A 144,179-nucleotide genomic window follows, 5' to 3' on the forward strand; every position below is an offset into this window, starting at 1 on the left:
CCAAGGGTGATGTGGTATTTGTTACAGAAGTCTATCATTTTCTTGGACTTAAAAGAAGTTGCATTATCAATAATTAGCTTTTGGGGGCATCCAAATCTTAACAAGACATTGTTTTCGAGGAAGGAGATAATGACAGAGTCTGTAGCTTGTCTGGAAGGGATGGATTCTATCCATTTGGTAAAATAATCAGTGGCTTTCAAGATCCACTTATGCTGGGCTGAGGAGGCTGGGTGTATTTCTCCAATGAAGTCTAACCCCCATTGTTGAAATGGCATTTCTGTGGAGATGGGTTTGAGAGGTAAAGGTAAAAGCTTTCTTTTTCCCTCAAATATCTGGAACTTATGATAGGAGGTCACATGTTTATTAACATTTGCAAAAAGAGTGGGCTAGTAAAAACTAGCCCTTAGAATTTTGTCAGCAGTAGTCTTCCAATACAAGTATCCTCCACAATCTCTTGCATGAAATTCTTGCATAATTTTATCAGCTTCATCTTTCAATAAACAATCTAACAAAATACCACCATTGTATTTCCAAAACAAAGCATTATCTATAATACAATATCTTAATGACTTCCATTTCAAAAATCTAGCTTTGGTCCTTGTTAAACGAGGAGGAGCTTGTAAGTTCAGTAATACAAATATGATACATGCATACCAAGGTGAATAAGTAAAAGGCTCACTGAGCTGTGGAGTCGCCATCTCTTCCTGATCATCAAGGGCACCAATGAAATTTATATCTAGGGCCTGACAGTTTGATTCAGCCATGAGTTTGGCTAAACCTTGGCCTTTGATAAGTTTAGTGGGCTTTATTTCTATGTCATATTCCAAAATTGTGGCAATCCATTTGCCTCTCTTTCCTTCAAGCCCATTCTGTGACAAAATTTCCTTTACTATTGAGTTTGGAACATAAGTAGTGATGTGAGAATACAAAATATACACCCATAAATCTTTGATAGCCTTTACTAAAGCTAGTGCTTGTTTTTCCATAATGTTGTATTTGAGTGTGGCATCTCTTAAGGATTTACTGAAAATGCTATTGGTTGTTCATATCCCTGGTCATTATTTTGCAACAAGACTGTTGCAATAGTGTGTTCTGAAGCAAAAGAAAAAATTATAAAATCTTTCTGAAAATCAGGACTTATAAGGACTGGAGTTTTGGTTAGGGCTTTCTTGATGGCTTCAAAGGACTGTTTTGCCTCCACTGTCCATTTAAGTGTTGAATATTTCCTCAACATGTTATTTAGTTCTCTAATCAATTCTGCTAAATTTGAAATGAATCTCCTAAGAAAATTATTTTTTCCTAAAAATGACTGCAATTCTTTGATGTTTCTAGGATGGGTGATGGTCAACATTGCCTCTATGCTAGCAGGATCTATTCTAATCCCATATTTGGATATTATATGTCCCAATAGTTTTCCCTATTCTAGACCAAAGAGTGTCTTTTTGAGATTTAAGGAAATCCCAAATTTTCTACATTTGGTGAAAACTCTTCTCAGGTGATCTAGGTGTTCATTATCAAATTTAGAAAAGACTGTGATGTCATCTTGGTAAACCAGTTAGGAAATCATGGATCTCCTTGGTAAAATTTATATCCATAGCACTTTGAAATGTTTCTACTGCATTCATTAATCCAAAAGGCATCTTCAAATACATGTAGGTACCCAAAGGAGTAGTAAATGCAGTTTTGGCTTGGTCCTCTGGTTGAACTAAGATCTGGTTATATCCAGAAAATCCATCAAGCAGTGAAATTATAGATGAGCCTACTACCCTTTGAAGGATATGGTCCATTTTTGGTAGAGGATAGTTGTCTTTTAATGAGACTTTGTTTAAATTTCTGAAATCAACACAAAGTCTGATTTCTCCAGTTTTCTTCCTAGTAGTGACTAAGTTTGAAACCCAATCTGAGTATCTAATGGGAGCTATTATTTGGGCATCATACATTCTTTTGACTTCTTTCTTAATAGATGGCATAAGAACTGGATCAATCCTCCTAAGTTTCTATTTTAAATGTGTATGATCCTCTTTGATTGGTATCTTGTGTTAAATTATGCTGGTGTCATAAGATTTTAGGTCTTCATAACTCCATGCAAATACATCTTGAAACTCTTTAAACAGATTTATGTATTTAACCTTTTCATCTGGAGGTAAGGCTTTTGATAATTTAATGAACTTAGGTTCTTCTTCAATTCCTATGTTACGTTCTTCTATATCTACTCTCAAGGGTTCCATTTTCAGTTTCCTAGCTACATCGTTGGAATAAAACAAATATTCTGAGGGGACTAATCCATTAGGCAAAAAATTATTTTTAAGATTAAGAATTTCAGGATCATCATTCATTATTTCCTCAATTTCTACATTTTATAAGTTATCTACTTCTAATTTAGTGAAATTAGTAGGTTTACCTATATCTAAAATATTTACATCTATCCCACTATCTATGTCATTGTCTACTATACAGTCTGTATCTATATTACAATTATGAAACTCACCTTCAGCATTCATGAAGTCATAAATTTGGGAATCCTGTGAGAAAATCTGCCAATACTTCAAATTGTCTGGTATGACAGGCCTATGTCTCACTTCTGTAGTGTACTGATGGTTGGGCTAAAAGGGAAACTTGCAAGTACTGGAAAAAGTAGCCAGACTATGGGCTTGCATATTCTGCTTTCTAGGAAGGGCAACAAAGTTTGTTTCTAGAAGGTCTTTGATCAAATCTAGTACAGTCTCTATTTATTGACTCAGCCTGGGATTGTTTACAAAGCATTCACCATTAATTTGTTTAATAATCAATTCTGAGTCTCCAAGTATAGAAAATCTCTCGGCTCCAAGTTTTCTAACCATTTGTAATCCTAAGATGAGAGCTTCATACTCTGCCATGTTGTTTGTGCGTTTAAAATTTAACCTAAATGCATGACCTTTGGCATGATTATTCTCCATATTGTGGATCCACACTCCTACTCCTGCCCCTAACCTATTCACAGATCCATCAAAATCCAAATGCCACAGGGACTCATGAAAAATGTTTTCGCTGTCAGCTATTTTGTATTTTAGTTTTTCAGTTGCGATTTTCTTTTTGTCATGTTTTGAATTGTACAAGATGAAAGAGTCCATATCAGAATGCACGGAGTATATAGGGAAGTTTTGTGGTTTTTCTTCACTACTCACCATGTATTTCATCAAGTTCTCTCTATATAGTTTTCTTTGGTGGCCAAAACCAGATATGGTGGCATATGACATATCTAACTGCAAGGATCCCTGTAATTTTGCTCCCCATGAGCGAGATAACAACATTCCATATTTAGGTGGGATGTCTGCAACGAATATGTCCATCACAATACTCTTTGCTGGCACTGGACTAGAGTTACAGAAATCTTTGATCAAACCAAGGCATTTAACTTGGCTAGAGTCAAAGGAAAACAAGCACTTATATGGTCTGGTAATGTCTAGGTTTAGTCTCTCCATGATTGCTTTTGGCATCAAGTTATGGGATGCCTCTGAGTCTAACATAGCATTATGTAATATTTTGTCATAAATGTTCAGGATAATGTAGAAAGGATGGATTCCCCCTTGCTGATGAGTACCATTCACCTCAGGGCCAAACAACAATTCAGGTTGATCATCATTCAAATTGACTGCATCTTCCCCTTCACCTATATTTAAAGTTTATGTGATCTATGATCTATAGGATTCATTTTTCACTAGCTCAGTCAAAGGGATTGATATTTTCAATTTTTCTATTTCAGTCTTGAGGTTGAAAGGCAGTTGAGCTTTGTTTGTTTGGATGAGATATTCCTTAACAAATGCAGTTTGTGTGTTTTTATCTTGTTTTTCAGTACTTGGCATTTCAGTCTATGTTTCAGTAGTTTTGTTTTGATTACTCCTATTTGGAATGTTTTGAGTGACTGTTTCAGTTTGAGTTTCGGATGAAGTTATATCTACAATTTTTGGGCTAGAAGTCTCTTGTGTTCCCCTAGGAAGGATTTGTAAAATTTTAGTAACAGGAGCTTTTGTTATCTTTTTAGTTTGGGTCTGGATTGATCTTTTAGTGGGAGCTTCATTGTTCTTTTTACTTCTTAAGCTATATTGTTTGTGAACCTCATATATAGCTGACTCATAACCCTATTTAAAGTCAAAGGACTCACCAGATTCTAATTGCAATTGTTGCAGCATGTACAACTCATGTTCTTCTTAAGTAAGAAAAACAACATCTTCATTTTTTATTCCTAGTAAGTTTATTTGGGTGTCATCCTCTCCTTCATGGCTCTGTGAACACTCAACATAGTTTTCCTAGAAGGGTGGCCTAATTTTTTGATCTGGTATAAAATTCTTTCCAGTGTTATGGTTCTTCCTGAAGCTGGGGTTTCTTATAGGGGTTGTCTGTTGCTTCTCCCATTGAGTTTTTCGTTCCATGTTTTCTAATCTATCCATTATTCTCTCTACACTCTGTTAGTGTCAGTCTTTCCAGCCTTCCTCCAGTGATCAAATATGCTCTTACAAAGTGGTCTCAGAGTGTCCAGGTCAAATTTTGTCATTTCAAAGAGTTTTCAAGCAAAATTTGGTCACTAGGCATTAGATCTAGGGTTTGCTTTCACTCCTTCTAAAGTTGTCCAAATGTCGGTCCATGTCATCATTCAGCTGAGTCTATCATCATTCATAGGGTTTTCATTATCATGTCATGTTCCATTGGGTCATTTTACACCTTGTTCATGCTTCAGTTGAGCCTAGGTAAGGTCATTTCCCCCTCCTAGGGTTTTGAAGGCAATTTCTCTTGGACGGTCAAACCATCAGTACAACTTATATCCTGATGTTCATACACCTTCCCCTATCCTTAACGTACCTTATCAAACACTTCCCATCACTGAGATTCCCCAAATTCCTCATTTTTGCACAAACCCTAGTTTCTTGCCACAACTTGGCAATTTTCTAGGTTGGGCCTGTGTTTTTCCCTTTTGGACCCCTTCCCCTCACTCAATATCTAAGATTCCACTTTCCCCTGCTTCCTAACATCCCTCCCTACTTCCAAAAATTTCCCCAAGAATTTAGAAGCCCCTTATCCCCTTCATTTCACTTCATTTCACAAGAATTCCTTGTTTCACACATCGGGATAAGTTTCACTCAAAAGATGTTTCAGAGCAATCAAGGATGAATTTGGGAAAACTGAGAAAGGTTTTTGTCCAAAACAGGCCAGGGAAGAAAAACTTCCTTCACTTTTTACACAGGTGTCATGGTTTTAGAGAAATGTCAAAAATACTGTTGCCTCAGGAGAATCGAATGCACCTTTGAAGTGACCTTGGGAAAATCAAGTTTTCTCCTAGCTTGGTTGGCCAAATGACTTTCTTGATGAGTCAAATGATAACTATACACAAATATCTTTCCAATGAGAAATCATGGGTTCAATTTGGAGTTTAGAAAGGCATTCAAAAGTTGACTGCAACAGCACTCTGCCTTGAGGCAGCCTCATTTGGCACATTTTGACCAGTCTTTGGAGATTTGATTTTTGACAAGGAAAATGAAATCCAAATTTAAAAATTCTAGTTGGATTGGAAATTAGACTCAAAAAAATTTCCAACGAGCTATCCTGCGCCCTATTTTGACACCGGGAAGGCCTCCAAAAGCCTCCTGTAAAATGCACTATGTAGCTGGGTGCGCGCTACGCATCAACTTGGGCGCGCTATGCATCAGCACACTTTTCTCAGTGTAAATTTACTCATGCACTATGCACCAGGGGCACGCTACGCGTTGGGTGAGGCGCGCTACGCATTGAGAATTCTTCCCAGAAATTCGCCAGCAATTTTTCAAATCCTTTTCTAACTCAAGCAAACTATAGGTAGGCTTCATTTCCATGGCTGGTTCTTGGTTTTGCAAGATTAATGAGAAAAAATTATGATAGATGTGCCATGAAAATTAAATGTAAAAACCCTAAAGTTGCTGTGTGGATTCAAAGGCCTAGTTTGCTAGGGTTTCAAAATTACATGCTGCCAAGGTTTTCCTACTTTGGTGTTTCCTACCCCTCCCATATTCGCCAACATTTTCCTCAAAAATTCTTCATAAAACCCTACACTATCCCCCTACAAAATTCTAACCCCTCCCTTCTATTACAACCATAATATTCCCTAATTCACCCCAAACCCTAAAATATCATAATTTCTATGCCCTTTCCCTTCCCTAAATTCCTTGTTTTATTCTCATTGCCCCTATTTCCCTAATGTTTCCCCTTTCCTAATATTCCCTTGTGCATTTGTGTCCCCTTGGTCACAACATTGTTAGAGCAAAAAAGCAGTTCACATTCAATTGCACAGCACAGTTTCATTCAAGGAAGTTTGTATATCAGCAGTCATGTCATCTGGTCACTCATCTGAATATGAGGCAGAGACCGAAAGTGATTCTCCCTTGAGAGAACAGGAATCCCGGAGGCCTCGGAAAAGTGGCAAACATGTCAAGGAAGAACCAATCAACCTTAGAGAATTTCATGCTTGTCCTCTTGCTATGCAGTGTTTTGAGCATCATGAGACCAGGCCTATTTTCATTACATATCAGAGAGGCACTAGACCTTTGTTCGCAGCAGCAAAGCGAGTATTATCTCCACATCATGTGGAAAGGGTCTCGCTTTCTTCTTCACCATAGGTACAGGATAAGGGCAAGAAGCCCAAGCATGAAGAGAGGTTTTTAGGTGAGCCATCGGGATTTGTTATCATTCATGATGATGAGACAACTTCAAAATCAGAGGAGGCCCAATATATCAAGGATTATCAAAGAGAAAGAAACGGACATTCAAGCCTTGCAAATCCAACTGGAGATGGCAAAGTCAAATATCAGGTATCTAGAGCAGAGGAATAAGTAGCTTGAGGACCAGCACACAATCATAGATCTACAGAACATCCATGAGAATCGCCAAGCTGCCCAACATAGGGAAATTGAGTTCACTTCTCTAGAGCAACAGGTAAATGAGGATCGAGAGGCTAATCTTGAGAGGGTCAACATCTGCTTGGAGGAGCGGCTAAAAAAGGCCAATAGATATCATGCATTATTGAAACACATGGTTATGCATTACAAGGTCTGGAACCTGGTTTGCAAGGCGCGAATTAGGAGTCTTAAGGCAAAATTGAAGAAAACGGTCAAAAAGCAAAAAAGACAAAAGGAGCTTGATCGTCTTCGGATTTTGGCCGAAGCCTCTTTGACTGAGCATAGTACTTGATTGGGGACCCCCAGCCCAAATTTCAAGAAATTTGGGGAAAATTTTGTCAATTTTGAAATTTTTATGTAAAAAACAGGTTTTTGGGCTCAACGCGTAGCGCGCCGCGCGCTACCCTGAAGATTGGGAGGTCCAAATCACGAAAGGTTTGCATTTTTGGATTTTTCATGATGAAATACACCTTCTCAGCCACTTCCAAGGCATTTCATCAAGGTTTGGGTCCCCAAAAGGTAAAAAAACATGCAAAAAATGACCTTACTGCCCCTTTTTGGACACACAGGAAGCAGTCTTGGGAGAATGCACCTTTGGAGGGGCAAATGGGCACCAAATTGAAAAATTCCACTTGGGTTGGAAAGTAGACATCCAGATATTTCCAACAAGCCCACCTGAGCTCAATTTGGATGCCAGGAAGTGCCCCAAAAGTGAGCTGAAAGGCGCGCTACGTGTAGGGTTTTGGCGCGCTACGCATCAGGGTATTTTCTAAGTTTTTCATCTTCAGCACAGGAAAACGCAGCTATTTGACCAGTTTTGACTTATGGTGGGATTTTTCACCCTCCTTGATGTAATTAATGTAATTTTATGTTGACATGACACTTATTTACCTATTCTAGAATATTCATTCATAAAATAACAAAAAATTAATGAATGAATTGGTTTCCTAGCTTATAGAGGCAAGTTGTTTTGACTGCCTAGATTATAGTGATTTGTTTAGAATTGGTTGAAACAGCTCCTAGGATGATGAGCTCGACCCCTAGAGGCAAGGGAATGGGTTAGATTGCCTATATTATGTATTTTCTTAGTCATTTTCATGGTTGGACTCTTGAGGGATAAGCTTAGACTGTATTACATATTGTATCTCTGCAATTTTGGCAAAGGAAAGACCAGGGTTTTGCAGCACTATTTGGGATTCCTGTGGTTATTTGTGTTGATGGTGTTTTTCTCTCATGTACTAGTAAGTTTGTTATGTGTATCATTTTCCTACTATTCTCTTCTGCAAATTAAACAAATGAAGTGTTGAGGTAGAATTCATAATCTTGTATGCTCTGCCTTTAAATTTGTTTAATATCTATGTTTTCATGTGTTTAAGGAGAACTCCTGAAAGTTTCTCACTCTCCTTAGCTCCTCACCAGTCATATCTATCCATTCAATTCCTTTAAAGACATCAGGACGATTGCCTACCTTGCCCCAAAAAGACCTCTGCAAAAACTGTGTCACATCCCCGTACCCAAAATTGCCTTTCCCTGTTTTCCAACAAAACCCTAAAAATCTTAAATCAAACTATCTTTATTAATTTACTAGCCTAAAATCAGTATTCATATAGGTCATCTCAGCCCCTTTGAAGACCTTTTGCCGAGATAGACCCGGAGAGAACCCTCTCCTGTCTTCGTAGGGCTAGCTACGAGGCTGAGCTTGGTTTGATGTTGCCTTGAGTTTCGCCTTCCTCAGCCTGAGGCAAATTCGAGCGCTAACACACTCTTTGCTAAACTATCTATTTTTCCATCAGAAGTGGAAGTTTCCTCTTTAATTACAACTCTCTTTTCATTTCTCATTTTGGCTTTCTTGGCTAATAGGTTGGCCTCTACACTAACAACATTACTTTGCATTTGTTCCAATGTTTCAGGGTTTCTTTCCCTTAACTGGTATGACATGTCAGTGTCAAAACCATCAGGGAATTTGATTAATGCTAGGTCAGGTGGAGGCTTAAGATTAGCAGGGATTGCATTGTAGATGCTATTGAACCTAGTACAATAATCCTGAACTGACTCATTAGGAGCTCTTCTAATGTTATCATATTCATAAAGTATTTGCAAAGGGTTTTTCCTTCTCTCCCATCTATCAATGAATAATCTATGAAAAGCAGCTAAGCCTGCAATATGATTGGCAGGTAAATCTTTGAACCATTTCTTGACATCCCTAGTTAATGTTTGGGAAAACAACTTCATTTGGACATTTGATTCATCTATCTCATGCAACTCAAAATATTCAGTCATTTTGTTCACATGCTGTTGAGCAGTGTACTGACCAATAGCATCAAACAAAAAGATTTTTCTTTGATAATTGATGAGCCCCAAATTTGGTAACATTTTGGGCTCATTTGGCCTACTTACCCTTGCTCAACCCTTAATTTTTCATAACTTATGCATCATTTTTTAGTATATTTATGTTATTTGTACGAATGAGGGCAGTCACTATTCCTAGGTGGCTAACACATGTTTATTTAAGGTTTTTTTGACATTTAATGGAGCAAAACCACGCAGATGAGGGCTAGGAGACAGCCAAGATGGGATTGAGGTTTTGTAGGAAGGTTGTCCACAGCATTGAATGGCCTTCCTCGTGATCTCCACCCCCAACTCCGAGCTCCAACAGCCACCACCACCGAGCTATAAGGCTGCCAAATGGATTTTGAGGAAGCAGCAGATTACTCTTAGTTTGGACAGCCAAAACCCATTAATTTAGGAGGCCAGCTTGGCCCTCGTAATGTATAAATGTTGAGGCTGTAGCCTTGGATGGGGACTTTTGGAAACTTTGTTGCATATTCTGGATTATGAGCTGATAGCTCTGTTTTTCTCTTTGTAAGCCATTTTTGGCATGTTAATTGACTTATGACTAATATCTTTTAATGAGAAGCAGGCAGATTTGAGTTCAGTTCTGAGTTCTTAGAGGAGCCATAGCTCTCGGGGTTGGGCCCAACCTGAGAGCAATAGACCTCCTTTCTTTGTATTATTACTTTTATTTCAGCATTGTATTTCTTTTCCTTTACATGCATTTGGAAACACAGTTTGCTGAGTTGAACTTCTTGGTGTGATTAAGTAGGTCAGTTTTATGAACAAAGTTGCTTTCAGTAGTTTAGATTAGCGTAAGGAGATGGGAGTTAATCAGAGTTCCAAAAAGGGTTGACTGCACACTCACTTCCACCTCTGTTTAGAGACTGGAATTGCAGACCGTGCCACCCACCAAAAACACTGTTTTATACATTCATGCAAGATTTGATGCAATGTTCTCGTTCGTAGCAGCATCCATGCGTTCTGATCTTGTGGAATGAATCTTTGTTTCAGTACCATGCAAGAGTTTCCTTACAAAATCACGTTGCTATTCTGTGGTTTCATGAAAACAGTTAGAATAGGTTGATGAAATTTCGGTTTTGTGCAAGATACGGATGATTTGTTTCATTTACACTGTGCAGTACTACTCCCTCACTCCCTTAGCCTTCTAAGCCGTGCCTAGGCCATCCACTCATCTCTCAGTTAGACCACTTGCCTCCTAACTCTTCTATCACCCACATGACTCTACCTTTTCGGCCTTCCATTTCCTCTAACCTCCTCTAGACCAACCAGCTTTGCACACCCCCTCTTCATCTCATCTCTCTGTCCATAAGCCATCACAAGCTTCCCTCCTACCTCCCTGTTCATCCATATAGCCTCTTACACTCACCCATCACCCAAAAATCCTATTGCAGAACATCCTGTAGAAATTACTGAACTTCCTGTAGAAATTCTGAACATCCTGTAGAACCCCTGCAGACTTCCTGTAGAAGCTTGTAAACATGGTTTCCAAGCATCTAAACTTTATGAACTTCTCTGAAAGGATGTTAGGGATTCCTTATACCCTCTCTGAGCCTTCCTGATCTTTTCCTAGCATTTCCCTCCTTAATCTATCCCTGCACAGTCAAGACCCAGTTAGAAGCACACACATAATAATTCCAACAACTTGAGCAAAAATATAAAAATATGCTTTCTTTAGATCAAGGTAGTCTAGACACATGCATCTCACCTTCCTAGAAGTAATGGAACCTCTTTCAGTAGTTTGCATTCCCACCTTTGCATCAGTAGGACTAGCTGGTAGAATTAGGGTTTGCTAGGGTTTTCATTTCTTGTTGGCTTTCAGTTCCTTCCTACAGTAGGTTAATTTCCTTTGAGATAGCTTTCGTTCATCAGTTAAAAAGCTTCTTCTGAGAACTCATAGAAGTTGGCTTGAGCCCTAGCGGACTTGTGCCAGCTGACCAAGTGACAGCTGCGACAAGAGCTAGTACTTGTGCATACAGCACCGTCGCTTCCAAGTTTGTTACGAACTACCGGGTTGATAAAATTAGAGAAGGAAGCTCCAGGAGTTGTAGCATTATTGCTACAATACTGGAGCCCACCATCTTTTTGGCGCTGTTGCCGGGGAAGCGTCAGAGTATTAGTAATTGTTGCTTTTCTTCTATTTTCCTACTCTCGCCTTCTGCCAAGTAGTTTACTTCATTTCCATTCTGCAAAAGTAGCATAGACATTTCCTGCTTTCATAGATTAACATTTCAATTCTGCAATTTCATTTTTGCAAGCGTAGATTAGCATTTCAATTCTGCAAGCGTAGACTAGCATTTCCATTCCTGCAATTTCATTTGAGCAAAGTAGATTAGTTCTTTCCTACTTTCATTTCAATTCTGCATTTTCATTTCAGCAAGATAGTTAGTTGTAGATCAATCTGTTTCAGTTTTTGCAGGTACTAGAGAAAAAAAAAAAATCAAAAGCAATCAAAAGTCTTTCCATTTCATGCCTCATAGGAATCGAGATAAAACAGGCAAATTCTTACCCAACACCCCCACTACATCACTGAGTCACCCTTCTCTCTTCTTCGGTGACATTGATCCAGAAGAACCTATAGGTGAACCTCCTGAGATATACGAAGATCCTATAGCAGAAGAAGAGTTAGAGACCATCCCATCTGAAGCTATGGCTGACAATAGGGGAGAAGATGAGAGAATAGAAGGTGCCTTCCCCATCCGAGAGACCAATGGAGACATGAAAATGAAGAACATTAGCCCCTCCGCTTTACCTCACTTCCATGGACTGATTATTGAAGATCTTGTTACCTTCCTATTTGAGTTTGCTGTCCTTTGTCGAACCTATGACTATACTGAAGATGAGCAGAAGCTGAAACTCTTCCCCTCAACCCTTAAGGATGCAGTGTTACGCTGGTTCATGGGCTTACCTGGGAACAATATCACCACTTGGGCTCAGATGCAGCAAGCTTTCAATACCAAGTACCGGGACTACTGTAGGTCCAAGGAAACCAAGGGAGAAATCTTTCGGATGACCATGGGAAATGATGAGTCCTTAGAGGATTACGAGGAAAGGTTCCAACTTAGCTATAAACGGGCCAGGTGCACACTTGACCCTGAATCCCTCAAGTTGGTCCTGCTCCGAGGAGTCCCTGAAGACCTCTTAGATACCCTTCACATGTTAGCTGGAGGAGATATTTACCAACTGCCTTATGAGGACATAAAGATTGTGTTTAGAAACCACTCTAGGGCAGCCCGGAAACGAGGTAGAGGAAACCTCCTCTCAGATGGTATTCCTTTCTCCAAACATGAGTTTGCAAATCAATTAGAGGATCTCAAGAGTGAGGTGAGACAAACCATTTCCATGCAACTTGATACATTCAGGATCCAGCAGAAGAAGGAAGAAGCTGAGAGGGCCTTGACTATCTTCTGCCCTAGGTGTACAAGGAAACACCCTAAGAACGAATGCCCATTACATTCGGTTGAAGTATGTTTTGTTTTTGAGGAGGACCACCCCACAAACCAATGTCCAACCTTACCTGGGCTTAAAGCCATGTATCAAGGGACAGAAGCCCCCACCGAACCTCTCTATTTCCTCAACCAAACGAGGCCACAAGGACCTAGACCTTACCAGCAGGGGATGCAAGGGGCACCCCAAGCTTATTACAGCCCCAACCAATCTACTCCTATGCCTTCCTGGGGTCCCCCTGCTCATCCTTCCTGGTCTGTGCCTCCTCCATGGTCTTACCCACCTCAGTACCATACTCAACCCACTACTCATTCGTATCACTCACATGCCCAGCCACAGCCTCAGTGGAATGCACCCCAATCAGGGTGGAGGCCCCAGTACAACACTCCTCCTGCCATTTTGCCTCCACCACCAGTTCAACCGCAACCATTACCTCTTGCTCCTATAAGGCAACCTCAAATTCCTGCTCAACCGAACCCAAACCCCAATAACAGATAGGCCCAGCAGGTATATACTGGGGAAACATCATGCCCTACCTATGCTGTGGATATCCAGGAGATCAATCTGCGGTCTGGAAAGACTCTTTCGGATCGCCAACCTCCTCCCCCAGAGGACGAGGAAGATAAACAGGAAAGTGAACCAAAGGCTATTCCACCCTTTCCTGAGAGACTAACAGCCACCACACAACCCAACCCAGAGGAGGATGAGCTTCTGGGAGAGCTCAAACAGTTGTGTGTGAAAATACCACTTCTCCAAGCCATCAAAGATGTACCAATATACAACAAACTGGTTAAGGAAAAGTGTTTCAGACACCCAGGCAGGCGAAAGAGGGATGCTTCCACCATCAATGTCATAGGACAACTGTCTGACCTTATGTTGGGACAAGTCATCTGCCCAAAGTATCTAGATCCTGGGAGTCCTGTAGTAGATGTCCACATCAATGGCACCATCATACCTCACACCTTGATTGATCTGGGGGCTGCCATTAATGTGATGACCAGGGATACCATGCTCAAACTCAACCTTCAGGGTTCCTTGAGGAAGACCTCGATAGTCCTACAACTAGCAGATCGCTCCACCGTGACTCCCGAAGGGATTGTGGAGGATGTCTTGGTCTCTGTTGACTCTTGGGAATACCCTGCAGATTTCTTGGTGCTGCAACCAAAGGCAAAGCTCACTGGATATCCTCTTATTTTGGGAAGGCCTTGGTTGGCCACTGCAGATGCTTACATAAGCTGTCGTGCAGGAAACATGACCATCAAAAACGGTCCTATGTCCAAGCAGCTAGTCCTCTACCCTCCTGCCCAACCCTCATTAGAGCATGACTTACCACTTTGGTTGGAGGAAGAAGAAGAGGATGAGGTGTACTCAGCACCTTTGTGCACCCTAGACACCACTAGGGGAGACCCCCCAACTGAGGATGATTTGATTGAGACCTTGATCCAGAATCCACCTCCCAGTGCACTGTCCTTAGAGGAATTGGTGGAGGATGCCCAAGCCAGCACCTTAGTGGACCTTTGTGCGACCAACCCTGTCACTCCCAGAGTCAAGAATGTGGAGTTCAGCCCTGAGAGAATGTTAAAGATCAGCTCCTCCCTATCTCCTTCCCAGGAAAAGGAGCTGTGTAGTCTGTTGGCCAGTCATCTAGATGCTTTTGCTTGGAGCTATAAGGAGATGAAAGGAGTCCATCCTTTGGTCTGTACCCATCACATCTACATCAAAGAGGATTGTAAACCGGTTAGGCAACCCCAGAGGAGGATGAATCTAGCCCTTAAGGACATTGTCAAGGAAGAATTGCAAAAAATGTTGGATGCCGGATTCATTACCCCATCTCTGATAGCGAATGGGTGTCCCCTCTGGTGTTGGTTCCCAAGAAAAATGGGAAGTGGAGAATCTTTGTGGACTACCGAGAACTGAACAAAGCTACCAAGAAAGACCATTTTCCTCTACCTTTCATAGATCAAGTGTTGGATGGACTGGCAGGAAAGAAGTTTTTCTCTTTCCTAGATGGGTTTAGCGGGTACAACCAAATCCAAATCAGCTCGGAAGACCAAGATAAGACCACCTTCACTTGTCCTTGGGGTAGCTTTGCCTACCGAGTTCTTCCCTTTGGGCTATGCAATGCTCCTGCTACCTTCCAGAGAGCCGTCTTGAGCATCTTTTCTGAGTTGGTCCATGATGCGGTGGAAATCTATATGGATGACTTCACTCCTTATGGGTCTAACTTCCAGGAAGCATTGTCCAATCTGGGAAAAATCCTAGCCAAATGCATTGAGATGAACCTGTCCCTTAGTCCTGAAAAATGTGAATTCTTGATGACTGAAGGGACCATGCTAGGCCATACCATTTCTTGCCAAGGGTTACAGGTGGATCCTAACAAAATTGCTCTCATCAAGAAGGTTCCACCTCCTCAAAAGGTAAGGGATGTTTGGAGTTTCTTAGGATTAGCAGGGTATTACAGGAGATTCATTAAAGACTTCAGCAAGCTAGCCTCACCATTGTTTGGCCTGTTGGCAAAAGATGTGGAGTTTAAATGGACTGACGATTGTCAGAGGGCTCTGAATGAATTAAAGGACAAGTTGGTGTCTGCCCCAATCTTGAGAGGTCCAAACTGGGCCCTACCTTTCCACATCCACATTGATGCCTCGAACAAAGCCATAGGGGCAGCCTTAGGACAAGTTGAACAAAAACTTCCGTATGCCATTTACTTTGTTAGCAAAAACTTATCCAAAGCAGCACTGAATCACACTGTAACTGAGAAAGAATTCTTGGCTGTGGTCCATGCACTGAACAAGTTCCGACATTATATCACTGGCTATCAAACATTTGTACATACTGATCATGCTGCAATTAGATATTTAATGAATAAACCAGATGTGAATGCTCGTATTATTAGATGGTTACTTTTGTTGCAGCAGTTTGATTTGACTATCGTTGACAAACCAGGTAAAGAAAATGTTGTTGCTGACTTTTTATCTAGATTGGATTTATCTGCAGATGAGGATGGAACATTGGATGACCAGATGCCCGATGAACATCTGTTTGCTATTTCAGTACTCTCTCCATGGTTTGCTGATATAGCAAACTACCTTGTTTCAGCACGATTCCCTCCGCACCTATCCTCAAGAGAGAAGAGCAGAATCATCAGAAAAAGTGCCTCATTCACTTGGATCGGGGGCAACCTGTTCAAGCTTGGCCCTGATCAGATCTTAAGGCGTTGTGTAAGCGAGGAGGAAGTCTTTGATATCCTCCTCACCTGTCATGATGAGCCTTGTGGAGGACATTTTGCAGCAAAGAGGACTGCCTTCAAAATCCTGCAGGCAGGCTACTATTGGCCCACACTTCATCAAGATGTCAGAAGGTATATCAGCCAATGTGACCGATGCCAAAGAATGGGGAAACCGACTGAAAGGGATGAGATGCCTCTCCAACCTCAAGTGACTCTTGAGCCATTTGAGAAGTGGGGTATGGATTTTGTGGGTCCAATCAACCCTCCTTCAAGGCTAAGGTCTTACATAATTGTGTGCACCGACTACCTGACAAAGTGGGTAGAAACTAAAGCAATCAAAGCAGCGACAGAAGAAAAGGTGGCTGAGTTCTTAAGAGAAAACATCTTCTACAAATTTGGCTACCTAAGAGAGCTAGTCACTGATCAAAGAAGCCAGTTCACATCCAACTTAATTGAAGACCTACTAGCTCATCACAAAATCAAGCATAGGACTTCCACCCCCTATCATCCTCAGGCAAATGGGCAAGTGGAAGTCACCAACAAAGCATTGGAAGGAATTTTGACTAAGGTGGTGAGCAGCAGTAGGAAAGATTGGGCAGATCGCCTGGTTGAGGCCACATGGGCTTACAACACCACTTGGAAGACCACAACCGGCTTCACACCTTATGAGTTGGTCTACGGAAAGAGGGCTTTGCTTTCAATTGAATTTGAATACAACACTTTGAGGATGACAGCTCAGTTGGACCTAGATCTCAGCCATGCCCAAAAACAAAGGTTATTGCAGCTGAATCGACTGGACGAGCACCGAATGCAGGCCCTCCTTCACTCAGAAGTGGTTCAACTTCAAAGAAAGGTGTGGCATGACCAACACCTCAATGACAAGCAATTTCAGCCAGGAGATTGGGCGTTGTTGTATGATTCCAGGCATAAAGATTTCAAAGGGAAGCGGAGAACCAGATGGCTGGGACCATATGCAGTGGAGAAATGTCATGACAATGGATCTGTTCTTATTCGGACCATTGATGAGGAGGCCATCCCCATGCTTGTCAATGGGCATCGACTGAAGATCTACAAGAAACCTCTCTCAAGACAAGAGTTCATCAAAACTATGGAGAAATCAGTGTTGGTCATAGAGAAGGGTTCTGCCTCTGTTTTGGGCATACCCTGAAAGATCTTAAAAAAAATAAAATAAAAAAAAATAAAGATCCTTGGGTGAAAACCTTTCTAAGGCTCCCAAGGCAGATGGTAGGGGTGAAAACCTCATTGAGGCGCCCCTGCTGTCTTTCAAAAAAAAAAAAAAGAGATTTGAAAAAGATCCTTGAGTGAAAACCTCTCTGAGGTGCTTAAGGCAGATGGCAAGGGTGAAAACCTCATTGAGGTGCCCCTGCTGTCTTTCAAAAAAAAAAAAGAAAAAAAACAATAAGCAAAAAAAGACAGGGACAACAAGTTTACAATGTGGCAATGCATGCAGGTTGTAGGTATTCTATGAAGGAGAGGAGGTCTCTCAACTCAAAGTCAAGGGTCCTTATCATGCTACCAGGAGACCTCACCAACACCTCCTCCAAAAACACTCATCTTCTCCGAGGTATGGGCACGATTTCATCACAGCCTAGTCTTCTACAGGAAGCTGCAGACTTTCTACAGGAAGTTCTGTATTTCTACAGGAAACTTCCTGTAGAAGTTCTGGAAGGCCCAGAATTCATTGTGTGGGGAGATCTAACGACCAACGTTCGAAGCCACTATTTCCTCCATCACACACTGCTGTCACCTCCTTCTACCACCCCAGTTGACATGCAATAAAAGTACCTGCACAATCAAAACAGATCATTGAGTTATCAAGAGGAAGCGATTATTAAATGAAAAAATGCTGAGATGCCATGCAATACCCATCACTGCTATCTAAGGGCCCTGTGAGCGTGATCGTGATGCCACTGTCTTCACCATTCAGCATGCACTCGAGGAGGAAAAACTGCTACAGGACATCCTGCAGGAGTCCCGTAGCAGTTAAGCCAACTAGAGTGTACACCATTCAATCGCCTGCAACATGCAATAATAACGTGGGTACATGCAGCCGAGTCACAAGCTTCATCGTCAGCAGCCTGCGAAGAGGAACCTCCGGGCCTGTGCAGTTAAGCAGCAGCAAGCAGATCTAGTCATCGTCGTCCTGAAGCCTGAGAAATCATGTCGCGGTCGCACAGGTAAGTGCCTCGCCCTTTCTTTCGTCGAATCACATGAATATTACTTTGAAATGTTTGCAAGTATGAAATGAATGGGTTGAGCGGTCGTATGGCCATTCGACTGGCCACGTCGACCAGTCGGATGGTCTAGTCGGACGTGTAAAAGGTGGTCGTGGCAAAAAGAACGGGTAGTGGACACGTGAGAGCCATCCAGTCAGGGAGAAGCACATTTTAACAGAAATGACGGCGGCGGAGCTGCGGAGAATGATGTGGCAGTCAGGGAACTTGCAGTAGAATGATTAAGTGACGTCGTCCAACGGTCCGGCAGGGACAGCTCACCCCCACGCCACGGATTCCGCTGGATTCAAATCTATCGGCTAGATTGCCACCCCACACATTTATCATCGGCCGTTTAGAAGTCGAGTGAGCATCCGGATTCCTCTGAAGCTCGACACTCCAAGTCTTCGGCCGTTCGAACGTCTGATAATAGCACAGAGGGCGCAGAACCACTGCAGTGTTCTCCAGAACCCGTGCGCTGCTTCTACAGGAAAGCTGCTCCTACAGGAAGCTCACTGCCACGAGGAAAATTGGGCTCTTCACGTCAAAGGTGGCGAATTAAAAAGGTAAGCCTGAACCTTGCCTCCCATGCAATTGGTCTCGAGGGTGGCGGAGTCGACGTTCTACAGTCTGCTCATAAAAGAATTGCAAGTGTTGTCTGCCGTTTGCATGAATTGTCATCGAGGTGTATGTAAAGTCTCCTACAGGATATAATTTGTAATTAAGCCCTGTTAAAGCTCATCTGGAGATAGTCTTCGTGAATTGTATGCGTGACAGAGGTGTAATTCTACGCTCTGTCCCAAAAGGCTAGTTTTTTTGCATCCGCCACCTCCAACCAACGTAGCAGTTTTTCACCATGCCGGGTGGGTTCATCAGAAAGGAACCAACCGACTCCAAGAAACTAAGAGAGAACCCTGAGGTGGTAGAGTTGTTCACTCACGCGCAATGGATGTCGTTCTGTGACAAATTGCAAGGGTATGATGATGAGGTGGCAGAGGAGTTCTTGCGGGCTCTGAAGCCAAAATCAAAGACATTAACCACCGTCAATTTCAGGGGTTTGAGTCTCAGACTCACCCCACAGTTCATCAGCCGAGTTACCGAGCTCCCAATGGGGGTACCATGGGACAAAGAAGAGAGGAAATTAGGCCAAAAGGCTAAGAAGGAATTCTTTCCACCAGAGGAGCAGTTCTCAGAAGATAAAAACGGGGTTCGCAGGACTAGCTTACTGCCACTTTGGAGTGAAGTCAGCCTCCAAATTATGAAATACATCACCTGCGAAGGTCGGTTTAGCATTTTGTATGGGTACCATTTTCGGCTACTCACAGAATTAAGGCATCAGATGGACCTACCTGCAGAGAACAAATTAAGTATTCCCTACTTTCTACTGCAGTCTATGACTGAAAGTGCCACCAAGTTGAGGGAAGGCACACCAGACTAGGTAGCTCATCACCCTAGCCCTCAGCCAAGTCTGAGCTCATACTATAACTTCTTAGAAGCCGGCAAAATTATACCACAGAAATTCACTGTGCCACTGTTCTTTGCATTGGAGGAAGAGAGAGTACGAACACACACGTGGATGAAAATAGCCAAATCAAAAGGTGTGGCGGACATAGGCCCCTTGGAGGAGCAACTCAAGGAGGCCAGAAGGGAATTAGCTATGGCTAAACACGTGGCAAATTGCCAACGGGTGTTCCTATAGGAAGAAAACGAAAAACTTAGACTGTAGCTACAGAAGCTGAGGAGAGGAATAGGCACATCCTCAGGGGACATCACAGCAGAACAGTAAGGCAGAAAGGAACTGCACATCGGTCTTGGGGAGCCAACCACGCATCTACAGGAAACAGAGCTGCAAGCACAAATTAAGGTGCAAGCTCTCAAACAACAGCTGCAGCAGAAAGAGGCACAATTGGCCTGCATGGCCAGTTGGGCAATAGATGCTATACAATGCAGACAGCCGGCCAAATCCTATGGCCTATACCTGAGAGACCAATGGCTACAATTTCATATCAATACCTTGGCGTAAAGGGGTATCTCTCAGCTCCAAGACCCGCATCAGTTCACTGAATTATGCAATACCAGTTCATCAGAAGATAAGGCCAAACTATCGGAGTTCTACCTCCATAATTTGGCCCTTCCTAATGTGATTTCATGGGATTCCAACACGGTCTTAGGGGATATGCAGTTAATGGCACTTGCCTCATGGTTGAACCATGAAGACAAAAGAGCAGCAGAAGCCAAAGCGGTCATGAACTGAGAGCTGAATGAGCCATTACTAATTAGAGCAGAACCAGGGGATCCAACTGCATTAATATCAGCACACCAACACTTATCCACCGACCCTCAAGCTTCATTGAAATTTATGGATCAGCAGGCCCAGGCCATAGCGCATTTCGAGGATATGGAGAGACTATTAGGAGACAATTGTGTTCAAGCTTGCACCCGCAGATGGAATACATTGGCCCACAGTCTAAAAATTAGAGAATATCATACTCCAACTCGAATGAGGGAAGCTCTAGTACGGGTGCCCCTTTATAAGAAATCCATGCAAAACCTCCAGGCCAGCTGGATTGGCCTCAAGCTAAGCCCACCTCTGTTGTTAGGATTGATGGAAGGCAGCACAGAGAAAGATGAGCATGAACAGTGGGAAGAGGTGGAAAGAAAGGCTGGGTTGCATGTCAGTAAGGAGGACACTACTGCAGAAGCTTGGGATGTGAGGGTGGCAGTAAAGGCAATGAAGGATGAGGAGCTGGATTAGTTGCTCAAGGATGAGCAATCATTTTAGCTGGGGGGTGATGATGAGCCCCAAATTTGGTAACATTTTGGGCTCATTTGGCCTACTTACCCTTGCTCAACCCTTCATTTTTCATAACTTATGCATCATTTTTTAGTATATTTATGTTATTTGTACGAATGAGGGCAGTCACTATTCCTAGGTGGCTAACACATGTTTATTTCAGGTTTTTTTGACATTTAATGGAGCAAAACCACGCAGATGAGGGCTAGGAGACAGCCAAGATGGGATTGAGGTTTTGTAGGAAGGTTGTCCACAGCATTGAATGGCCTTCCTCGTGATCTCCACCCCCAACTTCGAGCTCCAACAACCACCACCACCGAGCTAGAAGGCAGCCAAACGGATTTTGAGGAAGCAGCAGATACTCTTAGTTTGGACAGCCAAAACCTATTAATTTAGGAGGCCAGCTTGGCCCTCGTAATGTATAAATGTTGAGGCTGTAGCCTTCGATGGGGACTTTTGGAAACTTTGTTGCATATTTTGGATTACGAGCTGATAGCTCTGTTTTGCTCTTTGTAAGCCATTTTTGGCATGTTATTTGACTTATGACTATTATCTTTTAATGAGAAGCAGGTAGATTTGAGTTCAGTTCTGAGTTCTTAGAGGAGCCATAGCTCTCGGGGTTGGGCCCAACCTGAGAGCAATAGGCCTCCTTTCTTTGTATTGTTACTTTTATTTCAGCATTGTATTTCTTTTCCTTTACATGCATTTGGAAACACAGTTTGCTGAGTTGAACTTCTTGGTGTGATTAAGTAGGTTAGTTTTATGAACAAAGTTGCTTTCAGTAGTTTAGATTAGCGTAAGGAGATTGGAGTTAATCAGAGTTCCAAAAAGGGTTGACTGCACACTCACTTCCACCTCTGTTTAGAGACTGGAATTGCAGACCGTGCCACCCACCAAAAACACTGTTTTATACATTCATGCAAGCTTTGATGCAATGTTCTCGTTCGTAGCAGCATCCATGCATTTTGATCTTGTGGAATGAATCTTTGTTTCAGTACCATGCAAGAGTTTCCTTACAAAATCACGTTGCTGTTCTGTGGTTTCATGAAAATAGTTAGAATAGGTTGATGAAATTTTGGTTTTGTGCAAGATACGGATGATTTGTTTCATTTACACTGTGCAGTACTAATCCCTCACTCCCTTAGCCTTCTAATCTGTGTCTAGGCCATCCACTCATCTCTCAGTTAGACCACTTGCCTCCTAACTCTTCTATCACCCACGTGACTCTACCTTTTCGGCCTTCCATTTCCTCTAACCTCCTCTAGACCAACCAGCTTTGCACACCCCCTCTTCATCTAATCTCTCTATCCATAAGCCATCAGAAGCTCCCCTCCTACCTCCCTGTTCATCCATATAGCCTCTTACACTCACCCATCACCCAAAAATCCTATTGCAGAACATCCTGTAGAAATTACTGAACTTCCTGTAGAAATTCTGAACATCCTGTAGAACCCCTGCAGACTTCCTGTAGAAGCTTGTAAACACGGTTGCCAAGCATCTAAACTTTATGAACTTCTCTGAAAGGATGTTAGGGATTCCTTAGACCCTCTCTGAGCCTTCCTGATCTTTTCCCAGCATTTCCCTCCTTGATCTATCCCTGCACAGTCAAGACCCAGTTAGAAGCACACACATAATAATTCCAACAACTTGAGCAAAAATACAAAAATATGCTTTCTTTAGATCAAGGTAGTCTAGACACATGCATCTCACCTTCCTAGAAGTAATGGCACCTCTTTCAGTAGTTTGCATTCCCACCTTTGCATCAGTAGGACTAGCTGGTAGAATTAGGGTTTGCTAGGGTTTTCATTTCTTGTTGGCTTTCAGTTCCTTCCTACAGTAGGTTAATTTCCTTTGAGATAGCTTTCGTTCATCGGTTAAAAAGCTTCTTCTGAGAACTCATAGAAGTTGGCTTGAGCCCTAGCAGACTTGTGCCAGCTGACCAAGTGACAGCTGCGACAAGAGCTAGTACTTGTGCATACAGCACCATCGCTTCCAAGTTTGTTACGAACTACTGGGTTGATAAAATTAGAGAAGGAAGCTCCAGGAGTTGTAGCATTATTGCTACAATACTGGAGCCCACCAATAATCTTGGGGCATGGCATGGAGTTGTGTAGGTAAAACCAGAGGTGCATATCGGTCTGCCATGGCTTGGATTCTGGTTTGAATAAGGGGGTAAAGTGCTAGTACTTGAGGAAGGGCTTGAAATGGATGGAGATGAACTAGATGAGGATGAGGTGTTGGGCTGATGAATAATTGGTTTAGGGGAATGGACTATGGTAGATACTATTGGTGAGGTCATGGTAATGAATGTGTATTTATAGTGATTGAAGATTGTGCAGAAATTTAAGAGGCAGTAGCAGTAAGGGCAGCTAGTTCAACAGATTGTTGAAGGTAAGCATCATCTATATGGCTTATTAATGTGGAGGTTAAAGCTTCTAACTTGTTAAAAGTATCCAACACAAATTTATCCAAATTTGGATGTATAGGCACCTTTTTTTATTCAATGAGTTGAATAAAATTAGAGCCTAACATAGTTTCATGAATTGCATTCTCTGATTTAGATCTAAACAATGAGAGATCAAATGAAAAATCAAATGGAATTTCCTCTAATGTTGATAATTCTTCAGGGAGTGAATTTGATTTAACTAACTGGCTACTACTTGCTTGAGTTTCTACCTTTTTTGGTTTTCTTAAAATCTTATCTCGGTCATCAACTATATTAGCAGGGTTTGGATTTGGGTTTGCCATGGTATAGTGAGTCTTCTTGGGAGCCAGAATTTTAACTTTTTAATTGTTCTTATGAAACTTTTCAAGAACAACTTATAAAAATGACCTTAAGGAGCTCAAGATGAAATTCAAGGTTCCCTTAAATTTTTATTTGACTGAGGATTGAAGTCCCCAGTATAGTCGCCAATTATGTTATCACTCCAAAATTTCTTCTAAGTTGTCAGAAAAAAGAAATGATAGACGTAACCACAAACCAACTTTGGAGATTAGGATCTAGCCTTCCTAATCTCAGAGAGGGTTCTCTCTTTTTTATTTAACTTTGTTTAGTTATTTGATCTTAGGCTAATTATGATTGTGCATGGGTTTTTTATTTGAATTTTGGTGGTGGGATCACTTACTTAGATGAACAAAGGGTTGCTAATGCAGGAGCATTCGTCAAAGCTTATAAGACCCATGAGTCTTATTTCAAATTTACTAAAGGGAGTGGGTTCTGTTAATCATTTCATTTATTTTTCTAAGTTTAGTGGAGTTTGAGGAAATTTTAAATTGTGGAGAATATGTTGTGAATGCAGGGATTTTAGACATAGTTGAGCAATCCTAGGAAGAGTGAGGATTTGAGGGATTTAAAAGCTTCATTTAGGATTTTGTTTGAAAAAAAGAGTGGAGCTGAAGAGATACTTTAGGAGAAAGTGAGAGATTGCTGGATCTAAACTAAATTGGTTCATGAATCCGTATTTGTATAAATTGTTACCTTTTGAATAATTAAAGGTTAGAGAGAGAGAGAGAGAGAGAGCTAGGAGAGAGCTAGAGGTTAGCGAGTAGAGGTGTGTGTGAGAGGGATATGATGAAGGCCAATTGATTGCATATCGGGCCTGTGAATTGTGTAAGTTTTTGGTGTGATTATAAATTAAAATTTGGCAGAGTTTGTCAAGAAAGACTGTATGTGTATTTATGTAGATTTTTCCGAATTATTGAAGGATTTGAACATAAGATTCAGTATCTTTCTACACCTCTCTAATTTATGCGCATAGATGGTCAAACCCCAGATGTTTTTATTCTCGCTTCAAAATAATTGAAGTAAATTGATTTTACAAGTTGAAAGCTTGGTTTTCTTTTGTATAATGGACTTGAGGTATTGGAATACTCTGGGCAATTAAAATCTTTCTGCACCATATTTTCCTTAGAATTGGACTGCAAGTCTATTGTGAACCTTAATCTTATTAGGTGATCTCTTGAGTTTCGGCATCAGTTAATAGTGAGTAGAAGTAGACTGTTTATTGACTAAGCTACAAAGGGATAATAGTGGCAGTCTAAACTTGGAGGAAGGGCAAATTCTTGGTGGAACGAAGAAAACCTGACAAAATTCATGAGAACCCCAGGAGAAGATATGAATCGTCTAATCAACAGGCAAAATATCTAACAGTGATCGTGTACCCACAAGCGCAGAGGTTAATTCCAAAACCAAATGCGATAAATTATAGCACTGAGTTAATAGCTCAGTTAATTAGAGACCGTTTGTTTGAAAGGGTTAGATCCGATGGTAATTGCGTCAAAAAGTGAAGGATTTTTAATATAAAAAATGGACGTGATATTATATGGAATATGATTTAATCCGGTTGGATTCTGGATCGATTGTAGCTGTTCATTGTGAAGGTACGAGATCCAACGGGTATCGCTCCGGAAAATGATCATGAGTCAATTTAATTTTCGGACGCGATAAGGATTGAACTGGGATTTAATTAATTTGGGATCCGCGTAAAAGATCGGGGTCTAATAGTTTAATTAAACAGGGGTTTAATTGTTTAATATCCAGATTTATGAAATTGGCGTGGTTTCGCTTCATTGAAAGATGTGCACGTGGGCCCATAACTCACAGGTCCACACGGAATTTTGAAAAGGTGCAGCTTCGCTGCATCAAAGTGGTATCAGAGCCGGAAAAAGTCTTTGGAATGATCCGAAAGACATTTGAGATACCAACATGTTAGAAAAATTAAAGAAAAATCACAACACAAAGGATACTGAGATCAGAATGGGGAAATAGTGAATCCTTTTGTGAAGGTCTGGTAAGGAATATTTATTTTGATGATTTTTATACATACTTGTTTTGAATGTCTAAAGAACAACAAGGGAGTGAAATTTCAAAGGAGAAGATTTTTTCCTTACAGGTAGTTGAAATTTCCATATTTGAAGTAAGTGCTTAGTAATGTTTAAATGTAAGTTGATTGAATTATTGTTTTTGAATTTAAAGTCAAATAGAAGAGTGGTTTGATGTGGCACTGAAGTCATTTAAATGATTTGAAGAATTTTGTGGAAAATTGAAGAATGAATGAAGATTATTTAAGTATTGTTAAAGACAATGATATTGATGGTTGAAGGAACAGTTAGACTGAAGACTGGATTTGATAGATCTGATAGAAGAGCCACTACAAGGATTGAAACTTGAAATTTGTAGAAGCAAGACAAGCTTTGCTTACAAAAATAGTTTCAGAACGAATTTGTAGTGTCTGTCATGAATTTTGTAAATATTGTTGAAGTTCAGATAGAATCTTAATTGATCTTAAAAGCTGAAGTGTTCATTGTGAAAAGTAATATGGGAATTAGTTTTAAGATATCTTTGAAGAAAATTGGTAGGTTTGGAAGGATACTTGATGAATTTTGAGGTAAGATTATGCAGGCCAAGGGAAGCAGTAAAATTTCTGAAAGATAGAATGAGCTATAGCAGTATCATATCACATGAGCTATGTTAAAGAAGATGAAGCAAGAATAACTCTCAGATGAATAAAAGGTGGCAGTACCCAACAGTAAAATGAAATTATTGAAGGAAAAGGGAAGTGAGCAATTGAAGATGCAGTAGCCAACATCTTTGGAAGATGAGCCGGAGTGCTCAAGGAGAAGAAAGGGTTCTAGTGCAGAGAACTTGGAAAAGAAAGGATACCAAAAGGATGATTTGGTATGGGTAACAACTAACAGACTTGTTACAGAAGAGAGAAGGGCTAGTTGCAGCTCACTAGTGAACAAGGAAAGTTCACCAAAGGAAACAATGAATTTGACTATTGTTAGTCATAACAGGGGTACAGAGGAAAGTCACAGACAGAGAGAAAAGAGTGCCAAAGCAGTTGGACTCAAAGGAATGAGTAAGGAAGAAATTGACATAGAGGTGGCTGAGATAAAGACAGAACTCAGTCATTTGAAGAAGCTGATACAAAAAAGAATCAGAGAAGAATGGAAACAAGGATTTTATGTGGGAAAAAGAGTTAAGTTGTCTGTAAGGGAATTATTTGCTGAGAAATTAATACTCCGAACAATTGAGAATGAAAGAATAGAATCAATTTGTGAACCAGAGAAAGGACCTCTCCTTGGAGAAGGAGACAGTGATGAAGAGATGATCTATACAGATCAGCATAAGAGAAAGGTACTGATAGCATCTTCACAGACAAGGGAGTCTCATATTTTTGGAATTAATTATTTGTGTGAATGTAAATTTGCAGTTATGAAACCTAATGAATTTGAGCCTATGCATGAAAAAGTGAAAGAGGCAGAGACAAGAAAATTACAAAAGGAGATTCATAAAGAATTTCAAGACTTCAATTGGTGGAGAAAATTAAAAGGTATAAGTGAATGGTTGTGTCTTATCTTATTAAAAAATTATTGGATCATGTTTGAAGGAATATTAACATGGATAGAAACCCAATGGAAAATGGACAAAGAAAAAGAAATAAATGCATGGCAGATTTGTGAAGTGAAGAGAAGAGAAGCTGACACAGAGAACTTAGCTCAAAAAGTTAAGTCAAGGAAAAATTTTAAGGATCAAAGTCTTATCATAGAAGAGAGAAAGACGTTATTGTCTTACTTGGATAAACTGAGTGATGGAGAGAATTGTGTAGACCAGAAAGGTATTCTACAAACCTATGATGAAGTTTGCAAGCATAGTGAAGAAGTTGCAGTCCAAGAAGTATTCTTTGATGAAAAATAAATAGAAGATGTTGAGAAAGAATTTCTTAATGACTTAGTGAACTATCGAAATAGTTCAGAGAAGCATGAATATTTGATCACTGAGGCTTCAAATGAAGAGCCTTGTATTTTTTAAACTGATATGTTATGTATGTTTTCAGGTTTGACAGGTAATGAACAACAATTGGACAATGTTCTTATGCATGTTGATGAAGAAGTGAGATTACTGGAAGAAATGGCTGGAATAGAAAAGTATTTTGAGCATGTATTTAATAACTTTTAGAATAATGGCATTGGCAGGGAATTTGTCATAATTCCAGAAGCTGAAGACAAGAAAATGAGAGTTTGTAACTGGAATGAAGCATCTTCAGTGGAGAATCAAGATAGAATTATTATGGAAAATGTGAAAGAATGTATGATAATGTTGAACAGCTACAGAAGATCGGGAAATATGTGATTTTGAAATTGATTATTTTATTGGGTCTGTAAACCATGAAGAAGCTTTATAAAAACAGAGTTTTGTTTCTGTTATATATGAAGATGAAACAACATCATTTTGTTGCAATGGTATAAGTATAGAAGATGAAACGATACTTCATAACGATATGCTCCAAGAAATTCTAGCTATTGAATTGTTGAATGATAGTCTTGTATCAAAACAAGGAACACTGTGTAATGCAAAGGAAAGTGCTGAAACAAAAATTGTTGACAGTTTCATAAATTTTGTAGAAAATCAGCATAAGGAATTGATGACAGAATTATCTGTGGAGAATGGAAAGCATAGTAATTTTAAATCTGACAATTGTGATGGAAATTTTGTTTTATACAGGAAAGAGAAGCCATATGTAAATGACATGCTTATTGAATATGAAGGAAGATATAATTTGCTGGGAAAGTTATTAAGTGAACCTGATGACATATAGGAAAAGATTGTCTTTCATAGAATGAAGGGGAAGATGCAAAGTGCAACCAACAGGTTGTCAAAGAAATATATGAAGTAAAATTGGACAGAAATTTCATAGTTTCTATGGAAAAAGAGAATTTACAGTAGTTAGTTGACAATGGTGTTCAACTAAGGTCCATGTGTTTGAGAAAGGTTGCAAAGTGTAAAGAGAAAATTGAGAAATGTGGATGAAGAAGTCAGTCAAGAAGAGAACTAGAAAAGAAGAGAAATTGACAAAAGAAATCTGCATCAACGAAGAGAGAGGACAACAACAACATAACATTTGGAAACCTGGAAGGACTAAAGCATCTGTGGTAGGAAAAATGGAGCAACAACATGATGAAAGAGATGGAAAGTTACAAAGTAAGGTTTGGCATCCAGGAGAAAGAGACAAGGCAGTAAATGCACCAAAAATTGAAAGAAGTCAGACAACCAGTTGGAAGATGAAATCTGACAAAGTTTGAAATAGGAGCAAGTGGGTGACTCATGAACAAGAGTCCATGAATTATTTCAACTCAGGGAGTCTGATGCAGGAGCATCCTTCAAATCTTATAAGACCTATGAGTCTTATTTCACATTTACTAAAGGGAGTGGGTTCCCTTAATCATTTTATTTATTTTCCTAAGTTTAGTGGAGTTTGAGGAAATTTTAAATTTTAAATTTAAATTGTGGAGAATATGTCGTGAATGTAGAGATTTTAGAGACAGTTGAGTAATCCTAGGAAGAGTGAGGATTTGAGGGATTTAAAAGCTTCATTTAGGATTTTGTTTGGAAAAAGAGTGGAGCTGAAGAGATACTTTAGGAGAAAGTGAGAGATTGCTGGATCTGAACTAAATTGGTTCATGAATCTGTATTTGTATAAATTGTGATCTTTTGAATAATTAAAGGTTAGAGAGAGAGAGAGAGAGAGCTAGGAGAGAGCTAGAGGTTAGCGAGTAGAGGTGTGTGTGAGAGGGATATGATGAAGGCAAATTGATTGCATATCTGTAACAACCCCGAAATATCAACACATAATTATTTAGATTAATCTAGCAATTTATAATCAACATGCAATTATCAACTAATTAACATCAAAATTCAAAACTATAAGTAGAGATACTTCCCTGTGTTTTCTGGGTTGAATGCTAGTTGAAGTCTTCTAACTGCAACAAGGTTTTGGGGATGACTCTCCACCCAACCATAGGCTCAGTTGCACAAAAACTTGCTACAACTGGCCACCCCCGAGCCCTCAATCAATGTACTACTGCCATGGAATCCTTTGTCTTAGAACACTATTCTCCCAAGAGAATGGATGGTGGAATCATGGAATGATGGAATACCTCTCATCTTCCTCACCATCTATTAAATAGAGCAAACATTAGAAGGGGAACCACATGCACACACTCCATGTGTCAACATGCAACTTACTGCTTTCTTGTTTTATTCTTTTGTTTTTACTTTTTGATAGTTTTATTGATTTTTACTATTTTTCTTGTTTTATTTCTTTTATTTATATTTATTTAAAGCATGTAATTAATTTATTATTATTTATTTATTCATTTATTATTTTATTTATTGTTTATTATTTAATATTTAATATTTATTATTATTTAATATTTATTGTTATTTATTATTTATTATTAAGGGACATTACAATATCAAGCCTTTGAATTGTGTAAGTTTTTGGTGTGATTATAAATTAAAATTTGGCAGAGTTTGTCAAGAAAGCCTGTATGTGTATTTATGTATATTTCTGAATTATTGAAGGATTTGAACGTAAGATTTGGTATCCTTTTACACCTCTCTAATTTATGCGCATGGATGGTCAGACCCTAGATGTTTTTATTCTCCCTTCGAAATAATTGACGTAAATTGATTTACAAGTTGAAAGCTCAGTTTTCTTTGGTATAATGGACTTGAGGTATTGGAATACTCTGGGCAATTAGAAGCTTTCAGCACCATATTTTCCTTAGAATTGGACCGCAAGTCTATTGTGAACCTTAATATTATCGGGTGATCTCTTAAGTTCTGGCATCGGTTAACAGTGAGTAGAAGTAGACTGTTTATTGACTAACCTACAAAAGGATAATAGTGACAGTCTAAACTTGGCAGAAGGGAAAATTCTTGAAGGAACGAAGAAAACCCGATAAAATTCATGAGAACCCCAGGAGAAGATCTGAATCGTTCGATCGATAGGCAATGGATGTAACGGTGATCGTGTGCCCACAAGCGCAGAGGTTAATTCCAAAACTGGACGCAATAAATTATAGAACTAAGTTAATATCTCAATTAATCGGGACTATCTGTTTGAAAGGGTCAAATCCGATGGTAATCGCGTCGAAAAGTGCACGAGTTTTAATATAAAAAATGGATGTGATATTATATGGAATATGATTTAATCTGGTTGGATTCCAGATCGATCGTAGCCATTCATTGTGAAGGTACGAGATCCGACATATATTGCTCCAGAAAATGATTGCAAGTTAATTTAATTTCCGGACGCGATAAGGATTGAACTGGGATTTAATTAATTTGGGATCCGCGCAAAAGGTCGGGGTCTACTAGTTTAATTAAATAGGGGTTTAATTGTTTAATCTCTGGATTTGTGTAATTGGCGCGGTTTCAATTCATTGAAAGATGTATACGTGGGACCATAACTCACAGGTCCACAGAAAATTTTGAAAAGATGCAACTTCGCTGCATCAGTTTCTTTTACCATTGGGCTATGGGATCAAAATTCCAGACAAATAGGACTGGATCATGTTCAAAAAATAGTGTATATAGGGAAAGATAAAGGAGTTACTACAAATCTCAAAGGCTTGATGGTGAAATGGTTTCCAATCAGATCCAAGGAGCAATTAAGGGTTCCCTAGGCCAAATTATGAAGAGAAATGAAAGAGGTCAACCGAGATGGGAGAGCAATTAAGGGTTCTCAAATCCAGATATCAGAGGAAAACATATAAATGATTAACTGTGCAAAACAATGTGTACTTAAACAAATTCTGAGTAAAATTTCTAGTTAATTCATTCAAATCTAGATAACATTTAAGTTTATGAAACACATAATAAAGTAACAAAATCAGACAAAGAAGATACTTCACTGCAATAGCTCATCTCATGAATCATGTAGTGCAATCTTTTTATTACTTGCTCTAGTATGTTGACTTGAAAATTGGTACAGTAACTCTTAGGTTTAAGATCAAAATAACTCTACAAATGTATAGCAATCCCCACTCAATACTTCGAATTATGAAGTATTTATACTAAAAGAATTTTACAAAATATCCCAAACTGTCTTGGGAACTAATCTAGGAGAAAGAAATATCTTCATGAAAGAAGATAGAGACATTTATTGAACTGTTGCTTGTTGTCCCCGTTATTTAGGTTTTATTGGCTTTGATCTTTTGATATTTTGCACTTTAATCTACTTTGCTATTTGGTCTTCATGCTAGATGTTTTATTTACTTTGACCTTTCATCTTATACACTGTCATCTGATACACTTTTGACCTGGCTGACCTGTCAATATCTGTGCCCTTTTACTTTTATTGTACATTTTACATTTTTACTGTGTATTTCTATAGTAAATCATTTAGTTTTTCCCATGTCTCAGCATCTGGTAATTTGATATTGATCATTTTTCTGTATATCTCATTTGCCTCTATATACTTGGCAAAAGTTGGTTTTATTAACAAAAAGGTGTTTTACCTCATGTTGGAGGTAAAACAAATTTTCAAAAGTTTGATACAATACTTTTCCGGTTGGTATTCCCTTAATGGCTGAAGTATTTACCTGATCTTTGGCTACTTCCCTGATCTTCTTATTATAATCCTCCTGTGTCATTAATTTTTCGTTTATAACCAAGGGATCTGGTAAATCCTTTTGCCTCAAAACTTCGAATTTAACCATGAATCTGTCAATTCCCAGTTGCATGGTTTGGAACTTATCTTCTAAGTTAAATATCAAATTCCTCTTGGTGAGGACATTTTTAACTTCCAAAATTTTACCTGTTGTGTCAGGTATCTCTAATTCTTGTAGCTCATACTTGTTCTTCGAATTGAGGAAGTGAATGATCCTTGTAGCTTCCTCTTGCATGTCTCCAAGTTTTTCTTTAACTCTCTGAATGGCTTTTGTAGCCTGCTTTATCAAATTAATTTGTTCAAAAATAACCTGGATAGACGGCCAAATATCATTGACAGATTCAATGATATTGGCCAACAGTTGCTCCTTAGCCTGACCTAGAGGTTCATTCAGTGTCAGTTCCTCCTCCAGGCTTTTGATTCTTACAATCATCCTTGTGGACTTCTGTTGTTATTCTTTGTGCATGATTTGGGCCAATTTGTAGTTTGTTTCCAGGCTAGTCACTCTCTCCTTAAGCCTGTTCATCTCAATGGTCTGAATGGACATTTCTTCCATTGCTTTGACCAACATGTTTGCTTCATCACCTATAGAACCTGTTGTTTTAGACCTTGTTTCTGATGTAGTTGGTGTAGATGCTTGTAGTGTTGTGGCCATTGGAGCTTTGGGGGCCAAGGATGCTGCCAAAGTAGAAGGTACACCAGTGGTAACTACTGGGATGAAAGTTGTAGAAGCATCATCAAGACTAAATTGTTTGAGATGAATCAAGCTATCAAATTCTTTCTCCATCTCCTTTAACTGATCATTCAGCTACAACACTAGGTCCATCATCTCTTCATGACTGGTTTGACTCTCTAGGACCTCCTTTGTCTGTGGGTGTTTTAAATGAGGCAGCTTAAGCTGTTTTTTGAGGGCTGTTATGTCCTCATTCTTCTTTTTTATCAGCATTTCAGCAGTCTTAATGTCACTTGGATCATGGCTGAGTTCAATGACCAAGTCCTCCGTTGACTTTATCCTATTATCTTTGGCCTATGAGGAGGCCCTCTCCAATTTTTACTGGTTTGTCACATTATCTAATGAATCTTGTAGCTTGTGGGAAGCTATGGCCTTCCCTGTAAGGGTGGAGTAAATAATTTCTCCAGCTTGTTTTTGGAACTCTATTTGGTCAATGGAATGAAAATCCGTAGCCATTACCTCAAAATTAGTCTTCTTATAGTCAACCATGGTCTTTGGTCGCTGTACAGTGGGATGCAAAAATGGCACCTGCACCTTTCCTGCTTTAATGTCAAAGGTTAACATTAACTTGCTCTGGTTGGCTGGTGTATGTTTGAAGTATTGGGCATATGTCCCTGCCTTCAACTTCTCATTCCTCATCTTTATTTCTTTGAACTTGTCTTTCATATCCTTTTCCCTGTCAGATGGCCTGACAAATGAAGAAACCTCAACACTTTGTTGTCTCTCTATCATTTGGGTGTTGGAGGTTGATGGCTGTTGTGTTTCACCTTATGCAACTGTATCTTTGCTCCTTTGCCTCATTATTTCAGTGTCAGTTATTTCCACTGATTCAATATTCTCCTCCTGTTCAGACACATGATTCAACTTGGGCCTTTTCCTTAGCTCAAACAGCTCATCTGTAGTCTCCATGGCAGAGCTGGATGCCTCTTCCCTATTCCTCTTTGGATTCTTCTCCTCATTGGCTAGGGTCTAAAGGACAGGAGGAATGTTCATTGGCTCCCCTAGTTCTGGGACCTGTAGGAAAGAGTTCTGGTCAAATTGTTTTTCAATATCAATCAGTTTGATTTTGACATCCACAATTGTGTTGTCCATATCAATCAATGTGTTTTCCACCCATTCAAATTGGTTGGAAAACTCTTCAATGTCAGGTCTTGGGTGGTGGATGTATGGTCCCAACTTGACTCTGAGTCTAAGCTTGTTTATGACCCCATGAGGGTCATACTACCACATGAAGCTGTTGCTGAATTTCATCTACTGTAGTATTTTATCAGCCTCTGGTCCAACCTCTCTGTTGTTGCAAATGAATGGGCCCAATTTGTTTTTCATCTTAAATTGGGTTTTCTTCCAAGCAGATAGGAAGTGGAGCTCATCAGAGTTGATTATTTGTCTGAAGTACTCAAGTGCAAATATCCTCATAGGGAGGTATTTGGGCAATTATAGGGGGCTAGTTGGCACCCATAAACTCTGATCTCAGTGTGGTTGTGGTACAAGTACCAGTCTCCCACCTTGTTGTTCTTAGCCAATTGTAGCACCCTCTTGATCTCTTGGCTGATCTCAGGTTGAGTATTAGAAGTCAACATGTTCATGACTGGGTATACAAAGGAGTCTATGAAGTCTTTATAAGTGAATGTCGTGGAAAACTTCTGGACCAAGGGTGTCTAGTAGACCACTAATCTCTCCTTTTCCTTGGTGTCCAACTTCTGGATACTTACAGGGAACTTATCTGTTTGGTAATACAAAAACATATAAAACAACACTAAAGAGTATTTGAAGACTCTTTCAGTTGGAAATCTGGTGAATTGTTCATGCATTCTGTCTACAATGAATTGAGCATAATTGTACATGATAACAGGAGGCTTGCCTGGAGTAAAAATGGACAGGAAGTCCAGGATGACCGCATCCGCATGCTCATCTAAAGTGTATCATAGGATGCATGAGAGCATGGTGATTATGTGTCTACAAGTCTCTGAGAAAATGGTAGCAGCATAGGGTGGAGTATCTGCAGGAGTATGGCGGTCTTCAATGATGAAAGTTTGGAAGATTTTCCTTATCTTAACCAGGTCTAGTGTGGTGTACAAGTCCAATAGGTCTCCAATGGATAGAGGGGTCTGATTAGGGCTAGGCTGGATTTGTAGCATTTGGTTGATGGACTCTGGTGTAATGGTAAATAACAACTGTTGGTTTGGGGCAACAATAGCCCTTTGGCTAGGGATATAACAGGCATGACAAAAATGTACTATATCAGGGAATGGGTGAACTTCTGGAAATGTGTATTTGGGTAAATTGGATTCCCAAAGGTGGATGTCATCTGCATGGTTTAGAAATCTGTCCTTACTCCAACAGTGGAGCTTCAGAAGGTGGGTTGGAGTAGCAGTGTCTTTTATTTGGAAATCCATGTCTGCTAGTGCCAAATGGTCTATGTCGAGGTGAGGGATTGATAGAGGTCTCACATCCAGAGAGGTTTGGATAGTCGTTTTTTAGGGGGAAAGGTGTGAATTAGGCTTATATAGGATGTAGAAGTGAAACTTTGAAAACTCTGGTGGAGTAAAAGGGTAATTTGCAGTTTGCAAAATAGGGGTTTAGGTATTCGGGTGGAAATATTCTCAAATTCAGGGAAAATTAATTAAATTCAATTAATTAATGTTTGAATTGACTGTACGTTTTCAAATTTGAGAGGGTCGTTATGGTTTGTTCTCAAAATACCTAGAAATTGGTGGTTTAGGCTACAAACTAGTTTCAACAGTGGCTGTAGAGGGTATGGTTGTGTTAGTTGTGCACTAGATGGCTGAATTGGGCGTCTAGAGCATGTTCGGAAGGTAATTAGTGGTGAAATTCCGTTGCAGAGGCTTAGGGTGGCATAGGAAGGCTTAGGCAGCTTTCATAGTGCAAATGAGCGAAAAGAGTCAAAATGGGCGTCTTCAGCCTTTTAACCAGCAACGGTTAAAATTTGGTAGGGAATTCATAATGAACAGTGGATGGTTTAGCTTTTGGCGGGGAGGCAGTTTCAGTGGCCATCGCACCACTTTTGGCAGTCGGGCGGTATTTCTCTGAGATCACGCGATTTTGCCAGGAGCTGCCACTTTGTCGAAAAGGGCCCGAGAAAAACTGCGAATCTCGCGTGCCCTCGAGCTGGTAAAGATCGAAAAGGGAATCAATGCGATAAGGATGCACACCATCAAATCTAGGGGTGAAAGATCTAACGACTATTGCATGGTAAAATTGCACGGAGGGAACAGGGGATCAATTACAATTAATTAATGAATAAAGTGGGGATTAAAATACAATGAGCGGGATTAATAAAGTGGACCATGGTTGAATGTGGCGGGGTTTTCTTAACCGCACCAACGATGGTGGGTTAAAAGGGTTTATGTCAAGGAGTTAATCAAACAATGAGGGGGGAGGATAAAACTTAGGATAAAGGGGTTTTGGGGAAATTAATGAGGGGGAGGAGGATTTTTTCAATGGGGAGTGGGTTTCAGACTAGGGAAAAGGTGTTTAGGGTAGGGGGATGACCTTTGGAGGGTAATTTGCTAGGGAAATGTGTGAAACCAAGGGGTACAGGTCAAAATGAAGGGAAAAGGGTATATTCATAAGAAATGATGGGATTATGGGGAAATTAGTAAGCATGTAGTGGGGGATGAAATGAAATGAGGGGAAGTTAATTAAATTAGCTTGTGAACATCCTTTCACTTTCATAACTGCTCCTACACACTGAAACATAGGATTAAGCATGATAAATGTGCTTATGCTTTAACAACCTTGTACTTCTGCAACCTTTCTTGTACCTACCCTTTACTTACCCTAACATGTTTTCTTCACTTTATTGGGTGCATTTAAGCTAGCAGACCCTTCCTTTCCTTTTTCTTTTGAAAAGAAAACTATGTAATTATAGCCTTATGTCTTCCAATGGTTGAGATTAAGCTCTTGAGCACATTTTATTTCTCTACCTAACTACTGATCTGTCAAGATTAAACAGTTTGCTAGATCTTTATTCTCTATCTATAAACATGAAATTTAAAGCATGAACTAGTCAAGATTAAGCTATTTGACTATCATGGGCTGTGGAATTTATGACAAGTTGCACACAACCATTATTTTGCACAATAAAGTAAAAGTAGTGGCACTTAAATTTGCACACTTTCATGATCTGTTTTTGTTTGGGGTTCATATTTTTTCACTTTTTTAATCTTTTCTTATTCTTTTTGTCCTTTGATATTTCTTTTAGGACATACCCTCTTTACATTTTTTAATTTTTAATATGGAAAACATTTTGTAGAAAGCAAAAGTATGTACAATATTACAAGACTAACCATTGCCAATTCAAAATTATGAATCCTATTATTATAGGACCCTAATACTTAATTCAAATCCAAAGTCGCCTTCCACACATGATAGTTAGATTTTTCCTTGAGCTTATCCTCAGATTTGAGGTAAGATGTAGTAGTCATTGAGGTTAGTCCAATAATCTTGTCTAAGAGATCTCCCTTAGTGATTTATTTTCTCTCTCTTGCTTGGGATTTGTCTTTACCTGTGCTTCGATACCATGTTAATTTTAGTTAACAATGGTATGTTATATGCTTAGCACAATTACTTCAATGTACTTTAGCAACCTAGTGACAATTTCCAATTTAGTTTCCAATAGCAATCACATTAACGATTAATCACGTTGACAGTAAAAGTAGATAAAACATGAAACAAAATGCAGAAGACAAGCCAAGACAAGAGAACATCATATTTGATGGATGTATAGGGAAAAACCCAATTTGGGGAAAGCCCTTTTATCAATTCTTCTTATTATTATATCAAATGTTCAACAAAGAGAGAGTACAAAAGTCAAATTTGACTTGCCAAATCAAAGTCAAAACAGTCTTGTCAAATTTTCATTCAACTGTAGTTAAATTAAACCCTAACCATAAATTCAATGGTGGTCGAAATAGGAGAAAAATGTCTCCTTTGAAGCTCGGTCAAACACAGTCAAACTCATCCTGAATAAGAGGTCAAACTCAGACGAAAATAATCCCAAAGTCAGTGGTCAAACTTCTACCCTAAAGTCTGCGGTCAACCTACAATTTTCAGTTGCAGTCAAAGTGCCCATAATGCCTCTATTTTTGTGCCAAGGTGTATGTCCTATCCATACAGAAATTTGCCTATAAAAATGAAGTCAAAATCTGTTTGGAAAGTCAACGGCAATGCTAGTGAACACTGGTCAAAATGCAGGAAAATCTGAAATTTTCGTTCCATAATTCTGTCTAAAATTCATCCTCATTTTCTAAATGCGTGAGTGAGAGAATACTACCAATACCTGTACGAACCAATGAGAGAAGGAGAGAGAAGAATGTGTGAGTGATGATGATCAAATTAGGTGAGAGGACACTTGTATTTATACTAGTCGTTGAGGGTGAAGAGACATGTCTATTGGGCTTCATGAGCCTACATGATGATGTGGTCGACTTGAAAAATTTGCACATGTGTGGGTATAAATTAAAAAAAAAACACTTCTTCTTGTCTAAATTAGATGATCTTTAGATCAATTTTGGTCCTCTCGAAAAGAGGAATTCAATGCAATCATCATATTAATAAAATGAGTTGTCCAAAGTGGAATTTGGCTCTAGTTTCCAATTTTAATAGGAAGAAAGAGCAATAAAAGGTGGGGGGGAGTAGAAAAGGCATAAAAGTAATGAAAAATAATACCCATAATATGTGTAGGATGGAGATGTGAATGAAGAAACCCTAGAGGAAAGAAATGCAACTCTTTCCAAGAAAAAGCAGGAAATAAGGAGAAAAAGGGAAAAGGAGATGAGACAATCATAAAAGTTAGGAGTCCAACAATATGAGGATATCTAATAGCAGCAATGTGAAGAAGAAAGGAAGAGGGAGCAGGAGGAGGAAGAGTGAATGAAGAAAGAGAAAGAAGAAAGAAAGCCTTAGGAGGCCAAGTAGAAGAAAAGGTGGGAAGAAGAAGAAATAAAAAAGAGGTAAGAAAAGCAATAGCTAGAGAGAAAGAAAAAGGAAGAAGAAGAGATCAGAAGAAAATAGGAGGAAGAGGAAAGGGAGAAGAAAAGGGTTGAAGAAGAAAATAAGAGAAAGTTTGAAGAAGATAAAAGGAGGCGGGAAGAAGAGGAAATGAAGAAACAAGAAGAAGAGCTCAGTAAGAAAATAGAGCTCAATCTCCGGAAACAACAACAAGGATCTGAGATGTCGATTAATCTTCCTCCGTTGGAAGTTCCTCCATCTACCCCAATTACCTGCGAACGCCTGACACTCAAGGAATTGGGAATTTTAGATGAAGAAGAGGAGGACGTGTTGGATCTGACTAGACTTGTGATTAGGTCAACTAAAAGATTATGCAAGAGAGAAGAAAATGTTATGCTAGGAACCCAACCAAACCTTTGTCGGTAACTATAGAGAAAGAGAATTTCCTAGATACCACTTTGAACCCTGAGATGATTGCTTCAGATGGGACCGCCTTCGTGACCGTGATGAAGCTAAATGTAAGTAGGATGAATAAATAGATTTCAAAACTTAGGGAAATCTCTACGCTTTTGAGCAAAGAGTCGCGAAAGCAGAAAAGATAGAAGGTGGGTAGAATGAGAGAACGAATCTCTATGTCTAGCCCACTCCAGTACAAAAGAGTTACAAACATCCATCGAAGAAGATGTAGAAACTTTGGAGGAAGCCATGAATTTAGTTTACAAAGATATGTTAAAGTTGCATCAAATGGTATCACCCTTTCTAGTGAAACAAGTTGAGACCAAAGAGAAGAAATTCATGCTCAAACACCATAGCTTTCAACAACATATGAGAGTTGGCTTCAAAATATCCAAATGCGCTAACAACTCTCCCTATCAAATACTGGATAATTGCGGAAAATGAAAAAGTATAAATATCTATCAAGATCCAATCACAGGGAAAGTTAGCAAAGGATGTATACTAAGTTCTAGCTTCATATAAACATTTTCTTAGTGGATTAGAAATGGTGGTTGAGGTACAAAAATTCCCTTCTATTGGAGCAGTTAGGGAAGTGAGGAATCGAGTAGTTCTCCAGGAAATCTAGGAATTTCTCAATCCTCTCAAACAAGCCTCTACCATGGAGAACTTGCAGGTGACAAAAGAGACAATTTCTCGGTGCGTGGTAGAACTAGTGAGGACATGTACCAAGTTGGTGATTTTATTAAATCAGGTTAGGGTCAAGAAGAACACTTTAATACTAAACATGGGGAAGAACAACAAAAGGTGGTCGAAGTAGCAGTTGAATACAAGCTCTGGCGTACATATCTTGCACATGAATTACATGTGTATGTTCTAGAATTGTTTATTGTTAAATTATTAGAATAAAACCATTTTTTTGCATTGTAATATAAAGACGAGAATATAGTAGAGTCTCATAGGAATATGAAAGGTCATGAGGTAGTTCAAGAGTCACAGGTTTACCAAGAGTCATCGTTTTCTATAAATATACCCTCATGACACATTGTAAAGGACTTTTAGCTTTGGACTCATTTTGGTGTATATGGTTTTGATAACTTAGGATCTTCTAGTGAATGAAAGAAGTAATTGTCTATTTCCACTTATGGATTTGATGGAGATATTATATAATGGTGCCATGGATATTCTCAACCTAATGAATTAAAAGTTCTTATGAGCTCTGGTGTATTGTCTCTTCATGTGTCTTCATGCATTGTGGGATTTCTCTTGCAACAAATGGATGGTATATGATATGCTTACCTTATTCTTATGTTGGTAAATTGTTTTATTGATGTTGGAATTATATCATTGTGGACTGTGTGCTCACCTATGGTTTATATGATTAATAATCACGAACTTATTCATGATTGGTAAATTTATCTCTTATGTATGTGTGGATCTTATTTGAAGTCTTGCTAACAATGATTTTCTTGGGATTCATGCTTTGAAGTTATGTTGTTGCTATTCATGATATCTATTCTATTGGGTGTTCATAAGTTATTTATTTGCATTTTTTGAAGTTCCATTTGTTCTCTCTTAAGTGACACTATCTCTGTCCAAGGCGAACCTTAACCAACGAGATGGTAGTCAGGCCTACATATTGCATGAGACTCCTAGACCAAATGGCGTAAATTCTAATTGGGATTCTATACCGAGGAGATCCCCTAACTGTTGGTAGTACATTCCAGACCGTCAATGGGTTGCTACAAAAAAATTCCATTTTATGCTCTCAAAAAAGCACTACTAGTTGTCGTACGCAAATGTGAAAAAAATACAATGTTAAACAATGGAAAAATTTCTCCCCCAGAAGGCGTGATATTTAACGTAATGTGATAGCCATCTAGGGTTAAAGTTATTACATCCTCAACTCTCAATTAATGATAAGGTTATGGAAACTGTAGAATCTTCTTGAACATACAACCAACCAATCAACCAAAGTGACTCCAAACAACTAAAACAAATCAAATGTAAATAAACACTTGACATTGATCGACATAAATATGAGAAAAGATTGTGAATTCACAATGATGACTTTGCCAACTACCTTGTTAACATTTTTATGGTGCTCAATTTATAGAAACTCCAATAATATGATTTTATTTGTTAATATTGATTTATAAATTATTATGAGTATTCGCTTCAAATAATTTATTATATTACAATATTTTTAAATTTCAAACCTTACACTCTATTTCCTAGTTATAAATTAATTATTATTAGTTTATTATTTGATCTTTATTAAATATTATAAATTAAAACGAAAGAAATGAGAAAAATAACACACCATCTATATTTGTGTATAAGATATATTTCAAGAAGCTTAATTTGAAAAATTTTTTAGCTATAAGGTGATCCAGGGGATCAGTAAATTGTTCAAAATTCACAGTGTTCAAAAGTGCTCGAAACTTGTGCCAAATTGTAGATCTTGACGACCAGAATCCAACACAACTTGAATCACTCAAAATCGATATCATATGCTCTCGATATCGTGTTTTGATCATTTTCTGAAACAAACAAATTTTTTGTAAATTGGATGCAGGACTGGTGATTGGGCACTCTGTACATTGAATGGACAGGGTGACTGTGCAAGTTGACTATACATTTGGGGCCAATGGCAGGCTTCCAAGTGGCCTCGTGTGACAAGTTTCATTTTGGCAAGCATTTGATTGGTGGTTGGATTTTTTTATGTGGACCAATGGTGGGATGTCATGTGGCCTAGTCATGGGCTGCCACATGGCACCTCGGGGGCCAAATTTTTTTGGTTAAGACCTAACTTCCACTAGGGAGATTCAAAATAGAGACCACAGAATGAGCAATCCAATGCTCTACCATAACACCGCAGGTGTTACTTGTTAAAACATAGCAGCAGAAACGTATTTAAATTTTATGCATTGAGGTGTTGGGTGAAGGGGCCAGGGCTAAGCCCTAGCCCCTAATCACCCTACCACCCACGGAACCATAGGTAGGTGGGAGACGAGGGTTCAGGCTTAGCCCCAACGCAAGGTTCCGTATACCATAACGTTTACCCACTGGAATAGAGCGCAACAATTTTGAGGGCTAGAGTTAATCCTAACCCACGGTCATGGCACATGGCATGGGTCCATAGTGGGTTGCAGTGGAGTTTTTTGGTTGGGCGGGGAACTTTGGGGACTAGCCCGGATCACATGGCATCCATAAAACCGAATGTTGCCAATGGTGTGGAGAGCTAGCAGGTGGGCATGAAGAATATGGGATAAACCTGGCTTATATGGCACTCCAAGGAAGTGAATGTCGACGAGCCTACGACTATGCTGACGAGGACCGATGGTTAGCCCCAACCCTTGGGTGCATGGCCCCATGTGGCCTAAGTTTTCTGTCATAGTCCTTATTGGGGATTTAAATGGAAAAATGCACCCAAACCAATAGGAATCTCGTCAGCGCTGGGCAAAATTGGCCATCGACATGCCCTGGAAATGTGGAATTTGTAGAACCATTAGCAATACAGTCGAGTTTGTAGAGTAGTTAGCAAAAAAACTTCTAAAGAGCATAACTTCTTTAGTTTTTGGCCAAATTGAGCCCAACAAGAGCCCAGTTGGGGGTTTTTGACTGTTCTGAAGCCATTGGAATCATAATTTTTACATTATGAGCACTTTAAATCTATGTAAACACAAAATTGAGCACTTAATGAAAGAGGCCCAACATTGGAAGCTGGACCAGGAGATGTAGACCAAGAGAGGGGTGAAATCCTTTACCATTTTTTCTATCATGTGTTTATGATATGGTATCTCTGTCTTTGTTTTATGTTGTTAATTAAGTTTTAAAATCATTCTTTTATGTGTTTTGCAAAGTGATCCATTGCCCAAAATACATAAAATTTTACTTGTAATTTTTTCCATCACCTTCAAGTTTTGCATTACAAATTAGTTTGGTATCAAAGCTCAAGGTTATTTTTAAGGTTTGATTTTGTTTGCAAGTGTTTTCTGATGCCTACAAGGTTGAAGCTCAAAAGAGGAGAAGGAGAACTTGTGGAGCCAAGGTCTCAAATTGTTTCAAGGAGAAAATATTTCTTTGAAATGTCTGAAATGGTAAAATTGCTTTATGAGGACAGGAACTCAATGTTGGAAGGAGAGAGCCCAAAACCTCCAAAAGGATATGGAGGAAAAGGAGATAAACTTCCAAAAGGAAATAGAGGGGATGGTGACAAGCCACCACCTTCACCTCCAACCTCATCCTCATCTTCATCCTTATTTCTTCTACTTCTCCCACCTTTTAACAAACACCTCCAAATTCTCCAAAGGGACATGGTAAAACTCATTTTTTAAATCTTAACATAAAGTTTGAATTGCCTATGTATGATGGAGAGGCAGATGTCGTGAAATTAGATAATTGGATTCGTCAGATTGAATTGTATTGTAGGATACAAATAATAAAGGATGATGAAACCAAAATTCAACTTGCTTCTCTTAGGTTGGAAATTGCAACACTTATTTGGTGGGAGGCCAAAACTCGATAGGACATGAAGAAAAATGGTATGGTTTTATCCTCTTGGAATGATTTTGTTGTTGCAATAAGAAGACAATTTTATCCATTATAATACATGAAAAAAGTTGTAATGGATTGGCAAAACTTTAGAAAAGCTAAGGGTCAAAATGTGCAAAGTTATACTCAATAATTTAGAAAAAGAGCTTTGATTTTGGGTTTAGATTTGTCCTCCCAAGATACTCTACTAAAATACATTGGAGGTTTGCATAGTTACTTGAGACACACAATTCTCATCTTTAACCCTACAAAACTAGATAAAGTTTTCGTAAAAGAAACTCATTTAGAAGCAAGAGGGAAGAATGTTTCTAAAGAAAATAGTGAGAAGTCATTTACGTATGGAGACAAAGGAAAAGGGAAGTTCAAAGGAAAGGATAAAAGGAATGCTTCAATCAAGAAAGAGGGAGAAAAACTCACATGTAAGCACTTTTCAAAAGAATGCCATGATGAAGACCACTGTTGGAAACTTCATCTTGAGATGAGATCCAAAATGTTTAATAACAAGGAGAAAGAAAAGATTGTTGCAACTACATAACAAGATCTAGGATCTGATGCCAGAGATGAAACAAAAATCATAGCCATGGGATTGAAAGGTAAGGATTCTATTGCAAGTACTATTTGTTCTATCAAGCTCATTGAAACTAAAAATTAAAGAGAAAGAATAGAGCTTTTCCATATTAGAGACATCACAAAACATAACAAAGTAGAAACCTTGTTTGATAGTGGATCATAAACAAACCCCATTTCAGAAGGCATTGTCAAGAAACTAAATTTGGAAACCATTCCTCCTCCTAAACCTTATCCTTTGGGTTGGGTATGTGATAATGCCAAATTTCAAGTGACAAGAAAATGTATACTTAAATTCGCCATCACTGCAAATTTTATTAATGATGTAGAACTTGATGTGGTACCACTTGACATATGTGGGATTGTTTTGGGAAGCCCATACTTATATGATAGGAAAACCATCTTTCATCGCCATGAGAAGAAGTATCATTTGTTTAAAAATGGGATTGGGTATATTGTTAGAGCACATCATAAGAAGTTAAATTTGTCTCTTGTGAATGCTAGACAAATGAAGAGGTTTGTAAATTATAGTCATAATTTTGCATTGTTGATGAATCTAAAGCCTTCCAAGAATTCGATGCAAGATTAAAATCTGATTTAGTTGAAGTTGTTAACACATGTATAAGATGTTCTAGGAATATGACATGTTTCCTTCTAAAAGAGGAAAACAACATGAAGTTCAATTGCAGCAAGATGCATCACTATTGAACATTGGTATGAACAAGATGCCAGAGTTAGAGAATGCAGGAATCAAGCAGCAGATGCAAGATCTACTTGAAAAAAGGAACATTAGTTACAATACATCTTCTAGTGGGTCTCCTAATGTTTTGTCTTTGAAGAAGGATGGTGCATGGCGATGGCGATCACATTTCGTGAATATTCAAGCTAAGTACAAGGAGAAATGTGATAAGCATTGTGTTGACCACAATTTTCAGGTTAGAGATGAAGTAAGGTTTTGTATCAGCAAAGAAAAGCGTCAAGGTGAAAAGAAATTGAAATTGGATGAGCCTCCTTTGATTGAAGACCCATGAGAGAATGTTTAGATTCTTTCAATAGAAGTTTTCCCTCCTGAATGTCTTGAAGAATTGTAGCAAGATCCTATCCTTGAGAGAAAAACAAGAACATCAAGAACAGGGAACATGAAGCACCTTCATATGAGGCTCAAATGTAAAAATCCAAGAAAATCCAAATGGAATGAGATTGGAAGGGTGAGGGAACTGTGCCCTCATCTATTTGTTGACTGAAAATAGTCTTTTGGAGGTCCAAAAGCTTCCAATTAGGAGGAGTGGTCCAGGGGATGAGTAAAGTGCTCAAAATTCAGAGTGTTCAAAAGTGCTTGAAACCTATAACAAAGTGTATATCTCGATGACCTAAATCCATTGCAACTTGAATCACTCAAAACTGATATTGTATGCTCTCGAATCGTGTTCTGATCATTTTCACAAATAGGCAATTTTTTTGTAGATTAGATGCAGGACTGCTGACTGGGCAGTCCGTATGCTAACTAGACAGGGTGACTGTGCAAGATGATTGTACATTTGGGGCCAATGGAAGGCTTCCAAGTGGACTCATGTGATTGGTTCAATTTTGGTGATTGGTGGTTGGATTTTTTTATGTAGACCAATGGTGGGATGCAACGTGGCCCAGTCATGGGCTGCCATGTGTCACCCTGGGGGTCAAAAAAATTTGGATAAGGCCCGAATGCCACCGCGGAGATTCGAAGTTGAGACCACAAAACCAACATTCCAACACTCTACCACAATGTCGTATGGGTTACTTGTTAAAACATAACAATGGAAACACATTTAAATTTTATGAATTGAGGTGTTAGGGGAAGGGGTCGGGGCTAAACCTTGGTACCTAATCACCCTACTTCCCACGAGACCATAGGCAGGTGGGAGCTGAGGGCTCGAGCTTAGCCCCGGACCAAGGATCTGGATGCCATAACGTTTACCCACGGGACGGAGTGCAACAGTTGGGGGCTAGAGTTAAGCCCAACCCACAGTCGTGGCACATGGCATGGGTCCACAGCAGATTACAATGAATTTTGTAGGTCGGGTGGGGAACTTTAGGGACCAGCCCCGGATGACATGGCAGCAATAGAACCGAATGCTGTTGACGATTTGGAGATTTGGTAGGCGGGTGTGGAGAATATGGGATAAGTTTGGGTTTTATGGCGCTCCATGGAACTGAATGCCGATGAGGCTAGGGGCTATGCCGATGGGGGCGGGTGGTTAGCCTCAACCCCGGGCGCATGGCCTCATGTGGCCCAAGTTTTCTACCATAAGACTTATTGGGAATTTAAACGGAGAAACCAAATGCATCCGAGTCGATGGAAATCTCGTCAGCGTCGGGTGAAATTGGTGCTCGACGTGCCTTGGAAATTCAGAATTCATAGAACCATTAGTAGTACCATCTAGTTTGTAAAGTAGTTAGTAGAAAAAATTCTAGAGAGCATAACTTCTTCATTTTTTGGCCAAATTTAGCCCAACAAGAGCCCATTTGGGTGTTTTTTACTGTTCTATAGCCATTGGAGACATAATTTTTACATTCTTAGCACTGTAAATCTATATAAACACAAATTTGAGTATTTAATGAAAGAGGCCCAACATTGGAAGTTGGACCAGTAGATGTAGCCCAAGAGAGGGGTGAACTCCTTAATCATTTTTGTTGTCATGTGTTTATGTAGTATACCTAGGGGGGATAATATGGGATACAAAGGGAGGTACTCAAGGGAGTAATGTAATAATGGTATGGGCCATAGTTATAAGGCAAACCCGTGGTATTAGATATATGGTATTGAGAGAACCATGGTTCTCTCAATACCATATATCTAATACCACGGGCTTACCTTATAACTATGGCCCATCTCATTATTACATTGTAATATATCTGACCAGGAAATATAGAAATATAGAAATATGCCCAGAAATAATAAGAGAGAAATAGATAAACTTCAGATCTTTATTGATATCAAAACCCTTGAGGTAGGGTAACACCATACAACTACTCCTTAAGGAAGGAGAACACTCCACAAGACATTTCCATACAATATTCCTTGACATCTCTCAATGGAGAGTCTCTAGCCTCTATATATGATTCATACATACAATACCATGGGTCATTACCATGGTTCTCTCAATACCATATATCTAATACCATAGGCTTACCTTATAACTATGACCCATCCCATTATTACATTATTCCCTTATGTACCTCCCTCTTTACCCCATACTATCCCCCCTAGGTATACTACATTCCACCCCCCTTAAACATGTTTCGTCCCCGAAACATAAGAAGAACACAAATAATAAGAACTACTCAAAAGAGTAGTCCACTGGTACCATGCACGTGCGTCTAGCCATCCTTGAGACAAGTGATTACTCGATCTATCTGGTACCTCGCTCACTTGAGATGGGAATTGATCCTGGCAGTCCCTCTATGTTGATGTGTTGTGGGTGGATTGTCGCACTTCTTTATTTGTCATGCACGGTTTGTTGTTCTTGTTGCTGATTTTTTTCCATCTTGTTGGTTGTTTTCTTGCTGGGTGATGTGGGTGGTGATATGCTGAATTTTTAACCAATGGTGTATCTTGCTTTAATTCACCACCTAATTGAGCCTGATTGGTAGCTAGTACATGTTGTGGCCCCTGTTTTTGTTTCTTATCTTCCAATATTACTTCAACCATGGATTCCTCATCTGATGTGTCAGTCCCTGGAACATATTCTACTTCAGCCTCCTTGGACTCTACCTGTTTATTAATGGAAACATCCTGTAATGTAATTTTATTCTTTTTATACCAGGGCTTTAGGAATTTCTTCTTCACATTAATATTAATAGTACCAACAAATTCCATCCAAGGGTATCCCAAAACAACATCCACATTAGCCAAATTCGAAACATAAAAAACAGAATGCAATACATACTTGTCCATAGAAATATTCAAATATTTATAAACTTGCACCTGCTCTTTATTAACCTATGTGTGCTCCATTTGTTTAACTGAGATTTGCAATCTTTTTGCCAAATTAACATTTATAAAATTTTGCTTGCAACTAGGATTTATAGACACAATGATCTTCTCCTTCTAAATACATCCATGAACCTATAATAAGGAGATACCAGTAGAAAATAATCCCTTACATGTCTCATTCCCCTTTTTTTTAGCATGAGACCATTTGTCCAAAAGGAGTTTTTCAAATTCTTCATCTGAAAGTTTGGACAACTGCTTGTTGTCAAGTGAGTTCCATCATATGGCAACCTCATCTTTCACACTAAGCCATACTAAGCCTTTCCAATATTTTGGCCATAATGACTTTTCTCTTTCTATGAATTATTCAATAGTAGGATCATTATCTTTTCCTGTAAAAATAGGATCCTTGCTAGAAGCCATGAAGAAGGTTTTGAAAAAAAAATCACTTACTTGGTGAAAATTTGAAATGGTCCCAGTTCAGTCAATATTGCTCAGAATCCTTATTATGACCTATTTTCGGAAATGGAACAACCATTCTGCATCTTCCCATGTGATAGAAATCCTGATCTAGGCATTGAAATTTCAGATTTGTGTTGCGACTGTCTCTTTGTCACAAAAAAAACAAACAAAAAAAACAAACAAAACAAACAAACAAACAAACAAAAACAAACAAACAAAACAAAACAAAACAAAACAAAACAAAAACTGAATTTAAATCAGCGATATCTCCCTCATTTGGACTTCGATTCGACCGATTTTTTTTTTTTGAAATTGGGTAATTTTTCAAGAGGATCTCAGATCTAAATTTAGTTTCTCAAAATTCCCCACAAAAACGACAAACATTAACTGGAGATCTATCATTCACGAATTTTCACCAAAAACATTTCTGCAACACAACTGATTTTTAAATTAACTATATCTTCCTCATTTAGACTCCGATTCGGCCAATTGTTTTTTTAAACTTCGGTATTTTTCGCAAAGAATTCAGATATGCAATTTTTTTCTTCAAATTTTTAACTAGAAGTTACAGATCTGATTTGCAAACTCACCACCCCAAAAAATTCCTACAAAAAAAGAAATCTCTGCTTTGCCCAAGAAAGTGCTATGATACCACTTGTAATATATCTGACCTGCAAATATAGAAATATAAAAATATGCCTAGAAATAACAAGAGAGAAATAGATAAACTTCTCTTTATTAATCAAACCCTTGAGGTAGGGTAATACCATACAATCACTCCTTAAGGAAGGAGAACACTCCACAACCCATATGCTTGTCCATACAATATTCCTTGACATCTCTCAATGGGGAATCTCTAGCCTCTATATATGATTCATACATACAATGCCATGGGTCATTACCATGGTTCTCTCAATACCATGTATCTAATACCACAGGATTACCTTATAACTATGGCCCATCCCATTGTTACATTATTCCCTTGGGTACCTCCCTCTGTACCCCATACTATCCCCCCTAGGTATACTACAACCAATCTTAGTTTAGCAGTCATAATTAAGGGGGAGTGTTAGAATAAGCTAATTACTCCTGCATGAGGAGTTGGCTAAAGTTAGAGAGTCAGTTAACTAAGCATAGAGTCAAGTCGAGTTAATTCATAGTTGAACTGATATTGTCTAGTTGCATGTCAAGTTGTGTGGTTTCATGTCAAGATATTTTAGGTGAGTCGCTAGTTGAAAAAGGTTAAATACCCTTCACTGGGTTCATTGTAAGAATCAAGTTTTATGTGATCAATAGAAGAGCCGCATCTCGTGTGTTTTGGGTGAATCTTATGTTTTAGCTTCTCTACCTTTCCAATAGATCATGCATCTATGAGGTCCATATATACAGAGGTTCAATGGACTTTCTTATTTTTCCTATGGCTAATAGATCCTATAGCTCGTGCACTCACAGCGGCATAAATTTGTAGTGGTTTCTCTTTAAGGCACAAACCTTCATTACTGTGGTTTCTCACTAAGGCACAGATCCACACTACAGTGGTTATTTTGGGGATATATATAGATATATTTTATAGGCTCATCCTATAACGTATGTTATGTGGTATATTGCAGTGACATCAACTTACAGTTACTCGCATCTCAGTTTTATGATGGTTTACATATGTTTACATTACGATGATTTGCATTTCTATAATAGTATGAATTCATTCTTGTGTGGTGGCTTGCATTATTCTATAACTCACATGAATTTGTGATTTGCATATGTCAATGGTAGCAGACAAGTGTCACATTGATACTGGAGGTGACACTAATCTTTCTAGAATTTTGAAGAGTTATAATATAGTAGTAATGCTATTTGACAATGGCCCTACTCTCGTTTGGTGACAATAACCATATTTATGATGTTTATAACTTTTAATGGCAAGTGTGAATATGGAAATTGATAATATTGATAACTTATTCTTGGTATCAGATACCCTTCATGATGATAGACACATGACTCCTATGATCCAGTGAATTTATGATGGAAAAAATATGGCTCTTGTCATATAGTGGCTTTGCTCCATGATCACAGTTATCTTATACTTATCATATTTGAAAGTATTAATGAAACTTGACAGAAAATATGTTCCTTGATAGTGATGACATTTATTATGACAATGATATTTCTTTTTGGGACAACGTTATGGAAACAACTCTCTATATCATTTAGTTCACAAATGAAGTTGTGAACTAACTTAAATTGGCCCTTGGAGGGGTTTTCCATGGACTTTGAAACTCTTGGTGTCTCTATTTGTGCATGCTTTTCTTCCATTGTTCCTTTATGTTATGATGCATTACTAATGTTATTGTTCTTTCTATATAATTTGTTATGATGCTATGATATAATGGGGTGAATGCAATATGTAAATGTCGAAAATTTTGTAGATGCAATTATCTAAAGAAAAGAACAATATAGTACTAAGGAAAATTAACAAGAATTTGTATGCTGAAACCCCTTAGAGCACACTATTAAAAGGTTCCTTGAAACCTTCTTATTGAACGTGAATAAATCCCTACGGTGGAAATAGTTCAACTAATGCACAATTTCTAACTATAAGGTGGGGTTCGAAGGGGGTGGACTAGTAGTCATAGGTCAACCCTCCAAATCCCTTTTTATTTTACAAAACTCCTAACAAAATCATTGAATTCTAACCTCATATTGGTGGGTCCTATTGAATATTCAAAGGTTGGAGCAGTTAGGAGTGATAACATGGTGAAGAGGACAAAATCTCGACTCTTGATCGGGTTTGGAGTCGACTCTTACTTGTGTGGGCCCTATCGATATAGTTTGGCGTGACACTGTACTTGGGGAATGATAAAAGGTTTTGAACAAGACCAATAAAGAAACTCCAATCCTCGACTACTTATGGGCCCAGTAGCTCCACTAAGGCCTTAAGTCAAGTTGGCTATTAGCCTTTTCCTTATTTGGCAGACCCGTATTAAATTGAATTTTGTTTTAATTTGTAAAAGAGAAAGAAGGTCAAAAAGGGTGGGTTCCGTGCAGGAAGCAGAAAGTGAAAATAATTACAGGTATATCTTATAGCAGGATTTTTCAAAAGGAAAGAAGTGTCCATGCTTGTGTTGTGCCATAGTGGTATCAGAGCCTCTAAGCTCTCCAACGACTATAACTGGTAAAAGAATTATAAAATTCATTAAGAATTGTGCTACAAGTATGCCACCCAGAAGATGAGGTTGAGAAGGGCATGGAATGAACGAGGACTTGAGATTGGAATTGAGGCGTATATAGGAAAGAATGGAGGTCATGGAGACTACCCATGGATGAGAACCTAATGTGGGAGATGTCAGTAAAAGTGAGGACATGAATTATGAAAAAGAGGTGGAGAGAACTCTAGGGAGAGGGAAACCAGATGAACATTTGATAAATCTAGTTACCAAGTTTGGGCCCAGACCAAAGATGGAAGTGTCGCTATATGATGGCAACTTAAGTGTCGAAGAGTTGTTGGATTGGATCAGCACTCTAGACAAGAATTTTGATTATGAGGATGTCAAGGAGGACCAGAAGGTCAAGTATGTTGTGACCAAGTTAAGGGGACATGCAACACTATGGTGGGATGAGTTGCAGGTAGATCAAAGAAAAAGGGAAAGCGGAGATTAAAAGTTGGGATAGAATTGTGGCTAAATTCAAGAGTAAGATTATTCCCAAGGATTATCGACTGAATTTATTCAAGCAACTACAAAATTTGAGGCAGAAGTCCATGACAGTAAAAGAATATACAAAGGAATTGTATAGGTTGAATATAAGAGCAATTCATATTTAGGAAGATGTGGAGAAGGTGGCTAGATACATAAATGGCCTAAGGTATGAAATCCAAGGTAAAATTGGCCTCTTTCCATTGAAGACCATGGAGCTTGCTTATTAGGAAGCACTGAGGGTAGAATAAAAGTTGGGTGGGAAACAAAGGCAATGAAGCAGAGGAAGGAGTCTAACTAGAGGAAAATGATATCCCAACAGGGGAAGAGTTTAAACCCTGAGAGAGGAAGTAGGGAGTTCAAGTAGTCAATATACAAGAGGAGAGTCAAGAAGGATAATATTTTTCCCAAGAGGTAGTGGCAAAGAAAGAGAAATTAGATGCTATATATGTGGAAAGACTATCCATATGTCATGGAATTGTCTTGAAAAATAAATCATCCAGTTCAAGAGGAATACATGTTGCAGCAGTCAAGGATGAGGCAAAAAGACTAGAGGTAAAAGAGGAAACCCATGAGTTGGGTGAATCCCTAATGTTGAAGAGGATTTTAATTAAAGGAAAAAAGGAGAGGCAAGATCCAGCATAGCGTAGGAACTTATTTAGAACAATATACAAATCCAAGGTAAAATGTTACAAATTGATTATCGATAGTGGAAACCCAGATAATTTGGTCTTTCTAAAAATGGTGGAGAAATTAGGATTGCAAGGATGACACACCTAACTTCCTATTGGGTGACATGGTTGCAAAAGGGACATCGAATCCTAGTAAATGAAAAAATCAAGGTATTGATGAGCAACATCATTGCAGCAAGAATGTTGCAACTCCTTGGGCTACCAGCTTTACTTTATCAACCTAGGGTTCGTACAAACTTGGAGGTGACAATGTTGTATACACAAGTAAAAGTGATCGTTTTGCCTTTTGTCACTATTCATCTGGTGAGAGACCACTAGGGTTTTCAAGCCAGACTTCTATGGATTCAGAAGAAGCTTGATTAATGATGAAAGAAAGATAAATCTACTCTAAGAGAAAGCTTGTCTACTGCAGTAAGGAAGAAGACTGAAATCCAATGCTAAAACACACCATTTCCTACCTAACTGCTAAGAGACTATGTTTCAGAAAGAATAACATGAATGAAATTCAACTATCTTAATCATGTAAATTCAGAACATCAAACATCACTATTGTGCATGCAAAGGACTGAAATAAATATGTTCTTTCTTTTTATTCCTTTTTATGGAAAAACAAGTGTGAAAGATAATCTCTTTTGGTGGTGTGGAAGGTGGCTTAGCGATGCTAGTGGATGGTTGGAAGGTTTTGGAGACCCTTAGGTGACCTTGTGTGGCTTCCTAGAGGTTTTCCATCAATTCGGCCCCAAAACAGGCCACTACAAGAAAACCTACAGGATGTCCTAAAAACCTACAGGATTCCCTATATTTATATAGGATACAGCTGAGAGAAAAATGATGGGTGATGAAGGTGATGGAAGGCTTCGGGAAGGTGGTTGGTGGATGGAATGGAGTGAGAAAATGCCTAGGATCACTTAGAACTCAAAACCAAGGTTGGGAAATGGTTGGATTTGCTCAACATGCTTGAAGAAATTTCCTTGAAGAATGATGAAATTGCTGAGGATCTTAGTGAAAGTGAGGAATGATCATGGATGGATGAAGTTAGAAGGATTTTTCTTGCTATGAAATATTTCTCTACTTCTGAAACACCTGCACTGCATCAAACAATCATATTTTCCCAAAAATAATGTAAACAAGAAGAGTTTCAATGAGCTAGAAAAACAGAGTTTAATGAGCTAGATGTCTACTTCATGCATGAGGAAAATTCACAGAATAAGATGAAGTCATTGATGAGATCTGTTGTAAGACTGAAGATGGAAGAAATGATGGCTAATTCCTACACTTACAAATTGATCAAATGCTGGCTTAAGCACGAGAAACTCTAAATTCTATGAGAAAGTAGAATTCTTTCTTTTTGGGGCTGCATGGGGGTCCTTTCCTATTGAGTCCAAGACACCTACTAACAGCTTTTTGTTGCTCCTTTTATCCCTTCTAACCTATTCCTGAAGTAAAGCACAAATGGAAGCAAACTATTAACCAAACTAATCAAATCTACACTACGTGCAATGAAACACTTCTAAGGGCAATTTAACCATGAATCTATGAAATTAATCTAAGCATACAGATACAAGAAGAGGAACCTTTGCTACTAGTGTTATTCCCTAACCCAAGAGCTTCAGCCCTATGAGTTACCTCAGTACTGGATCATGAAAAAGCTCGTTCTCATTATCAAAATAGAAAATTACATAACAATGTCTTCCACAAGTCTGGGGCTCAAAAATAACTAGTGTTTTTACAACAAAAAATCAAATCCTAATGAGGCTCTTGACCTCTTTATTTATACAACTGAAATCTCCATCGACTTCCTTAAATCTACGGAGGCTTAGCTCCCAAAATTGAGATGAACTAACTCTTTGACTATCACTTTCCTGGCTGCCTTTTGATCTTCATGACTTGGCTTTTTGTACTCTGAGCTAGTGTGATTGATGGAGGAATATTCGAATGAGGGAGGAGTAAATGAGGAGGATTTACCTCCTACAATCTCTCTTCCTTGTCCCATTCGAGTTTTAGCCTTTAATCTTGCAAAAATTCCCTAATTTTCTCTCACAAACTTGCATTTAATGCACATTAGTCCACTAGGCATAATATCTCACTTTGACTCATCTCATTAAACAAAATATAATCAAAACATGTAATAAATTGTGAGAAGATTTGATTTGACTAAGCTAGGAGGTGAATTAAGGTCCATATAGTTACCGAATGATGAGGCTCATCATCAACCCCCTACTGAAAGTGTTGCTCATCCTCTGAGCAACTTAATCAATATCCATGTCTTTCATAGCTCTAGTGGCTTCCCTGACATCCCATGTTTATGTTGTGGGTTCTTCTTGCTGTGCATAGAATCCTGCCTTGCTTTCTATCTCCTCCCACTACTTTTTTTTCTTCCTCTTCCTTTCATCCTTCTAACATCCCCAAGAGCAGTAGTGGATTGAGTCTCAAGCCAATCCAATTGACTTTGAGCCTTTGGATGGTTTGTTTGTCCATGGATGTCCTGTTCAGTGTTTCTCTCATCCTTTGAGGAGAATGCTACTCTATGATTTTCAAACTGTATGAGAAATTATTCCATCTCCTTTGGCAAGCTTTCATGATGTCATCCCCTAACAGCTAAACATATCCTCAAAATGTGTAATTGCTTGCTCTTGGGTAGCAAGATACCTGGGTGCAAGTTGAGGATCATCTACAATTAGATTATGTGTGCTGATGAAAGCCATTGGATTGGACTGCTCAGCTCTCATGAGAGGCTTTGTTTGTTCCCTTGCCAATATCTTCTTCATTTCTACAGCCCTTTCTTCATCATGGTTCATCCATGATGCCAAAGCCACCAACTGTAAATCCCCTAGATTTGCATTAGGCTCCCATACATTCAGATCTGTCAAGGCCATGTTATGAAAGTAGAACTCAGACATCTTAGCCCTATCCTCCAATGTACTTTGATCATAGAGATCAGTGAACACTCTATAATCCTGGAATGGAATAGTGTCTTCCAAAGATAGACGGGCCATGGATGCCAATTGATTCTCTCTTTCTTGTAGCTATCCTTTCAACCATTAATTTTTTGCCTCCAACAAGTTTTCATTATGGCCTCTCTGTCCCTGAGGCTACTTAGTTCTTTGCCAATCTCTTTGAGCTTCTCCTCCATGTGACCAATTTCGTCCACTCCCTTGGACTTGGCAATTTTCATCCATCTATGTGTTCTGGCTATTTCATTCTCAAGCTCAAAGAATAATGGGATGGAAATTTTTTGTGGAATGACCCTGCCCCCTTCAATAAATTTGTAGTAGGAGTCAAGGTTAGGTTGAGCACTAGGTTCCCTTAGCTCTGGTCCTCTCTCTTTGTTTCTTGCAACATACTTCCTTCCTTATCCAATTTCTGAGTTTGTTGTAGGTTTAGCAAAGTTTCCTATAGGACTACCTCTGCTTCTTGTAGGTCCTACTGTGTATCCTGTAGGATGTCTTTTCCTTTAGATGAGGTAGATCTAGTCACAAGCCTTCTCTCCTAAGTGATAGGAGACTTAGGGGAAGTTTGTGCTGAGGATCCTTCTCCTTGAGTTTTTATAAGAGGAGCCATCTTCTCCTACTATTTAGGTGAGTCCTCAATAACAATGGGAACCTTGGTTGGAGTTTGAGGTTTTCCCTACCTTATCCTTGTAATTTTTCCTATTCTAAATTATAATAGGTTTTGCCTATGTCTCTTGCATTTTTGTTTGATAGGGGTGCTAAAGGAAGTGAGGGAAGCTTCTGCCTCTTTCTCGATGGGTTCCGGAGACACCCTTGGTGACTCCTCATTGTCTTTTGCCTCCTCTTTTCCATTGCCCTTTTCACCTTTGTCTTTCCCCTCTTCTTCTCCCTCTAGATCCTCATCTTGTTTATCAGTTTCCTCCTTGACATCTTCCTCTGTTTCTTCATCACTTCCCTTCTCTTTCTCTTCCTCTTCCTCCTCATCTATTTCCTCTTCATCCCTCTCTGCTTATTCTTCATCTGTTTCAGTCTCTTCTTCATCCTTTTCAGTGACAGTAGGGCTTCTATCATATGTGAGGGCCTTGATATCCTCCTCTGCCAACATGTCTCTGAAATTTGGCCAAGTGCTAGGAATTCTAAGGTTTTGGAGGGCATCATCTATGACAATTCTAATTAACCCATGGTGGGCTAGCTATTGGTAGTTTCCTTCCTACACCTTCATGCTTGTATCTATCTGTTATAGACATTTTTGTGCCTTACAGCTATAAGCATGAAATGTCCATAAACCAAGGGATCCTAAGTCCCTAAAAGTATTGTTCCAACTCCTAAAGAAACAAGGTCAACAAATTATAGCTTCTCCCAGAAGTTCTCCACCAGAAACTGCTCAGAACTAGTCAAATCAGGATCATTTCAGCTGCTCCACTAGCTAGCTGTGTTGCAAAGCACCCAAATGCACTGGCTAGGTGTGTTGCAATGCACTTGAATGCACTACCAGGGTGCGTTGAGCGGGAAATGACAAGTGGCAGAGTCATTCCACGAGGTGGAGGGACAATGGAAGCTTCCAGAATCTTTCCCAATGACACTTGCCTCACTGAATTCGACCAGTGATGAGTAAGAGGCTCTCAGTCTCCAAGTGGAAGCAAGAACTGATAGAGAGAAGCCACTAATCAATTCATGAGCTGACTCATCCTCTTTGCATACATCTATATATGGATCCCTCACCAAGAGATCCGGGGGCTGGAATTTTGTACATTGCAGAGAATTGTTGTTGGTTTTGAGATAGATATCAGAGTATTGGGTGATTTATGCTTTGTGGGAGGTGAAGAGGGGATTCTATGCTGGGAGGTTGATGCTGGATCAGGAATCATTGGTTGTAACTCCTCCTGGATCTTCTTGTTTTATCAATAAAACTATTTGAGTTTCTCCTACATGCTTGTATATCACTGATGTTTGTTATATTTGTATGTTTAGCTTAAATCTGATCCTAAGCTTTTTATGAACATAAATCCATGTCTTTGTGTAGTTTCCTTCTTCTGTGATCTTGCAGGAACTTGGTGACGCTGGGCGAGTAAGGGAGCAGGTAGCTGGAAGCTGTCAAAGAGAAGAGAGATTGGATCAAAGGACTAGCGCAAGACATAGGTTGGTTCATCCTATTCCTCTTCGTTTATAGTTCATAAAGGAGAATACAAGAGTAGTTTTCCCTGTTTGTTTCTAAGGTCTCTGTCACAACCCAGAGGGATAGGGTCGTTTTGAATAGACACTTTTCCCGATAACAAAATGGCGACTCCGCTGGGGATCGTGTCTAGTTAGTTTGTTTGTGTTTCTCTTGTTGTTCATCTCATAAACTTAGAAGTAGCGAATCGAACTGCATTTTCCATTTACAAATGCAAAGTAGACATCTGCTACTTCAATCCATTCACTGGATCTGTTTATGATCTGAACAACTGATTCACAAATGATCTTATTACCCTTTGTGATAGCTCTTAAACCTCTTTTAAATCAACCCTCTGATTGTGCATTACTGATTGCTTTTACTCGGCCAAAAACCATAGATTAAACTGCAAACCATGACCCAGAACCCGGATAGAATTCTCGTTTCTGCCCCAGTGCAGGTGCTGTGAAGAGTTTCTGCATTTCAGCGCAATTCCTGAGAGGGCAACCTGCGTTGCAATCCAGTTTCTCTGTGTACCAGGTGCGTTGATCAACTTAGCCCTGTGCAGCTGAGGTTCTTTGCTCATTTTTTCCAGTTTTGTCTCTGATTTTTGCAGCCTGTGATCAGTGTGTGTGTCTGTTTAAAAGCCCCTTTTCTTTGCCTTAATTCTGCCTCAGTTGTATAAAAGAAACTGTATTTGTTTTTGTGTGTTTGTTACGTCATTTACAGTTTCCCATTGCAAAAGTAAACTAGTCATACTGTCGTCCTTGGATTTAGATCTGTCGTAAGTGTCGATTTTGATCTTAGGAGAAAGTTTATTTGCTGTTGATAGTCGATTATGCTTTTACTTTTGCCTTTGGCTTGAATTTGTGAATTTCTATTGTCAAAACAAGTGTTTACTTCAAAATCATAAAGTGTCGTAATCATCTCTACCTTTTGATTTCGAAAAGAAGCCTGTTTGTGTTTTTCACTTGAAAGCGAATTCAAATTTGTACAACAACTTTCTTTTTAGGCATCAATATTAAGAAAGTGAAAAACAAATACATGCACATGTGCATTTGCATATTGAAAGTCTGTTTGGCTTGATTTAGGAAAAGTGCATTTACAGTGTGCTCTTTGCTCTTTGAGAAAAGATTGTGTCTTTCTTTTCCCCTTGTAGCTAGGATTTTCATTGCTGAAAAGAGATAAAAGCTTGCTTATCATCTTTAGATTGCATTTTAGGAATTATATCTACATCTCGTGGTGAACCCAAAAGGCAAACTTCATAAGAAAGATCAACTTAAAATAAATTCAATGAACTTAACAATGCTTTGTAACTTAACGCACAACATTTAGAGGTCTAGGCTAGAGACGTATTCCGGCGTCGTAAAGCCTGGTAACTGTTGTCCTCGCTGATGGTTGGGTGATTCCTCCACTTTGAGACGATAAGTGCCAGTACGGACTTGTGCTCCCACGTACCGTCGAGTATATATTGGGAGACCCCTATAGGCATAAAACCTTTATCCATAGGAAGCCATGTCGGCTGCCCTACTGATCACAATGGACCGAACACAACATTCGGGAAGATTGACTGCCGTACCGTAAAAATTATTCTGCAGTTTTGCGATTCGTTTGGTACTCCCTCTACCTAGACCTCCAGAGCAGTCCCTTTCATTCCTTTTCAGACTCATTAACGGAAAAGGTCCATCTGAGCACTTGTCACTTCAGGCTCATTAAAAATTGAAGGAGACTAGAGTCATCTTTTGTTTTTTCTTGACTCTTAAAAACTGAAAAAACAAGTTGTGTCAAAGCATGTTAAAATTTATTTTAAACGGAATATTCATCCCCTTTTTCTACGTTGATCTTTGGGTTGAGAAAATGGAGCCTACCAACCAAGGAATTCCCCTTGGTGGAAATCCTAGTCCCTTCTCCTCTTGGGGAGATGTTGGTGCGCCCCATATGGCCACATTGTCGCTTCCAGGACTGACAATTGGCTTGCCAGTATGGCTCTTCTCAACCAATGTCGTTTAGAACACCACTATTCCTGAACAATCGAATCAGCAATTAGACGAGTCCAGAGTTACCCACCAGCCTTCTACTTCTTCTAATTCTTCCTCTCCTCCTTCCTCTTCGCTTGAAGGGACTGGTAAAGCTAAAAGCCAAGTTCCTAAGGAGAAGAAGGAAAAGAAGAAGAAAGAGAAAAAGAAGAAGGAGCCAAAGGCGAATGGGGGAAAATGAGTGTCGTCTAACGAAAATCCACACACAGCACCGACCAGGCCTAAATCGCCATGTGTCATTTGCAAAGGAGACCACTTTCATAGAGATTGTCCTTGCATCCCCCGGATACTAAGGGACTGGTCTCCTCGTTTTCACAATCCGGTGTCATCAACCTCTGGAGATCATGTTGAAAGCACACCGTCAACTAGTGAAAGTGAAGCCCCGGGACAAAAAGGGAAAGCTAGATTTCCTTGTAAACTGTGCGAAGGCGACCATGCCCTCCGTCGTTGTCCCTTCTTAGACGAAGCTAAAATAGTTTTGGATGATCGTCCGGTTTCACCGTTACGACTTCCTCCTGGATATAAAAAACTCTTGCCGAGTCCATCACTAGTTGAGAATCCAGCTGGCCCGCTCAAGTGGTCAGTTGAAGCGTCTATCATCGAAGATAAACCAACTGAATCCATACCAGACGAAATTCAAAAGGTCGAGGCGGCAGTTGACCCGGTTTTGCCTTCAGAGGTTTTATCTTCGGATGATACAGTCACTGAAGAGAACAAGGATGACACCGTCCAAATTCTCTTCATCAACACAGACTCCGACGAACATGGGGGAAATTTACCCGTTCCTTTACCGCAGGAAGGAAGTTCGTCAGAGCTATACCCGGTCGTCTACTCGGTCCCACCTCCAAGCAACCTAGTTGTCTCCTTCGACTGGAATCAACTAGGCAGACCCCGCCTACCGGCAAGCATACCATTCCGAATTATCATTCAAATATACAGAATGGTCATGGCTGGTATCATCATAGATGAGGGAGCTTCTGTGAGTATCCTTTCCTCTATTGCTTGGAAAGCACTTGGTTCACCATCGATTTTGCCTGAGATGAGAAATCTGACAGGTTTTGATAAAGGAACCAGTCGACCTTTAGGGATCCTTCCCGATGTGCCCATAACATTGAGAGGGAAGACAGTTCGCATGAACGTCATGGTAGTTCAAGGACCCTTGGATTATAACCTACTCCTTGGACGAGACTATATTTATTGCATGGGAGCCATTGTCTCCTCGCTCTTTAGAGTAATGTGTTTTCTGCACGAAGGAAGAGTGGTCAAGCTCGTGGACCAACTTTCATTTCCCAGATCACGCATAGCAAATAGTCATATACCGTCCCTAAATGGTCTCTTCACACAAGAAATGTCTCAACCCCCAGTCCGTCCTCCCAATGAGCGTGAGTACTTCGGAGGGATATGACTGAAACCCAGGGGGCATGCATCCTGGTCTGCTTCGGCAGGAAAACTTCGGGTATAGAGTAGGTTTCCGCTGGAGAATATGACTAGTCTGTACCCCGTCCGTCAGTGGAAGAGGGGTTATTCTAGAATAAGATTCTCTTGTCAAAGTTATGTGAGTTGGCAGGCATCGTCACTCACCTTTGTTTATTTCGAGAAACATCGCCAAAGAAGTGTTTTGTTTACACCGTAAATAGAACAATCTTTGGGTAACCTGTAAGAGGTAGGCCTCTCTCGGTAAAACAAATGTTTTGGCGGAAAGAAGTAGAGGTAACCTTGAAACTCTGTTTTATACCTGGGGGCATGCAAACCTTTTGGAATGCAAGCGAAGAGCGACTTTTTATTTTTTTAATTTATAGGACCTCTAACCCTTTAAACTCGTAGGATTGGTCGTTTCCTAACTTGCATAAAGAAAGGATATGGGGCAACACTCGAAAGATTTCCGAGTTCTTATATGAGAAATTCTTATCATATGACTGGATTAATCGAGCAGTTTTAGCGCATAGTTCAAGCTCGTTAAAAAATAAACATAAGACCAAGCAAATGTTTCCACCCGCGTTTAAGCTCGTTAAAAAATGAACTATTCCCCCGGTAAATAACCATCGTGAATGAAGCATTTTCAGCCATTAAAACCTTGGTCGTGTTTGCACCGTCACCTCCACTTTTCCATTGGCCGATCATTCACCTCCATTTGATTGTTTACCCATTTTGAGGAACAACTGCGAAGAGTGATTTCACTAGCCATCCTTGTGACACTGCCGTCATTGGAAAATTCCAAACCTTACCTGGAATCAGCTGCTACCCTTTTTATCACTCGTTCCTCAAAAGACGAGTCTTCTTTAAGCTCTTTTCAACTGACTCGTAAAATATGAAAAGATTGCCGAGTTTTGGCCTTCCAGCTCGTTAAAGCGACAGGAAGTGCTATCCCTCCTCTAGATTTTAATCTTTTTGGACCTGAGGGATTATTGCACAAAAAGATCGAGCGCTTGTTTTGTTCGGCTCGTTAAAGCTAATCGAAAACTCATCCCTTCTGTATTGTTTTATACTTTTTCGGACTTAAGGGATTAGATGACGAAAAAGGAACTTTGGAGTTATCTTTACGTACCTTTTCAGACTCTCTAAAAATGAAAAGGACCGAGTTATCTTTGTCATTAGACTCGTTAAAAAGATTAATAGCGACAAACTTGTCTTTAGGCAAGAACGAGTTTCACTATCGCTAGGCTCGTTAAAACATAGCGATGGGTTTTCCCGAAGGGCAAATTATAGAACAAGCATATGTTATCCTCCTCAAGCTTGACAAAAATAAAGAGGTACTGGTCAGCAATGACTGGGGAAAAATTGGGAAGAAAACTCAAAGAAACTTTATTGGTAGCAAGTCGCTCTTCAACATGACACTTCCACTCCGTGCCTGAGTTGGGTTGGGTTGTTTCATTCACCGGTCACATCACCATGGTCACGCCATACCATCCACATTTGGGGTAAATGCTACCAATCCATCACACAAGTGTCGCTGACATGTTCAAGAGAAGTCATCCAGAGAAGTCACCTGTGTCCTATCCACTACCATACATTATACTTCATTCTTTTCATGACCGCCACCCTGAACCATATATCATCAGATCGTTTTCACCTCCATCAAAATCATTTGCTCCGCTCCGTGTCATTGATGTGGGATTCATTAAGGCCCTCCTTTGACGGATCGCTTCTTGTCAACATCAGCTCATTATCCAAGAAGTTGATCTAGGAACAACCCCTTCAGTACTTTGAAGCTTGCATGCCTCAATGGCAAGTTTCTCACTTCCGGCGATAGGTATACATCAATGACCTTCGACCGAAAGATTTTGCGTGGTGTTCGACGCCAAGTCCTTTATTCACACCACGTGAATTGTACTACAGTACCTTGAGGGTCATTATCATTATCGGTGACTCCTCTCGTGCTTGTTAACAGTTTACATCATTGACTGGTAATCAAGCGATGTCCTTCCATGTTCGACTTCAAAACATTTCTCACATGGATCGACTTGTACTTAGAGTGAAGATCAGATGAGATTGAAGACCCCGGATCTAGTTTCATCCATCCGGGCTGCGATATATATTCAGGAAAAATAAAGACATTGAAATGTACAACATTGCCGCACAGATAATCATCCTACCAAAAGGATGATGACTTCATAAGAATCATCAGTCTACCATCAGACGATTGTTTGTCCTATGTACATGAAAATGAATTTATAAAGCTGAGCATGGGGATGCCCGCCTCAGCTAGATCGTGAAAACAGTATGAAGATAATGTATCATATTGTATCTTATTACAAGTCTCCTCCCAGCATTGAAAGAACTTCAGATCCTCCTAATAAAGCATTTCACCCGATAAACGGCCTCATACTTTAGGGGGCAACTGTTATAGACATTTTTGTGCCTTACAGCTATAAGCATGAAATGTCCATAAACCAAGGGATCCTAAGTCCCTAAAAGTGTTGTTCCAGCTCCTAAAGAAACAAGGTCAACAAATTATAGCTTCTCCCAGAAGTTCTCCACCAGAAACTGCTCAGAACTAGTCAAATCAGGATCATTTCAGCTGCTCCACTAGCTAGCTGCGTTGCAAAGCACCCAAATGCACTGGCTAGGTGTGTTGCAACGCACTTGAATGCACTACCAGGGTGCGTTGAGCGGGAAATGACAAGTGGCAGAGTCATTCCACGAGGTGGAGGGACAATGGAAGCTTCCAGAATCTTTCCCAATGACACTTGCCTCACTGAATTTGACCAGTGATGAGTAAGAGGCTCTCAGTCTCCAAGTGGAAGCAAGAACTAACAGAGAGAAGCCACTAATCAATTCATGAGCTGACTCATCCTCTTTGCATACATCTATATATGGATCCCTCACCAAGAGATTCGGGGGCTGGAATTTTGTACATTGCAGAGAATTGCTGTTGGTTTTGAGATAGATATCAGAGTATTGGGTGATTTATGCTTTGTGGGAGGTGAAGAGGGGATTCTATGCTGGGAGGTTGATGCTAGATCAGGAATCATCGGTTGTAACTCCTCCTGGATCTTCTTGTTTTATCAATAAAACTATTTGAGTTTCTCCTACATGCTTGTATATCACTGATGTTTGTTATATTTGTATGTTTAGCTTAAATCTGATCCTAAGCTTTTTATGAACATAAATCCATGTCTTTGTGTAGTTTCCTTCTTCTGTGATCTTGCAGGAACTTGGTGACGCTGGGCGAGTAAGGGAGCAGGTAGCTGGAAGCTGTCAAAGAGAAGAGAGATTGGATCAAAGGACTAGCGCAAGACACGGGTTGGTTCATCCTATTCCTCTTTGTTTATAGTTCATAAAGGAGAATACAAGAGTAGTTTTCCTTGTTTGTTTCTAAGGTCTCTGTCACAACCCAGTGGGATAGGGTCGTTCTGAATAGACACTTTTCCCGATAACACTATCAGTGATTACAGAAGGAAGTATGGTGTGTTGATCCTGTGGTGAGGAGGTGTTTCTGTGCCAAACCTCAATTCTTCAAGAAGCCTAAAGTGATATCCATATACCACACTATACCTACCTTCACATGATATGTATTTTATAAGGTGGTAGCTTACCTCATTCTAGGGGTATGGTAGGCTTGCTCTCCTCACTCCATTTTTGTCTTCAATGGGCTCCTCTCCCTCTAAAAAGAATTTCTTCTTTGCAGTTTGGCTATTTCCCTTGTCTTCCTTTCTCCAAGGAACTCCTAAGGGAAGTGTGGTAATTCTGATTATGATTTCAGGGGTGAGCTCTATGGAGAGGCCTCTCATCATCATACCCCTTCAATTTCTCAAAGTACCCCATCTAATTATGCCTTGTGAATATTTCTAGCATAGGAGGGTGTTGGTGAATCCTTACAGTGTTAATGGGCTCCCTTCTATTAAACCCCCCTATCATTTTGTTTGGTGAATTTGAGGAGTAGAGATGTATGATACAAAATTTTAATGAAGGAGGAAATGGGACTGAAATTTCTATGGATACAATTCCCTTATACAACTATCAATTTCAATCAAACTAGGAGATTTTTCTGTTCTTTTTACTTGGAAAAATGGAAGGAAATGTAGAGCCTACCTCCTCATAGTGCTTGTTGTAGCCAACCCCTGTGTTTCCCCCTCTGAAATTGCTCTTTGCCAATCCTGTAGACTGCCTGACTGTATCCTATAGGATTCTTGTGTGATCTTATAGGATCCTATAGGAAGTCCTGCATAGGAAAAATGAAGTTTTCCTCTCCTATAGGTTTCTTGGGGATGAGAGCGACTTTGCTAGAGTGAGCCTCAAGAAGATGAATGCATGAGTGCATGGGGATCAACGTTTATTTCCTCTTATGGTCGAGTTGAGTGAGGTGGTGTGCTGGCAGCTGAGGTACGAATTTATATTTTTGGACCGTTGGTCCCCACTACCACATCATTATTCCCCTCGCCTCGTAATCAACTCCCACTTTGGGCATCTATAGTCTTAACTACTTTCAACCTCATCCTTCTTTTCTTTGACTTGACTACTGCCATGTGTGGGAGGACTAACTATTTTTTCCTTGTTGACTGAACGAAGGTGGCCAAGTTAACTAGCCACCTTTCACTTATAAACCAAATCATTCACAACCTTTACATATTTTGATTACATTATGCAAATGAGAGAGTGAAGCGAGATACTTACTTGTGGTAACAATACCTTGCTGCAGTTTGTTGAAGAAATGAGGTTTTTGCTGTATGTTGGTTGCATGTGATCTCTCCTTCTTTTATTTTTTTTTAGTTTATTTTATTGTCCTTTGATGATTTCCTTGATGTGCAGGTACCTGGTGTTGAATATGATGGTGGTGGTGCTGCTCTGGAGCTTCTTCTACCCTTGGATATCCATGCTGGAAACTTGCTGCAACTTATGATTTTTATTTTGTGGGATAGGCTGCTACAGGATTTCCTACAGGATGTCCTGTAGCTGCTTCTCCCTCAAAAATTTTAATCATTTCTACTGTTGGGACCTGATGATGATGACCATGGATAGAGAGGAGGTCTAGGGGTGTGTGAATAATGAGAAATAACCTTTAGGTGTTGTTCCCCTTTGCTCTCTGTCTCATCTTTTTTCTCTGTGTTTTTTCTTGAAGACTGTAATTTTTTGAAAACTGATTTTTTTAATGATGAATGTAGGGGTGATCAAGGTGGAGAGAGGTATGGTAATGAAGTGGTGATGTAGAGATTTTAATTTTTTGACATCAGCAGGTCATTTCCTTTCCCTAGGGTTACTTCCTGTAGGTTTTCAGGGGATCCTGTAGGTTTACAGGGGATCCTGTAGAAAACACAGTGCCCTTGCAAATTGAGGCAAATGAGTGAAACAAATGAAAGGAATGGTGGAATGATGAAGGATAATGGATGAATAAATAAAAATATGAGTGGAATAGGTCCCTTTTGATTCTCCTTTGATCTCTCATCGTCCTCTTGTTGACCTGCAAACAATTTTTCATGATTTTTCTTTTCTCTCTCTTTTTTTTTTTGAAAACAACTAGTCTGCCTCCAAGAGGTTTTCATCCTAGCTACTTGCCCTGGGCACCTCAAGAGAGGTTTTCACCCATAGATCTTTTTATTTCTCTTTTTTCTTTTTGACACCATTGGGCCGCCCCAAGAGGTTTTCAACCCAATAGTGGGACTCAGGTGCCTCATGGAGGTTTTCACCTAAGTCTCCTTTTTTTTTTTCTTTTTCTTTTTTTTTTCTCAGTGACTTGATGAGGCAGGAGCTGAGGCTTGCTCCACCACCATAATTTTTTTATTGATACCATCAATGAACTCTTTCTTTGACAATGGCCTTTTGTAAACTTTCAATCTGTGCCCATTAACAAGTAAAGGAATGGCCTCTGCATCTATGGTTTTGATCTGCACTGAACCATTATCATGACATCTCTCTATAACATAAGGCCCTAACCATCTTGTGCTTAACTTGGCCTTAAAGTATTTATATCTCGATTCATATAAAAAATACCAATCACCTTCTTGAAATTGCTTATCACTGATGTTCTTATCATGCAAGATATTCCTCTGAATTTGAGTTACCTCTGTGTGTAGGAGGGCCTGCATTCTGAACTCATATAAACCATTCAACTGGAGTGTTGGGTCCCTATAATACTAGTGATTACCCCATTACTATTGTAGTTATACCCCTTATTAATATTGTTGTGCCCCTATTGCCCCCATATTGTTATTACTGTGCCCCATAGAATCCCTCTATTGTTATTTTTGTGGCTTTATATTATTATTGTTAGGTCGGCTGGATTATATTGTGACTCCTTAGACTCCTATATATAGAAAGGAGGTTTTGTCATTTGTATCATCCAAGAATTGTTCATTTATGTAATGTAAAGGAGGTTTCCCCCTCGAAGAGGCTGAATTCTAAGGCGTTGATCTATCTTTTCTATCTTTTCTTGAGCTGGTTTCATAACATTTGGTATCAGAGCTTTGGATTCTAGGGTTTCGCTGCTCCAAACAGGTCATCGTGGAATTTTCGCTATAACTTTTTTTCTGTGACGTTTCAGAAGTTGCAAAAAAAAACCCATTTGAGAAGAAATCACGCTGAACCTTGGGTCCGAATTTCAGATCGTTTCACGCGATATTTGCGGAGATATGATCTGAGGAAGTTGGTCTTTTTGCAGACTCCTGAATTACATTCAAAACAGGTGACCTAGGGAAAATCGTCATAACTTTCTCTCTAGGGATCGGATTGAAATTTCGTAAGAAGGTACAGAAAGAGGACGGACTGTAGTTTCTTGTATGCATGTTTCAGATCCAAAGGTCAAAACAGTGACTCGTGGCACGTCGTACAAGTTCGCTCTACTGAACTAGTCTATAAGCAAGTCACTGTGGGAGATTTCACATAACTCTTCCTTGGAGAATCCAATTTGGGTCAGACTTGTGGCATTGGAAAGAGGACACAGAGGGCTACTACAGCTCAGAAATTCGAAACTAGATGATTGGAAAGTACAGAGATACATCAGAGGCAATATCGAGCTCCTACAAAGTGAAAAAAGGTGTGTAGATTTTCTTAAATTTTTGCTTAAGCTTGGTTTGAAAATTTATTTTGAAGGAATTCAAAGGGCATAGTAGAGCATTATTATCGGTAACTGATGCCCCGAGGAAAGAAAATGCAAACACCTAGTAAGGAACCTGAAAGCTCTAGCATGACTCATGAAGAAGAGGAAGAAATGCAACATGATATATCAAAATTACAAGACCAAGTGCAACAACTGTCCCTTGCACAAAAAGGAACAGAATCTAAGATGGATAGTTTAAAGAAAGATGTGGAAGCTAAGATGGATGGTTCAAAGAAAGGTGTAGAAGCTAAGATGGACTGTTTAAAGAAAGGCGTAGAAGCTAAGATGGATGGCATGGAAGCTAAGGTGAATGGCATGGACGCTAAAATTGATGGCATGGATGATAAGATGGAAGAATTGAAGATAAATATGAATAAGTTGCTACAAGAAATGGTCACTAAGGGTGAAAGGGTACTAAAGGAAACTCATGATGAGAACAAAAGAAATGTTAATCATGATTCCATAGACTCTAATGTTGGATCGAAGACTCACCATATTCCAAAAATCGATATGAGGAAGTTTGATGGCAAGGATCCCGCCACATGGATATTACAGATGGAGCAATTCTTCGATCTCAATAATGTGCAAAACACACAAAAGGTACGTATGGCAACTTTATATTTGGAACCAAATCAGTTTGTATGGTATCAATGGCTTTTCTCTCGTAAACAATTTATCACTTGGGCAATTTTTACGGAAGAATTGATAGCACATTATGAGGATACAAAAAGCAACACTTTTTTTAGCCAATTGATAAGTCTCAAACAAAAGGGTTCAATAATGGAGCACATTGAGGAGTTCCAAAAATTGAACATAAGGGTAAAAGATATTCCAGAGGAGCATAGGATTGATGTGTTCATAGGGTCTTTAAAGGATAATATCCAACATGATGTTCGCCTTTGGGAACCTGATTCATTAGAGAAGGCATTCAGGTTAGCAAGAAAAATGGAAAGCAAAATTATGGCAACCAGGAAGCATACCACTCACAACTATAAAGATGGAAGTGTTGTTGCCCCTAGTCTTCCACAACCTATAAGGTTGACACCACAACAATTGGAAGAAAAAAGAGCAAAAGGGCTTTGTTACAGTTGTGATAGCAAATACACTAAAGGTCATAAGTGTGCTGAGAAGAAATTATTCTACATAGATTGTGAAGAGGAAGAAGAAAAGGAGCAAGAAAGGTCAAAAGAAGAGGATATACTCCAGGAACAAAGCCTAGATGAAGAACAAATAAATCCGACCATATCTTGTAATGCATTGGCGGGAATTACCACTCCTCAAACCATCAAGATAGAAGGACAAATCAAGAAGAAAAAGGTAATAGTGTTGATTGATTCAGGAACACCCACAATTTTATTCATTGTAAGGTAGCAAAAGAATTGAATTGCTTCCTATATCCAGCACCAGAGTGTCAAGTGATGATTGCAAATGGAGGAACAATAAATTGCTCTGGAAAGTGCCATAATATCAAGCTATCCATGGGAGAATATGTATTGACTAGCCCAATGCTTTCCATTCCAATGGGAGGTGCTGATGTTGTACTAGGAGTCCAATGGCTACAATCCTTGGGTACAATAGCTTTTAATTTTCAAGAACTTTTCATCAAATTTTCTACGGAAGGAAAGGAAGTTGAATTAAGGGGTATTGCAGGGAAACCAGGAAAGATAATCAGCTCTAATGGTATGACAAAGCTTCTAAAAAAGGAGCAAAGAGGTGTAATTGCACAATTATGTTCGCTAGATGTTTCCACATTGGAATCATCTATTTCTCCAGATCTCCAAAAAGTCTTGGACAATCATTCCAAGGTATTTGAGACTCCCAAAGGTCTCCCACCTATGCGTGATCATGATCATGCTATTCATCTGATTCCAGGAAGTGTTCCTCCAAACATCAGGCCGTACAGATATCCCTATGTCCAAAAGAGTGAAATTGAACGTATGGTTGCAGAAATGCTAGAGGCTGGTATAATTCAACCGAGTCAAAGTTCTTTCTCTGCTCCAGTAGTATTGGTGCACAAGAAGGATGGATCATGGCGCATGTGTCCGGATTATAGGGAGCTCAACAAGCTCACTATTAAAGATAAGTTCCCCATTCCTGTCATTGATGAATTACTGGATGAATTGCATGGATCAATTTACTTCACCAAGTTGGATCTTCGTTCAGGATATCATCAAATCAGAATGAAGATTGAAGACATTCCGAAAACAGCATTTAGAACTCATGAGGGTCATTATGAATTTTTGGTCATGCCTTTTGGCCTTACCAATGCACCTTCAACATTTCAAGGTTTGATGAATTCAATTTTCAAACCATTCCTTAGAAAATTTGTGTTAGTATTTTTTGATGATATACTAATCTACACAAGTCTTGGAAGGATCATGTTGAACATGTTGACAGGGTGCTACAACTATTGGAGGAGAAACAATTATATGCAAAAAGATCCAAATGTTTCTTTGGAGTCCAGGAGGTGGAATATTGGGTCATATTGTATCTCATGAAGGAGTTAAGGTAGACCCTAGCAAAATTAAAGCCATTAAGGAATGGAAAATCCCCACATCCATAAAGCATCTGCGAGGATTTCTTGGGTTGACAGGGTATTATCGCAAGTTTGTTAAGAATTATGGGAGAATAGCAGCACCTCTAACAACATTATTGAAGAAAGATGCATTTTCATGGACTCCGGAAGCAACAAAGGCCTTTGAACATCTTAAAGAGGCAATGTGCCAAGCACCGGTCTTAGCTACACCGGACTTCACAAAAACCTTTATTGTGGAATGTGATGCTTCAGGAAATGGAATTGGTGCTGTTCTAATGCAAGATGAAAGACCCATTGCTTTTGAAAGTCGTCCAATCAAGGGAAAGTTTTTAAGCAAAGCTATTTATGAGAAGGAAATGTTGGCAATACTCCATGCACTTAAGAAATGGCGACCCTACCTAATGGGAAGACACTTCAAGGTAAAAACGGATCATGATAGCCTTAAATACTTTTTAGAACAAAGATTATCCTCTGAAGAGCAACAAAAGTGGGTCACAAAGATGTTGGGTTATGACTTTGAAATCATCTACAAAAAAGGGAAGCAAAATGTGGTGGCAGATGCACTCTCAAGAAAGGATGAGGATGTGGAAGCATTGTTGTGCGCCATTTCTATTATCCAACCAGATTGGATAAACGAAGCAAGGGAGGAATGGAAGAATGACGAAGAAGTGTGGGCACTTATTCGAAAGTTACAACAAGATTCCAGTACGTCTGATACATTTAGCTGGAAAAATGATTCGTTATGGTACAAAGATCGCTTATACCTCTGTAAGAATTCCCAGCTAAAACAAAAGATTCTTATGGAATTGCACACTTCTCCCTTAGGAGGGCACTCAGGATTTTTAAAAACTTACCACAGGGTTAAGAAGGAATTTTTTTGGGATGGCCTTAAATCAGATATTCAAAAGTTTGTGGCGGAATGTTTGGTTTGCCAACAAAATAAAGTTGAAACAATTAAGACACCGGGTCTATTACAACCTTTATCCATTCCAAGCCAACGTTGGGAGGAGGTTTCAATGGATTTTATCACAGGTTTACCCAAGTCTGAGGGAAAGAGTGTCATCATGGTGGTAGTTGACAGACTTACCAAGTATGCACACTTTTGTGCATTATCACATCCATTTAGAGCCAGTACAGTTTCTACTGCATTTATGGAAACAATTCAAAAGCTACATGGAAACCCAAAGATTATTGTAAGTGACAGAGATCCCATTTTCACTGGAAATTTTTGGACAGAATTATTTTCTTGTCTTGGTACTCAGTTAGCTCATAGCTCATCTTATCATCCTCAATCTGATGGGAAAACTGAGATAGTAAACAAATGTTTGGAAGGATATCTTCGTTGCTTTGTATCTGATAAACAAACACAATGGGTCAAATGGTTGCCTCTGGCTGAATGGTGGTATAACACTTCCTTCCATACAGCAACAAAAATGACCCCATTTATGGCACTTTATGGGTATCAACCACCATCCATCACATCATATTTAAGAGAAAATTCTAAGGTTCAGGTAGTGGAACATCACATCGAACATCAACAACAAGTCCTCCAACTCTTAAAGGATAACCTCGTGTTGGCACAGAATAGAATGAAACAACAGGCAGATCAACATCGCAGTGAAAGAAGTTTTGATGTAGGTGATTGGGTATTCCTACGGCTACAACCATATAAGCAAATGTCCCTCAAGCAAGCTAAGAAGGATAATAAATTATCACCAAAGTATTATGGTCCATACAAGGTGTTGCAAAAGATTGGTACTATGGCATACAAATTGGAGCTTCCTGCAGCTTCTCGATTGCACCCAGTTTTCCATGTTTCATGTTTAAAGAAGGTTATAGGCGACAAGCTCCCAGTTCAAACAATATTGCCAGAACTTGATGAGGAAGGAAAAATTATATTGGAACCGGAAGCAGTCACAGAAACAAGAACTCGACAGCTACGAAATCGATCAATTTCAGAGTATCTTATCAAGTGGAAGAACTTATCCGCTGAAGATTCCACATGGGAGGATGAGAATTTTATGCAGAAGTATCCAGAACTACTCAAGCATTGAGGACAACACTTTTTTTGAAGGAGAGGGGCATGTTGGGTCCCTATAATACTAGTGATTACCCCATTACTATTGTAGTTATACCCCTTATTAATATTGTTGTGCCCCTATTGCCCCCATATTGTTATTACTGTGCCCCATAGAATCCCTCTATTGTTATTTTTGTGGTTTTATATTATTATTGTTAGGTCGGCTGGATTATATTGTGACTCCTTAGACTCCTATATATAGAAAGGAGGTTTTGTCATTTGTATCATCCAAGAATTGTTCATTTATGTAATGTAAAGGAGGTTGCCCCCTCGAAGAGGCTGAATTCTAAGGTGGTGATCTATCTTTTCTATCTTTTCTTGAGCTGGTTTCATAACATGGAGCAATCTCTCTTTTTATGCACTATTAAGATCTAGATCTAGTTGGGCTACCATCCTCAATGTATTATACTCAAATTAAATGGACAACAGTGACTTTTTCCCATAGACCAAGTCATGGGGTGTGAATCCAGTGGTGGTCTTGCAGGTGGTATTATAGGCCCAGGTGGCCTCAACTAGTCTATATTCCCAATCTATTGTACTTCTACTAACCACTTTGGTTAGAATGCCCTCCAATGCTCTGTTGGTCACCTCCACTTGCCCATTAGTTTGTGGTTGATAGGGAGTGGAGGTTCTATGCTTGATCTTATGCTGGCTTAATAAGTCTTCAATCATGTTGGAGGTAAACTGGCTACCTTGATCAATGACCAATTCTCTAGGGTACCCAAATTTGTAAAATACATTCCCCCTTAAGAACTCAACCACCTTCTCCTCTGTTGCTGCCTTAATTGCCTTAGTTTCAGCCCACTTAGTTAGATAGTCAGTGCACACAATGATATACTGCTTTTGCTTGGAAGGAGGGTCAATAGGTCCGTCCATGCCCCATTTGTCAAATGGCTGGAAATTCACTTGAGGTTGCAGAGGCATTTCATCTCTTGGAGTAGGCTTTCCCATCCTTTGTCACCGATCGCACTAACTAGTATATATTTTCACATCTTAATGAAGAGTGGGGCAATAATAACCAGCTTGTAAAACTTTAAATGTTGTCGTCTTTGCTGCAAAATGACCTCCACAAGGCCCATCATGATAAGTTAGAAGGATGTCAAAGAATTCCTCCTCCTTGACACGCCTTCTCAAAATTTGATCCGAGCCTAGTTTGAAGAGGTTGCCCCTAATCCAAGTGAAAGGGGCGCTCTTCCTCACAATCTCGTTTTTCTCTTTAGAGGACAAATTCGGTGGTAATTGTGCAGATACCAAATAGTTTTATATGTCAGAAAACCATGGAGAGAGAACTGAAATGGCGAATAAGTGCTCATCTGGTAATTGATCATCAACCATTCCCTACTCACCTGCAGGAAAAGTTAATCTAGACAAAAAATCTGCAACAACATTTTCCTTGCCAGGCTTATCAACAATAGTTAGATCAAACTGCTATAAAAAAGTAACCATCTAATAATACGAGCATTCACGTTAGGTTTATTCATTAAATATTTGATTGTAGCATGGTCAGTATGTACAAATGTTTGATAGCCTGTAATATAATGCCTAAATTTGTTCAATGAATGCACAACAACCAGGAGCTCCTTTTCGGTCACTGTGTAGTTCAGTTCGGCCTTTGACAAATTCTTACTGATAAAGTAAATGGCATAAGGCAATTTTTCATCTATCTAGCCTAGGGCTGCTCCTATGGCTTTGTGTGAGGCATCAGCATGTATATTAAAAGGAAGGGCCCAATTTGGGCCTCTGAGAATCGGTGCAGTGGTTAACCTATCCTTCAGGGTGTCCAGGACCTCTTGACAACGTTTTGACCATACAAACTCAGAGTCTTTGGCCAACAACCAAAATAAAGGAGAAGAAAACTTGCTGAAGTCTTTTATAAACCTTCACAGTATCCATCTAACCTTAGGAAACTTCTGACATCTCTCTGCGTTTGTGGAGGTGGGACCCTTTGGATGATAGCTATTTTGTTTGGGTCCACCTGCAATCCTTGCTGGGATATTGAATGACCTAGCACAACCTTTGCAGTCATCAAGAATTCACATTTTTCGAGACTAAGAGATAGGTTCATTTCAATTCATTTGTGCAGCACCCTACCTAAGTTGGACAGAGCCTCCTGGAAATCAGATCCATAAGGTGTAAAATCATCCATATAAATCTCTACTGCATCATGGAATAACTTGGAAAAGATACTCAAGACTTCTCTCTGGAAAGTGGCAGGAGCATTGCATAGGCCAAAAGGAAGGACCCTATAGGTGAAAGTACCCCAAGGACAAGTGAAGGTGGTTTTATCCTGGTCTTTTGGGCTGATCTGGATTTGATTGTACCCGCTGAATCCATCTAGGAAAGAGAAAAACATTTTCCCTGCTAGGCCATCTAGCACTTGGTCGATGAAAGGTAGAGGGAAATGGTCCTTCTTTATGGATTTTTTTAACTCCTTGTAATTGACACAAATCCTCCACTTACCATTTTTATTTGGAACCAACACCAAAGGAGAGACCCACTCACTATCTGAGATAGGGTAAATGAATCCTGCATCTAGCATATTTTGCAGTTCTTCTTTGATTATATCTTTAAGAGTTGGATTCATTCTCCTTTGGGGTTTCTAGACTGAATTGCAACCTTCTTTGATATAAATGTGGTGAGTACACACCAAAGGCTGCACTCCCTTCATTTCTTTGTAAATCCAAGCAAAGGCATCCAGATGTTCCTTTAGCATGTTGCACAACTTTTCTTCTTGGTGAATAGAAAGAGGGGTTGATTTTCAAAGCTATCTCGGGGCCGAATTATATGGTTTTGACACGGATAGGGTTGGAATCGACTAAGCATAGATCAATTTGATGGTTTTTTTAGGTTTCCTTTACTACTTCTTCTAAGGACAATGTACTGGGTGTTGGACTTTGGAGTATGTGTTCAATCAAATCATCTTCATCCTGGTGTCCCCCTCCCATGGTTGTTTCTAAGGTATAGAGTTGGGCGGAATAAAATTCATCTTCTTCCTACTCTTCCAACCATAAAGGTAAGTCATGTTCTATAGATGGCTGAGCAGGAGGCTATAGGACTAACTGCTTGGACATATGCCCATTCTTGATGGTCATATTTCCAGCCCTACAGCTAATGTAGGCATCGACAGTGGCTAGCTAGGGCCTCTTAAGGATGAGAGGGTAACCAGTAAGCTTAGCCCTAGGCTAGAGAACTAGGAAATCTGTAGGGTATTCGTAAGAGTCAATGGAGACCATCACATCCTCCACAATCCCATCAGGGGTCACTATGGAGCAGTCTGCAAGTTGCAGAACTGTTGTGGTCTTTCTCAATGAACCTTGTAGGTTGAGCTTGAGCATGGTGTCCTTGGTCATCACATTAATGGCAGCCCCAAGGTTGATCAAAAGGTGTGGGACAATGGTGCCATTGATGTGCACATCTACTACAGGGCTTCCAGGGTTTAAATACTTCGGACAGATTACCTGCCCCAGCATTAAGTCGGACAACTGTCCAATGACATTTATGCTAGGGGCATCTCTTCTTTGCCTCCCTGGGTGCTTGGGGCACTTCTCCTTAATCAAATTGTTGTACATAGGTACATCTATAATATCTTGGAGACGTGGAATTTTGACACACAGGTTTTTCAATTCTCCCAGAAGTTCAGTCTTTTATGGGGTAGGCTGGAGTGGTTGGGTTAATTTCTCAAGAAAGGGTGGTGGATTTACTTTAAGCATGATTTCCTCTCTTTCTTCCTCAACCTCCCTAGGTGGAGGTAGAGGTTGGTTTTCTGGGAGTACTCTCCCAGATCTCAGGTTGATTTCCTGAATTTCCATAGCATAAGCTGGATAGGATGTCTCTCCACTGTATATTTTTTGTGCCTGTCTATTGTTCAGGTTCAGATTTGGATGGGCAGACATCTGGGGTTGTTTAGGTGGAGGAGAGTGTAATAGTTGTAGTTGAGCAGGTCGTGAAGGCAATATAGCTAGAGCATTGTTGTATGGGGGCCTCCACCCCTAGGGCGGTGCATTCCACTGAGGTTGTGGCAGATCATATGGTTGAAATGATTGGCTGGCTAGCTAGGAATGATACTGAGGTGCAAAGGACCAAGGAGGAGGTGTAGACCAAGAGGGATGAACAAGGATCCCCCAAGAAGGTATGGATGTGGTCTGGTTGGGTTTGTAATATGCATGGGTCATGGGATGACCCTTGCATGCCCTGCTGGTATGGCCTAGGCCCATGAGGTCTCCTTTGGTTTATCTGGCAGAGCTGCTCAGTTACCCCTTCGGCTCCTTGATATACAAATTTTAGTCTAGGTAAAGAAGGGAACTTGTCTGTGGAGTGGTTTCTTCACAGACTGAGCATAATTCAATAGAATTCAATGGACATTCGTTCCTAGGGTGCCTCCTGGTGCATCTAGGGAAGAAAATGGCTAAGGCTCTCTCTGCTTCCTCATGTTTTCTCTTAATGTGCATAGTTTCCATTCTTAGGGAAAGGGTTTTCAACATCTGACTCTTGAAATCCTCTAGCATGTTTCCAATTTCACCCTTGATGGATGAATTGGAAGAGGATGGACTGACCATAGGTTGCCTACCCCTACCCTTTTTCCTAGCTGCCCTAGAATGGTTTCTAAAGATAGTCTTGATATCCTCATAGTGTAACTGGTAGATATCTAGTCCTTCTAAGAAATTTAGGGTATCCAGAAGATATTCCTTACTCTAAGCAGGAACAACTTCAGTGACTCAGGGTCAAGTGTACACCTAGCCCTTTTGTAGCTAGGCTGGAATATTTCTTCATAATATTCTAGGGATTCATCATTTCCTAAGATCATCCTAAAATTTCCTCTTTAGTGTCTTTAGACTTGCAATAGTCTCGATACTTGTTGTTGAAGGCTTGCTGCATCTGAGCCCAAGTTGTGATGCTATCTCCAGGTAAACCCATGAACCAGTGTAGAGCTGCACCCTTGAGAGTGGATGGAAATAGTTTCAACTTCTGCTCATCATTGGTGTAATCATAGGTTCGACATATGACAACAAAGTCAAATAAGAAAGTGTTTGGATATTTTGAGGTCAGGCCATGGAAATGAGGAAGGCCAAAGGGGCTTATATTTTTCATCTTAATATCCCCATCGGTTTCCCTAATGTGGAAGGCACCCTCAACTCTTTCCCTATTTCCTCTATCATTTCTGTTTTCAACCATTCATTCAGTAGGAATGGGTTCTTCTTCTTCTTATTCCCCTCTAGGTTCTTCAAATATTTCTAGTTGCTCACCTAAGGGTTCCTCTAGTTCACAAACACCGAAGAAGAGGGAAGGTTAGTTGTTTGAAGTAGTGGGGGCATTTGGCAAAAAATTCTCTAAGTTATCCCTATTCCTACAAGGCATGAAAAAAATGTCTTTTTTTTTTATGTTTTGTGTTTTTCCAAACTTTGAAAGTAATTGCAGAATTGAAATTGTAGATTGAATTAAAACTACTGACTGAATGAAAAATTAACTGCTTGATTGAAATCTTACTTGCAGAATGGAAAGGAAAGCAAAGAATGCATAATGGAAAAGGAAGAAGAGGATCCTTTGATTCTAGGGTTGGGCTCTAACCCAAGAGCTTCAGCCCTCTAAGTTAACTCAATACTGGATCATGAAAAAGCTCATTCTCATTATCAAAACATAAAATTACATAGCAATGTCTTCCACAAGTTTGGAGCTCAAAAATAACTAGTGTTTTTACAACAAAAATTCAAATCCTAATGAGGCTCTAGGCCTCTTTATTTATACAAATGAAGTCTCCAATGACTTCCTTAAATCTAGGGAGGCTCAACTCCCAAACTCGAGATGAACTAACTCTTTGACTATCACTTGCTCGGCTGCCTTTTGATCTTCATGACTTGGCTTCTTGTACTCCAAGCTAGTGTGATTGATGGAGGAATATTCGAATGAGGGAGGAGTAAATGAGGAGGATTTACCTCCTACAATGCCTCTTCCTTGTCCCATTCACGTTTCAGCCTTTAATCTTGCCAAAATTCCCTGATTTTCTCTCACAAACCTGCATTTAATGCACATTAGTCCACTAGGCATAATATCTCACTTTGAATCATCTCATTAAACAAAATATAATCAAAACATGTAATAAATTGTGAGAAGAGTTGATTTGACTAAGCTAGGAGGTGAATTAAGGTCCATATATTTACCTAATGATGAGGCTCATCAGGTATATTTCTAGATCGACAACTACAAGGATGAGGTTTTATATGACATCATTCCTATGGATGTTTTCCATGTCTTATTAGGAAGGTCATGGTAGTATGATACAGGAGTTATCCATGATGGCAAGAACAACACCTACTCATTTGAGAAGGACAACTACAAGCATGTATTGTTACCCCTGGAAGACAAATAATTCAAAAAGGAAGAATACCTAAGTGTGCTAATGATGACAGGGAAGGAGCTGCTACAAAAAGTAAAGCGAGAAGAAGAGGTACAATTTTATTTGATTAGTAAGCCTAAGATTTTTCTTACACATACAAATTTGAATGAGTTTCCTATTGAAATTCAATCACTATTATATGAATTTGTTGATATTATCATTGATGATTTTCCAAATACTTTTCCATTTGTGAGGAGCATCAATCATCACATAGACATAAGACCAGTTTGAGTCCTTTTATTATATCAATAGTTTTGAGCCTAAATAAAGATGGAGGTTGGTGAATGTGCAACGATTCCAAGGCCGTCAACAAAATAATCATCAGGTATAGATTCCCTTTATCCAACATGAATGATATAATGGATTGTATTAGTGGTGCCAGATATTTTTCTAAGATAGATTTGAAGAGTGGATATCATCATATCAGAATGGGATAAGAATATGAGTGGAAGACTGCATTCAAAACCAATGATGGTTTGGATGAATGGTTGGTTATGCCTTTTGTCTTAACCAATGCACCCAATACTTTTGTGAGACTCATGAATGAAGTCCTTAAAGAATTCGTTGGCAAGTATGTGATTGTTTATTTGGGTGATATCCTTGTATACAGTAGGACTAAGGAAGAAAATCTTATATTTTTACAGTTGGTATTAAGAAAATTACAACAGGAAAAACTTCTAACAAATATGAAAATGTGCTCTTTCCATAAGACAGAATTGGTTTATTTAATATTTGTACTTTGTCTTGAAGGACTGAAAATGGATCTTGAGAAGGTGAAAGCCATTAAACATTAACCTTCTCCAACAAGTAACCATGAGGTAAGAAACTTCCATGGATTGGATAGCTTTTACCAAAAGTTCGTTCAAAATTATAGTCACATTTGTGCACCAATAGTGGAAACTATTAAGAATGAGAAAAAACCTTTTAAGTGGAAAACAACACCAAAAGAAGCATTACAATCATTGAAGAAGAAAATAATAGAGCAATGAAAAATAAATGAAAACAAGCAACATTATTCCACTTACAACAAGGAATTTTATGCATTAGTTCAGTCCCTCAAGAAATGGAGGCATTATCATATGCCCAATGACTTCATTTTGTACACAAATAATCATGCGTTGTAGTTCATAACCAGAAAAGACAAGTTGAACCAGAGACATGCCAAATGGGTTGAATACATGCAAACATTATATTTTGTTCTAAAACATATTAATGGAAATTCTAACAAAGTTGTTGATGGTTTGAGAAAGAGATGTCTATTTTTGCAGGAGCTACAAGTCAACATTTTGGGGTATGAACACCTCCAAGGATTGTATAGAGAAGATCTAGATTTCAAAGAAATTTATGAAGCTTGTGAAAATGTCGTGATGAGAGATAGAAGTTTGTTGCTTGAGTACATGATTCAAGAAGGAATATTGTTTAAGGGTGGCAAGCTATGCATTCCCATAGAGTCAATGAGAGATAAATTGTTGAAGGAGAAGCATAACGGAGGACTTGCTAGTCATTTTGGCCATGAAAAGATATATGCACAATTAAGTTCTTTTTATTTTTGGCTGGGTATGAGAACTGACGTTAAAATTTTGTGGACATATGTAGGATTTGTTAATACGCTGAAGGAAGATAGCAGAAAGTTGAGCTATATCAACCATTACCCATACCCAACAAGATTTTGGAAGCCATTGGTATGGAATTTGTTCTAGGTTTACCAAAAAATCAAAGAAAAATGATTCAGTTTATGTAGTAGTGGGTAGATGTTCTAAGATGGAACACTTTATGCCTTGTTAAAAAAGAAATGATGCTTCCCACAATGCCAATTTTTTTTCCAAGGAAGTGGTGAGACTACATGGATTTACCAGAAGCATAGTCTCATATTTAGACACAAAATTTTTGGGATATTTCTGGAGGACTTTGTGGAGGAAATTGGGAACAATATTAACATGTAACTTTTCTTACCATCCCCAAACAAATGGGAAAATTAAGGATGTTAATTGAATTTTGGGAAATCCAATGAGATGTTTAGTCCATGAACACAATAAACAACGGGATCAAGTACTCCCACAAGCTAAGTTTGCATATAATGATTCTCCTAATAGAGTACAGGAAAATTCCCTTTTCAGATTGTGTATGGAATGCACCCAGAGGCATTTTTGAACTTAGAAATTTGGGGAAAGAAGAAGCTCGAAGTGATGATGCAAAATAATTTTTTATAGCCATACAAATTTCACATGAACAAGTCAAAGAAAAACTGCAAGAAAGTAGCCTTAAATACAAGAAAAGGGTTGATCTCAAAAGAAGGGAAATAAATTTAGAAGTTGGGGATATAGTATTATAACATATGCAAAAGGAAAGATTCCCAAAGCGTGAATATAATAAATTAAAGTTAAAGAAAATTGACCCTTGCAAAGTCTTGATGAATTTCTCAGCAAACACTTATGAGATTGAGTTACCTTGTGATATAGGAATTTCTCCTACATTTAATGTAGATTTATACCCTTATAAGGAGCCTGAAGAAGAAGACCAGGATGGACAAGAGAAGATTCATTATGAATCTCAGTTACCTACAACCTAGAAGCTACAAATAGAGATGATCCTTAACCAAAATCCCATTAAAAGAACCAGAGACAAAAAATATTATGAGTATTTGGTCAACAAAAGGGTCTTCTGGCTGAAGAGACAGTTTGGATGAGCGAAGGAGAGATCTTGAAATATGGCAGCACTATTGCAGACCTCATGGACATGTGTCCAGGAAATATTTTGTTTCGTGGAGTTTGAAGTAGGAGCATTGCTCAACATTTTGCTTTTGAGAAAAATTCCATGTAAATATTCTTTCAGATGATATTTGTTTGCTTATGTGTCCCTTGAGAGATAGCTACACCTATATGTTATTTTTTTGTTTATGGATGTTAGCCTTTGTTTGATAGTTGGTTAGGTTGTTAGTATAAAGCTTCTAGAAACAACTAAGTGTTGTTCCTAGGGAGGTTGCTATTAGCCAACACCTCCTGGTTATATTTTGAAGATATTCCAAATTATTTATATATATATATATATATATATATATATATAACGGAAATGAAGACTTGAAGAAGAAAGAGCTAAATACTTTGTTTATTTTTGTTTGAATTCTTGATCAAGGATAGTCCCTCTATTTTATTTCTTTGAATTACAAAGCTCTGTACCTAAGGTATTACTAGTGGAGTGAGTTCAGGTCAGTGGACGAGTCCCTTACCATTCATAAAATCATGGTAAGTATCCACATGCGAATGAATTTTATTTTGTATTAGAAAGTCCAAGCTAAAATTTGTGTGCTAAAACTCCGTAGAGTGCACCTTTCATTAAAAAGGGTCTTGAAACCTCATGATTGAATGTAAAGAAATCCCTGTAGTGGAACGAGTTCGACTAATGCACAATTCCCAACTATAAGTTGGGGTTCGAAGGGGTTGGACTAGTAGTTGGAGGTCAACCCTTTGAGTCCCTTTTTATTTTACGAAACTCTTAATGAAATCGTCGAGTTCCGACCTCACGCAAGTGGGTCCCACTGAATAATTAGAGGTTGGAGTAGTCGAGCATGAGAACTTGGGGAACAGGACTAAGTTTCGATACTCGACTAGGTTTGGAGCTGAGACCGACATGTTTGGGCCCTATCAGTATAGTCGGGCGCAACGCTGCACTTGGGTAATGATAAAAGATTTTGACCCTGACCAACAAAGAAACTCCAACCCTTGACTTGGTTGGGCCTGGTAGCTCCACTCGAGCCTTATTTAGGCTGTCCATTAACCTTTTCCTTATTTGGCAGACCCATATTAAATATAATTTTGTTTTAATTTGTAAAAGAGAAATGAGGTAAAAAGGGGGGATTCAATGTGGGAAGCGTAAATTTAAAATACTTAGAGATATATCATATAGCATGGTTTTTCAAAAGGAAAGGAGCGGCTACGGTTGCGGTTGTGTAAGTTTTAATGTCTCCTTTCTTTGCCTTTGTTTTGTAAATTCTTCACTATTATCCCAAGTTATTATTAAGGGGATGTTGGGATATTTTAACACTAGCACAATTATATTAGTAGATGTGGTTGATATACGTCTATAGACATCATTTCCACTTTTTATAGGTTAATAGGCCTTTGAAAATGCAAATGACTCGTATCCACTTATATCAACCAATTTACTAATATAATTGTGCTCGTACAACCACATTAACAAAGTGGTTGATATGAACATATAAATAGCATTAATCTAATTTTAAAAAGAGTAAAATGAGACATATCTACATATAAGCCATTTTATTTATATGGTAAGTTACTTGTATCAATGTTAAAAAGTGTAAACTGAAGCATATCTACATATAAACCATTTTATTAATATGGTAAGTTACTTGCATTAATGTTGACAACAAAAGGATATATATGAGTTGTTGTTCTATTTGTCAATGTAGCTTGGAGACTGCATGATAATGTTGAGAAAGATAATTTAATAAATTATTTTCAAATTTAATTGAATGTTGTTAATATATTGGCAATCCTTATGTGAAAAGATAGAGTTGGAAGGAATTTACTAATTGTTGAAATTATTGTTTATGATGAGAAAGAATGACAATATAACTAGTAGAATCAAAATTTAAATCCAATTGAATTTAAATTGTGGATCGAAATCGGAATTGAAACAGATAGCAGAATAGAAATGTTGATGGAAGGGAATGGAAGTGACCACTTAACAAGTGGTAAAACATTTTTTATTTCATATTCTTGGGTTTGAAACTGAAAACTATGGTCTTCCATTTCCCAAACCTTTCATTCAATCTATTTGATTGCTACTTAGACGAAAAATATTCAGAGTTTACGAAATCCTGACCATCCAAACAGTTTTTAATTTATAAAGAATTGAAATTCACAGAACTCAATTCCAATATTGACCATACATATCAATGTAACTAGGAGTTAGTTTAAGTACAAGAGAAAGGAAGAACCTCATGGAGTAAACTCAAAAATGCATCTCCACATTAATGCATGATATCTCTAATGAACTTATTAGTGTAAACTAGTATGCCTAACCCAAAAGAATCGAAACCCACTAAAATAAAACAAGTCAAATTCCAAATAAGAATTATCTATTGAACTAATCCTATTGCACTAATTAGCTTATATTTCTATGGCAATCATATTTTACATATAAATAATTCCCCTTGGACTAATTATATTGTGCTTTTTTCTTAATCATATCTTATATATAAATGATCCACAAATATAACATTACTCTATCATACCAATATTGATTTGTGATATGTTACCATTACTTTATAATCTTTATGGAATGAAAAATAATTTATTAATAATCAATATATTCATAATTTACTTTATAATCTCTATGCAATGAAAAGTAATTTATTAATAATCAATATATTCATAATTTTCTATATTAATAAATATTATTTAGTTTCATGTTAAATATTATTTAGTTTCATGTTAAAAAATCTTACTTCGAAAAATTTAGTATATAATAAATAGATTCAAATCTCAATAAACATGTAACTAGCCATGGTAGCATTTAATAAATAATTATGTCTATAATAGTGTAACTAGCCATGGTAGCACTTAATAAATAATTATATCTATAATCTTAACAATGTCTCATTGATTACAATTGATAAACATTCTAATAACTTCAATTTGGGCAAAACCTTCCCTATCCTCTCTAAAAATATCAGGGAGATCATTGCTTGCTTCAATAAGATACTAATAACCTTTGATTCTTCATGAATACCGACTATTTCCCCGATTAAATTGTATTTGTATATTTACCCCAAAGGTATTTTATTATGGAGTTCTTCCTTTGGACACTGTACATATTGGTCATTCAGTGTACAGATTCATATGACGTTGGATATTTGGAAATTTTTAAAAAAAATCTATTCAAATAAATGAACCATTCGATTGGGGTCGGAAGTGTATTTCTGGGAAAAAAATTGGTCGAAGAGATTTGTGGAGTTTTTTAGACTGTGTTTGTTGTAATATATTTTGATACGATGTATTCGCTTTATTTAACTTTAAAAACTCTATATTCATAATTTTATAATGATATAGTATATATAAATAAGTTTTATTTAAATTAATAATATTTTTTTTTTAATATTGTGTTATTATTGAGTTTAAGGAGTATATTAGTATTTAGTGTATTTAGTTTTAAATATGAATTTTAAATAATAATAAAAAGGTTAAAGAAGTGGAAGGTTTAAGATTGATAAATATGGAGGAGTTTTTGTTAAATGATGTCTTTAACTTATATTAACACATTTACTAATATGGTTGTGCTAGTTATATATTTATGAAGAATATATGCATTTGATCTTTGCATTAAATAGTTGTTATCACAAAGCCAAGTATTCCAATGAATACTTGGTTTAAGGATTGTATTAGTATTTGATCTCGGTTTACTATTTATTGTACCCACATTAGATATGAAGTTTCAATAATAATAAAAAAATCAAAAGAAATGGAGAGTTTGAAATTGATAAATATGAAAGAGTTTTTGTTAAATGATATATTCAACTTATATCAACACATTTACTAATGTGATTATGTTAGTTATATATCTATGAAGAATATATTGCATTAAATAATTATCATCACAAAATCAAATATTAAAAAAAACACTTATTTAACTTATATTATATATATATATATATAATTTGATTTTAAATTTTGAAAATATTTAAGAATTTATCTCTCTTCAAAAATTTAAAATTTAATAATTAATAGATTATTTTTTTCATTCACTCCTCTCTCAAATTTTAAAATATTGAATAGATAATCTTACAAAAATCTATACAATAATATACGGAATAAATGGATTTCTTGGCTTTATTTTGTTAAGCTTGGTGTGATCGAAGCTGAGTGGCACAGTGAAGAAGAATCATCGGCATTCGATGGCGATTTGATATCACAAGAAGATATCACGTGTTTATATGTTGTACATCGCGGCGCAGAAAGACTCATGTCTCTCATTACGTTGATGGGCGTAGCTTTTATTGAAATTTTTCCCTAAATGAAGATTCTGTACGTTAGATTAAGAAATAAAAAATATTGGTGTTTAGTCCTCCTTTCACATCACATCCGATATTGTCATCTCCTCTAATATCAAATGGAATTTTTCAATACTGTTTTTTTTTTCCATTTGACATTATCATCTCCTTTGCATCACATCAAATTAAAATGAAATTTTTAATACTGAATTTTTTACATTTCTAAATTATATGTCTATCATTAATAATTTATTTTTACATTTATAGAATAAAATTATAACGAATAAATTATGATTTATGAAATGAATCATGAGTATGGTCTTATGCAGGTGGGTTTATGAAAGGGATTGGGTTTATTCAATTCTTTATAAGATCTTTCTGCAGGTTTTTTAAAGTTATTTAATGTTGAATAATGTGATCACAGGTATTTTAAAAATTTACACCATATTTTATCATTCAACAAAATTTTTAAAAACCTCATCACTAATTATTAATGTGCTAACTAAGGATGAATAATTGTGACTTGCTACCCAAATAAAAATTCATGAGATTAAAAGGCCGATCAAAGTAGATGAACATGAAAAACCTTAGAGTTTATACATTGCACATTAGAAATACCTACGCTTTCTTCTTCAATACCTAACGGGCCATCTCCTTGTTTAAACCCTCCACCATGGCATGGAGGGGTTATAAGATTGTTGGCTTGATATAGTTCAGAGAATAAGTGTTTTCGTACCTATTTTGCTTCATATTTGTGCGAAGAATAGCTGCGCAGTCAAGAAGCAATATTAGCAGCGAACATTAGCGGCGCAGTCAAGATGGAATATTGGCGAAGATTGGCGGCGCAGTCAAGATGGAATATTGGCGATGATTAGCGGCGCAGTCAAGAAGGAATATCGGCATGAGATGGGGATTTGATATTACAGGAAGATATCACGTGCTTATATATGTTGTCCATCGCGGCGGCGGCGAAGAAGATGTGTCTTTGTTAAATAGTTGTCAAGATGAACACGAAGAGACTTTTCCAGTGTAAACATTGAGCGGGTGGAAATACCTGCGTTTTCTTGTTCAAGTTAGGGACCCATCTCGTTGATTAAACCCTCCACTAGAGCATGAAAAGAGGGTTTCTAGAATTGTTGGCTTTAAATAGTTCAGAGAATAAAGGGTTTTTCACAACTTTGGACTGACACTTTAAACAAAGAACAAGTTCGCCGAAAATATATGAATGAAATTAACTATCCATGGTATATTCTCCTCGAACAAAGACTCCTCATATCTGGGTCTATTGGGTTTGAACGTGTTTAGCAAATTTAGAAGATGGTATCTGGCACTAAGTTCACAGTCAAGAAGACCCGTTGATTTGGTTTCAGGCTGCAAACAAAAGGTTGCAAACATAAGACTTTCATAAAAATTTATAGTTTTCTCATAAAGCTACGTGCTAAAAAGAATCCACTAAGGGGCTCAAGCCCCACCGATACATTTTCTAGTATTAGCGCTTGGACTTTCCATGCACTTACGAGTGGCCCTGGCCCTGGCCCCGGCCCCGGCATGGTTGGGAGCATTGCATTCAAATACATTGATATCTACCAGAGGGTTTTTCAGACACATATTTATCAAAATGCAAGTTGAAATGCTCAACTAGTGTCGCATATTTATCAAAATGCAAATTATTGTGCTCAATTTTTGTGAACCGCTCTATGTCTCACGCTCTCCCCAAAGGAAGGAGATTTTTTACCTAACAAGGGTAATATGTGATATTTTTGGAGATAAGCATTTCTATAATCTACGCATTTTGAAAATATGTGGTATTTTTGAAACCACTATTTTTATTTCAAAATTGTTTCTCTAATATTTTTAATAAATCTAGGCATAATAATATTCTATCATGATCAAATATATGTGTCTTACATATCTCTAATATCCTTACTTGTTTGATCATGTAAATATATGCATTCATCTCTAATATCCTTACTTGTTTGATCATGTAAATATATGCATTCAATAGATTATGTTGGTGAGCACGAAATACTTTTGAGTATTAGATTGGTGAGCCGAATGATATATTATGTCACTTGTGTGTTTATGTAGTTACATTAGATATTCATGTGTTAGTTTTGGCTAAGTGGCTAGGGGAACCATGATGTAAATATTATAATTTTATAAATTAATAAAATAAGGCTAGCTACGGAGCCTACTTCACTGAAAGAAGTATGGGGATGCAACTCCAAGGCAAAAAAGTAACAATTGGTTTTGGTGGAAAAGTGCGCACTGGGGCCCACATGGCTTCCATGAGTACCACATGGCCAATTGGGGCCATGCATTTAAAAAGGATGATGGTTGCGTTTAATATTCATTCATTACTTAGTAACAGATTCAATTAACTAAGTTTGGTAATTGATGGCTAGTGAGTCCTCGAGTTGGACTCTAGAACTTGCCAAGGTGAGGCTATTAAGTTAATTGTGCCAAAGGGATGCATCTGATTTTTATGTGAGTTCCTAAGCAACTCTGAGGGCTTGTTGGCTTTGATTATGCTTGGCACCATGGATTTTTGGTTGGGAACTTAGTTGGAGATAGTAAGAGAGTCTTGGTTTGGGCTCTGCGATCGACTTAGGGATTTATTCGGTTTGGTTGTTCGACACTTGGACACCAGGAAGCAGCATGGTTCATGGAGTTGTAGGTGGAGACTATTTCGGCCAACTATAAGTCACCCCAGAAGGTAGGCATTGTATCGATTTATGTTAGTTGGGTTTCAGTCAGGGGGACATGAGTCTGTGGCTAGAGACAGAGGTTGTTGGGGTTGGTGTTATGGCCTGAGTTTTTTTATTGTTTGTCAGTTATTGCCTTTGGAATTTTTGTCACATCTCAAGGGTGACCTATAGTTGAGCTTATGAACCACATGGTCTATGGCTAAGTGGAACATGGAGAGCCCATAGTCAATTTGCTCTTTTCAACAGATAAGTACTTGTGTTGTTGTTCATGAGTTTCTATTAAGTGTGTTACAATTGATAATTATGCTTTCGTTGATGTATTTTAATTGAGTATTATGCATGTTGCATATTGATTGCATAAGAATATAATGTTTCATTGCATTGTTAATCAAATTCTCACGTTTAGGTTTCAAGCTCGAAAAAATGAATATGAACACTTTTGCAACAATTGAATGGTTTTTATGCAATGTTGTTAAGAGTGGTGTTGCACAGTTGGGGGCCGAGGACACCACAGATTGGCATCAAAGCTTAGTTACAACATTGGGTCTGAATTGGGCCAATTGGGAGCAAATTGAAAAATTATGGGTTTCTCGTCAATTGTTTGACAAAAGTCCCAATGTGTAGAATGATAACAAGTCACTCCATAATCAGAGTACAAGTGCCCAGAAAGGTTCAGAGATGGTTAATCTGGTTTAATTGATGAATAAACTGAGGGAAATTGATTAATTTTGACTTTAGAGAGCTAAAATTCATGTGTAGAGCATCATCGCCGTTAAAAAGGGGTTTAATTTTTGTTTTGAAACATTAAATTTTAATGTGTGGGTGTGTGGGTGAGAGAGTGAAGCCATTGAAAATGTATGTGTGTGTTGAAATGAGGGTGAGGTTCCAAGGGTGGAACCCATGTCTCCCCATCAAGCTTGGGTTCGAAAGGGGTTTTATTTATAATAAATTCTAAATTATATATATATATATATATATATATATATATATATATATATATATATATATATATATATATATATATAATTTGTTACATAAAACTAAAGGGAGAATGTGAATAAACATATGAATATTTTGAAGGAAGCTTTAAAATTTTATTAAGTTACAATGTGGCTATATTAATTATTTAATATATGGTATTGTGTACATATATAAAATCGCATATGATTAATAAAGCTTAAGCTTTATAAAATCTGTTATATATGAGCCAGCTAATGTAGGTTTTAACCCCGTACAGAAATTACCTGCATACGAATTCTAAAACACAGAAAATAAACGATGCGAGAGTATAACACATAAAACACATAAAACACAGAGATTTTCCCTTGGATCCCAAAACTGGGACTACCAGCTTGATTTTTCATTATGTTCCTTTCAATGTTATAATACATATTTATACATGCCGAAGCATCCAATACCATGGAACGAAAACCATCGTGTCCAAAGACATGTGCGAAAATCATGCACAAAACCATAGGTGGGTCTGCCCAACCTAACATAGGTTCCAAAACAAAAAATTTCTAGGGCGCTGCCCCAGACCCCATAGGGTGGGGTTACTTGCACCCCTCAAACACCCTGTGACCCCCCCACTATGCAATCAGCACAATGAAGAGGGGACTCCCCTACTCTCTAACCCCCTGGTTAACTACATGGGCTAGTCGTGGAAAGCATATAACACAACCCAACATTCTCCCACTTGTTGTTTTCTTTCCACAGGGGGCCACAAGAGAGCTTAGTCATTTATCCAGCCCTGCAACGCCCATTGTTTCTCTACACCAAGAGAACTTCTCAAAGCTCACAGATTTTGTCAATGCATTTGCAGTATTATTCAAAGTGTCCACCTTTACCAGCAACACCTTTTTGTCTTCTATCATATCCCTAAAAAAGTGATACTAAACATCAATGTGCTTTGTCTTTGAATGATATGCAGGGTTCTTTGCCAAGAAAATTGCACTTTGGCTATCACAGTCTATTCTTATAGCTCCCTGTACTAACCCCATACTTGAACACAATCTCTGCAACCAAACTGCTTCCTTGCTTGCATGAGTGGCTACCATGTATTCTGCCTCTGTAGTTGATAGTGCCACTACAAATTGTTTCTTACTCATCCAATTGACTGCACCTCGAAATAGGTTAAACACATACCCACTTGTAGATCTTCTCTAATCCAGATCTCCAACCCAGTCTGCATCAAAAAAGCCACGAATATCCAACACTCTGTCCAATCCTGGTCTTCCTTGGTAGCACAAACCATAATCATTAGTGCCACGCAAATACCTGAAAACCTGCTTCACTGCTGTCTAATGCTCCTTTCCTGGTTTTGACATAAACCTGCTCAATACTCCCACTGCATGTGCAATGTCTGGTCTAGTACAGACCATTGCATACATCAGGCTACCAAATGCACTTGCATATGAAACACGGGACATGTCCTTTTCCTCTTCTTGTGTCTTGGGACACTGTTCAGTAGATAACTTTACACCTACAGGAATAGGAACCTTCACCGGTTTACTATCCTGCATAATAAATCTCTGCAATATTGTCTCGACATACTTCCTCTGGTTTAACCAGAGCTTCCTCTTTGCCCAATCTCTTTTAATTTCCATGCCCAAAATATAGTTTGCAGCACCAAGATCTTTCATGTCGAATTTGGAGGACAATTGGGTCTTCAAATCCTGGATAATTTATTTTTCATTTGCAACCAGCAACAGATCATCCACATACAAGACCAGATAAATAACACGGTCACCAATTAATTTAAAATACACATAGTGATCTGCTTTGCTTCTGGGGAAGCCAAGTCCCCGTATAAATGTATCAAATTTCTAATACCACATCCTTGGTGACTGTTTTAACCCATACAGAGACTTCTTTAACTTGCATACCAATTCTTTCTTACCCTTCACCACAAAGCCTTCAGGTTGCTTCATGTAGATCTCCTCTTCCAAATCCCCGTGAAGAAATGTTGTCTTCACATCCATCTGTTCTACCTCAAAATAAAAAGCAGCAGCAACAGATAAAAGTAATCTAATAGAAGCTACCCTGGCAACAGGAGAAAAAATATCACCAAAATCAATTCCTGGCACATAGGATTAACCTTTTGCTACCAACTGAGCTTTGTATTTCTCCACCTTTCCTTCTGCATTTGTCTTCTTCTTGAACACCCATTTGCTGCCAATGGGTTTCCTTCCAGCTGGCAACTCCACCAGATGCCAAGCCTTATTTTTGTGCAAAGATGCCATTTCATCAACCATGGCCTCTTTCCAGAGTTTTCCATCCTCTGAATCTACTGCTTCCTTCACAGTTTTGGGATCATCATCAGTAATAGATAAAGCAAATTTTGAACAGAAAGCAAATGGGCTATACCTTTTTGGTTGCCTTCTTTTTCGAACTGATCTTCTCACACCTAGAGTTTGTGGCTCTTCATCTTCTGATTCCTCCTCTGCTGTAGAGTCTGATTCTTCCTCCTTTAGCTCAAACTCTATCTTCTCAAGTTCCTTTGGTTGGACTTCATGTTTAATAACATCTTTCACCTCTCTAAACACCACATCTCGGCTGTACACAACCTTCCTTGTTATTGGGTTTCAAAGCTTATAACCCTTTAAACCATCTTTATACCCAATAAAGATGCACTTTTCAGATTTACTATCCAACTTGGTTCGTTTCTCCTTTGGAACATGTACATATGCATCACATCCAAATACCCTCAGATGTGAAAGAGAGGGTTTCTTACCATTCCATACCTCTTGTGGAGTCTTATCCTCCAACGCTGATGAAGGTGATCTGTTGACCAGGTATCATGCTGTCTCCACTGCCTCTGCCCAGAATTCCTGTCCTAACTCGGCACCACTGAGCATGCTTCTTGCCCTTTCCATCAACTTCTTTTTCATTCTTTCTACAACTCCATTTTTCTGAGATGTATATGGAGTAGTCTTCTACCGTACTATACCACACTTCTTACAGAATTCTTCAAATTCCTTACTGCAAAACTCTCCACCATTATCTGTCCTTAGCACCTTTATCTTCTTCTCTGTCTGGTTTTCCACCAGAGCCTTAAATTCTTTAAACCTGTCAAAGACTTCAGATTTCTTCTTAAGGAAATATATCCATGTATTCCTTGAGAAGTCATCTATAAATCATACATAGTACACAGACTTACCCAGTGATGGAACTTTCACAGGTCCAAACACATCACTGTGCACAAGCTCTAATATCTGTTTCACTCTCTTACCACCAGAGGGGAAACTCACCCGATTCTACTCCCCATATACACAATTTTCACAGAAATCAAAATCTAGAGAGCTATTGCTCATACCTTCTACCATACCTTTACCATGAAGTATTTCAAGGCCCTTCTCTCTAATATGTCCAAGCCTTTGATGCCACAACATGGTCTTCTCTCCAGAGACCACTAGATTTTCTGCTCCACTTTTAGGAACCACAAAATTGTTGCACCCATCAACAACAATGCTACCTTGCAGCTTGTACAGAGTTCCAATTCGAACTCCCCACATTAATACCAGTGCCCCTCGAACCATCTTGCAGGTATCCTTCTCGAACATTGTTTTTACACCTGTATCATCCAACTTGCTTACAGAAATCAGATTTCTGCCTAATGCAGGAATATGCAAAGCACCCGGAAGTGTTCTAACCCTTCCACCTTGCAACTTCAACTTTACTTTTCGCGACCAACAATTCTAGCCTTCCTAGCATCCCCTAAGAAGACATCACTGCCATTGTATTTCTCATACTCGCAGAACCACTCTATATGGGGAGTGAAGTGAAAGGATGCACCTCAGTCAATCAACCATGCCTCATGATCTACATGTGTACTTGAAGAAGCCAAGTACACATCCCCACCTTCATTGAGGAGGTTTTCACCTCTGTAGAGGGAGCATCATCAAATCCCTTTCCTTTATCAAGAGCTTTAGATTTACAGTCCCTTTTGTAGTGCCCTTCCTTTCCACATTTCCAGCACACCACCTTTACAAGTTTTCTTGGAGATTTAGATATCCCTCTAGATTTAGATCTCCCACTCAATGACTTAATTTTGTTTCTGTTCTGGGACCATCCTCGTACAGACAAGGCATCACCATTCTGGATCTCCATATTTTTCCGTCTCATCTCCTCTGTCAGCAAGGATGAGACTATTTCATCAAACTGCAAGGCAGATGCATTGCTACCTATTGCAATAACCAGACTATCCCATGAATTTGGTAGAGAACACAACAAACTGATGCACTTATCTTCATCTGAAATTTTAATATCAACAGATGCTAATGGACTTACCGCAGTATTAAATGCGTTCAGATGCTCTGTCACCGAGTCTCCATCTTTCATCCTCAAGTTATACAGCTTTTTCTGTAGGAACAGTTTATTCACTAGAGACTTAGATTGGTACAAAGTCCCTAACTTGTCCCACAAAGCCTTCGCCATAGCTTCCCCTGATACATTTAGAAATATTGAATCTGTGACACATAATTATATTGTGCTCTTTGCCTTCTGATCCAACTTCTTCCATTATTCATCAGACACTCCTGTTGGTTTAGTACCCAGATCTACCACGATTCACTAATCTTTATCCACCAACAGATCCTCCATCTTGAGTTTCCACAACTCAAAACTCTGACCATTAAATTTCTCGATCTCTATCTTTCCACTGCTCGCCATCTTCTTTCACCACCAGAATCAATCTTGCAGATCTCCCACTGAACAGGGTCTACCACAGGCCCGAGCTAAACCCCTCAGCAATAAAGGCGTCCCCTTGAAGCCAAAACAACTCTGATACCAAATGTAGGATTTAACCCCATACAGAAATTAGCTGCATATGAATTCTAAAACACAGAAAATAAACAATGCGAGAGCATAACACATAAAACACATATACACAGAGATTTTCCCCTCGATCCCAAAACCGGGAATACCAGCTTGATTTTTCATTATGTTCCTTTCAATGTTATAATACATATTTATACATGCTGAAGCATCCAATACCATGGAACGAAAACCATCGCATCCAAAACGACGCACCGAAAACCATCACATCCAAAAACATGTGCGAAAATCATGCACAAAACCATAGGTGGGTCCACCCAACCTAACATAGGTTCCAAAACCAAAATTTTCCGGGGCGCTGCCCCAGACCCCATAGAGTGGGGTTACCTGCACCCTTCAAACCCGCTGTGATCCCCCTACTACCCAATCGGTGCAACGAAGGGGGGCTCCGCCCCCCCTCTAACCCCCCGGTTAACTACATGGGCTAGTCATGGAAAGAATATAACACAACCCAACAACCAAATGTAATTCATAATTGATGTTTTACATGTGTTTGCGTCAATGCATTGGGTAACCCTTTGCAAATCATGGTCGAGATGGTAGCATCAATGAAGAGTTTTCGGGTGAGGCTTAGGCCATGATGCCTAATTGGTGAGGTAGAGGAGACTCATGCCATAGGGACGAAACATTGCCAGTGAGGTGGAAGCAATCTAGAATGTGCCAAGACCATGGAATTGTGATGAGGTAGGTGGAACGGGGAGCCCATCAGATCATGGGAGGTTGTTAAAGGGCATGTATGTTGTTATCTAATGGTCCCCAACAATTGTTAGATGAAGTAGATTTGGATCGTCAGATATTTCAAGGTGCATATTTGCGTTAACCCTCACGTAAGTTTGAGGTCTGATAAAATCTCAACTGCTCTTTTGTCGAGTCCGGCCAGTCAATTAGTTGGGGTGTCCTACGGGGATTATGTGAGACCTGTCGTATGTCTTATATGTAAGTTATAAGGTGTGGCATGGAGGTCAAGCTAGTAGGCCCCATTCTCTTTATATATATATCTGTGTATGTGTGTGTGTGGTGTAGAGAAAATTCAGAACCCGAAGTCATTGATGGACAGGTTTCAAACATATTTTATGTAATACTAATTATTCTTGATTTAGTATATAATACATAAGTAACATGGTTTGTTGAACATATATATATATATATATATATATATATGTAAATTTGGAGGCTTGGGTTTGAAAGAAGATAGCATGCTAGTGACATGGAGAAAGAGGCTCGAAAATCAGTTTGCCTCCGATGAGGAACTGGAGAAACCCTAAACAGGGATGAGAATCACAAGGAACGTGGAAAAAGAAGGAAGTATAAGAAAGTATAGGTACCTTCAGTAGGAAAGTTAGTTATAGGTTGTAAAAGAAAGTTATAAGCTCGAGGAAAGCAGACAAACTTGGAATTTTCTAGGCAAAAATTGAAGAAAAATACCTGAAATTCCTAAGGCCATAATTTACAAACTGTAAATCGAAATGGAGCATATGACTAGTTGTTGGAAAGATAATTTTGAACAAATTGTAACTCTTCATGTAGAAATTTAAATTGAAGGTTAAATTTTTGGAACATTTTGAATAAAAGCCACAGGAAATTGACATAACATGTTGCAATCTTTCAAAGGTCATATCTTTCAGCTCGGGTATGAAAATACACATGTATATTGTCAATAGAAAGATATTAATGAGGAGAATAACCTGGTCAATCTAGAATTCTCAATTCAATGAGTAATTTCAGCAAATATTGTAGGAAAAGCTACTAGTAAAATTAAAGGAAAATTTGTCTAATGGCATATATGAGTGCATAAGATTCCCAAGGGCCTTACAAAAAAGAGGAAGTGGTAAGGGATAAGAACATAAGAATGAGAAATGTTAAAAATGAATCTAATGGTCATGGACTGAACCAACCTAATGGTCGGGATTTGGAAGAAACTGTGAGAAGCCTCAAATTGGAAGTGCTCAACTACATAGATGACAATGAGAAGTTGAGAAAAGAGAAATAAAAAATTAACAACCAAATATTGCATAATTTAAACAAAATTTAGAGAGAATTGGACTAGCAAACTGAGCCTGTTATCTTATGATCACAGTGCAGGGTTTAAGGAGAGAGGTGCCAGAAGTCCAAGGAACTCCATAAGTGCTTATTATCAGCACTATCACTCATCTTGGAAAACAAGTAAAAGGGATTGTTCTACTACATAATATGAAAATAGCCCTAGTTTGTCACCACAAAGAAAATCTAGAAGAAGAGCTAATAGAGAGAGCTTGCAAGAGGATATGAGAAAAAGTAATTCCTCCACCTTTAATGGGAAAAAAATTAAATGGGAAGAAGCAGAGACGTGGTTGTTTGAGATGAAGAATTATCTTCAGCTATTCAACTATTCTTTGAATCTAGAAGCCAAAATTGCCATATATCACTTGAAGGGAAAGACCAATCTATGGTGGTAGAAACTTAAGGTAATCAAGAGTATGGATGAAAGACAAATTACTTGGAGTAAATTCAACAAGTATTTTTAGGGGAAGTATCTAATTGAATGCTATTATGAGCGAAAAATGCATGAATTTTTTGAGCTGCAACTAGGACATATGACCATGGAAGAGTATGTTTGGAAATTCCGTGAGCTACTGAGGCCTTTTAAGTTTATTAAGGGTGAAAAAGTTAAAATGCAGAGGTATATCAATGGATTACCCTCGTTTATGTTGATAAATTGAATTACAATGAGCCAAAAACCCTTGAGGCGACTATGAGAAAAGTGGAAGAATTGTATGAACAAAGTAAAAATAGATCAATCATGCAAAAACTCTAGGAAACAAGAAGAAGCATTTTATGGAGAAAAGGAAAATGGTTTTCAAACCTCACCATTTAAAAACAATCCTCAAACAGTCCAACAGGCTACTCCAACTTCTAACCAACCACAAGAGGGGGGTGTTGCTAACAATAAGCTTCAATTTCCACCAATCAAATGTTGGGGTTGTAAAGGGACCACAGGTGTAGATATTGTCCTCATAGGACAGAGAGGATGAAAATTGTACACAACATACAAGCGACAACTATTGTCGAAAATGTGGGTAAGGGCATGCCCAAAATTTATGCAGCTTTGGATAATCGATAAATAGAACATCATGCAAATATGATAGAGGTTCAAGGTAAGCTTAACAATTAGCCCATTATTATTTTAATTGATTCTGGAACCAACCATGGTTATATTAATGTGAATCTAGTTGAAAATTCTAAATTGAAGAAATTTAAACATTCCAAAACCTTGGTTAATACAACCAGCTAAGGGTATGAAGAGAAAAGTTGCAGAATTGGTTAGAGAATGCCCAATTGAGATGAATGGGTTGAGGACAATAGTTGACTTGAATGTAATTTCATTGGGTACATATGATTGTTTAATGGGCACGGATTGGTTGGAGAAGCAACATACAATCCTTGACTGCTCAAGATTTTTTTTTATGTGTATAAATGATGAGGGATAGAAAAGATAAGTCTAAGGAATCCCTAGGCCAATATCTATCATAGAGATATTGACTATGCAGTTGAAAAATAATTATAGGAATGGACAAATCCTTGTAGTTCATATGGAGGAAACAAATATGAAGCATCAAGCTAATTTAGAAAATTACCGAGTTCTACAGGAATTTGCTGATGTATTTCCAAAAATAGTGGGATTACCTCTGAAGAGATATGTCGACTTTTATATTGATCTAGTGCTAAGAGAAATTCCAGTGTCTAAGACACCATACATAATGAGTACTCCTAAAATTAAGGAATTGTAGATGCGCTTGGAGGAATTGTTGAAGAAAGGTTATATACACCCCAATGTGTCACCGTGGGTTGAACCAATCCTCTTTACTAAGAAGAAAGATGGAACTCTATGATTGTGTATTGATTTCTGACAATTAAATAATGTCACTATAAAAAAAAATGTCCATCGCTAAGAATTAATGATCTCTTCGATCAACGATGTGGGGAAAAATATTTTCCAAAAATTATTTAAGATCTACGCATCACCTGTTGTAGATCAAGAAAGAGGATATTTGTAAAACAACATTTAGAACTCGTTATGGGCACTCTGAGTTCGTAGTGATGCCTTTTGGTTTATCCAATGCAGCGATAGTTTTTATGTGTCTAATGAATGGAGTTTTCAGGGATTATTTGGGCAAATTTTTATTATTTTTCTCAATTATATTCTTGTATACTCTAAATTTGAAGACCTAGCACCAACAACATTTGCTATTAGTACTACAAGTACTCAGGGACCATTGGTTATCTTCCAACCTAAGTAAATGTTCTTTTTACCAGAGACAAGTCCATTATTTGGGTCACATCATTACAAAAGACATAATTGTGGTAGATATGGAGAAGATTAAGGCTATTAGTGAATGGCCAACACTGAAGAATGCTACACAAGTCTGGTCCTTCATGGGCTTGGATGGTTATTACAAGAGGTTTATTGAAGGCTTCTCAATAATAGCACATCCCATTACATCTTTACAAAAAAAGGGTGTGAAATTTCAGTGGACACCTAAGTGTGAAGTATATTTTCAACAATTAAAAGATTTATTAACAAAGCTCTAGTATTAAAAAAAATTATGCGAATGCATATTTAGTAATATGCATTGATGCATGCAAAGATGGCCTAGGTGGAGTGCTCATGCAAAATGGACAAGTACTTTGTTACGAATCCAAGAAATTAAAGAAGCATGAGAATAATTGTCCTTCCCATTATTTGGAGCTTGCGTCTATTATCCACACACTTAAAATGTAGACGATTCACTTATGGGCCGTAAATTCGAATTTCAAATAGATCATTGTGGGTTGTGACATTTATTTGAGCAGCCTAATTTAAATGCATGGCAAATTAGTTGGCTAGAATTGCTAGGAGAATATGACTTTGACATTAAATACATTAAGGGAAAATAAAATTGAGCGGTTGATACACTCAGCCAGAGAGTGCACATTATGCATGCCATGGCAACTAAAATGTATGAAATAAATTTGGTGAACAATATTGTACAAGTCGGACAATTGGATAAGTGATATATGTAGATTAAGAATAATTTATGAAGAGGTACAACACAATAGAAATACTAGGATTATGAAATGGGCCCGGAAGATATTCTTTTATATAATGGTAGAGTTTACATGTCAAATGTGCCAATTGTGAAAGAAATAATCTTACAGGAAATGCATAGGGTACCGTTTGCTAGTCAACTTGGGTACCAAAAAACTTTGACAATAGTGAAGAAGCAATTTTATTGGCCATGTTTAAAAAGGGAAGTGGCTAATTACATAGCTAGGTGTTTGGAATGCTAGTGGGTAAGGCTGAGCATAAACACCCAACCAACTTGCTTCAGCCAAATCCCATTCCTGAGTTGAAGTGGGAGGTGGTATCAATTGATTTTATTACTAAGATTTTGAGAACTGTGAAAGGGCACAACTCTATATTGGTGGTAGTGGCAAAGCTTACAAAGTCTACTCATTTTATTATTGTGAAATCACTGCATAAAGAAACAAATATTGTAGACATTTATATGTGGGAAATTTCCAAGCTTCACGAGGTGCCTAAGGAAATAATCTCAGATTGGGTACCTGTTTAAATTTTAGCATAATGTATCATTCGAAGTCAGATGGATAGACCGAATGGATAAATCAAATATTTAAAGATATGTTACATATGTGCGTGATGTATAAACCATCCAAATGGGAGGGATACCTTCATTAGGTAGAATTTGGCATAATAATGGGTACCAAGCATCATTAAAAATGAGCCCATTTGAGGTTTTGTGTGGTATAAAATTTAACACTCTAGTGAGTTGGAGTAACCAATTAGACAGAATCATGGATGGTCTAGAGTTGCTTAAGGATATGGAGGAACAAATGGTCAATATCGAACAGAATTTAAAAGCTTCCCAAAACCAACAAAAAAGTTATGCAGATGGGAACAAAACAAACAGGGAATTTAAAGTCAAGGAGCACATATTTCTGAAAGTAAAAGCAAATAAGATCTTAATAACATCGGGAAATTGTGCCAATTTGGTAGCTAGATATTGTGGGCCATTTGAGATCATGGACTGAGATCAACCACGTTGCATATAGGCTTGCATTTCCTACATCTCTACATATTCATGATGTCTTTCATTTTTATTACTTAAGAAATATGTCCTTGGCAATAATCATATTATTGATTGGAAAATGATTCAAGTAGAACTCGAGGGAGACTTCCAAGTCCATTTTGTGTGTTTTAGACAACAAGATAAAGGTGTTATGGAATCGATACATAGGCATGGTAAATGTGTAATGGACCATGCTCAGTCCTAAGGATATGACCTGGGAGTAAGAAGAAATCATGAGGGTAGAATACCCTCACTGTTTTTACAGACATATTGTATATATGATGCACTGAGGACAATGCATAAAATAAGGGGGTAAGGAATGTAATACCCCTACCTATTTTAATCATGTAAATCTATGTAATCAGTATATTAGTACGGTAAGTCGGAAATAATTTTGATTATTAGGGTGGCAAGTCAGATGATATATTATGCAGCCTACGTGCCCATGTAGCTGCATTATATACTAATATGTCAGTTTTGGCTAAGTGGCTAGGGGATCCACAATGTAAATATTGTAAATTTGAACATATTTTTATAAATTAATAAAATAAAGTTGGTTGCAGATCCCACTCCATGAAAACAGTATGGGGGATGCAACTCCAATGAAAAAGGCGTTAGTTGGGTTTAGTGAAAAAGTGCACACTAAGACCCATGTGGCTTAAGTGAGTGCCACATGACCAGTTGGGACCATGCAATTAAAAAGGATGATGGTTTTTTTTAATACCCATTCATTACTTAGTAATAGATTGAGGGAATTGAATCTAGTAACTAATGGCTAGTGAGTCCAAGGGATGGACTCTAGAACTAGTCAAGGTGTGGTTATTAAGTTAACTATGTCAAAGGGATGCATATGGTTTTTATGTGAGCTCCTAAGAAACTTAGGTAGCTTGGTGGCTCTGAGAGATTGTTCGACCTAATTATGGCTTGGCGCCATGGAGTTATGGTAGGAAACTTGGTTGGAGATAGTCAGAGAGTCCTAGTTTGGCCTCTAGCATTGAATGGGATCTTGGAGTTGCAAGAGGAGATTTCTCTAGCCAACCATAAGTCACCTTGGAAGGTCAGCATTGTTGAGGGTTTCAAGCTATGCTACTTGGGTGCCAATTAGGGGGACATGAACCTGTGGCTGGAGATTGTTGGGGTTGGTGTCGTGACCTAGGTTTTTGTTGTTGTTTTTCAATTGTTTCCTTTGGAGTTGTTGTCCCAGCTCGAGGGTGACCTATGGTTGATGTTATAAGCCACATGGTCTATGGCTAGGTGGAATGTGGAGATCTCATAGTCAGTTGGCTCTTTTCAACAGATAAGTACTTGTGTTGTTGTTCATGAGTTTTTATTATGTGTGCTTTATGTACAATTGATAATTATTCTTTTGTTGATGCATTTTAATTTAGAAGTACACATGTTGCATATTGATTGCATAAGCATATAGTGCTTCATTACATTTTAATAAAATTGACAAGTCAAGGTTTTAGGTTGGCGTAAATGAATATGAATGTTTTTGCAACAATTGAATGTTTTTTATGAAATTTTATTAAGAGTGGTGTTTCCTGATTGGGGCCAAGGACACCACAATATGAAAATAGGATTAAACAAGTCAAAAGGTAATAAAATGCATAATATATACAATATTAATTTAACAGAATTTATAAGTACATTCATGAAAACTTCTCTCCATGGAAATTGTCCACTAACTCATGTACAAGAAGGATGCTCCACCCAATCATAGGGTTTCTATTAGACCAATTTTCTTTGTAACAACCATGGCCAAGAAGTTATGAATCCAAAAGGTCCAAATCTTATTATGGTTGGCTCTAAAACTCTTTTTATGGCTCAAATATCAAGTTCCTAGTGAATATTGACACATATGGTAGGAGCCCAATTCATATCCCTCACTTACACCTATAGTAGTCCCAATTCATGTCCCTCTTTCCCCGCCAATGCATACAACCCAAGTAATCAAAGAAGTTATGAATCCACAAGGGAAAACTTTTATTATGGTTGACTCTAAATCTCTTTTTACAACCCAAAACTCAAGACAATGAATACTTACACCTATATTAATCACAATTCACATCCCTTACTTACACTTATAGTAGTCCAAATTCACGTCCCTCCTTCCCCATCAATTCATAAAAACCAAGTATTAGGATCATATTTACAACCCAAATCTTAAGATAATGAATACTTACACCTATAGTAGTCTCAATTCATATCCCTCACTTACACCTATAGTAGTCCCAATGCATGTCCCTATTTCCCCATTAATGCATTCAACCCAAGTATTAGGATCATCTTGTTTGCTAAACAATCCTTTTGTCTATCCCACTTCTAGCCAAAATATCTCACTACTCCCAATTCATATCCCTCACTTACACATATAGTAGTCTCAATTCATGTCCCTCTTTCCCCATCAATACATACAACCCAAGTACTAGGATCATCTTTTCTATTGAACAATCCTTCCAACTATCCGACTTCTAGCCAAGAAATCTCACTACTTGGTTCCATAGATTTTAAACTATAGTTAAATTCCTCATATTGAATATCTTCTTTTTTTTTGTTAGGCGAGTGGGACTACCCATGGGTTTTAAAATATTGACCTTAACATCAAGGATTTCTTTAACTATACACCCAATCACCATATATTCAAAGCCACGAGAGCTCAATGATAGTAATTAGCATTTCAAATAGTCATAATTATTTCATAGTTCATGGTTGTTGCTCAAAATAATTCAATTATAGTAAGTTCATTACAATTTTTTTAGAGAAGGGTCACCCAAATTACAATTCACATTCCCCCAATTTGTATGTATGGTTAAAATTATAGCATAAATTTTCAAGGCATAAAGGCGCCACGTATCTCAATGGATGGCCCACATAACTCCATGTAATTAATTCAAACCTTAATATAAAATTTAGAAAAAAAAAAAACACTAAGTTAAAAAGGTTAAAGATTTAGTATAGGATTAAAATAATATTATTTTCTTTACATTCATAATCCTTCCTTACTTTCCTCTTAGGTGGAATCATATTCCCCCTATTCTATTGTCCTTCTCTTCTATGCCCTATAATGATTTTTTGCATTATAATTTAATGCGCAATTATACTTATATCATTTGGATTTAATCCATTCATCATATGCATACACAATATTGATTTGAGAATAAAAAACAGAGTATTGCATTACCCTCCCCTTAAATTTTTCACTATAGTAGGTGAACATCTGATGGACTTCAATATTGCAACAACAATGCTACAACACCCAAGGGTCTCAACTTTAATTGTCAACCGAGGGTTCGTACAAACACTATAGGTGCAGTAAGAATTATCTCTTTATTTTTTTACTTTTATGCAGGTGGAAGTGTTGAGATGAAATCTAGTTATACAAAGGCCATTCAAAATGTTTTATTCTACAACAAAAACATGAAATTACAGGGAATGAAAGACAACAAGAAAACGTATGATAATTGCAATGAAGGAAGGAAACCCATATTAATTGTAATTAAATGAAAGCATATGTATTATTTTTTGCAAAGAAAGAAAACACAGTGTTGAAGTAAAAGCTTGCAAATAGTAAACCTTAATTTAATTCTGCAGGAAAGAAGCAATTTATATTGTGATCTAGGTCAAGGCATCTACTTAGTCTCTCCACTTCTAAATTAGATCTACATGGTTTTAAGGATGTTTTAACACATCAAAGAAGGTGCATCATGAGTTGTATGAAAATCTAGGCAAATTTTGAAAGCAAATTGAAAATTTCTACAAGAGCCTTTGTTTTGCTACAAGAGATGGTCCAATGAGTATAAAAATGTACTAATGGTGAGGTTTAAAAGAAAAAGAAGCTCATGAAGTGATAATAAATGATAAGGCATTTATATCCAAGTCATCACATTAGTGGTGGTAAGATTTCTTCAACTAGGTACATGGTTTTAGGGTTTCTTGTAGCTGCAAAACAGGGGACTATGCAAACACAATGAAACAGTAAAATATGGAAAGAAAATAAATAGTAGCAATCAAAGTGAAATGAAATGCATAAACAAGAATTATACTTGATCTATGTCACAACTATCAATATTTTTGTCTAATTCCCAAATACTTTGTAAAGAAAGAATATTCATAAATCATCTAACTAACCATGCAATCAATCAATATTCATAAATAAACTATATAAATGAACAAATGCATAAATAGTAATGGTATAGAAGGGATCTTGAGCACTTAAGTGTGAAAAAACAATAAAAATATTGCTTTGTGTGTAGTTTTCTCTCAGAGTTCTCGCATCCATGATTGTTTGAATCGACGTTTCGAGCCATCCATTGTGGCTCATCATCAGGATAGATCAGTAATTGTGTAAGACAGATCTCATTGGACTGAATAAATAGGGTTAAGAGATGCAAAGGGACTGGAAGCTGACCTTATCATAATTTGTTTTGTAATATTTGGATTTAATTTATTTATAAAAATAAAATGATTCTATAATAAGATTTTTGATTATTTCCTATTATTGAGATTTTAAAAAAAGAACAAAATTAGAACCACTTTCAGACCCATGAACACCATTAGCAGATGGTGTTCATGGGTCTGAAAGTGGTTCTAATTTTGTTCTTTTTTAAAAATCTCAATAATAGGAGATAATCAAAAACCTTATTATAGAATCATTTTATATTTATAAATAAATTAAATCCAAATATTACAAAACAAATTATGATAAGGTCAGCTTCCAGTCCCTTTGCATCTCTTAACCCTATTTATTCAGTCCAATGAGATCTGTCTTACACAATTACTGATCTATCCTAATGATGAGCCACAGAGGATGGCTCGAAATGTCGATTCAGCAAATCATGGGTGCGAGAACTCTGGAAGAAAACTACACACAAAGCACTAATCGCAGAAGCCTCAAAACAATAAAATATCGCTTATTACAATAAATTTCTAATTATCTAATGTATTTAATTCTGAGTAAAATTATTAAACTACAAATACTTAATAAAAGCATGATTTCAATATTCAAAAAATAAAACTGAGGAAACTCTGATAGAAAACCAGTCACAAAATTGACACAATTATTTTTGGACGAAACTTCCTTGTAAATATCCCGAAGGGAAAGCCAATTATTCAAATCTTAGGGTTTTATTATTATCTTCAACAATTAATAAATATCACAATATTGCTTGCCAAACCCCACCAAAGCTCTGGAAAAATATTTATTCACCTCAATAAGTCAATCTGACCACTAGAAGGCTTATAGGCTCCCTCTGCAACCTGAAATGGCCTTTCCTGCAATTTACACTGTGAGTTCTTGCAATCCCCCTTTCCTGCAATCGAATTGATTTCTTGCAATTTTCTGTATAACTAGAAATTATGGTATGATAAATTGGAAACTCGTACGACCTCTTTGTCTATAGAATAACTTTGGGAAAATTCCTCCTGTGAATCTCAGAAACTAGAATAATAGTAATGAAATAAAACTCCATAAATATCTACTACTTAAACTATTGTTTAAACCCTTAGTGGTGTCAAACCCCACGCTATCATTTTTCCCTCTTCACTACAATAAATGATCTCCAAGATTACCCATCAATTTCCTTTATAATATCTTGATGAGAAATCAATGGCCAAGATCTAAAGCTAAAATGATCTAATTGATGGCTAAGATCACTTAGAAACTTTACTAGAAGCATCTAGAGGAAAATCAACCATGTCACAATTATTACTAATTAATTAATCTATTTCCTAAGTTAAAACTTAAGAAAATAATTAAAATTAATTAATTAATTTAATTAAGACATTTCCATTCAAAAGAATAACTTGGGCTTGGAGATATTTTATGCTCTTATGTTCCTAGTCTTATTAACACCACTTGATGCTAGAACACATGTATGAGCTACATCAACCAACACTCCCTCTTAGCTAGGAAGGTGTTCTATGTTGTACACCACCATGCTTCATGCTCACATATAGAACAAATATCACCTTCATTACCCCTGGCCCATTTCAATATGCCAAAACTCTCCCAGACTACTGCTACAAGTGATGAGTGAAAACTCAACCTATATCTGTCTAGAAACCTCACTTATCATTGTCGTTGTCTTCTTCTGGTCCTTCTTGTCACCTTTCTTCTTGTGTGATAAATTGTTGTGGTAATGTCCAAACACATGGAAACCATAGCAATTGATCTTCAACATGTCCTTCTTCTTTTCCTCCTTGGAGTTGGACCCTTTACTCAATCCCTTCTTTGTTTTTCCCTTGCTCACAAGAGAACCATTATTTTTGTCATCTCCCTTCTACTCAGAACTGCTGCTAGTACCATTATTTCCTTCGATCATAAGGCTCAGTTTAATCTCCTCCTGTGTGAATTCATTCCACAAGTATTCCCAAGTAGGAAAATCAAATATTCCACTAACCACTTACACGAAAATATCCCACTACTTCTGAAACTCATTCAGGGTTGTTCTCACAAGCTCTTCGTCCTCAAGATTCTTTACAATGGTTGCTAGCTCATCCTTTACTATCCTGATATGGGTGAGCCATAACTAACAAAATTTTCTTCCTTATTTTGTCTAGTGCTTTTGAGATTCTATCTTAGGATCATTTTTTTATTCATATTTTTATCCTGGAAAATCTTATTGATGGAATCCCACATCTTTTTAGTTGTATCTTCTTCTGCCAAATGTGGAACTATGTGGTCCTTGACCCCATCTAGAATAATACGCCTGGCCTTAGCATCATCTTTCCAGTACTTGTGCAACATGATAAGATTTCTCGGTATAGAAATATGTGTTGTAACAGACTCCTCCAGCCCATGCTCTTCCAAATAAGAAGGAAATAGATTTTCCAAACACCAAAGTTACATGTGCCATCCAACCTAACTTGATCCCTCAATCTTGTTGAAGCAATTACTGAATCACTTGAGATAAAATAAAAAAAATAGCTCTTTCACTAGCTAACAAAAGTACCTAGAAAACCTCAATTTCTACTGGGCAACTCACACTTCCTCTATGAACTAATACTACCCACTAGAACTACGCACTAGCCCTCCTAGAAACTTGCACTTCCCCTAGGAAATCACTCTGACGAATTTATTCACCTCTAGAAACCAGATAAACCCACTAACACTATCTCCAGGAAATTAATCTAGTAACTGGAAAACAAAATTGTGTCTCTGAAAACAATCATTGGTAAACTGGCAATTTTCACTAGTTAATTTGGCCTCCTCCTTGCAGAAAATAACGCTAATAAAATTCCTCCAAGTAATTATATATATCAATATGGGTATTAAACCCTTGGCTTACTCTTCCAAACCCATGCATTGATCTACTCTAGTAAACCTCTGCGCTTCAAATCTGCTCTGATACCATGTGAAAAATTGATAAAAATATCGCTTATTGCAATCAACCAATAATTCTCCAGTGTATTTAATTTTGATCAAAATGATTAAACTAAAAATATTGAATAAAATCATGATTGCAATATTCATTAGAAAAAATACAGAAACTCTAATAGAAAACCAATCACAAAATGGACACAATTATTTTTGGACAAAACGTCCCTGGAAAAACCCCAAAGGGAAAACGGGTTCTTCATATATGAGGGTTTTATTATTATCTTCAATGAATCTTGCATTTAATAAATATTACAATACTTCTTTCCAATCCCCGACAAAGCTCTGGAAAAATATTTCTTCACCTCCACAAGTCAATTTGACCATTGGAAGGCTTACAACCTCCCTCTGCAACCTGACAAGGCTTTTCCTGCAATTCGCAATGAGAATTTCTTCAATCACACTAATTTATTTCAATTTGCTTTGCAACTGGGAATCTAAATATACTAAACTAGCAACTTGTATGGCCTCTCTATCTACAAAATAACTATAGAAAAATTTCCTCCTCTATATCTCAGAAATTGTAAGAATATAGATGAGAGAAAAGTCTAGAAAAAACAAGGGCAATTTGTGTTGAGTTTCCCGCCTAGGCATTTTCAAACCCTACACATGCCTTCCTCTCTTGGTTCCGGGGCCTCCTACTCCTGGGGCCTGCTATCCCATGGTCGGCCAGTGATGGCCATTCTAGAATCTCCACCGGAGGGTGGTTCGCTCCCAACTACGCTTCTTGAATCTTCAGCCCATATGGGAGAAAACGCAGAAGCATTTGCATCTCTGATCTCCTCCTTTGGATCGTCTCGAAATAGGCCTTCAATTTCCAAGTTTGTGAATAAGATTGATGAAATCCCTGAAATTATCCTCCCACCTTCCCTCCCTTGATGCGCAGCTTTGTCTCTTTCTGAGCGTGGATTGGTTGGCCATTTTACTGGGCTCTGGCCCTCACCCCGATTGTTTCTCAAATGGGTGGAAAGAAACTGGACCTCCTCCATCTTGGGGAAAATCTTGATTAGATTTTGCAGAATAGGTTACTTCACCTTCCATTTTTAATTAAAAGAGGACAGAGAATTAATCTTTAGAAATGGATCATATTTCATGGACTCAAGAGGGCTTTATTGAGATAGATGGACCCCAGAATTCGATTTAGAGTTGGACGTGTCGAATGCAGTGCCTGTGTGGTTAAGGCTCCCACATCTTCCTCTACATTGATAGGGAGGTGAAACTTTTAAAGAAATAGGAAACACAGTGGGGGAATATATTGGTAGAAGTGAGCCAAAGGAAAATATGCACGCCTGTGCAAGAATATGTGTGGAAGTTGACTTGGGGAAAGGACTACCGGAAGTAGTCAAGATCAAAGTTGATAGCTGGGTTCACATCCAATAGCTGGATTATGAACAAATTTCATTCAAATGCAAGGTATGTCACGAATATGGCCATTTTTCAAATAGATGTGCTAAAAAAAAGGAAACAGAAGAAATCGAAAACCAGGAACTAAAATGGGAGGAAGTCAAGAAGAAAAAGACAACAAATAATTAATCTTCCCAACCCTCTTCAGTATCCATCCTCCCTCCCTTGACCCTGCCCCCCTCTCCCCCTCCTCCTCTCCTTCCAGGCCTATTCCATCTAAACATCCCCCCACTCCCTCTAAGCCCCTCCCTCCGTCTTCTATCCCTCCCCCCTTATCAAATCTTTTGGTCTCTAATCCCTTTGGCTCCCTTGCGGACATTGATCTCCCCTCTCCCCCCCTTCCTCCCCTCCTCTTCTACCCTTCCCCTCTAATCCCTCCCCTTCCTCCCCCATCCCCTCTCAAATCCCTCATCACTCCTCCTTCGACCGAATAATCACTCATACCCTCTCCAAAGAGCTCCTCTCCTCTCTCGACCACCCTAAAAGGGCAGGCAGAAAAACCAATAGAGAAATCAGAAATGAAGCTGCAACAAAGGAAATGGCTCCGGGCACCCAACAACCTATAGATACTTTCTTAGAAAAAAACAAGAAGAAAAATACCCACCCCAACAGAGGGAAAGGTCCATCTACCCATAACATCAAGTGATAATGAATATAGTCTCCTAGAATTGTAGAGGAATGGGAAGTATGCCAAAAATTAAGGTAATGAAAGATTTAATAAATTCTGAGAAACCAGATACTTTTATGATTCAAGAGACAAAGATAAATGAAAAGGAAATGGAAATAATGATACAAAAAACAAAAAATTATCAAGGAACCTCAATTCCAGCGACCGAAGCCTTAAGAGGAATAAGCACACTATGGAAAACAAAAAATTGGGAGTTCATTCAGCAAAAAAAAAGAGTCGCATTGGATAAAAACAGAGTTGGAAAACAAAAAAACAAAAGAGAAGTATCGTATTATATATATTGATGCCCCAAATCATTACAGGGATAAGGAATTTTGTTGGTCCACCTTAAAAAACTATCTTATGCAGGACCAAATCAGAGGCATAATTGTAGGAGGAGATCTCAATCTAGTTTTGAATGCAAAGGAGAAATTTGGGGGAATATACAATGTTGATCCATATAGGGAAATGTTAGAATCAATTATGGAAGCATGCAAATTAATGGACATGCCTCCTAGCAATGGAAAGTATACATGGAGCAACAAAATAATTGGGAAAAATAACATAAAGGAAAGGTTGGATAGATTTCTAATACAAAACAAAATTGACAATGCCTTCAGCGAGATAAAATCCAAAATCATTCATAATATACCATCGGATCAAAAACTGTTGGTGCTATCACTCAGGAAGTTAGGAAATCTCAGCCCAGTTCCTTTCAGATTCAGCTCCACTTGGACTGACAGTGAAGAAGTAAAAAAAATCACTATTGAAGTATGGAAAAATCCAATTACTATCTCTCATAGCTATGTTTGGGAACTAAATTAAAATCCCTGAGGAGGGAGATGAAACATTGGGCAAGGATCAATCAACTAGAAACACAAAAAAGAAAGCTTGAAATAACTCAAAAAATTGATAGAATCCAAGTGGAAAAAGCGCAGCAAGAGGAAACACAAGAGAGCATATGGCAGGAAAAACAAGCGTATTGGGAGATGTATAGGCAAAACAGAACGGAATAAGAAGAGTGGAAACTAAAATCGCGAAGTCTATGGCTCAAAGCAGGAGACAAGAACACTGTGTTCTTCCATAATACGACCAAGATAAGAAGAAATCAAAATCAAATAGTCAACATAAAAGATAACGAAGGAAAAGAAGTTAGAGGTCAAGAGGAAATAATGAAGGAGGCTTATAGATATTACAAAAATCTATTATCATCCCCAACATCAAATAACGAGTATGAAGATTATCTTCAACACATTCCCAGTAAAATCAGTGAAGCAGAAAACAATGAATTCACAAGAGAAGTTGAAGAAAAGGAAGTTGCAACTGTTGTTTGGGATTTGCATCCGGATAAGGCCCCAGGCCCGGATGGGTTTCCTATTTCCTTCTATAAAAACAACTGGAATATTATTAAAAAATATTTGATAAGAATGATCAGAAATGTTTTTGGGAAATTCAAGGTTGGAGGATTCACAAACTCTTCCTTCCTCGCCCTTGTTCCAAAAGAGTCGAATGCTAATTCATTTAGTAGATTCAGGCCCATTTCTCTGTGTAAATCCTCCTACAAAATCATAACAAAGATTCTGGAAAACAGAATAAAAGTATTGCTTCCAGAAATAATATCAGAAAATCAAGCCCATTTCTCTATGTAAATCCTCCTACAAAATCATAACAAAGATTCTGGCAAACAGAATAAAAGTATTGCTTCCAGAAATAATATCAGAAAACCAAGGAGGATTTGTCCCAAAAGATAAATCCTTGACAACATTCTAATAGTTCAGGAAGCTTTGCACTCTAGTCTTATGAAAAAAGAAAAAGGAATGATTGTCAACCTTGATATAGCTAATGCTTTTGATAGGGTCAACCGAGGTTTCCTTGCATCTTTTCTACATAGATTTGATTTCTCAAAAAAGGCAATAGATATAATAAAATCATGTATTGTGGGTCCTTGGATTGAACCATTGGTCAATGGAAGACCAAGTGAATACTTTCAGATTTCAAGGGGGCTTCGCCAAGGTTGTCCTCTCTCTCCTTTTTTATATATCATAATGGCGGACTCACTAAGTAGAAATCTTGAGAAATGCAGACAATATAGGACTATCACAGGATTTTCAATCTCTCCGGGAGTAAAAGCATAAACCACGCTCTATTTTCTGATGACACCTTGGTCATGGGAGGGTCCTCCTGCATAATGGTAAGAAGAATAAAAAAAGGTACTAAATAATTTTATGGAAGCCTCTGGAAGACTACTAAATAATTAGAAATGTAGAATCTTCGGTTGGAACACACCCCCTCACACTCTCCAAAAAATCTCAGAAATACTAGAAATCCCTTTTCAAGAAAAATGGAGCCATTTCCAATATCTTGGTCTCCCTATCTCAAAAGAAGGGTGGTACTAATTAAGGCCTTACACACAGCTCTCCCAATTTATTAGTATGCAACAATACTAGCCCTGGCAAGTATACACAAACAAATTGAGCTAGTAATTAGGGGGTTCCTATGGCAAGGAGGTAAAGTAGAGACAAAGAAGCACAACCTTGTGAAATGGGATGAAGTAACTCTTGCATATGAGAAAGGTGGGTTGGCAATAAGACTTCTAGGGATAATGAACTTGGCTCTAGGAGCAAAAATAACATAGAGATTTATAACAAGAGAGAGCAGCTGGTGGAAGAAAATCCTAGAAGAAAAATACATGAACCACAATAGAACCCACTTATTGGGAAAAGGTTATCCAATCAGGCCCTACACCCAGGTCTGGAATCTGATTAAAAAAATTGTTTCCCTCATCAAAGAAAACTCTTCCAAGATCCCTGGGAATGGTAAACTCATCAAAATATGGAAGGACAAAATAATGGGAAATCAACCTATAGCCTGTCAAGAAAATATTCAGGATCTAAGAAGATGGATGAAAACAAAAGGAATCATTACTCTAGATGACATTTCTCTTTGGAGAGATGGAGAATGGGGGGATTGGAGGATTCTCAACCTCCCTCATGGCCTTGTCCCTCAGTGGAAGTCCCTTATCTCTCATCTTAAGGGGTTTTCTCCTCTAAGTCTGGACTCAAAATATTCTCTTCATTGGGACCCAGATGGAGGGGATTTCTCAGTCAAATCTGGATATGATACCTTACATCAGCATGGAAATCAAGACTAGGATTACTGGACAAAGCCATGGAAAATTGAAACACTACTAAAAATCAAAGTTTTCATGTGGACTCTGCTCAAAGGAAAAATTATGACCATTGATAATCTTAAAAAGAAAGGTTATGAAGGCCCATCACGCTGTGCTATGTGTCAAGGGAGTGAAGAAAATATTCAACATCTCTTTGTGGGGTGCCCTTTTGCTAGGGTCTGCTGGCAAGGGCTAGTTAGTCCCTTGGAGGTTAGTATTCTGCAATCGCTACCTTTACATGAAATTTTATCAACCTAGGGAAACAAATACCCATATTCTTTCAAAAATAAAGAAACAGTAAAAATATATTGGTTGAGTTTTCCCTCATTTATGTGCTAGCAAATTTGGTTAGCAAGAAACCAGAGGATCTTTAAAGATTACACCCCAAACACCAGAACAATCCTGGCTAAAACTTGGAGCATGTCATCTAAATTCATCAACTCTAAAGGAGCTAAAGAAATAGATGTCAAACACATGTAGCAATAAGAAAGAGTCTGGGCCGAATTAGTGATGAGAAAGCAACAAAAAATAAACATCAGAAAATCTCCTAACAGCATGTAGAACTGGAAAATCAGAATTAAAAAAGAGGAATTCAAAACATGGACAGAAAACTTAAATAGGCCCTACTTACTGTTTGATGGTGCTTTTAAGTCCAACCCAGACAAGGCTTGAGTGGGAGGTATACTTTTCGACACAACAGGGAAAAATCCTATTACTTATGAATGGGGATTATGATATCTATCCAACAACATGGCAGAAGCATATGGCCTCCTCTTGGGAATTGAAATCTTAAGGCAGTGAAGTATGGAGAATTTGGTCATAATGGGGGACTCTTCAATAATAATCCAATTGATGGTGGAAAGCATAAACCCCAAGAACAAGGCTCTGAGTCAAATAACAAAAAGGGTGGGAAAAAAATTGTAGTTTCTAAGTGAAGTCACCTTCAAGCATATCCTTAGAGAAAATAATCGTACCACCGACATGTAGGATAATCTGGTTGTCAAACTTCCTATGGAAGAATCTAGAATTGATAATGAGACTACTCAGAAAATGATACCATAGGTGTTGGAAATAATACTGAGAAGGGGGGGGTGTGTGAATCAATATTATCAAATCAATAACTTTTTCTTTTCATACTCAAATTTATATACGCTACTCCAATGAAGGTAACTCGCGTGTACACGCAACTGTCTTTAAAGAAACCATCATATATCTAGCAACCTTATGATTCAGTTAATTCATCATATGTTAATCTTTAATCAGTGCATCAGTACTTCATTAACCATATAAATAGTAACCATGTGTAGTAATAATAGAAGAAACCATCACACATAAGCAACACACATGAACACCAAGATTTAAGGTAGAAACCCAATGGGGAACAAAAACCACCTGCTGATGTCTTCTTTTAATATAAGAAAGACATGTTTACAATCTTGTACTGGTGCAGACTCATACCAGTACGTAGGCACCCACCTGCAGAAGGCTACAACCTTCTCTTGTTCTCCAGCTTCTAGTGGAAGGGAGCTACAACCCCCTAGCTCTTGTACTAGCTGATCTGTTTACTAGTACGTAGGCACCAGCCTACAGAAGGCTCCAACCTTCACTCAGTTTCTAACTTCTACTGGAAGGTAGCTCCAACACCCTGGCTCTTGTACGATCTGATCCATTTACTTGTATGTAGTCGCCATCCTATAGAAGGCTCCAACCTTCACTTGTTTTCCAGCTGCTACTGGAAGGGAGCTCCAACCCCCTGGATCTTGTATTGGCTGATATTTTTACTAGTATGTAGGCACCAACCTACAGAAGACTATGACCTTCTTTCTTCCTCCAAGAACCACGTTTCATAAATTTTCAGACTGGATACTCCTGGAACACATCACCACAATCTGAAGGCCTCGTTTCATCAAATTTTCATACTGGACCCATTAGTAACATTGAAGCTCAAAATCAATCACCACTGCAATACAACCATCAAATACATCTGCATCAACCAATCACTAAAACTCAATCATCAATCTCTGAATAAACTACAATTGAATCAATCAATCACTGAAAACCCATCATCGCTGAAGCAAATCACAATCAATCAATCTAAAAATTTAGAACACTGTCACCAGAACATAAAGCAGAACCCAGAACTCTGCATCAACAACCAGAACCAACTACAACTTCAAACATCATATTTCATAATGTATACGCTACTTCGATGTGCTGAACCAACGTGTACATGTGCTTTTAGCAAAGCAAATCAGCATACAGAACTGCAAATACTAACTTAAAACATCACAATTATTCCAGACTTCATTCATACCCAGATCAGGACATTTACAGTGCAATTCATGCGTTAGTATTCAGATCTATACTATCCATGATCAGACCACATAATGATAATTAATTTCAGGTCTTATGATCCTGATCCATCATTAGATCTCATCCCTCATCAACTACTAAGGTTCATCCTTAGTTCAGATCAAGCAAAGCACCAAAAATCCATAACATGTATATTTGCTTTTGATCTCACTCTTCATAAGATATTCATTACTTGCACTGTTATCCCTTTGATCTTCTCCTCCTTATATAGTTTTAGGCCTTTCTCAATACCTCAGACCAAAACCACTTAGGACCAATACCTTGGACCAAATACCTCGAACCAATACCTCATACCAGATACCTCAGACCAAATAACTCAGACCAATACCTCAGACCAAATACCTTGCACCAAAACCTTGATTTTCATCCCATATGCACTTTTCCTTCTGTGAAAGTGCGTGTATACGTATACACTCTTTTTGTACAGTGAACCCACGTGTACAACTTAACATACCTGAAAATGTCTTTTTTCTTCAACTTCTTGATTCTGATCTGTAGTCCTTTGTTCCTTCATCCTATTCTTTTGTACCATTACTTTGTTCCCTCTGAATAGACCTGTTATAATGCAATTTTCCATATTACTTCTGAAAAGATTCCTTTGAATTTCCCTGCATTTTGTCACATCTATAAACACAACTGCCATGCATTCTGTCACATCTGATATCTCTCCTGTAGATTCATCTAGTTAAGTATATTCATCTAGCTACTATATACAAGTGAGTTCTTCTCCTACAAGTGGGTTTCCATCAAGTACAACACATGCATCATAATGCCAACAATCTCCCCCTTTGGACTTGATGGAAACCATGTTTGTGTTGATTACTGCAAGCTGTAGAAACTATTAGAGATAACAAGCAACACCAAAATACTCTCCCCCTTTGACATCAAGGACAAAGGGTGGACCAAGCTATTCTCCCCCTTTTATATCAAGGGCAAATGGTTGACCAAAATGAATACTTTCATATCTAAACAGCTAATTATGAATATTTATCATGCTCCCCCTAGGCACATGCTAAATTCTGATTAAACTCCCCTTTGTACATGCTGAGATGCACTATACCGTCCATGCTCCCCCTGAGCACATGCAGAGTCTGCAAAAATATTTTCAAAAGAATAACATGACTTTATAACTCAACTATGTGAGTATGACCTTCCTATCACCAATGGCTCATACATACATCAATCTCCCAACCAAGTGGGGATATACCAAATTTGACTCATCTACCCAACCAAGTGGGGATATACCAATTGTTTATACATGACTGAAATATAGAAATTATTACATCATCCTTCCCATTCATAGTGGGGGTAAAAATTACATCATATGACCAAGAAGGACTCATTAAAAGACTATGGTAGATAGAGACATATTATGGGCCTTTGTATGACTTTTACATCAAATTATATACATGACATTTATAATAAATACCAAAGATCTAAACAAGACCATGATAGTCATTAGCAACTATCATACACCATATATGATCTGCTCCAAAAGAATTTGTTAGCAACATCTAGACCAGCAACATGTATATGTCCATCATCAGTTCCCAAGATATGACAATGTAATTATCATCAACCTATGACAAAGTATGCTGCCTATAGATATCAACTCATCCTCTTGATCTCATCAAGATAAAATTGCTCCGTTTCCTTAGTAGAAAGAGCCTTATCATAACCTTCCATGAATAAACTAAGCATATGTCATATCTCTAAGCAGTAGCACAAAAACATTCACATCATATCATATGTATGTGAAAACACCATAGTCATCATTTATGATCATAACATCATCATCAAGAACTGCATGATCTTTCTACAAGAACCCTCAATATATCAACCATGTATCATCACTAGGGAACATCCGACATCTGATAAGCATCAACCATGATAATCAACATATGTGAGTATCAATACCTATCATCATAAAGTAAGAAACCATCATCATTATGTGACTAAGTAAGCCATGTCTCCAAATATCCATGTCTTCAAATAGCGTTGTCTTCATGAGACCTGCAATAACACCATTCTCTTGGCCAACCAACAATATTTATCAATATGCAACTTAGGTAATCATCCATGTATCCAGCATAATGTGTATCCATCAAAGAGATAGTAGTATGTATCTAGAAAACCATGAGGTCATAGTCATTTGTCAAGATTTCTTGATACCATCAACAACAACAATCCTTAACCATGTGAGAGCCAAGAACTATAGGAATATTGCATCATAACTGCACCATATGAACTTTATGCATCTTGAAGGCATGATGACAGTAGCATAAAAGAAATGAGTGGCTCATCGTTAAATAATGAAGTTGTGTACTCAAGCTTTGTACTTGTCCTTGTCCTTATGAAGATCATCATGTAAGAAACATATATGTATTGTATGCATCATCAAAATTCATCCACAATCACCCATAAATCTGATCTAAATAACAACTATGTAACCCCAAGCAATACAAGTATCATCATCATAGGCAACTCATAACCGCAACATAGCATGATGTATCATTTAAACATTTTAGCCACATAAGCATCATCACCATTGATAAGAATCATTAGGTACCAAAGACTTCTAAACATAATGCCAACAATGCAATATTAGAAGCATAACATATTCTCCCCCTAAGCCTGTGCCACCTATTCATTGTCAAATTTGATCATTGCATATATCAGTAAGAAATATCAAGGCATCATCATCAATCAGATATACATCAAGTCATCAACAACTTATGAGGATCAAAATCACTTCTAAATAACATCCACAGACTGTAGTCATCAATCATCAAGACAGAAAAGATAATTGATAATTGTTTGAACCATATCAGATCAATTTTTTGAGTCTGTCCCACTACTTGTTCATCAAACCAGCATATACGCGATTGTGTAGCTTCGAACTCGCGTATATATGTGACTTGTCTTCATGATCACTGCATATGAGAATTAGAACACTGAAATTTCATACTCTTAGTTTCTCTTGAGTCTGTTCTGTCTGTATACTGAGCTATGCCACATATTTCTGGTTGTAATTTCTTCTTCCATACCTTGGAGTGTGATGATGTTTGCTCCTTTTGGTATGTTGGCTGAATTTTGCTCCTGCATTCTTTTGCTATATGCCCAAACTTGTTACAAGCATAACATCTTATATGTTTCATATTTCCTCTATAGCAATTAATGGCTTTGTGACCAAACATATTGCAGGAAAAACAATATCCCTTAAAGTACTTGGAAGATGATGATCTTTCTGTGTGACGATTATTAGCTTGAATCATTCTACTTCTGCATCTGGGTGCAACATGTCCAAAATTATGACATATAAAACATTCAACATTGTTCATTAAAGGAAAGAACCGATTATCACTTCCATAGTTAGGAGTAAATGATTTTCTTTGAAGACTTTCTTTCCTTGGCTGTTGATGGGGTTGACCTCTTATCTCCTTGTTGAGCATTTCAGATTTTGCACTAGAGTTCTTTGCTTCAGTTTGTGAACTAGATTCACCTTTAACAGTTTCATGAAAACCAAGACCAAATTTGATGGTAGGAGACCTTTAACTACTAAGAGTATCATACAAAATCTTAGTACTATCTTGAAATCATACGAGTTTATCCTTTTCTTCCAATTTACCTTTTAGGATATTTACCTCAACCTGATATTGCTCTTCCTTTTCAAGATACTGCCTCTTCATTGATTTCTTCGGTTTTTCTTCCTTCTTCCACTTATTTCCTTAATTCGAGAACTTCATTTTCTTGTTCTTAAAATGCTTGGAGTAGTTCTTCATTCTGCTTATTTGAATTTTTGAGATCTTCTCTTAGAGAAACGACCATAGCATGAAGACCTTCACAGTAGTTGGTTCTTTCTATATGTTCCTTGGTTATTGTGTCTTTTTCATTCACTTCATTTCTCAATGATGTCACTTCATCCTGCAACCTTTGACTTTGATCTTCCTTTTCTTTGTATTGGTTCTTTATTTTGTTTCCTTCCTCCAATTGGGCTTTTAACCTGGTAACTTCTTCTTTGTAGGCACATTCCCTTTTATCAATTAGATCCTTTTGATCTCTAATTGTGTCTGTGAGATTTTTAAATTCTACCTCTATTTGATTTCTTTCTCTTTCACCCATAAGAGAAAATTCAGTTGTTTCGCTGTCACTTTCATTATCTTCAAATGAACAGAGAAATGTATCACTAGAGGACAACAAATTTGTACTTGATAGTTCTTTTTCTTGTTCATCTTCATTCTGAGGTGATTCTAAATCTGAAGAGTTGCTTCCACATAAAGGCCAATCGTCTCTCCCACTATCACAGTTCCTTTGAGATGTCTTCTTCTTTTGAGGTGCTTTCTTCTTTAGCTTCTTTCCCATTGTTACTACGAATCTCCTTCAAGTGATCAAGCTTCTGTCAAAGGACCTGCTCTAATACCAATTGTTGGAAATAATAAAGGGGGGGGGGGGGGGGGGGGGGGTGAATCAGTATTATCAAATCAATAACTTTTTCTTTTCATACTCAAATTTATATACGCTACTTCAATGAAGGTAAATCGCATGTACACGCAATTGTCTTTAAAGAAACCAATGTATATCCAGCAACCTTATGATTCAGTTAATTCATAATATGTTGATCTTTAATCAGTGCATCAATACTTCACTAACTATATAAACAATAACCATGTGCACTAATAATAGAATAAACCATCACACATAAGCAACACACATGAACACCAAGATTTAAGGTGGAAACCCAATGTGGGACAAAAACCACCTGTTGTTGTCTTCTTTTAATATAAGAAAAACATGTTTACAATCTTGTACTAGTGCAGACTCATACCAGTATGTAGGAACCCACCTACAGAATGCTACAACCTTCTCTCGTTCTACAACTTCTACTGGAAGGCAGCTACAACCCTGTGGTCAAGTAAAATTATGAGTGCGGACACAAACAATTCCTCTAGCCCGATAGTAGGTCTAGCCACTAACAAAACATTATATGAAAGATTTCCTTAGGTTAGAACCAATTAAGAGGGTCTACCACTTAGTACGTTTATCCCGTTTGGTGATGACCTTGCTTTCTCGGTCCAGCTATTTTTCGTTTCCTTCTTCGAACACCTGAAATAAGTAAACAATAGCAAACAACAACTGCGATAATAAACAAATTGTAATTAAACCTACTTAACAAGTAAAGAAACATTAATCCATAAACATGTGAGATGACACATTATGTAGGAAATCAATCGATAGTTTCATATATATTAAATCAAGAAGAGATTACAACCATTGTCTTGACATTGTTGTTCTCCTCCGACAAAACCAGGTTCCCACACACCTCCGTTAACATTCCATGATAGCCTCACAATGATAGTTTTAAGGCTCTTCCCTTTAGGCTTCACACTAAAACAAATTGACACTTCTCCCTCACACACAACTAGAGAGCTACAACTATGAATAGCCTGTTGTTTACTCCAAACTTAATTAGAAATAGCATACCAACATTTACACTAGCTTGTGCTTGGGAAAAATGGAGGTTTATATAGCATGAATGGATGGGAGATGGTTCCTCTTCTCATGGGAGAAGTTCTTATCTCTTGAGGTAGTTCCATCCTTATAGGGAAAGGAGCCCAAACTGACATCCTTGACTCCATCTAACTCAACCATTTACCAGACTTTCGTTATGAAGCTTCTAGAGCTGGAAGCTTCAGCTCCTTATTTAAAAAAATTTCCAAAAGAGGATCGGATGGACTAAAACAAAGCTCAGTCACTCCGGTTGACGCTAGGAATAGTGTTAATCCCTACATATCAGCGAGGAGGACAAGGTTCATTAGCGCCGGTCTTGTAAACTGGGAAAAACAAAAGACTTTTGGGAAATGGTGCAAACTGGAATTGTTCTGCTCATGAAGAGGGACACAATGGGAGTTTCTTCATGAAGGGGAAGCATGTAGGGTTCACTGTATCGGTCCTCCAGGATCAAGTAACAGGGAGTACAGGGATAGTGACAAAATGATGTGTAACAGATGCCCCCTAAAGCGTGAAGGACAAACTAGAGTGAGGGATGGAATGCTTTATGAATCAGTGCAGGGAACTGGAGTTTGTCATCAGAAAACCTACAAGCAAGTAGAGATACATATACATAACTGAAATCTTTGTCAAATGACACATGAATCATGGTATGGATGCAACCATCTAGAGAGTGATCATGCAAATGGATCCAGGCATGGACGCAACCATTCGATAAAGAGGATCGTAATGAAACCAAGGTATGGTCGCAACCATCCAATAATGAGAAGGATCACATATGATAACTCATGGTATGGTCACAGCCATCCATCTGAGAGAGACATGCATATCAACATAATCATGTCACACCGCTTTGCAACCTAGACTTTTTTAATCTGATCCCAGGGTCTTGTGCTCCAACTTGACCCGATCAAAGTGCAAATTCTAACATGTGAATAGATGTGTTGACGTCCAACATGCTAGAAAATCACTTAATTACCAGCCGATGATGTAAATTGTTAACAAGCGGGAGAGAAACCACCAATAATGAAAATGGTCCTCAAGGTACTATCAACATAATTCACAGAATGTGAATAAGGGAACTGTAGTCGAACACCCGCGAAATCACTCGATTGAAAGACAATTATGCGAACTTGTCGTCGAGTGTTAAGAACTTGCCATTAGGGCATGCAAGCTCTAAGGTACCAGAACGAAGTCTCTTGTTCAACTTCCCGGATAATGAGCTAAAGTCGACAGGAAGCGACCGTGTCGAAGGAGGGCCATAATGTATCCCACATCATCGACATGAGACAAAGGGATACAAAATGATTTTGGATTATATAGAGAATCATGGGTAAGTGTAACTGCAGAAGGACAACTCTTGAACATATCGGTGACACGACTGGAAGTTTGGCAGCTTTGGGATCCATAGGATTGGTGGTCACGATGATGTGGCAGAGATCAAATGGAAGGCAAAAATAAACGGCCCAACCCAGGAACGTCAACGATAAAAGGAGGATATCCCAACCCGACACAAAGCAGAAAGTGTCATGTTCAAGAGTGAGTTGCCAACACAACTGATTAGATTTCCAAATTTTCCGCCACCATTTCTGGCAGGTACCCCAATTATTTTTTAATCGCAAGCATGAAGGAGATAGCATATGCTTGCACTATAAGTTCATCCTTCAAACAAATCTGGCCTGGTAAGTTTATTGAGCCCTAGGAAGGAGAATCTCATGTTCATGATGGTGATGAATCCGATGTCGTTTAGTATTTTAACGATTCTGACAAAGGTGTAACTTAGTATCTTTTTCATGTTTAGAGAGTTTTAAAAGGACATGGAAAAGAAAACTCCACATGGTCCCTTTTCATACATTTGTGTCTCTCGAGCTCAAAAAGGTAGAAAAAAATACTTGAGAGAACTACTTGACCATTTCAGTCAAGGAGTACCTTTTTCGTAAATAGTGCATCCCAACCCAAAAAAGGGTAAATGTATATTGGGCGCACGCCATTTCGCATTTAACATGTTCGAAACGACAAGGACTCATCTATATTTTCGTGTTTTAAAGGGTCGGAAAAGAGCTTGAAAGCGAACCTCCCATTTTATTCTCTTTTATGAGTCAAAAGGGAAAAATACTCGGAAATATTTTCATTTGAGTTGTACGAGTCGAGAAAAGAGCTGAAACGTGACTTAGAATCATCGTCGAACATCCATCTCCTATTGCTGCACAAGAAGGGTAAAGTGCATTATCTAGTTCTTGAGGCAAAATAGGTCAAAATACTTTAAAAACCCTAACATTTCATGAAAAACTAAATAAAAGGAGCGAAAAGTAAATATTTTTTACCATTTTACCTTGCTGTGAAAAGCTTTTCACCTACTTTTGCCCTAATTTTTTCAGAGCAAATTGCGAGAGATCCAGGAGGTCATTCACCGAGCCGCCAATTGCAGGTAAGAGATAAGTCCCTAAGCTCCATTTCTATATTATTTATTCCTTTTTTCATCCATCTTTTGGATTTCTGAGGGAGGTTTTGGCAAAAACAAATTCACCCTCAGTCGGTGTGAGTTCCAGGCATGTAATCACGCCAGCCGAGGGTAATTAAAACGCTCAATCGCATCATTAGCGCAACTATTTTTATAACAGGCGCTCTGATGTCGTGAACAAGGAAAAAATCATTTTCCTCTCAAAACCACCATTGGAATCCAAATTTTACTAGGCAAAAATGATTATTGAATTGAATACATTGTTTTTGCAGGAAAGAATCATCGAAAATGGTAGACTAGAAAGAATGTGAGCATGAAGATGTGGACACTTAAGCATTGAATGGTCCAAATTTCCTGAACAATTTGAGGAACTGTGGGCTCCTCAAGTTCTTTCTCACACCAGGGATGTGGGCTCAACCTGAGCTACTTCGATACCTGATTAGTCTCTGGGACATAAATCGGGAAATATTCATCATTGGTGACCAGGAGCTGGAGTTAGAAACTTCAGACATATATTTCATCACAGGACTGTCCCGAAGAGGGGAACCAATCAACCTATATGGGTCACGACCGATTGGGGCAAGAATATCCATGCTACTTACCGAACATTGCCCTGAATCCCTCAAATCCAAGAGTGGCAAGATTGAGATTGCCACTGTGCGATATCTAACATTGAGAATGCTATTGTTGACTATCAACAGAGTGGAGAGGTCCCAAGCAGTGCATGAGACTAATAAGTTGAAATCTCTATACACTATTAATTGCATAGCACCGATGATCTTCGAATGGGCAGAAGCCATGAAGATCAACATAAAATGCTAGCTGACTAAAGCTAAGGCAGGGAATCTAAAGCAATTTTGCTTTATATCTGTACTAGTGACCTTTTTCTTGGAACGGGTGCCATTGTTCCAGTACTAGCTAACTGAGGTAGATCCACCAATGCCACGAGACCCACAGATGGCCCGTTGGAGTCGTTTGATGCCTAGGATCACTGGGGGCCAGCATATGTCTTACAGGCCCACCTTCTTTTCATGGCTACGACGACAGCTGATCGTCATGGATGATTAGCCATACAATGGTACCGACTTCCGCGGAGATCCGAACATGTCGCTGCCAGATGGGGAGGATTTCGACGACGAAGGTAAAAATAAATTTTTTATTTTGTGATTTTTTAGTTGTTTTATATATATATATGTGTTTATAGCATTTTGTTTTATCAATGCAGATGTTGGACCAGAGCATCCTGCCGGGATGTCCCCAATAGCCAGGCGTGTCGCCCGCTAGTTTGATGTCGCTCCTTACCAGGAGGGGAGTGACAACGAGGAGGAGATAACAAGGAACCTTGAGGGTTTGATGTGTCATGTGGATTCAGGTTTTTTGTCCCTCCTCGAGTTTTTACTGCGTGCCCATTATTGCAATATTGTAGTGTTGAGCAGCTCGAGCGTTAAGATTGTATAAGGATTTCCTTAGCACACCTCAAGAGGGTGGTTGAATAGTGGAATCAGGGTTAGGGCGCTCAATATGAATAGGGCTAGGACTCGGGGTAGAAGAAGAAGGGGTGGCTTCTTTGTCTTTCCCGGCTGCCGGAGCACGAGTTTGATAATCTTTTGATCTAGTAGCCACAAGCGTACTCATCATGAACACTTGAGATCCTGAGGAAGCAGATGATTGAGATTGGTCTATCATTTGAGTCTGCTGAGAAGGAAATGGCTCTTTCAGGACCACTGGGGTCCCTTTCAGCAAACGAATAACTTCAGACCGTCGGGGACAATCCTTGGCATAATGATCCTCCTTGCAGAGGAGGCACAGATGCTTAGGCTTCGGTTGTGAAGAATCACTAGTAGACGACTTAGGAGGACCCTATTTTGGGGCATTTACTTTACCCTTGCCTTTTCCTTTCTTATTATCTTTCGAGGATTTGTCTGTTGTGGTAGACTGGACAGCGTGGACCTCTGAGGTTTTACCAGGGCCAAGTGGATTCTAGGAGGAACTATTGGAAGCAGTGTTTGAGACCAACTTCTATTTGGAAGAAGATTTGGAAGGGATCTAGGACACTGAACCAATTACTCCATCAACAGGAAGTGTAGCCTGTGACTTCGACGCTGTGGGATCGAAAGATGGTCGCGGAGCATCGAGTAATAACTCATATAATGTGCCAGACTAAGAATAAACAAGGTTTAAGTACTAGGCACGAGCAATGGATTGTTCTTTGGTAACACATTCTCCCATAGATATATCACGAGAAATTGGAGTGAAGAATGACTTAGTAAATGATTCGGTGAGCAACTGATCAGCAATCTCGAATTTGATCAGGTGACGTCTACATCTCCATTCATGGATGTGATCGGAGATGTGTGTCGCAGTAAATTTCTTAAGTGATGTGAGAAAATAGGTGCCAGTTTCGTAAGAAACATTCAATTGGAAATGTGTGAGGAAAGCCATGGATAAAGAGTTGAAGTCATGGTAAGTACTTTGAGGAAGCTCGATGTACCACTTGGCTGCAGCACCTGTGAGGGTTCGTTGGAAAAGACGGAGATGAATAGAATCATCAATGTAAGAATTCGAAGAGCACTAGAGGTGATATGTCATCACATGGGCTTGAGGATCTTCTTTGCTTTCCCATCGAACTTAGAACAATCGCTCAGGATCTTGGACAGAACCGAAAGCTAATATGGCGAATGAAGAATTGGATCATTCGTAAGGTGAGACACTTCTAGAAAATCTAGTGTGGCCAAAAACGACAATTGAGTGTTAAAAGGGATTGGAGTTCGATAAGCGGGTCCAACCGAACGAGCCCATCCCTAATGGTAAGGATTTTGGCCCCATAGTGGGGGATTTTGGCCATATGGAATTTGATACTACCCCCATTGTAGGTTACCTTGGCCATAGGGAGGATTTTGACCTTGAACACCTTGAAACTGTTCGGTCATAGGTTGTTGATAGGCAACATATACGTTAAGAGGCTATTGAGCTTATTGATCTTGGACATATGGATATTGCACCTGTTGTCCTTGAACATACAAATTTTGAACTTGTTACCCCTGAACAAGAGGATTTTGGACCTGTTGTCCTTGGACATAAGGATTATACACTTGCTTCCCTTGGACATAGGAATTCTAGGCCTGCTACCCTTGGGCAAAAGGATTCTGGGCTGGTTGCCCTAGGACATTAGGATTTTGGGCCTGTTGTGGCAGGACTTGACCCTGGCCTTGTCCTTGCAAGGGTTGACCTTATTGATAGGTATATAAGGGTTGTTGTTGCCCGGGTTGGCTCTGCTGCTGCAAGGGTTGACCTTGTGGCTGCAAAGGTTGTCCCTGCGGTTGCAGAGGTTGGCCTTGCCAAGACATAGGTTGGGAGGTTTGTGAAGCATACTGCATCTGTTGCTGCATGGTTTGTTGCAAATGTTGCAAGGGTTGCCCCTGCAGTTGTTGCATTTGTCCTTGTTGCGGTATCATCTACCACTAGTGTTGCGTGGACGGCCCTTGCTGCAACAAAGGTTTCCCTTGTTGCTACAGAGGCTGTCTTTGCTATTGCAAGGGTACTTGAACAGTTCCTAGAAAATTTCTAAACTGTATCTGGCCATAGCCACCCTAAAAAGTGGATGTGTCAACTTGAACGTACTACCTAGACTAAAGGACGTAAGGCAGATTAACCATTCCTTGACAGCCATATGGAACGTAAGGAGTTTGGTACTGAACCTGAGCCTCATAAGGTTGATTATACTAGAAATTGCTTGACCCAGATAGACCAACGGGATTTTGAACCTATTGGTACTAGACATTGCTTGATCCAGCAGGACCTGCATGGTCTTGGATAATGCTAGAAGAAGGCTGGTTTATGCCAACCATGTGAGCTTGTGAGCCACTCACATTGATGGTGCCTGACAGCATAGAAACACTTAGATTCTGCGCCCCAGGTGGTGGCATAACTTGTCCACTTACTGGAGGGATCGAAAAACTGACAGTAACATTCTTCGAGATCGTCGGTTGAACCAGATAGGTGACTGGAACGGATAATACAAGGGGGCTCGAAATGGTGGGTTGCATCGAGACTAAGGTAACGACCTATTGGGAGGTTGGGTTTGCAATGAATGGACCTGTAATAGGCATGGCGCCAGACGTCCAAACAAGGTTATGGTAAAGTGATGAGGGACTAGGTGTACCTGAGACCAATTGTGCCAAAGTCACATAATTAGGCAGTAAATCCCGATACACACTAATGGGAATGCTCCCTGTATAGGGGAAACCTTCAAGAGGAAATTGATGTTCTTCCTCCTCGACAGTGTCTGGAGTAGAAACTTTTGACTCATCTGGAGAGGTAACTGGAGCATCGCCTTCGAGTTCCATAGCTAGGAACAAACGACGACAAACGATTGAAGATATACGAGGGGATAATTCCAAAGGAACACACGAATGGTAGTACAAGTTTTACGGACACTGCAGTGATATTACAATAGGGTTGAACAAAGGATTCGAAGGATATATAACCAGTCCAAGTTTACCGTTAGTAGTCAGTGAACTCTCAGGAGTTTGGACGAGATTGTACGGAGATTCCAAGCCAATATCAGCAAGTGACCCAATATCTGAAGTAGGCGGAGGATGAGATGACAAAGGTTGAATGCTCAGAACGATTCTGAGTTTGACACCTTGTTCCTCAAGTGACTTTGGTAATTCAGGAAAAGGCTCCTTAGACAATCTTTCAGACGGAGGAGAGGAAGAGGAACTAGTTGAACCAGATAATTCAACCATGATGGCCTTGTCTTAGTTAACAGGAAAATAGAGAGAAACTTCAAGGCTTTAAAATTTTCTTTAGGGAAACTCACAATTTGGTCTCGAAAAGACTAACAGGATGTTATAAGATCAGGGATATCAATTTTTTAAGACGCATAAATAAACCGGTGCTCTTTCATGTTTTAAGAGTCGAGAAAGAAACAAAGATGACTCTATCACTTTTGACTGGAAATGAGCTCAAAAGGACAAGCGTGCAAATGATCTTTTAAATTTAATGAGTCAAAAAGATCAAATGACTACCCTGGATTATCTAGGTAAAAAGGATTACCAAGCAACCGTCAACCGCAGAATACCTCCCGGCAAACCGAGAAGTACAGGCAGGCAAACTCCTCGAATGTTGTGTTCGGTATATCACATTTGCTAGGTGGCAGACTCGGCTTCCTATGGATAAAGGATTGCAGCCTAGAGGGGTCTCCCATTATATACTCAATGGTACAGGGAGCACAAATCCGTACTAGCACTATCTAGTGCCGAAGCTAACAACAGCTTCTAGGTTTAAAGACGTCGTAACACATCTCTAGCCTAGACCTTCTAGATATGATCATTAGGTTTCAAATGTGCCTTAGGTTAATTGAGTTCATTTTAAAGTTTATCTTGAGTTATGTCTCAATTTTCAGGCCTTAGCGATGTGACTCAAAAAACCCTAAATGCAGCTAAATGAGACAAGACCCTTTCAATTCGATGAATTGTCTACACTAGAGAGGGTAGAAAACACAATCAAATGCAAACAACCAAGCAACCGAAAGAAAAATGATTTTTCACTACTTCACTTTTCGAGAAAATAAACTAATGAAAAATACATTCCAATTCCTAATTTCCTGACAAGTACACTCTAACAGTCCTTTCAAAAGCAAAGAGAATTCTTTTTCTTTTCAAATGCCAATGCAATCCTAGCCTTCAATGATGCTAACTACCATAACATATTGATGCAACAAACTAGAATTTTGTACTTTTCATGAAATGACAAAATGAATTTCTCATAAAAAACTTCAATGAAAAAGTTTTCGAGACAATCAATTCTCAAGAAAATGAAAAACACGAAGAGAGAATCTCTTTCAAACTAATGACACAATGACTTTTCCAAAAACAAGACAAGCAATGTAATCTATGCCAAAAAAGAGACGTTTAGACAAGCAAACGAAAACTTTTCGAACTTGTGTAATGGAGGTCAAAGCCATAGAAGGACCATAAATGAAATGCGATTAAACACACCAACAACTTGACTCACTGAGTTCACAATCAACTGAGTGGATGACAATCTAGATGCCCTAGTGCCACAAAACATCCAATGACCCAAGAAATCAAGTGAAAATATGACAAACCAACAAGCAAACAATCTAAATGAAAGCAACCTTCTAGTCGGGGAGAAGACGGTCTAAGAAGCTTATAGGGTAGAAATCATGAGAGAAAAACACACTGGCCAAGATCTGGGGTAAACCCTAATATTCACTTACATGCATCAACGTGACTACCTAACTAACAACAAGCACTAGAATGGGGTCGGCGCAACAGTTTCTCAGCATATCGCGCTGATCGACGCAACTATCAGTGAATTAAGCACGCTGAGTAAGGATGCAAAGAAAAAAATAAAAAATTTCAAAAGTTTAGACCAGACTTGCTACTATGAATTTCAAAGATATAGCAGTAAGCAAAGGAAAGCAAACAGAACTAAAGGGAAATGGTGAAACTAGAAAAGTTCACACAAAACCATGAAATTCTAAGCAAACAAACAGAAGGATTGGTTCCTATTGTGGCCAGCAACAACCCCTCTTTTTTTAGTATTAGTAATAACGCTAAATAAATGGGGACCCTTCTAGAAAAATAAAAAACTAGCACTTATAATTCCCTTTTAATAAAACACACTATCATAAACTTAGGAAAAACATCCGCAAACGCAAAGTCTTAAGTATTATGAAAAGTTTCAAATAAAATCGTTCTCTTAATGATGAACATCGCATCACAAAAGGGTAACAAAGGGCATCATATATAAAGGAACTGTCGGAATTACGAAAACGCGATGATACGAGATCACAAGCCACACGGATTCATCGCATATCGCAGATCCCATATATCACAGTGCCACTGAAGATAAAACGTCCTGATATTGCGAAATGCGATAAAGCATCTTGCAGTCACATAATGAAGCAAATGATTGTTAACGAAGAAGGATTAGCGATATTCCGATTTGTGATATTGCAAAGCAAATCGCAAAACCGCTTTATCGTTGATCAAAAGGGCTCATAGTTCGATGAAATATTTCTCATCATCCGATATCGAGTTATGGGCATTAATGTCAACTTAGTGGTTTATTGATGGTTATTTATGAGAAATGATTTAGATCTGAACAAAAGGGTTATTTCACGCAAGGTGATATATTTGATGTGATTTTGAAATTAAGAGCTTTCTCGTCACCTTATTACTTACCATCATTCGTTATCTTTCTTATTGTGTCTTAGTTCTCTACTTGTGAACTTACAGGAGCGATATGCAGAACAATACACAGAGCAGTGCGCAGAACGTGATGGGGAAGAAAGGAAAAGCTCCGGTATTTGAAAAAACAGAGATGACTCCATTATTCATAGACACCACCTGTACCAGAGAAGCAGGAATATCTACTTGGGAAGGCATGTATAGTATGCTGGAGGAAGAAAACCGAGGGTCATGGAGGTTACAACTACGACAGATGAACGCGGGTCATCTAAAGCATCACTTACAGAGCTTGCATGCTCATTCCTACATCGTATCGCAGCAAGGCAAAAAATACTTCCCTATACAGATATGGTCAAATGGGTGATAGACCATGCTGAGATAACGAACAGGTAATTCAAGACGCGGAACCAGGAAGTTATAGGATCATTTACCCCACAGAATTTAAGACGCATGTATCATTTACCAGAGCTGCAGGCTAGCTATAACAAACAGTTCATGGAGAAATTCGCCAAGGAGAATGAAGATTTAGTGGAATGCACCAAAAGTTGGTCAGCGAAGGAAGAGTTGTTAAAGAAGGACAAATATGGTATGTATAGCACTGGTTCCCTCTCTTCTCCATATTGTTTTGCTACTGCAATGTTATGTAGGCTATTCGGAAAACCTAATATCAATAAGTTTTCATCCGAATGGATGCCCCTACTGGATGCAGCCACCAACGCCATTATAATGGACTGGGCCCAAATATTGTCTGATAACTTAGCCTCTGCTATTTGGAATTATCGGACTAAAAGGAGTCCTTCTTAGAGGATTTATCCTCCCTTTTTTCTAGCTGCCTATGTCATGGATGCTATCTGTTTTGTTTCTAAATTTCCTCTCATGGGTTGGAAATGGACAGTACAGAATCCCTTGCCCATTCAAGTCTACCATAAGGAACTGTGGGATTCTAAGTTCACCCCATATTTTTATAAAATCTTCCATGGAGTTATGCTACCCATTCACAAGATGTTATATAATACAGATGCCCCAAGATTTTCTCCTGAAGCCGAAATTGATATTCTCCCTGTGGGAAGATGGTTCAGAGAAGAATTTTTCACCTATATCAGAGTATTCGGAAGCATTGCCTCTCCTCATCTACTTCCCTTATATGTTCCTGACAAATTGATGGCCCGGTAAATAGCCTACCAAACCTACAGGATTGGAGGAATGAGCAGATAACTTAAGGACAAGAAAATGGCAATCTAGCCGCAATTCCCTGTGGTCTATGGAGCTTTTGCATTATTTGATCTAGGTCACACTTTCAAGGAAGTAGAAAACATGTTGAGTCTACAATTGCCTAAGTTCCCAGGGAGACAGTTTGATCCCTTTGATGTGATAAAGAATTTTACCACGACAGTTAAAATAAAGGTGTTCACTAAGGAAGATGATCTCTTCGATGACGTTTTCTAGCAGAAGAGCACACTTAGAGACATCTTACACCTGGCCCAAATCTAGTTTGGCCCAGCAGAATTCCAAGAGTTTAAACTCTACAGAGAACAAAGATTGGCAAATCTCCCCTTGGACAAATTGCGCATAGAACCAATGAGGGAACCCACTCCCAGCATCAGTATGAGTGGAAGCTCGGGGCAAGACAAGTCTAAATCTAAGTCTGAAAGAGAATCACCAGAAAGGTCTAGATGGTCAGAGAGCGATCACAATAAGAGTGAAGGATCAGTCAGGGATACTGCCCAATCCAAGGAGAATCCTGAGCAGCAAGTGTTTTCGCCAACACAGGTGGAAATTCCTGCTCCTCTCATCTAGCCAACAAAGCCATTAAGAATAGAGCTAGAGAAATAAAGGGAAAACTTTAATGAATTCATCACCACGTAGGAGAAAAACATAGAGACACCAAAGAATCCAGCACAGACAACTAGAGAAATGGCGATTGAAACAGTTGTCAATGCTCTAAAAACTGAGCACATTCCCATAGCTTCGTCATCTGAAATCATGCTAAAGATAGAGGAAATCCCTCCTCTAGATGTGTTTTACAGTCCACGGCACAAAGCTGGGGTTAGGAGATAGAGAAAGAAGTGAAAACTAGACAGCATGCTCTCACCTGAAGCAGAGCTGCTTGATGTCCTTTGGCAAGACCCTACCACTAATCCGACAGAGAACCTAACTAGATTATCCAAAATCGCAGGAGCTTATGCTTCTACTACTATTGAAAAAGCATCTGAAGTTCAAATATTGCTTAAATATAAAGAGGATAAATCCTAGTTTTGCAGCAACAGATACAACGAACTAGCGCTAGTCAGGAAGCAGAAGAAAAATTGGTAAAGTTACAACAAGACTTCCAGCGAATGCAGTTGGGTTATCAAAGTAGTCTTGCTGAAAAAGAACAACAATTACAAGCCACATTAGAAATGCACAAAGATGATCCTAAAGTCGCAGAAATTGACACAGAAGCCCTTGCCCTAAATGATCAACTCTTGCAATAGCAGGAAACGCTTGCCAAAGAATATCGTAATGGAACTCTCACTGCGAAATAAGTGACAAAATCACAAGTCAAGTCATAGATTTGCGACTTGATTATGATTTAATTGATAAGAAATTTTCTGACTATTTGAATTAGCAGGAATCAGAGGAAGGCAAGAAAGCAGGGTTGCCCAAGATTAATGAATCCCATAAAGAAATGTTGTTTAATAAATGGGATGCACAGATCAAAAAAGTAGAATAGGCAGTGGAAGAAACAGCGACAGCAACAAACAATACCATTGACTGTGTCAATGAAAATCTGCACAGAGCCAACCTAATATCGGAAACCACTCCAGGATTTCTCCCAAAAACGAAGCAACTGCAAACAAGTTGGAGATAAAATGCTGAAGAAAAGGCAGAGTCAATCAAAAAGTGATCTGAAAATGGGGCTCTTGGGCTTCTTGTCTAACTTACAAGAACCTCTCCCACTTCCAAAGCTTTAAATTTTCCCAAGTCTTAATGATTAACCAATGCGGAATTAAGAAATACTTGAAAAAATATGGGTGTATGCTTGTATCTGTTTTTAGTTGATTATTTACTTTAAAATCTGTTGTTTGTGCTGATATGGGAAGATACTTAAACTAATGCACATAACAATAGTTAAAGCAGCAATAAAAACGAACACACAAGGCAACAGTATAATATGGAGTTCACCCTGATATCTTGGGCTACATCTCCTTGAGCTCTAATCAACTCGATTAGGCTCTCTGGGATTATGGCTTCAATTCTTTTACAAGTGCTACACTTAACTCCAATGTTTTATACAGGAACATTAGGCTCATAATACCATCTTATCCCTTGGCTCTTGGAGCTCTTTGGCTTTCTAGCTCTGGCTCTAGCTCTTCACTCTGGCTTTGGCTCTGACTCTAGCTCTGGCTCTATGGCTCGGGCTCTGGTTCTAGATCTTAGCTCTCACTTCTAGCGCTCACTCTAGCTCTTGGCTCTGGCTATTTGCTCTAGCTCTCTAAGCTCTTTCTCTCAGCCTTTGCATGCCTCTATGAATCGCTCGACCTCCAAGAAACTCCAACAACAATATGTTGTTGTCAATTGAGCTCTCTAGCTTTTCACTCATCCTCCGAGTGACTCCCCAGATTCTCTACGCATTCAGTGTTTCTTTCGTTGTTCGCCCTCCAACCTCTGGTCGCTCTGCCTATTACATTGAGTTCAGCTCTAGTTTCTCCGCTTGTAGGTCTGCTTACTTCTTTCTTGGATGTTCCCCTTTTTTTTCTCCCTTTTTTCTACCCCCTTTTTACTCTCTGTCTATTCGTGGCTTAGAACCATTCCGTTCCTCGACTGTTCATTTCAGCTTCCGTCTCTTCGGATCGCCTGCTACTACTCACTTGGAGTTCCTTGTCTCTACGTCTTCATCAATGGCTCACAGGGAGTGGCCACTTGTCCTCTTATGAACTGCGCCAGCTCTTCCTCGTCAGTTCGGTTTTTTGGTTACACTATGGAACGAGTCATCCACCAACTCAGCGGTCAAATCGGACGTCAAACGTTTCTCTATTTCAGCTTAATCCCCTGTCAAATCCAGTTTATTCATCAAGTGCAATCTCAGCCATTAGATCTACAGCCCCCAGATCCTACAGCATTCGCTCATTTCGCACGGTTGACTTGCTCGACCGTTAGTGTGCGATGAGCGGCAGTTTTCTCTCTCCTCCGCCTGCCATGCGTCGGGCGTTGAATGGAATCGCTCACTTTTCTTCAAATCTGCTTACCGCCGAAGGGTGCCCGCAATATATACCGCTAGTTTTGGAGCGCGGGACCCGCCTGTCACTTTAGTGCTTTTCCCCATAGTTCTATAGCTTCCCTTTTGACCAAGCGCTCGGGGCTTTTCCATTTCGAGGGGTTTTTCCCAGCGATGTGAAATTAGTACTTTGCGCTAATCGCGCATCAGAAACAACCTCTATTTTCTGATCCAAACCTCCTAACTGCCATTTTTGCGCCATGCACAGTCCCTATGGGACAACGGTCAATGCGCTTTGACCGAAGGTCCTCGTTGCTCTGTGCTGGCTACAAATTGTTGTTGTTTAGAGCTTATTTCTGATAGACTTTGACATCCATAGGACTTTAAACTTCGGTATGAGTTTTTACAAATTTTGGGTAGCTTTAAGAGAGTTTGAGGATCCAATTTTGGATCACGCCTTCCCACTAAAATAACTTTTGGTCCACCAAAAGACTGATATATTGATTTGAGCAGTAAATGAGAGTAACAACACCCTCTTCTTTCAACCTCCCTACACTTGCCTTTGCATAGTGCCTCTGAACCAAAATCTCTGACCACTTCCCTTCTTAGATGGGTTGGTCATCTCGGGAAGAACTATTTTCCTCTTGACTTCATGCAGAACTTCTGTTGTGAAGTTTACAAAAGGTACTTTGAACTTCTTTGCCTTGATCCTTGATCCAAGGTGGCTCAAACAAATGTGAAGTACATCTGCTCCACAAAACTTTTCATTTGTACATGTTTGAAAAGCTGCCAACAACAACTGTTAACAACAACAGGCATACAAACAACAACTGCATGGGCTAACTCCTGCTTCAACAAAGAAACAGATTTCACATCTTGTGAACCTTTCCATGTCTTATATCTGAATACAAATGAATAGCTAGATAATCAAGCCAATAAAACATGTCTTTACAACAAATGACCCTTCAAGTCAAGCATGTAGGAAAAAGACCTTTAGGACTCTTTTCCAAAAGATGAAACACTTCATCCTCATCTCCATTTTAGAGACCAAGTTAACTTCTCCCAAGCCAACATGGTATCACATGCATGTCAAATCAATCAACCCTGCAAGTTAATTACACATACATGTTCAAAAACAAGGAAATCATCAGCATCCCTGTGTACATGCACATCATTCTCATGCATGCATTTCATCCTTCAACTTTCGCTTAAGCACACTGTACTTTCGAAGCTGAAATGAACATATTGTTGCAGCAATAAAGTGAGTTTCCACAACTCAACTTCTTTCTATTTACCATTTTGGTAAGATCCTTCAACTTGCATTTATTCTACAAAGAAATGCAAACAGATGCATTACTAGACATGCAGCCTTAATTCGATAAGAATTCTAACCATTTCTTACCATTCCATTTCAAAGGTCCCTCCTTTGTCTGCACATTAGCATCAATATGTGAATCATCCTAAACCACATCAATCATGGGATCTTTATTTCCATCCCTACCATTTTCTTTTTCCACCTTCTCCTTCAGCTTTGGTGGAAGCAGTGCTGGGTTCAAAGTTCAACACCTTTCAATAATATTCCCTTGCTTATGGCAGTAAGTGCAACACATGTGTATCCTTTTGACAGCATGATTGGCCTTGTCCTGTGGAGCTTTGGCTGTTTGCTTCTTTTCCTTCAAAAGTTTCTTGTATGTGGCCATCCTCTTCCAAAATCTAGAAACATAATGGTTATCCAAACCACAAAAGGAACATGCAATTCTTTTTCCATGCTTTACAAAATAAAAAGGAATGTGTTTAGAACCATATTTATACCTACCTCTTTCACCTTTATTGCCTTCATGAGGATGTGACACAAATGAAGAAGTAGCTCCCTTTGGAACACTATCACTTTATTCAAGGTTGTCAGAGTTTCCACAACCCTCTGGTTCAAGTATGTGCTTCTAAACACCTGCATCATGTGAATGATGTTCCGAGCTATTGCATTATTTCTGAATACAATCCTCACACTTCTGAGGTAGAGGACCTGTAATGAAACTCCTTTCTGGAACTGTTTCAATGGCCTTCATGGAAGCTTTGGAACTCTCTCCATAAGACTGTCCATAGCCAAAACCCAAATACTTGGGCCTTTCCTCAACCATTATTGGCTCAACAATACCTTGTGCATGTTTGCCTAATCCTTTTCCTTCATAGCCCATCATGCACATTAGCTTGGAACCTATGCCTCTGGTATGTTTTTCAAAAGAACCAATATAAGCATTCTTAGAAGAATTTGAACACAAACAGGAATGCTTTACCTCTTCTTCAAGTTGATACTTGGCCAAGGCTTCTTTTGCAACAAAGAGTTGTGACTCCAACTCATGCATCCTTCTCAGGTTCATATTTGCAATATGAAGTTGCCTCTCCATTTCCTGCAATTTGCCAATAAGCATCTGCTTCTCTTCCTCCACGGAATTCAACTGCTCTCTAAGTATGTTGCTCTTCCTTCCGTCCTCATACATTTCTCTCACCATATCCATCATAGTGGACAAGTCTTGCTTCATGTCTCCATTAAAATAACTTCGGGAGAAAGAAGAATTTGAGAACTCACTTGTAGAAATTGTCATTATGCCAATGAACAAGAGAACTTCAAACAATATTAATAAAGAGCTTACTCAAGCAACATTTTACAACAAACCTCTTATGCTTCAAGGGTTGCTTTGAGGTCTTTTGGGGATAAGAAGAATGCCTTCAACCCTTCTTCCTTCTTGTCCTTCCTGGACTGAGCTATCAATAGCTTGCTCTTCGCCTTTGCAAACTCAAACAATAGTCAGTCTGCAATCAAGCATACAATCAATCCTTGACTGTCCAAACACCTTTCAGACAAGAAATCTTTGCCCTGTTAATCAACCATTCTGATACAACCTTCTTTGAAGGTGGGGTTAATCAATCTTAAGCTCTAATACCACCTGATCTAAAAATGGGGCTCTTAGGCTTCTTGTCTAATTTACAAGAACCTCTCCCACTTCCAAAGCTTTAAATTTTCCCAAGTCTTAATGATTAACCAATGCGGAATTAAGAAATGCTTGAAAAAATATGGGTGTATGCTTGTATCTATTTTCAGTTGATTATTTACTTTAAAATCTGTTGTTTGTGATGATATGGGAAGATACTTAAACTAATGTATAAATGCACATAACAGTAGTTAAAGCAATAGTAAAAAAAAACACATAAGGCAATAGTATAATATGGAGTTCACCCTGATATCTTGGGCTACGTCTCCTTGAGCTCTAATCAACTCGATTAGGCTCTCTAGGATTATGGCTTCAATTCTTTTACAAGTGCTACACTTAACTCCAATGTTTTATATAGGAACATTGGGCTCAGAATACCATCTTATCCCTTGGCTCTTGGAGCTCTTCGGCTTTCTAGCTTTGGCTCTTGGCTTTGGCTCCAGCTCTTCGCTCTGGTTGTGGCTCTGACTCTAGCTCTGGCTCTGTGGCTCGAGCTCTGGTTTTGGCTCTCAGCTCTCGCTTCTGGTGCTCGCTCTAGCTCTTGGCTCTAGCTGTTTGCTCTGGCTCTCTAATCTCTTTCTCTCGACCTTTGCATGCCTCTGTGAATCGCTCGACCTCCAAGCAACTCCAACAACAATATGTTGTTGTCAATTGAGCTCTCTAGCTTTTCACTCATCCTCTGAGTGACTCCCCAAATTCTCTACGCATTCAACGTTTCTTTCATTGTTTGCCCTCCAACCTCTGGTGGCTCTGCCTATTACAGTGAGCTCGACTCTGGTTGCTCTGCTTCCAGGTCTGCTTACTACTTTCTTGGTTGCTCCCTTTTTTTTCTCCCTTTTTTCTGCCCCCTTTTTACTATCTGTCTATTCATGGCTTAGAACCATTCCATTCCCCGACTATTCATTTCGGCTTCCATCTCTTCGGATTGCCTGCTGCTGCTCGCTTGGAGTTCCCTATCGTTGCATCTTCATCGACGACTCACAGGGAGTAGCCACTTGTCCTCTTACGAATGGCGCCAGCTCTTCCTCTTCGAATCATTTTTTTGGTTACACTATGGAACGAGTCATCTGCCAACTCAGTGGTCAAATCAACTGTCAAAATTTTCTCTATCGCGCCTTAATCCCCTGTCAAATCTGGTTTATTCACCGAGCGTGATCTCAGCCGTTAGATCTGGAGCCCCCAGATCCTACGACATTCACTCATTTCACGCGGTTGACTTGCTCGACCATTAGCGTGCGATGAGCGGTCGTTTTCTCTCTGCTCTGCCTGCCACGCGTCGGGCGCTGAATAGAATTGCTCACTTTTCTTCAAATCCGCTTACCGCCCAAGGGTTCCCTCGATATATACCGTTGGTTTTGGAGCATGGGACCCGCCTGTCACTTTAGCGCTTTCCCCACAGTTCTCTGGCTTCCCTTGTGACCGAGCGCTCGGGACTTTTCCATTTCGAGGGGTTTTACCCAGCGATCGCGCATCAAAAACAGCCTCCATTTTCTGATCTAAACCTCCTAACTACCATTTTTGTGCTATGCGCAGTCCCCATGGGCCAATGGTCAATGCGCTTTGACCGAAGGTCCTTATTACTCTGCGCTGGCTACAAATTGTCGCTATTCAGAGGTTATTTCTGATAGGCTTCGACATCCATAGGACTTTAAACTTTCGTATGATTTTTTACAGAGTTTGGGTAGCTTTAAGAGAGTTTGAGGATCCAATTTTGGATCAAAAAGTTAACTAAGTTAAAATGGGACACTTACTGGCAATATTTGGTGAAACCACACATTCAATGTATGACTCTAAAGTGCCTTACAAATTTTGCTGAAAAGATAGCGCCAGTGCTTGCTGATTCCGTCTTCGCAGGACAATTAAAATCGGAGGTCGGCCAACTGACACTCTTGAAGTTGATGCTGGATGCTTGCGACTTAATAGAACAGATGCATAGTTGATATTTAGATATAGTTTCAGTTTAATTTCATTTTATTTTTTCTTTAGATGAGGATGGTCATTTAAACCTCCTCCTATATTTTTGAAATAAATATTTTTAGTCTTTAGATAGTAGTATTTAAACCCCTCTCATGTATTTAGAGAGGGGGTCTCGAAATTTATCAAAAATAGTTCTTCAGAACATGCACTTTGCCCCCTTGAGGAGGTTTTGATAAATGAATGGAACGAGATTTATTTATATTTATGTTTGATGTCTACTACTGAAATGCACTTTTGTACTCTTAGTAGATATTGAATTATGAGAAGATAAATCTATATTGCTGAAGCTCATGAGTAGGACTTATTATCAATGGTACTTTTATCTCTTAATGATTTCTTCTTATGCGTCAAGTGATATGTTATTTTCAGTTGTTTATATATGAAGGCCTGAATGTTCAGTTATCATTTGGCACTTTTGTACGGTGGTAACTATTATTTTTATGCTGAGTGTATGAATAAATTATTATGCAATATGCTTATCATAATTGTTTTGGCTAATTTGTTATATGAAACAATTTAATTTTAATGGATTCTTTTCTCGTAGCAATTGAATAATCTTTATTACCGATTGCTGTTGGAAACTATTTTAGATCACATAAGTGAAGAGTTAATCCCGGGATAGTTTTTAGAATTAGATGTTTCTGTTCATTAGAATAAAATTGCATGTGTTAGATTAGATTTAGATTAAAATAATTCTCTTTAGAAACTTTTAGGAAGGAAAACATCATCCCTTAGCATCATCACAAACAAATTGGGAAACTGGTCCCATTATCCCCAGTTGGAGCGACTATCCTAAACGGAAAAGGATTCCTTTCAAGGTCCGGACCGGGTGGTTATCCCCCTTGTTGTAGACCCGATTTTCGGGGCTTCAACATATTTGGCACTAGAAGGAGGGCCCGAACTATGAATGGCTAGTAAATCTAAATCCAAAACCCATTCTGAGAGTAAATCGCCCTCAACATCTCCCCCGACTTCTCCATCGCATTCTGAGTCTTTAAATCTTAAGCGAGAAGTTGAGAAAACAACAAACACTGCCACAAACTCAAATATTTCAGATAAATCTACTATTGAACCCCCTGAAGTTCAATCTTTGATCCATAAACTTCAAGGATTTTCCATATCACCGCAGAAATCTGAATTATCTCAAGGTAGTGTGACTTCGCAATATATTCCTTCTCATCCTCTTACCAGATTACAGAGTGAAAAGCTTGGTATTGAACCAACTGAATTACCTCTGCCTAAAAGGAAAAGAGCAAGGAAGACACCTCAAGGGTCTGATAGTGAGACTCTTTCATCATCATCATCCATTTCATCTTCTCCATTGCAAAGTCAACCATCCACTCCTCCACTTCATATCATTGTTCAACAGAGTACTAGAACTTCGACATCTTCATCCCCACCACAAGGAACTTCATCTGCGCTTTCCTCTGTTAGTAGTTCAACGATGGCTCAAAACCCATGGAACAATCCAGGGGCAATCTCAATGCCTGTGCCCTTGAGTCAATTACCGCCCCATCCTAAGAAATGGCTGCCCAAGTTTAATCCTGAAGCAAGCATGCTAGCAGAAGAACACATAAATAACATTATGTTATCAATAAATCTAAATGGAGTTACAAATGAAGATGTTTTTGTTAGACTTTTTCCATATACTTTACAAGGAGCAGCTGGGTCTTGGTATTTTCCATTACCATCAGGATCCATTACTAGTTGGAACATTTTCCAAGAGCAATTCTTGACAAAGTTCAGTGATGATAGGTCTATGGCAACATTGATCAATGATCTTTTGAATCTTAAGACTGAATCGAGAGAACCTATCAAAGATTTCAACTCGTGTTTCATCAAACTCTTGAATAAAATCCCTACCGCTTCCAAGACTAGCGAAGAAGTTCAAAGTGAATGGTAGATATCTACCTTACCATCAAATATAGCAATCTTTGTTGATAGGGCTGCCAAGCCAACATTGGCCGAAAACATGAAGGAAGCGATAGTGGTAGAAAAGCGTATCTTAGCTTTAGAAAAGAAAAACACTATTGATGAAAGAAAATCTAAGAAGGTTGCCTTTAGAGATGATCCTAAGAAAAAGCAATTAAAGGACCCATTTGATTTGGAAGGATTACAAAAAGTTTTAAAAACCATGTCTAACGAAATGGTTGACATTAAAAGACAAGTAGCAGAGACTTCTTCTAAGAAACCCTACAAGCCTTATAGGAAAAACCCTTCAACTGATCCAAAGCCTCCCAATGCTATAACAAATGCAAAATCTGAAGGAGAAGAAGAAGTTTCCAATGAAGAACCTATTAATGAAGATGAAGTTGTAGAGCTACAGGGAATGTGGGACTTCATTCTTCCAAACGAAGAGGATCAAGAAGCATCACTAGTCAATACCAAAAGTAGAAATCAACTCGATCCTCCACAACCCAGTTCTAAACAGAAGAATGTAAGCTCGGTTTCCAAGGATAAAGTCGCAGGTAAGAAATCATCACCAAAAGCAACTCAAACAAACCTAGTCCAATCTGAGTCATCAACTCCATCTAAAACACTGATCGTTTCTGATGAGATGGAGTATAATATTGTTGAAGACATGAAGAAGACTAGGGTCAACATTACTTTTCATGAACTGAGTAAATTAAAGCATCAACAGAAACTACTTTTGAAAGAGCTACATGCAGTACCCGTTGCACCTCTTCCTGCCACTGTAATCTCGCAAGCTTCTCATGAAATGGGAAGACCTCCAACTAGTATGGCAAATAAATTTGACCCAAATTATATTACTTTAATTGGAGGTAGGTCAAAATCCCATACTCCTCCGTTCCTCCTCACTTTCGAAAGTTTCAATAAAAATTTGCATAATTGTTTGGTAGATTCAGGTGCTTCATCTAATATTTTGCCTAAAACAATTTGTGCAAAGTTAAACGTCCAACCTCAAAAATTTGTAGTACGCATAGTTCAGCTGGACCAATCGCAAGTTCAAATAATT

The sequence above is a fragment of the Pinus tabuliformis genome, chromosome 9 (assembly GCF_031772625.1).
Source record: "Pinus tabuliformis cultivar Carrire ecotype Pingquan chromosome 9, CPIR1, whole genome shotgun sequence".
NCBI classification, from domain to species: domain Eukaryota; kingdom Viridiplantae; phylum Streptophyta; class Pinopsida; order Pinales; family Pinaceae; genus Pinus; species Pinus tabuliformis.